Below are 144,179 nucleotides of genomic sequence, written 5' to 3'. Positions count from 1 at the left end.
GTACACGGTGTCACACACACACAGGGGTAGGGGGTACAGGGCTTCCCGGGTACTTACCGCTCTGTCCTCCGATCCACCTCATGGTGAGCTGCAGGGTGTCGGTGAGGGAGGCCCGCGGACCCAGGTACAGGACCCCCCCGGCTCTCCTCAGCACCGGAGCTGCCTCCTCTGTCGAGTTCGGGCCCAGCCCGGTAGAGGCCAAAGGCATAAATACTGTCAAACACATATACACTTACATACATACTGTCACACACATACAGTATACACTTACATACATACTGTCACACATATATACAGTTACATACATACTGTCACACATATACACTTACATACATACTGTCACACACATATACACTTACATACATACTGTCACACACATATACACTTGCATACATACTGTCACACATATACACTTAAATACATACTGTCACACACATATACACTTGCACACATACTGTCACACATATACACTTACATACATACTGTCACACATATATACAGTTACATACATACTGTAACACATATACACTTACATACATACTGTCACACACATATACACTTGTATACATACTGTCACACATATACACTTACATACATACTGTCACACACATACAGTATACACTTACATACATACTGTCACACACATATACACTTACATACATACTGTCACACACATACAGTATACACTTACATACATACTGTCACACACATATACAGTTACATATATACTGTCACACATATACACTTACATACATACTGTCACACACATATACACTTGCATACATACTGTCACACACATACAGTATACACTTACATACATACTGTCACACATATATACAGTTACATACATACTGTCACACATATACACTTACATACATACTGTCACACACATATACACTTACATACATACTGTCACACACATATACACTTGCATACATACTGTCACACATATACACTTAAATACATACTGTCACACACATATACACTTGCACACATACTGTCACACATATACACTTACATACATACTGTCACACATATATACAGTTACATACATACTGTCACACATATACACTTACATACATACTGCCACACACATACAGTATACACTTACATACATACTGTCACACACATATACAGTTACATACATACTGTCACACATATACACGTACATACATTCTGTCACACACATATACAGTTACATACATACTGTCACACATACACTTACATACATACTGTCACACACATATACACTTACATACATACTGTCACACATACACATACATACTGTCACACACATACAGTATACACTTACATACATACTGTCACACACATACAGTACCCTTACATACATACTGTCACACACATATACAGTTACATACATACTGTCACACATATACACTTACATACATACTGTCACACACATATACAGTTACATACATACTGTCACACATACAATTACATACACACTGTCACACACATATACACTTACATACATACTGTCACACACATACAGTATACACTTACATACATACTGTCACACACATATACAGTTACATATATACTGTCACACATATACACTTACATACTGTCACACACATATACACTTGCATACACTGTCACACACATACAGTATACACTTACATACATACTGTCACACACATATGCAGTTGCATACATACTGCCACATACATATACAGTTACATACATATTGTCACACATATACACTTACATACATACTGTCACACACATATACACTTACATACATACTATCAAATACGTATACACTTACATACATACTGTCACACATATACACATACTGTCACACACATACAGTATACACTTACATACATACTGTCACACACATACAGTACACTTACATACATACTGTCACACACATATACAGTTACATACATACTGTCACACATATACACTTACATACATACTGTCACACACATATACAGTTACATACATACTGTCACACATACAATTACATACATACTGTCACACACATATACACTTACATACATACTGTCACACACATACAGTATACACTTACATACATACTGTCACACACATATACAGTTACATATATACTGTCACACATATACACTTACATACTGCCACACACATATACACTTGCATACACTGTCACACACATACAGTATACACTTACATACATACTGTCACACACATATACAGTTGCATACATACTGCCACATACATATACAGTTACATACATATTGTCACACATATACACTTACATACATACTGTCACACACATATACACTTACATACATACTATCAAATACGTATACACTTACATACATACTGTCACACATATACACATACTGTCACACACATACAGTATACACTTACATACATACTGTCACACACATATACAGTTGCATACATACTGCCACATACAATATACAGTTACATACATACTGTCACACATATACACTTACATACATACTGTCACACACATATACACTTGCATACATACTGTCACACATATACACTGTGAAAGGATCACTGGTAAAGTGGTCTGTGGCAGGTACATTTGTCCCAGATTCCTGTCTTATGTGTTTTAAACCCCCAGGATAAAGTCTGCAGTGTAGCAGGCTTGAGTCTCGACTTTTTGAAAAGCCGGTTTGGGACCTGGGGGTTGTGGGTGAGAGGAGAGGGAGGGCTCCACCCACGGCCGCTCCAGGTTTTGGGCCTTGTAGCCTGGTAACAGGCTTGTTAGGGTTTCCACCTGAGAGTGGCCAATATAAGCCTAGTGTGTTTAGGGCTGAGTGTCTCACCTGGGAGAGCAGGCAGGGAGTTTGCTCAGAGACACTTGAAAACCTATCTGTAAGTGTTGTGCTGTGCCTTGGTTGCTGGTGAGGGCATTGGGCCCTGCCAGGTTCTGGTAGTGAGGGAACTACCTGTGAAGTTAGTGCCCCAACAGGGCTAGGATTTATGTTTATGTTTTCTTTATGTTATTTCTGACATTGTACAATAAAGACTGGCGCCGACCAGCTTGTACTTGCATCCAGACTGGTGTGCTGCTTCCCTGCTGCTGTGGGTGTGTGTAAGAAAGGAGTCCTTCTACCCAGGAGAGGGAAACTTTCCGTTTAAAAATTAAAGGGACAGACACCCAATTTGTGAGTGTGGAAATAACACTGTGTCCTTGGAGTCTCATAGAGGAGGCGTCGGCCAATGCTCAGAGAGGCAAGGTTCAGCTTCCAACCTAACCCCAGGACAAAATGGAGGACATTATTAAGGCCTTGCTTCAAGCTACAGCAGCTCAGCAGGAGACAAACAAACTTCAGAATGAATCTACCAGAGCTCAGCAGGAATCTACCAGAGCTCAGCAGGAGATGAACAAACTTCAGCAGGAATCTACCTGGGCTCAGCAGGAATCCACCAGGGTGCAACTGTTGGCCTTGGAGACAGCCCAGAGGCAACAACAGGTCGCCATCGAGGAAACCCGCCAGGCCTTAGCGGAAAACAGCCAGGCCATAAAAGAGGTGGTACAGCACCTGGTCGCCCAGCCCAGAGATGTTACTACTGGTCCTCCCACCACCACTCACTCCGTACGAGCCAGTCACTTCCTCCAAAAGATGACTTCGGGCGATGATGTGGAGGCCTATCTCGCCGCATTTGAAAGAACGGCCGAAAGGGAGAGTTGGCCCAAGGAGCAGTGGGCAAGTCTGGTGGCACCTTTTTTGTCTGGGGAGCCACAAAAAGCATATTTCGACTTATGCCTGGCTGATGCCAAGGACTATAAAAAACTAAATCAGGAGATCCTAACTCGCTTGGGAGTCACCACCTTTGTTCGTGCCCAACGGTTCCACCGCTGGGAGTTCCATATGGACAAGCTTCCACGTTCACAGATGCATGACCTCGTCCATCTGTCCTCAAAATGGCTACAGCCCGAGACGCTGACGGGCCACAGATCGTGGAAAGGGTCGTGATGGACCGGTACCTGCGATCGTTACCTGCGACTCTGCGCAAGTGGGTGAGCCATGCAGACCCTAAGTCCGCGGACCAGTTGGTCGAGCTGGTGGAGAGGTATGTGGCGACTGAGGAGCTGATGAATATGCCCCACTGAGCCCCGATGGCGCACCGGCGAACTCCCACAGACACTGGTAAGACTGTTACAGGGGAGAAGGGTGCTGGGCGGTGGGATGTACCTAAGACTGAGGGTGTAGAACCTGGAGACAGGCCTGCCAGGCCAGGAAGGTTCTTGCCCCGTAAATGAATAGACATTAATATGACTCAGTGTTTCCGATGTGGTGGCTTTGGCCATATTTCCGCTAATTGTTCACTTACAACTGAACCTATGCAATGTGATACTGCTCATGTCTACCGCAGGGGGTCTTTCTTTGCACAGACAGCCTGTACGGCTGACTGGCAGGCTGAGACTGATAAGCACATGTGTGTACTCACTGTAGATGGCAACCGAGTAGAGGCACTGTTAGACTGGTAGCTTGGTGACACTTATGAAAGCTGAGCTGGTGAACCCCTTGAGGCATAAGGGGAAAACTGTTGGTGTGACCTGCATACATGGGGATACTCGATATTATGTTACTGCCGAGGTGAACATCGAGACACCATGTGGTTCAGCTATAGTTTCTGTGGGTTTGGTGCATGGTCTGATGTACGATGCAATATTGGGGAGAGACTTTGCTCACTTCTGGAAGTTGTGGGAAAGCCGTTTTGTTCCAGAAGTGAACAACCCTGACCCATTTGAGAAGGTTGTCGATGTAGTGGAGGAGGGAGTATCTTCTGAGTCAGAGTTATTCCCTTTTTCTACTATGATTGGCGAACTAGAGAATGCGGAGCGTGACGGGGGCCCGCCAATTGATGTGCCTCCCACTGAGGTGGGAAGTGTTGTTGGGCCAGTTGATCGTCTGCCTGATTTAGAGGTCAGAAGAGAGGTCTTTGCCGTGGAGCAGTTGAATGACCCTACTTTGGTAAAAGCCAGGTTGAATGTAAAAGTAGTTGATGGTAAACCCATAGACCCTGATAGTCCTTTGTCCTATCCCCACATGGCAATGTGTCAGGGTTTGTTATATCAGGTGACTAAGAAGGGGGAAGATATTGTGGAACAACTAATAGTTCCCAAAGCCTACAGAAGAACAGTGTTGGATCTGGCCCATGGTCATATAACGGCAGGCCATCTAGGGGTAGAGAAAACCACTGAGCGAATAATACAGAGGTTTTTCTGGCCCGGGCTCCATAAAGAGATATCTGACTTTTGCGCATCCTGCCCTGAGTGTCATTATCATGCTCCCAGACCACATTTTAAGGGTCCACTAGTTCCATTGCCTATTATAGAGGTGCCGATAGTGAGAGAGCACCTGGAACAGGCTCAACAGGCACAGCAGAGGGTATACAACCGCAATGCTCGGTTACGCAGCTTTGCTCCTGGGGACAGAGTGTTAGTGTTGGTTCCCACTGTGGAAAATAAACTTTTGGCTAAGTGGCAAGGGCCCTTTGAAATCTTAGAAAGAGTGGGACAGGTCAATTACAAAGTTTACCAGCCGGGGAAAAGAAAGCCGGAACAGAAATACCATATAAATCTGTTAAAGCCCTGGAAAGATAGAACGGTACTGTCGGCCGTCCGAGCCCCTCCAGTAAATCCAGGGCCCTTAGTTCCCGAAGTGATAGTGGCAAAAACCCTGTCAGCAATTCAACAACAAGAGGTCAAGGAGTTTCTGATCAGAAATAGGGTGCTGTTCTCTGACGTACCTGGGAAAACCTCGGTCGTTAAACATGACATCATCACTGACCCAGGGGTTAAAGTTAATCTATAGCCCTATAGGTTACCAGTAGCACAAAGAGAATCGGTGTTGAAAGAAATTAAAAATATGCTAGAGTTAGGGGTTATTGAAGAATCACATAGTGAATGGTCAAGTCCCATTGTGTTGATTCCAAAGCCCGACGGGAGTGTGCGTTTCTGCAATGACTTCCGAAAGTTGAATAGTGTTTCAAAATTCGATGCCTACCCGATGCCACAGTGGAGAAGGAGGCGTTGGCCATAAAGTGTGCGTTAGAGGCTCTCAGGTACTACTTGGTTGGAAGAAAGTTCAAATTGATCACTGACCATGCCCCTTTGAAGTGGATGTCCGAAAATAAGGACAGTAATGCGAGAATTACGAGATGGTTCTTGGCGTTACAAACTTTTACATTTTCAGTGGAACATAGGCCAGGAAGCCAGCTAGCCAATGCAGACGCGTTGTCATGCGTTCATTGTTTGGGGGCTTCAGTTGTTCCGCCCCACAGGTCGAAACAAAGGGGGGGGATATGTGATAGGATCACTGGTAAAGTGGTCTGTGGCAGGTACATTTGTCCCAGATTCCTGTCATTATGTGTTTTAAACCCCCAGGAGAAAGTCTGCAGTGTAGCAGGCTTGAGTCTCGGCTTTTTGAAAAGCCGGTTTGGGACCTGGGGGCTGTGGGTGAGAGGAGAGGGAGGGCTCCACCCACGGCTGCTCCAGGTTTTGGGCCTTGCAGCCTGGTAACAGGCTTGTTAGGGTTTCCACCTGAGAGTGGCCAATATAAGCCTAGTGTGTTTAGGGCTGAGTGTCTCACCTGGGAGAGCAGGCAGGGAGTTTGCTCAGAGACACTTGAAAACCTAACTGTGAGTGTTGTGCTGTGCCTTGGTTGCTGGTGAGGGCATTAGGCCCTGCCAGGTTCTGGTAGTGAGGGAACTACCTGTGAAGTTAGTGCCCCGACAGGGCTAGGATTTATGTTTATGTTTTCTTTATGTTATTTCTGACATTGTACAATAAAGACTGGCGCCGACCAGCTTGTACTTGCATCCAGACTGGTGTGCTGCTTCCCTGCTGCTGTGGGTGTGTGTAAGAAAGGAGTCCTTCTACCCAGGAGAGGGAACCCCTAATCTGACTGTGTCACAACACTTACATACATACTGTCACACACATATACACTTACATACATACTGTCACACACATACAGTACACTTACATACATACTGTCACACACATATACAGTTGCATACATACTGTCACACATATACACTTAGATACATACTGTCACAAACATATACACTTACATACATACTATCAAACACATATACACTTACATTCATACTGTCACACATATACACTTACATACATACTGTCACACACATATACTTACATACTGTCACACATATACACTTACATACTTTCTGTCACACACACATACAGTCACACACTTATACACACACATACAGTAACACATATACACTTACATAGTCACACACACATACAGTTACAAACTTATACACACACATACATACACACATACATACATAAAGTCACACATATACACACACATACAGTCACACACATACTGTACATACAGTCACACACATACATACATACATGCAGTCACAGTTATACAAACACAATCATACACACAATATAGTGCCCCCTATTCTCTCTCTCACTCACCTTTCAGGGTACATTATTGTTGGTTAGTCAGCACACCAGCTCCTCCATGCTCTCCTCTCTTCCGTGCTGCTGGGCTGGCTGCTGGCAGTGACAGTCCCGTGTAGCCCCGCCCCTGCCCGACTCCACCTCTTTTGGCTCCCACATCTCTGGAAGTGCAGTCCTTTGCACTGCAGCTCTAATCACCTACAGAGAGAGGGGGCCACGGGGTGTTGAAGGGGTTAACTCACTGACTATCGGGCTGCTGTGAGCACAGTGGAGACTAAGGGCCTGATTCAGAGCCAAAATCACTCCCACTGACATCACTAGTGATGTCAGTGGGGCCGGCTTCAGACGGTAGGCATTCCCATGTGAACGCCTCCGTCTGGTAGGCACGCCCCCGGCACGCCCACCAAAGGGGGCGTGCTGTCAATCAACATCGATAGCACGCCCCCTTTGGTGCGAGACTCGGAGCGATGGAGAGCCCGTCACTCGCCGGGTCTCGTGCATGTGCACGACAGTGCTCCCTCCGTCGTGCGCATGCGCAATGGGGGAACATCGACCCGCTTGCGAGCGTCCAGCGCTCGCGAGCGGATCTGAATGACCCCCTAAGCTGCCGTGCTGCAGGAGGATGTGTAGCGGGGGAGGGATCAGCAACCTGAGTGCAGAGAGAGGTCTCCATCTCTGCCTCAGCTGAACTAACAGAGGGGCCGGTTTTCCGACAGCCCGTGCGGAGGAAGGACAAGGTTCAGGTCCTCAGTATGTGTGAAGGGGGAAAGGGGCTACTAGGGAGAGCTGCTGTGAAAGTGTGATGCTGCCCGTGAACTCAGTGCTGGCATTAGGAGGCTGAATAGTGGACATAGAGCTCGGTGGAGGGCTATTATTGCATAGCTACCTGCGGTACCTACAGGCTCTCCTCCATGTCTGCTGCTGGGTGCTGTCAATACATCCATGTGCCAGCCAGTGACTGATCCTGTCGCCAGCCGCGCTGTGCCCCCCTCTAATACCACCTTTCGAGCCAGCCCTGATTCAGGAGTCGGACCTGGCTCCTCTGTGCACTGTATGCATGGCTCCTCCCACCGCTGATGTCAAAGCTGATTCCAGGAACTGAGGCCCTGATTCAGAGCCGTACGCTCTGACAGAGCACTCACTCTGAATCAGGGCCGTCCCTGCTCCTTTTTGGAGCGGCTTCCTGGCCGCTCGCTTAGCTGTGGGTGACCACCCACAGCTATAGCGAGCAGCCAAAATGATGGTCGCGATGGTAAAGACCATCGCGACCATCGGGCTTGCGACGAGACCCTGCAGCAGTGATGTCAGTGGGAGTGCTTTTGGCCCTGATAGGGCCAAAAGCACTCCCACTGACATCACTAGTGATGTCAGTGGGGCCGGCCCCAGACGGTAGGCGTTCCAATGGGAGCGCCTCCGTCTGGGCAGCCATGCCCCCGGCACGCCAACCAAAGGGGGCGTGCTGTCAATCACCATCGACAGCAGGCCCCCTTTGCTGCAAGACCCATAGCGACGGCTTGGCCGTCGTTATTCGGGTCTCGCACATGCGCACGACGGAGCCGGCTCCCTCGTGCGCATGCGCACTTGGGCAACATCGACACGCTTGCGAGCGTTCAGCGCTCACGAGCGGGTCTGAATCAGGCCCTGAAATCGCTGCTGCTGCACACTGCCTGCACCTGCCCTGCCACCTACTGAGCATGCGCAGCAAGTTGAAAAGTCCTATCTGTATAATGAGGCATTCTTGAGGTAATAGTTAAAAAACTGTAACTTTCTAATTTACCTGAACCCCAAAAGCACATACCCTGGCACAATAGCTACCTCATTAAACAAACCCCAAGTCTAAATTCCACCCCTACCCTGAGTTACGCCTTCCCAAAAATCCCCCATATACTACTTCAGTTCCTAATTGAGAATGTCAGTAAAATGTGACAGTTGGAGCTTTAGATTACTCCCATGTCCTCAATTTTTACGTGTATGCCCTGAAATTTGGCATGCAGCACCCAGTGACAGTTCTACCCGCCATACCAAATTTCAGATCCGTATCTCCTATAGCTTTTGAGGTGTAGCCCCTTAAACACCCTGGCCCACCCTCCGGAATTCTCTATGGAGAAATCCATTTTTTTACATGCAGCCTTAATATAAGGGCACAACCGTGCCCTTATAATATATATATATATTATATATATATAAAATGCAAAGTTCAATTAGAAGGCTAAGCAATGCACAATAATAAAGGCAACCAGTCAGAGGTTTAAAGTCGACGTTTCAGAGCTCTCCGCTCTTTTATCAAGACTTATGAAAAAATACAATACAAATAACATATATAGATACCTGTGACATACATAGTGCTCTTCCATCACTGTCCTGTCGGAGTCCCAATGACGTCATGGGAGTGCGCAACGCTGGCGGTCGGTGACTCACTAGGGGGTGTTTTAAACGTGAACCATCACCAAGGCAACTCAGTGTGCAACATACACAAAGACGCTGAGGAAGAAAAGAAACATGAGACATGCTGTAAACTAATTGTAAAGTGACAGGTCTGACAATAGAGACTATGGGCCTGATTCAGACTTGGGAATAGAGAGAGATATCTCTCTCAACTGAACATCTTGGTGAAACCATGCTGCACTGCAGGTGGGGCAGATTTAAAATGTGCAGAGAGATTTAGATTTGGGAGGGAGGTGTCCAAACTGACATCTAAATTGTAGAGTAATAATAAAGCTGTGCAGTATTTGTGGGCTACATGCAAAAGCAGCCAGTATTTACCCCACATGTAAAAAAAATTATGTATTTACACCCCATTGCAATATGGTTTGTTCAGGTTCACAGTTAAGAGAGTTATCTCTCTCTATTCACAAGTCTGAATCAGGCCCTATATGTACACCAACAGGTGGTGTGTGAAATGTAAAGACCTGTGGATATAACTGCAATGGCCTATAGGGTCCGGCAGCATAATCAATATATACAGGGATAAAGGGTCATGCATGAATCCATGAACACACATCCCTAAATCCATACAGTAAAGATAGATAAAAATAAAACAACATATATGTCTGGCCATGTATCTAGGGTGGATAACTGAAAGCAAAACAAATATATCAAAAGGCAAAGATATGAGACATGTAAAAAATGGGACATATAAGGGAAAATGAAAAGCCATACAAAACCTACAATAATCAAGACCTAAAAAGACTAAGGTACCAGTATAAAAAATAGTCAATGTCAGAGCAATACAACTGGTATCACTATCAAAAATCACCTTAAATACTATAAAGGTTGCAAAGAGACACACAAGTATCATAAAAAACAGGTTAAAGACAACATCTCATTCAGGCCCCAGGGTTGAACTGTTTGCAAGGTGTTGATCCAATACGCTTCCTTTTGTAAGAGCATACGGTCTCTGTCACCACCTCTGTGGTTTGGAGGGACCCAATCAATCATCTTGTATCTAATGGTAGATACGCTGTGATGGTGATCTCTGAAATGTTTAGCCACCAGTTGATCAGAACTTTTCCCTTTGATGGCAGCACTGATGTTGGAACGATGCAGGGCCATTATTTCCTTCATCTGCCGGGAGGCTTTTCCAATATAAAACTTACCACACGGGCACCTAATCTGATACACCACATAGCGGCTAGAGCATGTAAGGGGATATTTTATAAAAAACTTCTTAACAGATTGAGGGTGAAAAAAACCCCTAACGATCCTTTGCAGCGGGTGCCCAGCACACCACACCTGTCCACAGCGAAGCGCATGTATTGCTATGGTGGCAAGTGCCATCCTGGCCAAAGTATAGATACGCTCCTGGTGGGAGGCAGTGGGCGTCTCTATGCTGGCAGTGCGATGGAATTGCCATTGCATTCATTAGCATATTTCCGTAGCAGATCTGTCTGCGTTAACTCAGCCGTGATCGAAATAGCGACCCATAATGAATCAGGCCCATAGATTGTAAGTTCCACTGGTACAAAGTCAGATGGAAATGGACAAATATAAGATGTAAAGTGCAGCAGAATGTGTGTGTTCTATACAAATAACTGCTCCATATATATATATATATTTATATATATATATTTATATATATATATTATATACATACACACATATATATCGATATACATATATATATATATATATATATACACACACACACACACACATATATATATATATATATATATATATATACATACATATGCATGTACATATATATATATATATATATATATATATATACGGTATACATATATATATATCTAAATATATATATATATATATTGTGATAGGATCACTGGTAAAGTGGTCTGTGGCAGGTACATTTGTCCCAGATTCCTGTCTTATGTGTTTTAAAACCCCCAGGAGAAAGTCTGCAGTGTAGCAGGCTTGAGTCTCGGCTTTTTGAAAAGCCGGTTTGGGACCTGGGGGTTGTGGGTGAGAGGAGAGGGAGGGCTCACGGCCACTCCAGGTTTTGGTTCTCTTAGCCTGGTAACAGGCTTGTTAGGGTTTCCACCTGAGAGTGGCCAATATAAGCCTAGTGTGTTTAGGGCTGAGTGTCTCACCTGGGAGAGCAGGCAGGGAGTTTGCTCAGAGACACTTGAAAACCTGTGAGTGTTGTGCTGTGCCTTTGTTGCTGGTGAGGGCATTAGGCCCTGCCAGGTTCTGGTAGTGAGGGAACCACCTGTAAAGTTAGAGCCCGGCCAGGGCTAGGTTTTATGTTTATGGTTTCTTTTGTTATTTCTGACATTGTACAATAAAGACTGGCGCAAACCAGCTTGTACTTGAATCCAGTCTGGCGTACTGTTTCCCAGCTGCTGTGTGTGTAAGGAAGGAGTCCTCTACCCAGGAGAGGAACCCCTAATCTGACTGTGTCACAATATGGTGGAGAATGCGGGCAACCACACACTGAAGTTGCAGCGAGAGGAAAACTTTCCGTTTAAAAATTAAAGGGACAGACACGCAATTGGTGAGTGTGGAAATAACACTGTGTCCTTGGAGTCCCATAGAGGAGGCGTCAGCCAATGCTCAGAGAGGCAAGGTTCAGCTTCCAACCTACACCCCAGGACAAAATGGAGGACATTATTAAGGCCTTGCTCCAAGCTACAACAGCTCAGCAGGAATCTACCAGAGCTCAGCAGGAGACGAACAAACTTCAGCAGGAATCTACCTGGGCTCAGCAGGAATCCACCAGGGTGCAACTGTTGGCCTTGGAGACAGCCCAGAGGCAACAACAGGTCGCCATCGAGGAAACCCGCCAGGCCTTAGCGGAAAACAGCCAGGCCTTAGCGGAAAACAGCCAGGCCATAAAAGAGGTGGTACAGCACCTGGTCGCCCAGCCCAGAGATGTTACTACTGGTCCTCCCACCACCACTCACTCCATACGAGCCAGTCACTTCCTCCAAAAGATGACTTCGGGCGATGATGTGGAGGCCTATCTCACCGCATTTGAAAGAACGGCCGAAAGGGAGAGTTGGCCCAAGGAGCAGTGGGCAAGTCTGGTGGCACCTTTTCTGTCTGGGGAGCCACAAAAGGCCTATTTCGACTTATGCCTGGCTGATGCCAAGGACTATAAAAAACTAAAACAGGAGATCCTAACTCGCTTGGGAGTCACCACCTTTGTTCGTGCCCAATGGGTCCACCGCTGGGAGTTCCATATGGACAAGCCTCCACGTTCACAGATGCATGACCTTGTCCATCTGTCCTCAAAATGGCTACAGCCCGAGATGCTGACGGGACCACAGATCGTGGAAAGGGTCGTGATGGACCGGTACCTGCGATCATTACCTGTGACTCTGCGCAAGTGGGTGAGCCATGCAGACCCTAAGTCCGCGGACCAGTTGGTCGAGCTGGTGGAGAGGTACGTGGCGGCTGAGGAGCTGATGAATATGCCCCACCGAGCCCCGATGGCGCACCGGCGAACTCCCACAGACACTGGTAAGACTGTTCCAGGGGAGAAGAGTGCTGGGCGGTGGGATGTACCTAAGACTAAGGGTGTAGAACCTGGAGACAGGCCTGCCAGGCCAGAAAGGTTCTTGCCCCGTAAACGAATAGACATTAATATGACAGGGAGCCTGTACGGCTGACCGGCAGGCTGAGACTGATAAGCACATGTGTGTACTCACTGTAGATGGCTACCGAGTAGAGGCACTGTTAGACTCTGGTAGCTTGGTGACACTTATAAAAGCTGAGCTGGTGAACCCCTTGAGGCGTAAGGGGAAAACTGTTGGTGTGACCTGCATACATGGGGATACTCGATATTATGTTACTGCCGAGGTGAACATTGAGACACCATGTGGTTCAGCTATATGTTCTGTGGGTTTGGTGCATGGTCTTAGAAGGCAGAACGTGTGATCAACTGGTAGCAAAGCATTTTCGTGATAAAAAGCATAATTTGTCATCACTGAGGTATAAAATGATTGATACTGTACAGGAATCCTTACGGGGAGGAGATCGATCGAAATTATTGTTGCAAAAGGAGGCTCATTGGATCCATGAATTGGAGACTCTTTGCCCCAGGGGTCTTAATGAACAATTAGTTTTGAATTGTTTTTTCTGAGACTATTGACTTATGTATTATGCAGACATTATATAACTTAATCAGTATTCTACATTTTTTATGAATATTGCCTTCATTAAGGTGTTTTATTCAATTATGATCTCATCAGTTATTATTTATGAGTTTTTGATACATTGTCTTTAGTACATTGTGGTTAGCTGGTGGTTCATGTAGATTAATTGATCTATTTTTCTATTAATATATTGATGGTATGCAAGCTTTAATATGTACCTTTAGGATAGTGTTACTGTACCGATTGTATATCCCTGCTTTAACTGTTGACATTATTGTGTAGTTTATGTTTTTCAATTTCCATTAATTTTTTTGTATTTTGGTTTTCCAGCAACCGGGCTCTGACAGACTGACGTCATATGGCAGCGACGGAGAGCCGCGCGGACGCTGACGGGATCTGTTCAGAGAGACGGAGTTGGTCTGCACATTGGGTGTCTTTGGTGTGGGGATGTATATAGGTAAGTCACTTTTACTTGTTCTTTGTCCTGATGAAAATTCATTTTTTGAATTGAAACGTTGACTAGATACGGATTCTCCATGTGTTTATTTCTGATTTATGCTTGAGTGCCGCCTCTTGCATGTGTACATATATATATATATATATATATGTTGTGGCAGTATCACCAGAGGTGGTATTGGTGAGCAGCAGATTCTGTGTGGGGCAGGACAGATCCACCCACACAGAGTAGAAAAGCATTGTGGGAAGATGCCTAATGGCTGCCATATGACCAGGGCACAGGTGAGGCTGCCGGTGGACAGTCAGACAGTCTAGGTGGGGCTGCAGTGTGAGTGAAGCAGACCAGGTGGTCAGGATCATACTTGCAAGGAGGCAGGGAGATCCCTATACCTCTGACACTGTCCTTGTGAGAGGCAGCAGCCAACAAGCTAAGGAAGCTATACCAGGCCAGGAGGCCAGATTCCAGTCCTGCATGTGGCAGGAAGGACCACCAATCTCAGAGACTGTGAGATACTTTCATGCAGATTAGCTGCTTCTATATAGAGGGTTCAAGAAGTGAGCTAGTGCCCTAAGAGAGGGCTAGGTTGTTTAGAAAAGCCAAAGGAGACTCATTGCACCTGCATGATGGAATGCTCATCAAGGTGGTGAGTGAAGAAATGTCTAAAGTATTTCATGGAAAAGCTGTATGCATACCTGCAAATCATGATTTAAATGTGTGCAAATTTATTGAAATGACCAGTTATGCAGTACATACTGTGTCTATGAAGATAAATGTGTGTAACCTCTAATGTTAAAAACCTGCAAGAAAAAGTGGTTTATGCTGCTGAATGCTTAGGACCTGCTTGTTAATTTCAAGGTGTGCTATTCTGTGTCCTGGACTTTTTCATTTGCAATTAAAGGAAAAGAGACTTGTTATATGCTGTTCATTGCAATCAAAGTTGGTGCAAGTGACAACCAAAGCAGTTACTGTGTTATGTTGTGAAGTGTATAAATGTGAAAACCAAGTGTTGCAAGTTAAAAACTGTGTGCTTAAAAAAAAAAAGCATTTAAACCTTAAAGTGACAGACACCCACTTTGTTGTGGCTGAAAAGACTATTGACCCGTGTTCCCTATGAAGGTGTCATCCAAAGATTATTAGGCAAGTCAAATTCTGCTTCACTCTTACCCCTTTGAGACAAGATGGATGACACGGTGAAGGCCTTGCTGCTGGCTACAGCAGCTCAGCAAGAAGCCAACAAGCAACAGTGGGAAAAGCTTAAGGCACAAAAAGAAAGTGGTCAGTGTATGGTGCAAGGTCCATGTGGTCAGTGTATGGTGCAAGAGAGGACTATCTCAGCCTGAAAGAATGTAATAGTATATGTAAAGTTTTGAATGAAAGTAATGCGTATCATGCTTGGAAGATTGATGACTTAATGGAACAATTGGCTAATGAGAGAAATGTTCATGAACAAGCTGAAAAGAAATTACGAAGTGAAGTGTCCTCTTTAAAAATGGCATTTGAGCAGGAAGTTCTTAAAGAGACAGACCTCAAATTGGCAGCTATGTCTGAACACCTTGAGGAAGCTAAACTTTTCCAATCTGTTACAAAGTATGAGAATGATGTGCTCCTAGCAAAGAATGACATATTACAGTGAGATATTGTTGAACTGCAGCAAAAGTGTGTGGTACTTCAGCAAGAGGTAGAAGAATTGAAAGAAGGTGTCCAGAGACATCAGAGTGATGCAGAGAGCACACAAGTGAAAGTGGTGGATCTGATTCTGGTGTTAAAAGAAAAAGACTCTCTCATTGTGTCCACTCAAGTAAAGCTTAAAGATTGTGAATTGGAGAAAAATTCTTTGGCGGAAAAGTTTTGTGAAATAAAAGAGAAGTATCTCCAGATGCTGCAGACTAGCGCTCAGTGGGAAACTGACCATGAAGGAAAAGAGATGGTCCGTCTTAAAGTCAGCAGTAAGGAGCAAGTACAAACTCTCCACTCCAATTTAGCTGCAGCTAGAGCACTTTCAGAATGTGTGACAGAAAGAAATGTATTCCTGGAGGAAAGTCTGCATAAAGCCATCAAGTAAAGTGAATCTTTGGAGAGAGAGCTTAACCTTGCCCATGGCAGGGCTTGGAAGTTGCAAGAACAGAGTGAGAACCTTGAGAAGTGTCAGCTAAATACACAGGACCAGTTGCAAAGATCCCAAGTGGATAGGAGTACCAAAGAAATTGAGTTGCAATGTGAATTAAAAGTGGCAGAGTGTGAAATAATTGTACAAAAGTTGAGACTTGCTGAACATGAAGTTGTGGAGCATAATATACTGCAATCTGAGAGCAAGTTGAAAAGCACCATGGTCAAAATTGCCCAGCTGGAAGAGCAGCTGTCTATGGCTCAGAAAAATACCACATGGTAGTGGGAAAATCAGAAGAGGAAAAGAAGTTAAATAACATTCTAAAGGTGGATTCTGGACCTAAAATGGCATCTGATGTCTTCGCTGGCCCCAGTGTGGCAGAAGTACATAAACACAAGCAGCAATTGTTACAGGTTGATCCTGAAAAGGCTGGCACGCAGAGTGATGCTACCGGTGCAGAGTGTCTTGTGTGATGAGCAGCGGACAAACAGTGAATTGCGGGATCTAAGTAAGATGTTCCAGAATGATGTCTTTCAGCAGCAGTCGGATCATAGAGATGTCCTCATTAACAATACCAGTTGACGATATTAAAATTGAACCTGTATATACCCCTGCCTGTACCTTCTAAAATCCTACCTATAAGCCTATAAGGATGACGCCAATTTGCGTACGCAGTCATACAGTAAATAAAAGACTCCAGACTTGGAACGTGTGGTTCCGAAGCACAAAGTATTATTCAAGTAAAAAGTACAGTCAGTTACACGCTATTGATCCATACACAATTAGACGCAAAGGAATTATACAGACCCCAAGTACAGTATACATACGCATGCGCTCTGGACCAGATCCCGGCATTCAGAAAGAAAACCTCTGTCAATCAGCATTCAGCAAGAAGATTAAAGACCCAGTGTTTGAGCACACATGTTTATACCCCCTCAGAATAGACAGGACAATAGAGAAGTTTCTTGCTTATGCCATTGGTTCCCATGGGGGAACCATCTGTTACAGAGCGTTTAACAGGCTGCTTCAAATAGACTCAACCCAGCCTCCAACAACTGGGGGTCTCTGCCCATCGCCCCCTAACAGTCATCCTAAGAGTTGTTCATAAAATATACATTTTGTTGCTTGTAGTCTCTGCAGTCCATAAGTTGAGAATGCATGATGCGATCTCCACACCGATAGTACCGGAATTCTGTTGAAAGAGTACGCATCAGTACGAAACCAAACACGGCTTTCTTAGCATGTATAAAACCTTAGTTATCAAATATCTTTATTTCACAGCATTTATACTAACTGAATCAACTTAAATCTTATACTTTAAAGCTTATTAAACCTTATGTGTGAATATGTAATGTGTGAGTATGCGGGGTTTGATGTAAAGACTCTAGTTAACTTGGGGCAGATGCGTGCGTATTAATGTGTGTATGAGAAATGGTGCACTTAACACTTACTAAGTGAACACCTAGCAATGTGGATTGCTGAGCATGATAGTTCCACATGCCCCCTGTCTCAGCAGCCCCCACCTTTCCCATGTTCAAAGGAAAAGCTCTTTTGTTCTCCCAGACTCTTGTGTGAATGCAAATGTGTTACCCCAAGCTGTGAAGTTAGGGCCATCCTGTCTGGGTGTGAGGCTAAAACCTGTTTAGGATTCAGACAAATCCAATTGTGTAGATCAATGCATGGATTAAATTACAATTGCCCCAACTATACTTGTCTGCATACAGGGATTCCCAATTTGTATGTAAAACACTCACAGTTTCTGGTGCATTGTTTATTCTATTTACTTTTTCTCATGAGGCTGTTCTTTTAGTTGCCCTTGGTAGATTATCAAAAACATTGCCATCTGTACTTAGCTCATGAGTTGTAACTTAAAGTGATGCTGGTCGCAAAATGGCGTCTTGCAGATTCTTGTTCTAAAATGGAGTCTAGCTGCCATTCGCAAGATGGCGTCGCGCACGCTTCAATTTTAAACTGATCTTGTCTCAGCCAATTATCCAGCTTTGACACAGTGTACAAGTAGGGACAGCAGTATCAAAGTTGGGATATTCCCTAAAAGTCTCTCTTGTAAGAGTGGAGGAGATTCCTTGCAGTGATTTTCAGCTTACAGTGATAGTTGAGGGTATGAAGTCCTCCAAAAGGGGCACAGGTCCAGAATGCAAAACTGTGTCCAAAGTTGATAATAAAGAATTGACGTATACAGATGGTGATCGCATGACCTGTGAAGTAAAGGTACAGGATGTACAAAATTCTACATAGATAGTGATGGCTTCAAAGGATGAGACTCTCTTGTTGCCAGGTGTTCAGTGATGAGAATTTGACTCAATCACACAGTTTTGCAGGGCAAAGCAGAACCTTGGAGAAAGCTAATTCTGAGAGTGTTGTGAAGGATAATACTTATTTATGTGAAACAATGCCTTCATGCAAGCAGGATGGAATTTGCAGTGCTCCTGGATTTGTCTATGAGGAAGTGGAATGGTCTCACGTGAAGCTTGAAGCCAGGAGTGTATACCTATTGGCCAGGATGGCGCCGACCAAAGGGGGGCTGCCCTCCGGCAGTGCCACCAGCAGCCAAAGGGTGGACTACCCCAGGGGCTTGAACTAGCCCCGCTAGTCCCCTGGGCCCCAAGTGTAGGGCAGACTGCAGTGAGAGTGGTCTGCCATACACAGTTACAAACACACAGCCGCCAGTGGCGGATGTCTGTTATAGCAGCCAGCCAATGAGAGTCAGACAGACTCACATTGGCTGCTGCGTCGACCACAGAGGGAGCCGGCAGGAACTCACTCATGAGCTCCATCTTCTGACTCCCCCCCGCAGCGGGTGATGGGAGACATCGTGACGTCCCTCCCATCCTCTAGTGGCGAGAGCGGGCCCGGAGTGGACAGTGGCAGTCGTCGGCAGGAGCGGGGATCAGTTAAGTTGCTTTTATTTTATTTTCTGTTTTTTTTTCTGGCACAGCACAGGGGGAGGGGGGAGTGTGGCTACTAGGGGGCGCTGTATAGGGAGTGGCCACTACTGGGGGCACGTTATGGGGGGATGGATGCTACTGGGGGAACTGTATTGTGGGGGCCGCTATTGGGGGCACATTGGGGGTATGGCCGCTACTGGGGGCACTGTATTGTGAGGGCCGCTACTTGGGGGCACGGTATGGGGGGGATGTCCGCTACTGGGGGCACTGTATAGTGGGGACTACTACTTGGGGCACTGTATAGGGGGACTACTACTGGGGGCACCGCATAGTTGGGACTACTACTGGGGGAAATGCATAAGGGGGACTACTACTGGGGGGCAATGCATAAGAGGCACTGTATAGGAGGACTACTACCGGGGGCACTGTGTAGGGGGACTACTACTGGGGGCACTGTATAGGGGGACTACTACTGGAGGCAATGCATAAGGGGGACTACTACTGGGGGCAATATATAGGGGGACTACAACTGGAGGCAATGCATAAGGGAGGCTACTACTGGGGGCACTGCATAGGGTGGACTACTACTGCGGGCACCGCATAGAGGGGACTACTACTGGGGGCACTGCATAGGGGGGACTACTACTGGAGGCACTTCCTGAAATTATGGGGGGAGGGCGGCGCCAGTCCATTACCTTGCCAGGAGTGCTTGGAATCCTAGATACACCCCTGCTTGAAGAAAGTAGTCCAGCTAGACAGTATTTGAAAATGAAGACCTCTGTGGAGAGTGAACTTCAACCTGTGCTGGTGGAACATGTAGAAATTGTTCATCAGATTTTCAAGGCTTAAAAATCGGGAGCACAATAAAGTCCAAGAGATCTATGCCTTAATGAAGTGGCAGGTAGCCATCAAAGCCGTGAGATAAAGCCTGTGGATCAATGGAGTAAAGATTCAAGTATCTTACATTGACATGAGAGTCTAGAATATGAGGGTGACAGTGCCAGTACATGGTCTGTTGACATAAAGCCAAAGTCCAGAAGTTGTGATGCTACTGACTCTCAGGATACTGCTGACCCCTTGAAAGAAGAGGAGGTATCGGTGAAATATGCAAGTAGCCAATACAGGGCTTCAAGGCTGCAGGTTAAAGATGGGTCAAGTAGAAGTTGGCCAAAATATGTGCCTTTAATAGGTTTAAGTGGCAAGAGTAATGATGACGTAACTTTTCCCAAAGCGACACACTTCAAGTTCTTATTATTATTATCTTTTATTTCTATGGCACCACAAGGGTTCCGCAGCACCTAACAAGTACAAAAACAAATTACAGAAACAGTACATAACAGTTGAACAGAACAAGAAAACACTGACATACAGTATAAGACATTGCAGGACAAGTACATGGTATATAAACATTACTGCAATAGTAGCAGGATGGCAAAAGTCAAGGGTTAGGTGCTATTCTAAGGTGTATAGAGTAAATAACAATATAAGTAAAGGAAGGAAAAACACATGAGGGAAGAGGGGCCCTGCTCGTGAGAGCTTACATTCTAAAGGAGAAGAGCATATAGACAGGGGTGACACAGATGGGACAGACAGTGAGCATGGAACAGAGGCCCTGATTCAGAGCCAGACGCTCTTTCAGAGCGCTCGCTCTGAATCAGGGCCGTCCCTCCTCCTTTTTGGAGCGGCCTCCTGGCCGCTCGCATAGCTGTGGGTGACCACCCACAGCTATAGTGAGCGGCCCAAAAGATGGTCGCGATGGTCAAGACCATCGCGACCATCGGGCTTGCGACAAGACCCTTGCGGTAGGGTCTCGCTGCCGCAAGCCCTGGAGTGCTTTTGGCTCTATCAGAGCCAAAAGCACTCCCACTGACATCACTAGTGATGTCAGTGGGGCCGGCCCCAGACGGTAGGCGTTCCCATGGGAACGCCTCCGTCTGGGCAGCCACGCCCCTGGCACGCCCACCAAAGGGGGCGTGCTGTCAATCCCCATCGCTAGCACGCCCCCTTGGTGCGAGACCCATAACGATGGCTTGGCCGTCGTTATTCGGGTCTTGTGCATGCGCACGAAGGAGCAGCCTCCGTTGTGCGCATGCGCACTTGGGCAACATCGACCCGCTTGCGAGCGGGTCTGAATCAGGCCCTGAGGGTTAGAATGACAGATGAGTGGATTCCTGTTTTACATTATGTGAGCAAGTAAGCTGGAGTAAGATTTACATCTCTGACATTCTACTTTACGTGACAGTTTTTGCAGGTGTCTGTGGAAAGCCATGGTTGTTACTTTATGGTTAAGGTATGGTTAAGGTTAATGCCTGTTGCGGTACCCAAGGGTGAGCCTCAAGTACTGCATAAAGAAAGCAAGTATCACCATTGGTACCATAAAGTGAGGAAAAAGGTAAGGAGAAAAATTACCTCCGGAACTTGGAGGATGCGACCCCCAGAAATGACCAGAGTCTGGATGATCTTGGATCCGGTGGATGGTTCTGAGAATAGTGAAGAGGGACTTTGCAATGTGAATGCCTCGTCCCATGTAGCAGAACCCAGGGGTTTCAAGCTGGGGAGGGGGATATGTGGCAGTATCACCAGAGGTGTTGCTGGTGAGCACCAGTTTCTGTGTGTGGCAGGACAGATCCACCCACATAGAGTAGAAAAGCATTGTGGGAAGATGCCTAATGGCTGCCATATGACCAGAGCACAGGTGAGGCTGCTGGTGGACACAGTCAGACAGTCTAGGTGGGGCTGCAGTGTGAGTGAAGCAGACCAGGTGGTCAGGATCATACCTGCAAGGAGGCAGGGAGATCCCTATACCTCTAACACTGTCCTTGTGAGAGGCGGCAGCCAACAAGCTAAGGAAGCTATACCAAGCCAGGAGGCCAGCGTCCAGTCCTGCATGTGGCAGGAAGGACCACCAATCTCAGAAACTGAGAGAATTTCATGCAGATTGGCTGCTTCTATAGAGAGGGTTCAAGAAGTGAGCTCTAAGAGAGGGCTAGGTTGTTTATTATTTTCTATTTCTGTTTACTGGTATCCATGCTGGAAGTAAAGCACCATTTTCATTTATTTTTACTGGAACACAATGTGGAACACAGTACCACTGACCCTAATCTACCGAGCAAATACCCCACAACATCACAATATATACATATATATACAGTATATAAATATATACATTTCTGTATGTGAGCCATTTGCCAGCCTCACCCTACTTCCCCACCCCTCCACGTGTAGCCAGCCGTGGCTGCTGATACCATCTGTGTGGTCTCGGCACCACAGACGTCCCGGCAACACAGCCGCCATAGCGGCTACTGCTCCCCTCCCCTGTGCTCCCAGCTCTGTGCTTACCTGGCTTCTCATGTCCTCCGCCGTTCAGGAAAACACAGGTTCTGTGCATTCGCAGTAGACTCCGGGCACACTCTGCGCCTGATTCAGAGCCGGACGCTCTGACCAGAGCGCTCGCTCTGAATCAGGGCCCTCCTACCTAAAAATGGAGCGGCCTCCTGGCCGCTCGCATTGCTGTGGGTAACCACCCACAGCTTATGCGAGTGGCCAAAAAGATGGTCGCGATGGTCAAGACCATCGCGACCATCGGGCTTGTGACGAGACCCTGCGGTAGGGTCTCGCTGCCGCAAGCCCAGGAGTGCTTTTGGTTCTATCAGAGCCAAAAGCACTCCCACTGACATCACTAGTGATGTCAGTGGGGCCGGCCGCAGACGGTAGGCGTTCCCATGGGAACGCCTCCGTCTGGGCAGCAACGCCCCCGGCACACCCACCAAAGGGGGCGTGCTGTCACTCACCATCGACAGAACGCCCCCTTTGGTGCGAGACCCATAGCGACAGCTTGGCTGTCGCTATGCGGGTCTCGCGCATGCGCACGACGGAGCTCCCTCCGTCATGCGCATTATGGCACCATCGACCCGCTTGCCCTGCCTCGCGAGCGGGTCTGAATCAGGCCCTCTGTTCTGAGCAGTGCTGACACCCGACACGGGACCACAGACAGGTAAGTTTAAAATAATATGGGTGCAGGGTCTGCGGTGCGGGGCCACCCGAGGGCCCGTGTGCCCTGCATACACTGCATCCATTATAGATACGCCCCTGCTGCTAGCTACCCGGTTTGAAATACCAGGTGCCTGAAAACGGGTTTTTTAAAAAGGTACTTTTTCACAAGGCAAAATCCTGGATTGATGTGCGCTCACGTGCAATAACCCGGGATTTTTAGCCCAGTGTAAAAGGGGTATTACTTTCTATAGTTAAGCTGGGTACACACCTATGCAATTATCAGGATGATCACCCGATATTGACTGATTAGCCCAATAATTGCATAGGTGTGTATGCAGGAGCTTTAGCTGATAAATGGCTTCAAACACTCCCTCAACAGTCGGATCAGGAGGTCGCATCTTATAAGCTGCTTAAAAACTGCGATGCCCAACCACCTGTTCCCCTTGAATACAGCACACACTGAGCTAAATAATAGTTCAGGGGGTCATTCAGACCCGCTCGCGAGGGAAGTTCGCTCGCAAGCGGGTCGATGTTTGGCGCATGCGCGAGACCCAGCGAGCGACGAGTAATAGGTCGCTCGGGGTCTCGCACCAAAGGGGGCATGCTGTCGATGGTGAGTGACAGCACGCCCCCTTTTGTGGGTGTGCCGGCGGTGTGGCTGCCAGACAGAGGCGTTCCCATGGGTCTTGTCGCAAGCCCGATGGTCGCGATGGTCTTTGACCATCGTGACCATCAACATGGACGCTCGCTATAGCTGTGGGTGGTAACCCACAGCTATACGAGCGTCCATGAGGCCGCTCCAAAAACAGGTAGGAGGGCCCTGATTCAGAGCGAGCGCTCTGGTCAGAGCGTTCAGCTCTGAATCAGGCCCTCAGTGTGTACATCAGATCTGCATTTGTCTGATCTGCAGAGTGATCTGCCCAGTATTTCACAATCATGAGGATTGAGCTAATCAACTTGAAGGCATTATGATTATAAAGTTTCAAAATCAAAGTCTTTTGCAATTGAAATATGAGTGTCAAAAGCACAAAAAAAGTATTCCATTTTGACAGAGTCAGTTTTGCTATACCTCTTTCACACAGAATGTGTGAAATATCCCAGCATTTATCTTGGCATTTAAATGCCTGGTGGGTTTGCTGGTTAAAGACTTACCCCCTTTCACACATAAAACTAAATTACCGGGAAAGCACTTTTTCCTGGTAATACCCCTTTTACACCAGAGCTAAAACCCGGGATATTGCAGGGTTAACCTGGGTAGCTCCTTGGTGTAAAAGGGGACAGGGTTGGATTTCCGGGTTGAGTGACCCGGCAATCCAACCCAGGTAACTTGCAGGGTTTAACTCGGGAATAACCCGTGAAACCCTGCAGTGTAAACGGCGCGATCCAGGTCACGATGATCGGTGGCGCTTGGATATGACGTCATCTCCAAGCGTCCACTTCAACGCCGGAAGAGCCGGGTCATTGCAGACCTGTGTGAATGGCGCCGACTCGGTAATTTCCTGTGTCGGCACCGGCTAAATTCCGGGTCTGATCCGGTTTGGAACCCTTGACCTGATTCAGACCCGCTCACTAGGAAGTGTTCGCACGCAGGCAGCCGATGTTTGCATTCTGCACATGAATATTCATCGCAGTGCGTGTGCGCGAACCAGTGCGAGATATCGGGAAGTGTACGCTTGCCGCGCATAGACAGCCCGGCTGAATGAGTGACAGGACAAGCTGTTTGTAGTTGGTGACAGGGGCAAGTCACTAGAAACGGGGGAGTGGAGGTGCGAACGCAGGCGTGCCTGAGCGTCTTAACGAAGTTTCAGAGGCGTGCATATTTAAGAGCCAGCATCATAGTACACATCACCTGGCTGTATTTTACACTTAAGTGCTCGCAGTGCTTGCGGTAGGGTATACTCAACCACAAGCTCTGCGAACGCATCCGATGGTACCGATGATTACATACACTTCCTGGAGATGACGTGCGCAAGTGGGCCTCTTTAACCTGGCTGGTGGGCGCCTGCATACACAAAGCGATCACACGCCAAGACATAGTGGGCGTGCTAATGCCTTGCCGTGCGATCGCCTGCCTTCCCGAACTTGCATATGAATCGAGCGAGCAAACGCATCTAGCGAGCGGGTCTGAATAAGGTCTACTGTTCCAACCTTGCACAAGTGGTGAAGAATGGCATAAAGCAGTTTTTTTGGGGGAGAAAATAAGTAGTCCTGGCAAATTTGGGGTACCTGAAAATGGGTGCCAGCCTCTTTTAATGTCTCTAAAGTGTAGTTTTAATAAAAGTGAAATTCCGCTCTCATAAAAGTGAGTTACCCGGGATTTTCATTTTCAGTGTGAAACGGGGAATTATTTGCTGAACAACACAGGTTTTTTTTCTGTGTGAAAGGGTCAACCCGGGACATAATTCCTAGGACTACGACCCTGCTTTTTACCAGGGTCAGAGACCTGGAACTTACATCCTGGGATGACCCTTTCACACAGGCAAATCACCGGGTAAAAGTGCTTTACCCGGTAAGTTTCCTCTCTGTGTGAAAGGAGTGTTACCAGTTAAAAGTGCTTTACCCGGTAATTTCGTTTTCTGTGTGAAAGGGGTATTAGTAGCAGTTGCGGCATTGCACAACATCTCTGCTATTAATGACATAGGGGCATATTCAATTGTCCGCGAGGTTCTAACCGCTAAAAACCTGGCACCCAATTTTGGATTACCTCAGGTATGCGTGCTCCAGAAACCAGAGATATCCAATTAAAAAAATTTACGTGGGGTTTTCTGCTTAGAAAACCCTGTGGGGCGAGACAAAAAAATAAAAATATACCGGTCCAGTGGTCTCCGCTGCTTCTGGTCATCTCCCTTTCATCTTTCCACTGGGGAGGTGAATGCTAGGAGGTGAGGGGGCTGCTGGGAGATGTAATTCTCCCTGCTGCTGCCTCCGGGGGGAAGAAATCACACACACACATACTACACACGCTGCTACAGAAGACCGGATCCCGACGCTGGATGAAGAAGACAGCACTCCGGAAGGTGAGTAATTACTGACTAAGCTAATTGGAAACTTCCAATTTTCTAATTAGTTATTAGGAGGGTGACGCAGGTGTCCCAGAGCAATTACCGACCATTTTTCCTAAATATATGGATTTTAGGAAAAATTGTTTGTGCTCTGGGGCTGCGAGAAAAAAGAAACTCATGACACTGAAAAAATGAAAAACCCTGCAACTAATTGAATAGCAAAAATCCGGCAGGTGCCCTGCACCGAGTGCTGCACTCGGATCCTGACAGTGAGGGAGCAGGCACTTCACACAGGCTGGTCCCGGGGGGTAGTCGCATCTCCACCCCCAGTGTGACTAAAACGGGGTTTCGGACCATGCTCCCTATCTGCAAAGCTATGCCCCCTTTTACCAAAGCCGCGCGTACTACTATGTGGCTGCCTGTCTTCAGTGTGACTGGCAGGTGGTGCTTCCAATAGGAAACCACCTCCAGTCACAGTGAAGACAGTGCAGTCACGGACTGCACTGGCCCACTAAACAGTGTAAGATTTTACCTGGGGGGGGGGCTGCAGCCTCGCAGCCCCTAGGTAAGATCCACATCTGATTGGGAGCAAAGCAAAAAAAAATTAACATTACACGTTGGCAAAATCATGATTAACTGCAGGTGGGGGGTAATTAAAATGTCCAGAAGATTTTGATTTGGTTGTGGCATGTCCAAACACAAATCTAGACTGCAGTGTAAAAATAAAGCTGTCCAGTATTTGTGGGCTATGGGACTGAATCAGGGCGCTTTTTTTTTTTATTTCCACCTCCAGGCCGCTTGCATAGCTGTGGGTGACCACCCACAGCTTGTGCGAGCGGCCTGGCAATGGTCGCGACCATTGACATTGCGAGGAGATCCTAAGGTAGGGTCTCACCACTCGCAATGCCGAGTGGACTTCCTGCTCTAATAGAGCAGGAAGTCCACTACTGACATCACGAGTGATGTTAGTAGGGCCGACCACAAACGGTAGGCATTACTCCGGGAACGCCTCCGTTTGTGCAGCCACCCCCCCCTACAAAACGGGGCGAGTTGTCGATCAATGTTGACAGCCGCCCCGTTTTGCTACGAGCCCCAGAGCGAGTGAAGTTCTCACTCGCTACGTATACGCACACGTGTGGCGCGCACTGCGCATGTGCACTGGGCCACCATCGACCCGCTTGCGAGCGGGTCTGAATCAGGCACTATATGCAAAAGCAACCATTATTTACCCTATATGCAAACACAAAAATGTAATTGCACCCCTTACTGCATTGCTACATGGTTTGTACAGGTGCAAAGATACTTGCTTTTTTTTTTTTTTGCTTTATTTCCCAGCTCAGAATCAGCCCCTGATCAGTATATTGCCAGAATCATACTGTACAGGCATGCTCTTCTTATAGCTAGCCCTAGGGCACAAATATAAGGCCGAAGGCACAGAGGTAGGCCGTCTACTACTACTCTCCGGACCAGCTTATGACGGGTTAATACTAGTGGGCCGAACAGGCCACATGTGACATGCGCGAAAATCATGTGACCACGTTTTTTTTTCGTTTTTTCTTCAAGAAGCCACGCCCTCCCACTTTCTGAAGACCCCAACATGGCGGCCAGTAATTACTATGGATTCGGCAGCGACGGACACAGCAGGTACGCAGGCAGAGAGGGAGGCGGACGGGGGCCCTGGGAGCGGGATGAGCACCTGGTATAGGACAGAAGATCCGGCATGACATACGGGGCTGTGTGGGCGGCGGATAGCGCTGTATAGAGGATGCCCATTATCGTGTCGGGAAGAGAACGGAAGTAGCGCGGCTGCGGCCTTGTTCTCCCCTCCCCCTTCCAGCCTGCGCTGCTGCCCGCCACACGGATTGCACATGTACAGCGGCGCTTGCAGGCATGCACTGCAGCTCGTCTCAGCGCTACAAACGTGTGTGTAATAAAAGCAGTTTGTTATGGGCACCTCGGGGCCATTAACTATCCGTTTACAAAATGCCGTCTGAGCGCGGCATGATGATGATGGGGCCTGCGTTTTGCCTTTGTGCATATCGCATACTGAATACTACAGCAGACACCGTGTAGCGGGCGGCGGATTGCACGCTGAGCTCTTGGGCGACGTCTATGTGAGCCGCTTGGTCTGTTGCCATGTCAGTAGGGCTGCAAACGGAGTTGGTTACAAAATGCACAACCTGATATACGCGCTGCTGCAGGGCATTCAGGATTGTCTGTGTGATCAGTGCAAATTACAGACGGGCTTATTCTCAAATTGCAGTCAGCAGAATTGTTGTTTTTTATTTTTGTTCACTGTGATAACATTGTAACCGAAAGATGTATTTCAATTCCACTACTATGCTTGTAGATGGTTTTGTAAAGTGATACATTTGTAACCAATCACAGACTAATTACATGGTGCTGCACTGGGATAAACTAAAAAAAAAACATGCTCCTTGTGCGGCTCATGAAATGTAAAAGCAGGTTCTTGTTCACCTTTGGGCCAGGGGTATATGTATCAAAGCTTGATGTGAGATAAAATTGTGATATATAGATCACCAACCAATCAGCTCCAAGCTATCATTTCTTAAACACAGCCTGCGAAATGTAATGGGGGGGTAGCCACTTAGCAAGCTTTGATACATATGCCCCTTGGGTTGAAATTCTAATTATTAAATAGACCCAAAGTTTAGCACATTTTCCAGTGTTCTGAGATACATGTTCAGAAATTACTCTTGTGGGTCATTCTGCGTAAAATCAACACCATTTCAGAAACAACTGTACCTTACATACCTATTTCAATTAAATTTGGTATAATCTTGCCATTGGTGAAAAGAAAACCCTCAAATCTTAGGCTGATGAGTACACTGGTTTTGAAGTTATATGCCTTTAAAGCTGCTATATTTTAACTTATTAAGTTTTGTTTGTTTTTTGTTTAAATTGCATTTGCTGTTTATCTAATTGAGCTAGAGAGTTGGGCAAGGTCTCATTTAAACCTTTTTAAGGGCTTTCATATGATATGTAACCTAAATATGCTTCAATAACCATTTTCTAAATGTTGGATTTCTCATATCCAATTTTTAAAATTTTTGGAAAACTCTGAAATTGTTCATATTGTTAATAAATCCCCAAAGATTTATTTTGGGATCACTTGCTATAAGAGCTTTCATTTTTGAGTGAGTCATGAAAATTATATTTATTGAGGTACTACATTCTGAGAAAATCAACAAAACAATACTTTTCACTGTTCACGTCGTTTGAGGAATGCATGTTCCTCTTGAGATGTGTGTGGGGACAAGATTCTACAGACAGCGTCTGCTCCCACTTTTGCGCAGGCACGCAAACAAAAGTGGAAAGATTCTCCAAGTGGATACTTCAATTGTGTTGAATTGGCCCACCTTTTACATTTCCCTGTACCACTATATTCAAAGAATTTAAAAACTTGGCTTTTTGAGAAAATCAAAAATTTGATTTTCAAAATTTAATGTTTTCCTTTTTTATTGAAACATACTGCTGTGTTCTATAACATGAAAGCCCACAAAAAGAGGTTTAAAATGAGTGCTTGCCTAACTCTAGCTCAATTAGGTGAGCTGCAAAAGCCATTTAAAAAAAACTGTTAATAGCAATTTTTTCATTTAAAAAATTGTAGCTTTGAAGGCCTATTATTTTTAAAACCAGTGTAATTAGCAGTCCAAGATTTTTAATTTATCTTCACACCCAAGGCATCAATTAATATACCAAATTTCATTAAAATCTGAAATGGTCAGGTTGAAACCCTGTGTTGATTTGGTGTGGAATAACACTTTTATGTAGAGAGGTGGCTGTTTGTACACAACTTATCTCTTGGATGTTGCGGTACAGGTCTGCAGTAAGATGGTTGACATTTGCTTTTGCTGAAAAGTGTTTTGATATAGAGTGGAATTGTTGAAACTGAGTTCTAGGTCTAGAAAATTGGTGGTTCTACCTCCTGAACTCAATGGAGCTTCAGAATAGGAGTGATTAATGTTGTCAATGAGGATAGATTACAGGATAATTGACTCATGATATCCCCAGTAGGTAAATGGCATAGGAGGTCCTCTCCCTGAGACATTTTTATGTTTGTTGACGTAAGGGGAGATTCAATTGTTTTTTGGGCGCCCAAACACAATGGGCACCTAATGGAGAAATTCAACTATTGCTCTGTTTGGGTGTCCGTGCCATGTGTGTGCCCAAAAGCATGGGGTGTAGCCACTTATAGCAGCTAACACCACCTAAAGTCTGGTTGTAGGTGCCCAAATTGGCCATCTAAATTCCTGATTTGGGTTTTCAAAAAGCTAACTTGTACATTTCTGCTCGCCACCTCAGGAGACTGCGAGCAGAAAAGTCTAACCGTGGCTATGTGCGACTGCTCGGAGCAACAATTTAATTGTTCCATTGTGCACCCATTAGTTTAGGCGCCCTAAAAAAACAGTTGAATTGCCCCCGTAAAGTGCTATTGAAGTTTCAGTGTCGTCCTTTAGTATCGATGGTGGCCAGATATTTATCCTAACATTTTAAATTTTAGTCTAGATTTATGCACATTAGGGTTAAGGCAGTGTAGGATATGTTTTCTTTATATTTATGTAGAATGGTTTCCTCTATTAATTTTGTACTAGATTTGTCATTGTTTCCCTGTGCTTCTTCAACATTATTTTGTTAACTGTTTATTTAATTTTCTCATTGGGTCTTTTACAATGGGGACTAAAGGCTCAACAGAAAAATACTTTCCTTCAACTCGATTCAATTCAACAGGAATTGATTAGCGCCAGGACTTAGCTCCCGGAGCTATTCAATTCTGCGCGCTGTTAGGTCGGGGAATGCCTGTTTTCTCACGCCTTAAACAAGGTGTTTAGTCGCGAGAACAGGCATTCTCCGACTAAACTTCCAGACGCGAATCTGTTTCCGCCTATCTAAGGGTAGAAAACAGCATCACGTCTGTACTTTTGTCTGATTTCTGCTTGCATTCCAGGAGGGATGCGAGAAGAAATCCTTTGTCTGGCCTAGCAGCGCGCTGAATTGAATAGCTCCGGTAGCTTATTCCCAGCGCTATTCAATTCGCGTTGAATTGAATCGAGCCCCTTGTGTGTTCTGGCTCTTGGCTGTGTGACTTCCACAAAACGATCTCTATAAAATTAAGCTTTGTTTGAAATGTTTTTTTTTTATTTTTTTTGTACATAGTCACAAAAGCATAATTAGAAGCTCCGCAATCTAGGCTACTGATGTTACAGAATTAGCCCTTATGGTCATATTGAAGACCGTACTTTAAACCCCACCATCGTCTCCTTATGAACTTGGACAAGTTACGTTTTCTCTATGCATGCTGGGTCATGGACTTGATTTGGTAGAAAACCACAACTGATGTTAAACCAATTTTGATTAAAATTATTTTGCATCATTTAAAAAAAAAAAAAATTCTAAACCTAATAAGCAATGTATGCTGATGCTTCTGTGGGCAAGTTGCCCAAATTTGTCTACTATATTGCTTTTAACCACTTGCCTGGCATGGTAGCATTTTTTCGACCACACCAGGCTGTGCTTTATCTGATCTGGTCGCAATAATGCGACTAGTCAGATAAAGGGTGGGTGGCTGCAGGAAGAGAATCTTACCGCAGCTGCTGCTCTCAGAGAGACCTTCCGATCCCTCTGCTTCCCTGCACCCTCCCCCAGTGTCTGCTGTGCCGCTGATCGGTCACCGCAGCAGGATCCCCCCCCACCTAGCGGCTGCAGAGATTAACAGCCGCTGGGAAAAAGTAAATTAAACCCATCACCCCCTAAAGTGTGCCTGAAACCATGTAAAAAGAAAAGTCGTGATGGTCGCCATGTTCCGATGGTGGTGATTCAATGTTTGAAAAACATTTTTTTTTTTTACAAATCTAAAAAAAAAAAAAAATAATAATTTTGGATACGTTGAAATACATGTTCTTCACCTAATTTACTCATTAAATAAAAGACAATTTTGAGCGTTTTTTAGAAAAAAAAATGTAAGTGCTTTAGCAACTCCTAATGGGAGCTCTGTTCTATGTGATGTGGCGCTGGACATCACTACGATGTCCGTCTGCATACATTACCGCATGTTACCTCTGTAAGGTGGAAGTAAAAATGCGCAAAGATACATCAGTGGAGTACCTTCACAGATGCACTCTGATTGTGTAGGATTTAATCGACTATACTTTTAAGGCAGGGGTGGGGAACCTTTTTTCTGTCGTGGTCCATTATGATATATATAACATTATTCGAGGGCTGGAGCAGGCCACGCCCCCTCCATGTGGTGTATCACGGGGGTGGGGTCACGCTCGCAGGTGACTACAGCAATGCCTGGAGAATTCTGAGGATGCTACGGTGGAGCTGTAAGAGCAGCGGTGTGACCGTCTGAAGCCTCCAAGCGGCACTGCTGCATATATTCTGGCTGCAGGATACCTTTCTAGACACCCTGATAGCCAGATGAGCCTAGCAGAAAAAAGCTCAGAGGGCCAGACCAAATGATTCCACTGGCCTTATACGGCCCCTGGGACCGAGGTTCCCCATATTTGCTTTCATCTCTCCTTATGTGCATGTACAGTAAGTGCTTTGTCTTGAACTGCATCCAGCTTTCCATTGAATATACACACTACATTTCAACACCCCACTTAAATTTACAGTTAAATGTCTCAATGTTCTCTAAAATGAAAGCATAGATCAAAAACATTTGGAGATGCAAATAAAGCATAGAATAACTTTGTTTAACAAACTTCAATTTAGATTTTTGTCTCTTCAAAGTATCCACCTTTTACAGATCTAACCGCCGAACACACTTGTGAAATTCTTTACAATGGTAATCAAATATTGTTCAGGAAGTTCTTTCCAACAGCGGGCTCGATTCAATTCAACGCGAATTGAATAGTGCCTGGAATGAGCGCGCTGCTAAGCCCGACAAAGTATTTCTTCTCGCATCCCTCCTGGGATGCGAGCATAAATCTGACAAGAGCACAGACGCAATGCTGTTTTCTGCCCTTAGAGTGGCGGAAACAGCATCAAGCTGGGGAGTTTAGTTGGAGATGCCCGTTCTCTCGACTAAACACCCTGTTTAAGGCGCGAGTACCGGCATTCGTAGTCAAAACAGTGCGCTGAATTTAATATTTCCGGGAGCTCCTTCCCGGCGCTACTCAATTTGCATTGAATTGTGCCCAATGTTCTCACAATGTGTTGCACTTGTAGGTTGGCAATCTTTTTATTTATTTTTTGTTTTTATGGACTGCCTGATCTAATTGGCGCTCAATGGAGCAATTCAATTGTAGCTCAGTTTGGCAATGAGAGCTGCCAGCGCTGACATTTACCCCCTGAGGTGCTGAGCAGAAATGTGCTAAAAGTCCATAGTTTTGGTGCCCTAAACAGGACTTTAGATGGGTTTAGCTTCTTTGCGCTGCAGAAACAATTGAACAATCCCCCCTCTCTTTAGTGTTCCCGGTAGGCTGTCTTGGCTAGGCACGTGTTCAGATGGGCAGAGTAAAGGACCAGGCGCCTGGTCTTCTCGCGCCCAGGAGGCACAATCCACAGAACGGCATTGAGCTCCTGTTCAATGCCAGTGGTGATCCGCCTCCCAAGGACCACACAAGCTGGGAGCAATGACTACACATGTCTCTTTGCCTTCCATTACTGCAAAGGAGGAGTGAGCCACCTGGAGCTCGCAAACAGTCCCAAGAGTTGCTTGCCTGTATAGCATTGCAGGACATAGGAAGATGGTGCATCACCTGTTTGAACACTAACATAGCCATGCCATGCTTTGTAATGTAATATAGAACATGCATTTTACCCTCTTCTGTATTCCATGTCCTATATCTTTGTATTCAGTCCTGACACATCTATCATAGTTTTCTTGTGACCCTAGTACAGTCTAAGCATATTTTATTATAATGTGCCTGATATGACGCTTCAATTACAAAAATAAATAACTTTATCAGGTGAGGGAAAAGGGAACTTCTCAAGAAACGTTACTTGAAACCATTTTATATTGCAAATTATGATTTGGGTGCACTGCTGTGTGGCATAATTGTAGGCATTACTGTGTGACAGGTGTGCAGTCGGGAAACCGGCGGACCTAATCCCGACAGCCGGTTCCCCGACTGCTTAATCCCGGCGAGGGTTAAATGACAAGTGTCTAAATCTAGACTCCTGTCATTTTACCGGCGCCTGGCATCCCGTTTGAAGTGATGCCTTGCGCCGCTGCGGACAGCCGTGGGGGAGGTAGGGTTAGGCTAGGGGGAGGGAGAGTTAGGGTAAGGTACCCCCGGGGGGGGACTTAACCCTCCCACCGGGGAGGACTTGGGGTTAGGCACCCCCCCCTGGGGGTCTTAGGTTTAGGCGGCAGGGAAGGGGGGGGTTAGGGTTAGGCACTGGGTGGAAAGGTTAGGGTTAGGCACCCTAAAGAAGGGTTAGGGGGTTAGAAATAGGTTAGCTAATACTTACCTTCCACGATCGGGATTTCCCCCTCTGCCGGCCTCCTGTTTTTCAGCGGCAGGGACTGGGCAACTGATTTGAGTCGAGGGAAAGCGAATAGCAGCTGTAATTACAGCAAGAGGTGGCTCGACAAAGTACTGACTTCAGGGGAGTGAATAGTTATGCATGCTGAAGTTTTCTATTATGTTGTTTGAAGGTGTGCATCATTTCATTCACAGAACATGCCTACAACTGGTGTTTTTTTTTTAATATTGTGAATCAAACGATCCATTTTGATTCCAGGTTGTGAGGCAACAAAACATGAAAAATGCAAAGGGGCGTGAATACTTTTGCAAGGCACTGTGTATATTACACTCACAATAACGTGAAGATTATAGCCTTGTCTCGTGCCACCATGTCCTGTGTATGTACAGTGCATCCGGAAAGTATTCACAGCGCTTCACTTTTTCCACATTTTGTTAGCCTTTTTCCAAAATGGAATACTCATTTTTGTCCCCAAAATTCTACAAACAATACCCCATAATGACCATGTGTAAAAAGTTTTTTTTTTTTTGAGATTTTTGCAAATTTAATAAAAAAAAAACAAACAAATGAAATGTACATAAGTGTTCACAGCCTTTGCCATGAAGCTTAAAATTGAGCTCGGGTGCATCCTGTTTCCACTGATCATCCTTGAGATGTTCCTACAGCTTAATTGGGGTCTACCTGTGGTAAATTCAGTTGTTTGGACATGATTTTGAAATCACCTGTCTGTATAAGGTCCCACACTTGACAATGCATGTCAGAGCACAAACCAAGCATGAAGTCCAAGGAATTGTCTGTAGACCTCAGACTAGATTGTCTCGAGGCACAAATCTGGAGAAGGGTACAGAAAAATATCTGCTGCTTTGAAGGTCACAATGAGCACAGTGGCCTCCATCATCCGTAAATGGAAGAAGTTCGGAGCCACCAGGACTCTTACTAGAGTTGGCCGGCCGTCTAAACTGAGCGATCGTGGGAGAAGGGCCCTAGTCAGGGAGGTGACCAAGAACCCGATGGTCACTCTGTCAGAGCTACAGCATTCCTCTTTGGAGAGAGGAAAACCTTCCAGAAGGAGAACCATCTCTGCAGCAATCCACCAATCAGAGCTGTATGGTAGAGTGGCCAGAGGGAAGCCACTCCTTAGTAAAAAAGTACATGGCAGCACGCCTGGAGTTTGCCAAAACGGACCTGAAGGACACTCAGACCATGAGAAACACAATTCTTTGGTCTGATGAGACAAAGATTGAACTGTTTGGCGTCAATGCCAGGCGTTATGTTTGCCGCTCATCACCAGGCCAATACCATCCCTACAGTGAATCATGGTGGTGGCAGCATCATGCTGTGGGGATGTTTTTCAGCGGCAGGAACTGGGAGACTAGTCAGAATAGAGGGAAAGATGAATGCAGCAATGTACAGAGACATCCTGGATGAAAACCTGCTCCAGATCGCTCTTGACCTCAGACTGGGGCAACAGTTGATCTTTCAGCAGGACAACAACCCTAAGCACACAGCCAAGATATCAAAGGAGTGGCTTCAGGACAACTCTGTGAATGTCCTTGAGTGGCCCAGACTTGAATCCGATTGCACATCTCTAGAGAGATCTGAAAATGGCTGTGCACCGACACTTCCCATCCAACCTGATGGAGCTTGAGAGGTGCTGCAAAGAGGAATGGGCGAAACTGCCCAAAGATAGGTGTGCCAAGCTTGTGGCATCTTATTCAAAAAGACTTGAGGCTGTAATTGCTGCCAAAGGTGCATCCACAAAGTACTGAGCAAAGGCTGGGAATACTTATGTACATGTGATTTCTTATATATATATGTGTGTGTGTGTATATGTGTGTGTATATATATATATATGTGTGTGTGTGTGTGTGTGTGTGTATGTATGTATGTGTGTGTGTATATATATATATATATATATATATATAGTTTGAAAAAAATCTCAAAACTTTTTACACGTTGTCATTATGGGGTATTGTGTGTAGAATTTTGAGGATAAAAATTAATTTATTCCATTTTGGAATAAGGCTGTAACATAACAAAATGTGGAAAAAGTGAAGTGTTGTGAATACTTTCTGGATGATGGATATATACAAAGAAAGAATGCTTTCAAAAATAGAAGTGTAATGCAGGCCATACACGTTACAATTATTAGGGCGATCCGCCTGATATCTGCAAAGTGAATGAGCAGAAGAGAAATCAAATCAATATCTGGTGTGACCACCCTTTTCCTCCCTTTTTGAAGGAACTTGGCAGGGAGGTTGCTCCAAACATCTTGGAAAACTAACCACAGATAATCTGTGGATGTAGGCTTGCTCAAATTCTTCTCGCTTCATGTAATCCCAGACAGACTCGATGATGATCAGGGCTCTGTAGGAGCCATATCATCACTTCCAGGGCTCCTTGTTCTTTACACTGAAGATGGTTCTTAATGACACTGGCTGTATGTTTGGGGTTGTTGTCCTGCTGCAGAATAAATTTGGAGCCGATTAGACGACTCCCTGACAATATTGCATGATAGTTAAGTACCTGCCTGTATTTCTCAGCTTTGAGGACACCATTAATCCTGACCAGATCCCCCCCCAACTCCATTTGCTGAAATGCAGCCCCAAACTTGCAAGGAACCTCCACCATGCTTCACTGTTGCCTACAGACACTCATTATTGTACCGCTCTCCAGCCCTTTGGCGAAAAATCTGCCTTCTGTTAGTTATATATTTCACATTGACTCTTCAGTCCAGAGCACCTGCTGCCATTTTTCTGCACCCTGGTTCCTATGTTTTTGTGCATAGTTGAGTCGCTTGGCCTTGTATCCACGTCGAAGGTATGGCTTCTGGTCAGCCTTCTCCGAGCAGTAGATGGGTGTACCTAGGTGCCACTGGTTTCTGCCAGTTTTGAGCTGATGGCACTGCTTGACATCTTCCAATTTCGAAGGGAAGTAAGCATGTTTCTTTCTTTCATCTGACGTTTCCTTCGCCGACCACTGCATCTATGGTCCTCAACATTGCCCTTTTCTTTGTGCTTCTTGAAAAGAGCAGACTGGGGTTTCAAGATGTGCTGTTCAAGCTAAGAAATCTTTGTCTGGGAGAGACCTTGCTGGTGCAGTATACCTTGTGTCTTGTCGCTGTGCTCAGTCTTGCCATGGTGTATTACCTGTGACCTGAAACAGTCTTCCACAACCTCGCCTTTCTAGCAGTTTGGCTGTTACATACCCAGTTTTAAGCCTCTTACACAGCTTTTCCTGTTTCAGTTAAAGGCGGTTTCAACCTACATTTTGAAAATGATGATCATTATCACCTGTGTTTGTTATGATTGGTTTCTCATGCACCTTACTATAATCCTACAAAATCCCTGACTTTGTACAAGTGTACCTAGAAGAATTGATGCTGTTTTGAACCCAGAGTGGTCACACCCAAATATTGATTTGATTCAATTTATTTTCTGTTCATTCACTTTGCTATGTTGTTAACTTTAATTGAAAAAAATAAACTATTAACACTTCTACTGTGTGTATGTGTATTAATATATATACAAGTAGTCTGGAAAATGCCATTTCCATATAGGATTTATGTATGGGCGTGTATAGATCTATATATAAACCAAAATGGTCCCCACACTCGGCAGAAATAAAACAATCGCTGGGGGGACAACCCATAAGAGCAACAGGGTCCTCTTCAATACAAAAAAATATTAATGAGGGGTGCACTCGCCAGTCTTCATAAAAATAGATTTTAATGTATCATAGCAGCACAGTGAAGTTTCAGTCCCACACGTGGTCCTTTATCAAGATACATGAACAAGTGATCCTGTCCCACATATATACCCAAGTATGTACAGAAACACCCCCTACCCCAATTAAGGTAAAACTCCCCCAATTAAATTTAAAATGCAGACACTGTAGAAATCTCAGTGTAAACAAATCACATAATCGCTAGATCAGCACAATCTATTATAATCACTTATTCCGTATAGTTGTAAATACATATAGGGCTCGATTGAATTCACTGCGCTGTTTGGTCCGACAATTGCCAGTTAAGTGGAACGCACCAGCCGTCCATTCAAGCAGTGGTGCCATGCATTCCGCCGCTGAAGCAGCCAGAAAGCACCTAGGTGAATACATTTATCATAACAATAAAAAGTGAAAATCACCATAGTAACTACACATTGATATAGCTCTAATTTCTGGATTATTTCTTTATCAATATATAAGGATAATCGTATTAGAAGTAGCAAATGCGTTCTAATCTTAAAACTGGTCACAGACTATACTTGAGGAATTATGTCTAATATATATATATATATATATAAAAAAAATTTTTATTTTTATAAACTTCATTCATAATGTCCTTTCTACTTCAGGGTCCATACGGTATCCACAGGATACCTTGGGGGCTATAGGTGTGACGTCAGTCATCGGGCACCAAAGAGTTAAGCTTTCAGCCTCCCAGGATGCTCTAGGTCCCCCTCCTATACCCCGCCCCCGAGCCAAGGCATCTCAGTTTCGTTTGGTGCCCGGCCGGAGTCGGAGGCACCGTGCTAGAGGGGGGCTTAGAAGAGCCCCTGAAGCTTTTTCTTCATGCAGCTGTACATCTGGATGAACAGCATGGACAGTCAGTCCTGACGTCAATGCTGTCTTCCCTACACCCCGCCGGTACCAGAACGCTGGTACTGATCCGGGGATGCTGGTGGATATCTGGGGTCACAGCTAGCGGTGACCCCAGATGTTCCGGACCATGGCCGGATTCAAGGGGGACAGAGGTAAGCAGCGGGGTCCCGCGGGGGGTCCCCGCTGATCACATGGTCCTAAGTCCCCAGGCTGGGGGCTCCCTGGGGACTGGCTGCAGCGTGGAGCCAGGCGACTAACCTGCGCTTCCACTACCCCCTGGGACAGCGGACCGCAGCAGAGCGCTAGTGCTGCGGCGTCCCAGGGGTTAAATGCATGCCAGGGGAGCGCGCCTTCCCTGTCTCACAGCCGGTGCCTCCCCCGCTGCACACAGCCCTCTCTGCACTGTGCTGACTGGCCCTGTGTCAGCGCTCTTCCCCCAGGCCAGCCTTCTCTCTGCTCCTCGGCGGCCATCTTTTCTGAACGCTGCTGGAAGCCTGCATTGGAAGCATCGTGGTCTGGGTCCCCCCGCATACCTCTCCTCCGCTGTGGTCAGGTCTGTGTATGCAGCGCTGTGTCCTACCAGGCCCTGTGTCTGTGTAGTTGAGTGATCAGCGCTGTTAGTGCAGGAATTGTTATTTCTCTGTATTGTATGTGACTGTGCTAGCGCTGCTGCCTGTAACTTTTTTTTTTCCAAACTGTCAGCTTTATACTGTCCCTGTTTTTTCTGCTAAGCCCTTGCGGTGCTGCAGGGTGGTCTCTCGCCTCTTAAATATATAATTGGTGAGAGGGGTCACATACGTGGTGCCATCATGTCTGAAAGTGATTTTCCCCTCCGGCTACAGTGTACTACGTGTAAAGTACCGTTAGCGGAGGGGGAGGGTAGCGCGGAGGGCCTCTGCTGGCAGTGTTTGTCTATGGCGCGGCCTCTTACGGTTACTGCACCGGTACAGGAGCCGCCCTGGGCTTGTTTCGCTCAAGCGCTTACAGCCTTAGTGGGCCAGTTAGCTCCGCAGCCCGCGTTTACACCGATGGGTTTGTCTCAGCAGTCAGTGGTGTCGTCACCCATGCAGGGTTTCCCACGACAATTGGTGGTACTCCACAGTCTCCCTATTTCCCCGCTCCCGGTTTCTCAGGAGCCAGCGTGGGTTAACTCCCTGACGAGTTCTGTACAGCACTTGTCGGATGTATTGCAAGGGGAGTCTGTGATGCGGCCGCATAAATGGCCGGTGGCGTCTTTGTCGGCTCCTTATGCGGATGACGAGGGGACGTCTGATGATGGGGAGATTCTGGATCCTTACGATCAGGAACCTCTCCATGCTAAGGACGCTGATGCTAAGTCCAAAGTATATATTCCTGGACTTATTCGGGCGGTCCGCACAGCCTTGGTGATTGAGGACGAAGTTCCCCCAGCGGCTAAATCTAAGTATGCCTTTTTCAAAGATGTGAAGGGCGATGCCACAGTCTTTCCTCTTTCGGGTCAGTTAGTGGACCATTTAGAGGAGGCGTGGAAACAGCCTGGCAAAAGATACCAGCCGCAGAGACGCCTGGCGGTGGCTTATCCGTTCGCGGATAATTATTTTGCTAAGTGGGAATCCCCTCCACAGGTGGATTCTCACGTGACCCGTCTTGTCCGTAGTGCCACATTGCCGATGCCATCTATGTCCTCCCTTAAGGATGCTACGGACCGCAAGGTGGAGATCTGCCTGAAGTCCGCTTATTCCCTTGCGGGGGGGCAGCACGGCTATGGCCATTTGCTGGGTTGCCAGAGCGATGGAGCGCTGGGCGGATTCATTAGAGGCTTCTTTTGATTCCGACTGTCCGCCCGAACAGGCGGAGTTGATTGGCAATCTCCGTGATTCGGCCACCTACATCAACGAGGCGGCCCTAGACATTAGTACTCTGGTGTCTAGGATTTCTTCAGCAGCGGTAGCTGCTCGTCGCACCTTGCGGCTGCGAACCTGGAAGGCAGACGCAGATTCCAAAAATGGTCTGGAGGCGTTGCCGTTTACCGGAGAAGTTCTCTTCGGTCCGGATCTGGATAAGATTGTGGCTACACTGGCGGCAGCCAAATCGGCTTGTCTCCCGTCGGCCGCTGCTCCTTCTGGTTCTGGACCATCGTCCTTTCGGTCATCTAGGGCCCAGGGCAGGCCCAAACCACAGTCGTTTCCTCGACAGGCTGGCCCTAAGAAATCGGTCAAGCCCCGGAAGCAGGCATGGAGTACCAGACGTCCGGCCCCCAAGCCAGATGACAAGCCTGCGGCCTGACGGTCCGGGCCTCCCTTTGGGGGATCCCAGGGTGGGAGGCCGCCTGCTGCAGTTCGCCCAGTGTTGGTCGACCACTACGACAGACACTTGGGTTCTGGAGGTGGTCTCCCACGGGTACGCCCTCTCCTTCCGGCACAGACCCCCGGGTCGATTCTTCACCACGGGTCTCCCATCAGACCGGAACAAGGCTACGGAGCTGCGGAAGGTATTGCACACTATGCTCCAGGCTGGAGTTATAGTGCCTGTTCCATTCTCCCAGAGGGGCCAGGGTTTCTATTCAAATCTTTTTTTGGTACAGAAACCCAATGGGTCATATCGTCCGATTCTCAACCTCAAAGCACTCAACAGGTCTTTGCGGGTACCGAAGTTTCGGATGGAGACCCTACGGTCCATCAGTCTGGCGCTGGAACCTGGGGACTACATGGTGTCATTGGACATACAGGACGCTTACCTGCATGTCCCTATTCTTTTGCGCCATCAACAGTTCCTCAGGTTTGCAATCCGCAGTGACCACTTCCAGTTTCGGACGTTACCTTTTGGCCTGGCGACAGCACCACGGGTTTTCACCAAGGTGATGGCGGTCATGGCGGCTTCTCTGCGGCTGCAGGGAGTCCGCATGTTGCCGTACTTGGACGACCTGTTATTGGTGGCAGGATCTCCAGAGCGCCTGTTACGCCACTTGGACCTGACCATTGCACTGCTGCAACGGCACGGCTGGCTAATCAACTGGCAGAAGTCCACTCTAATCCCGTCTCGGAGGATTCTGCATCTTGGAGCCTTATTGGACTCGGGACAGCAAAGGATCTTCGTGACGGAGGACAAGATCTCTGCTTTAAAGTCAAGGGTGCGCAGTTGTCTGCACAGCCGCCGGGTGTCCCTACACTCGGCGATGAGGTTACTGGGCTCCATGGTGTCGGTGTTCGACATGGTGGAATACGCCCAGTTTCACTCCAGACCTCTGCAGCACCTGATCCTGTCCAAGTGGAACGGGCTGCCTCAGTCTCTGAAGTCCTAGACGATTGTGCTCACCCCGGAGGTTCGCCTGTCCCTTACTTGGTGGTTACAGACGACCCACCTCAACAAGGGACGTCCGTTCTGGGTTCCAAATTGGGTCCTGTTGACAACGGACGCCAGTCTTCGGGGCTGGGGAGCGGTTTCGGGTCCACACTTGTTCCAGTGCAGGATATACGCCGACAGAAGCGGAGCTTCCCATAAATATCTTGGAAATCCGTGCGGTCTTCAATGCTCTCCAGCAGGCACATCCGTTTCTCCAGGGTCACCCGGTACAGGTCCAGTCGGACAACGCTACCACCGTGGCCTACATAAACAGGCAAGGAGGAACCCGCAGTCGGGCGGCTCTCGTAGAGGTCTCTCGGATCCTGGTTTGGGCGGAGCACAATCTTCCGGCCATATCAGCGGTCTTTATCCCGGGAGTGCTAAATTGGGAGGCGGACTTTCTAAGTCGCCAGGACGTTCATCCGGGGGAATGGTCCCTGCACCCGGACGTTTTTCAACTGCTGGTGGACAGGTGGGGTCTTCCAGAGATCGACCTCATGGCGTCCCGGCACAACAACAAGTTGCCGGTGTACGGGTCTCGCACAAGAGACGAAGGGGCGTCTCTGGTGGATGCTCTGTCCGTCCGGTGGACGTTCCGGTTCGCATACCTGTTCCCTCCGGTCTCCCTTCTTCCACGGGTAATCCGGAAATTCAAACAGGAAGGAGGGACGCTCCTGTGGATAGCTCCCGCGTGGCCCAGACGGCACTGGTTCTCAGACCTTCAGGGTCTGTCCGTGGACAGTCCACTGCGGTTGCCGCTACGACCGGACCTTCTGTCTCGGGGTACTTGTCTTCACCCGGACCTGACTCGGCTGTCTTTGACAGCGTGGCTGTTGAGACGGCCATGCTGAGGTCCCGGGGGTTTTCCAGCTCTGTGGTGCGTACCATGTTACGAGCTCGGAAACCGTCTTCCGCGAGGATATACCATCGCGTGTGGCATACGTTCTTCCAGTGGTGTCGACCGAGAGGTTATGCACCGCGGGAGTTTCGTCTGTCTCGGATTCTCGCCTTCCTGCAAGCGGGACTAGATCATGGGCTTCGCCTTGCTTCTTTGAAGGTACAGGTTTCGGCCCTATCTGTCTGGTTTCACCGTAGGATTGCTACAATCCCGGATGTGCGCACCTTTATGCAGGGTGTTCTCCGCATTCAGCCGCCCTTTGTTCCACCTGTGGCGCCTTGGGATTTGGCTGTGGTCCTGAGGGCTCTCCAAGGACCGCCGTTTGAACCACTGGGCTCAGTGGATCTTAAATGGCTAACAGCTAAGACTGTTTTCCTTCTGGCCATTGCTTCGGCCAGACGTGTTTCTGAGTTAGGGGCTCTTTCTTGTAGACCCCCTTTCTTGGTTTTTTATGGGAACAGGGCAGTACTCCGCACTCGGCCCGAGTTTCTTCCCAAAGTTGTTTCCCAGTTTCATGTTAACGAGGAAATAGTTGTTCCGGCCTTTAACTCACCGGGTCTTTCCGTGGGTGAGGCCTCTTTAGATGTTGTGCGGGCCTTAAGGACTTATGTTGACCGCACTTCTTCGTTTAGGAAGTCGGACGCTTTGTTTGTCCTCTATGGCTTCCGTAAAAAGGGTTGGCCTGCTTCAAAGCAAACTTTGGCAGCCTGGATCCGTATGGCTATTTCGGAAGCTTATCTTCATGAAGGCCTGCCGGTTCCTCCTTCTGTGAAGGCTCATTCCACTAGGTCTGTGGGTCCTTCGTGGGCAGCTCGACGTGGTGCCTCTGCAGTCCAGATCTGCAAGGCTGCTACGTGGTCCTCTGTCCATACCTTCGTGAGGTATTACAGGTTTGACACCTTCGCCTCTCAGGATGCTTCCTTCGGGCGGCGGATTCTCCTTTCTGCACAGGAGCGTCCCCACCCTTAAAGGATACTGCTTTGGGACATCCCCAAGGTATCCTGTGGATACCCTATGGACCCTGAAGTAGAGATAACCAGGGTAAGTTCTTACCATATCTCATTTTCTATTTCTACGAAGTCCATAGGGTTCCACAGGACTGTCGCACCTGTGCTGCAGATGGGCTTTGCTCTGGTCACCGGTTTTCCGTCTCCCTCTGGTGAGAATGTGATTCTTGTATGTGTCCAGATCTTTGTTCTCTCTCTTCCTTCTCCTCCTCCGGCCTATGGCTTGGTAACTAACTGAGATGCCTTGGCTCGGGGGCGGGATATAGGAGGGGGACCTAGTGCATCCTGGGAGGCTGAAAGCTTAACTCTTTGGTGCCCGATGACTGACGTCACACCTATACCCCCCAAGGTATCCTGTAGAACCCTATGGACTTCGTAGAAATAGAGATAACCAGGGTAAGTTCTTACCATATCTCATATTTTTAGATTACGACCATGCCTGAAACTAATCCTGCGGTCTTTTAGGTAATCGCTGTTTTTAAATTAGGATCTGTGGCCACTATATGCCAATGTTCCTTTACTGCATTCCGAACAATTGGGCCTGCTGTATCAAATGTAGTGGTGATGACAGAAGGATTCTCAAGACCCCTTTACTTGTTTCCTCTCACTACCATGTATAAAGATATTTCTTGCCATCTTCAGAGAATTATTCACAACGCCAACACCTGTATCCCCTGTTGGTAAATCTAGTGGTCATTTCCTTCAGTTGAAGCCATTTCTGAATCTGAATTGTTACGGAGTACTCTTAAAAATTGAGAAACTGGTAAGTTACATTTCAAATAGTCCGGATGTCTACTATCGAATGACAAGAGTATTGCAGTCTGTAAGTTTCCTGTATAGTCTGTGACCATAGATCACACCAGTGGTATAGACTGTAACATCAAGAAAATTAATCTGTACATGGTCAAATAGCAAAGTGAACCTGATATGTGGATCAAGTTGGTTCAAATATGCATACATCTCTAAGAGAGCCTTCTCAGTCCCTCTCCAAATAAGAGAGATATCATCAATGAAGCAAAGAGAAAAAAAACAATACGATCTCCAATTCTCAAACTGCAACTGAAGTCTGATGAAGCCGTATTCCGAGGGGTACCTAAGTACACTAACTCCCCCCTCCCTAACACTCCCTTAGTGATGAAGATCTTCTGTGGGTAAAACTAATGGGGCTTTTTGAAGTTTAGTACAAAGGGGTCAGATCGTACTTCCTGTTGATGAGGATTGTGATCTGTAGCGCTAATTAGCCTTCTGCAGGATGTCTGTGAAATCTCCTGCATTAGGCTGTTGGTACATACCAACAATTCATAAAATGAGCTTGTGCTTAGATTCTAAACTACCTCTCTTAAAGCTACACTTTTGTAAATAACATCTACAGTAGTTGCCTGTTTAGCTGGTTTCATATAGATCTGACGGTTCTATGTTTTCTCTCGCATAATTATTTGCACGCAGTCCTGCAACTGAAACGGTCTAGACCAGCCTAAAGCTAGGTACACACTATGCAATATTTTTTTTTTTTTTGGTCAAAACGATAATTGGGACGAGTTTTCGGCAAAATCTCTTTTCCGATATCTGTGCTACACACTATACAATTTAAAAAAAATTACCTGGTGAATTTGCCTATGTCCGCCCACAAGGAGTATTACCGTGACAAGAAAACATAGGAAATATGAGCAGAATATCGAGAATGAACACACACTGTTTAATATGGGGAAATTAAGGCAGAGATATTCGGTCTTGATCGACAGATCAGGTAATCAAAGGAATGAGTTTGTACATGTTTTATCAATAAATGAGACTGATCACCCGATTATTGGTAAATCTGCCCAATAATTGTTTAGTGTGTACCTAACTTTAATAACAGCATTGGCGACTGAGGTAATGGGTATTTAAATGGTAAACATGGGCTACTATTTTAATTTGAGCACTAATTGAATTATTTGGCCTGCTTACTAATTGCAGTTCACACACCGGATCCACATATTCCCATCCTCCACCAGCACACAATTTTCCTGTTCAGCAGCAGACCTCGGCATACTCCGGAGACATGAAATACCAAAATGCATCAGCATGCACGCAGCCAGCAACTCCTAGGGGGTACGTGAATCGTCACAATTACATGGAGAGTGATACAAGCTTTGGAACCAGAGAAGAAAAGCAATCGCAGCATTCGGTGCAAGATCATGGCTATCAGGTGTGTAGTCTATAAATATAAAGACACCTCTAACATTTTCACTTCTAATATTGTCTTTCAATAAAATTAACATAATATACAAACTCTTGGTATACCACTGTTAGATGATATGACGAATGTTTCTGTGAACAATTATTTTTTAACCTATTCATAAAATATAGTTTAAACATATTCAGTGGACTATTGAGTGATACACACAAATATGTATGTGTATGTAATACATATATATTTTCCACAATAGCATGTAGATTGTAGCCTTGTCATTCAAAAACTCCCTTCTGGCAGCACACAGCTACTCTGCTAAACTAGGAACTCTCTTCTAAAGGTAGATTGCATAATACAACATCTGCTCCCGTTTCCTAATCGCTGTATGGGAGCACTTTACAAAGGGGGCTTTCCAGTTTCTGCACACCTATATAATCCAGGGACACTGTTTGCTCTGAAACCATGCTGCTGCAGGCATGCTCCCCCTCAGGTTACTCCAGGCTGCTTTTTGCATACCTTTCCAATATCTAGACTCTCCTCTGAAGCAGCATATTCAGTTAACACTCCCTCCTCTGTGTGGTACAGGTGACATGGGGACTCTTTCGCTCCCTAGCAGCCTTGCTGCCTGGATGCAGTGACCACATTACAGTATGAGTGCTGTAATGTGGTTCGTTAGAATGAGGTACAATGTTCAAATAAAGAGCTAAGTGAGCATGTAAAGAATACTTTGACATACAGCATCTTTAGCATAACCACTGAGTATGCTGGTGGACAAGAGGAATTGCACAGCGCCATCCTTTAGTGGGTGGGAAACAAATCTAATAATAAAAAAAAAATCTCAATGTATTGGCTTTAGCATTTGGAAAAATATAATTAACGTCATATTTTTAAAATGTATTTTAGTTTCTTTGTTAAATGTTTTAACAGACAAAATAATTTTGGCTATCGATGCTTCTGGGGGGGGGAAGCACATGAAAGGAGGGGAGCAAGGTCAGTGTGCGGTTGAGAAGAGCACTAGAGACACTTCAGAAAACCTATTCTGGGTGTGCTAAAATGTGTGGAAGTCCTTGTAACGGTTTTTTTTTTTTTCTTCTGATTTATAACCAATGTCTCTTACTAATGCTGGGCGTACACCTGCACGATTTCGGGCCGATTGTTCGATTTTCGACGCATCGTACGATGAATCGTGTAGAAATCTTGTATTTTTAAGTAGGATACGATCCAATGCGCACTCCCGCAGCTCCTAAAACGTATCGTATGATCAGATGTGCAGCCCATATGATCCGTCGTATTCTTGTGCCGTGTTCACCATGCGATGAATCGTGCGTCCGAATGGCATCATTTGTTAAAAAAAAAAAAGAAACATGCATGCATAGAGATTCGTGATGCGTGCATCTGTCTGTAATAAAATCTGTGGAAATTCCCCCCCCCCAAAAAAAAGAGCAAACTGTCCCAGGCTTTAGTGACCCAGTGCTGGTTGGGCAACTTATGGGGGACAAACTATGTGGGTATCCCCCGTATGTAAGCGCAACCAGCACCGGGCTAGTCGGAGCCAGCCCTGGGTGCGGGGGGACAAACTATGTAGGGGTCCCCCCATATTCTGTGCAACCTGCACTGGGCTCTGATCTGGTTCTGGAAATATAGGGGGAAAAAATGCATAGGGTCCACCTGTATTTTCCGGAACCAGCAGCGGACGTTTTCTAGTGCGGGGCTAATGCCACAGCCAGGGGAGCCCCTTCACCGGGCCCCCCCTAGCTGAAGCATTAACCCTGACCGCTAGCCCGCCCAGGCTGGGGAGCTAGGGACAACCCCCCCCCCCCCCCCTCCCAATAAAGTGGTCTCCCCCTCCCCTCCAGGGCACCCCAGGCTGATAGCCCGGGGCTAACCCCGTCACCCCTGGGCGTTGGATGCCGGGTTAATTATGTAGTTTGGTGCATTTGAAATGGTTAAAAATATCGTCTTTTGCTGTGGAACTGCAGGTCCCAGCAAGCCTCTCCCGCATGCTGGTACTTGGAGAAGCACAAGTACCAGCTGGTAACTGTAGTTCCACAGCAAAAGCAATATTTAAATAAACACAGGATGCACACACACCGTACACAGTATAAGTTTATTAAACATACATGCGCGCACACACATGTAAACATACTCGCCTATGTGTCCCTGTTGCATCGGTCCACTTGTCCAGTAGATTGTCCATAGCATACCTGTGGAAAAAAAAACATAACGTCGCCTATGCGATTTTCTGTCCTCGTCGGTCCAAAGTAGGCATCCAGGGACTTTGTGGGTCCACGTTTTCCGTTTTTTTTTTCCCAAAACTAAAGTAACCTTCTATAAGAAGGGTACTTCCAGAATAAGAGCTTAGCGGCGGGATTTCACCATGGAAACCCAGAGGCTGAGCGTTCATTGGCCTTTTTGTTTGTTTTATTTTTTTAAACACTTAAAAGAGACATTTTTCACAGATGCACGGATGGTTCTCATTGAACCATCCCTGCATCTGTGTTTATTTTATTAAAGACAGATGCATGCATCACTGATCTCCCTGTGCGTGCATCAGTTTATTTATTTTTTTCTTACAAATGACGCTGCTCAGACGACGGACGCACGATGCATCGTGTCGTGTGATCGTATGTCAGCGTGTGGCGAGGACTACCAGGGAGTTCAAGGCAAAACGTAAGTTCAAATCGTACTAGTGTATAGCCAGCATAAGGGTTGTTATACCATCGGCAATTAGAGTAAAGTTTTCAGTTAAATTCAGTTTTTGTCTTTGAGCAGAACATACACATCAATAGACAGTGAAAATACAAACGTGAGTAATTACAAGTTCCAAGTAAATACTGATTATTAAATCTAAAACTCTACCAAAAGTGCGTATGGTGTCTTCTTTCCTTATGTCTTGGGGTCGATACATCACAAGTGGACCAATTTTGAAATTTTTGTAGTTGCTTGACCATTTTTAAGAATGGGTCACCCCTATATGCCATTAGTTCAAAACCACAAATATTGAACTTTTATTTGCTTCCTTTTTAGAAATGGCATTCATCTTTAAATCATGATTGACAGCGATGTTAATGTTTGTGGGGGATTATGCAAATATCTCGGGACTGGGAGATGGTAGAGCCTTGGGACAAAAAACGTTCTTTGGTCCACACACTGATTACCTTGTGCACTTTTTTTAGTCATTAAAAAGTGAGATAATCAGAACTAAATATCTTAAATTATGACTTTTCAGGGTGCCACTGTCTCAGCTTGCAAAGAAATATCAGGTTTCAGTTTTTTGTTTTTTTTTTGTGCTAGAGGTACATATTCACAGTTCTAAAATATTTGTGCTTATGAACTATTGGCATATAGAAGCGATAACTGACATAAATACATATATAGGGTGAGTCATCCTGTGAATCAATTGTTAACCCTTCTGTTCTGGTCAGGTCTATTTGAAAGAAAACAAAATTCATTTTGGTGTCAGTTCGTTATTTATGTAACTCTAACCATATCTTTTTAAATTTATTTTCTTATGGGGTGTGTGTGTGTGTGTGTGTGTGTGTGTGTGTGTGTGTGTATGTATATATATATATATATATATATATATAATTATTTATTTACAGTTTCTTATATAGCGCAGCATATTCCGTTGCGCTTTACAATTGTCAACATTGATAGAACAAAACTGGGTAATAACAGACAGATATATAGGTAGGCAGGCCCTGCTCGCAAGCTTATATATATATATATATATATATATATATATATATATATATATATATATAATTAATTATTTTTTTTTTAAATTTCATATTATTACAAGTTTATAAGTAGTTAGTACTAATGTGTGTATGTATGTGTATGTATATACACAATCACTTTCGAGGGTCCGGCACTCCCACAGCAACAGTTTATAGCTCAAAACTGAAAGAAATCCACATAGCCAACAGTGTGGCACTCATCTTTCCAAAAACCACTCTAATCTGGTTAAATGTAATAACGTTTCAGTGCTTCTTTTATTGCACTATCTTCAGGATAGGAGTGCAATAAAAGGTTTTTGGAAAGACTAGTGCCGCACTGCTGGCTGTGTGTGTGTGTGTGTGTGTATAGATATATAGATATAATATATATCTTTATCTATCTGCTGCTTCAGTTTTTATGATGGCAATTTGCATATACTCCAGAATATCATGAGTGATCAGATGAATTGCAAAGTCCCTCTTTGCCATGACAATGAACTTGGTCCCAAAAACATTTTCCACTGCCTTTCAGTCTTGCCAAGAAAAAGGACCAGCTGACGACATGTCAGTGATTCTTTCGTTAACACAGGTGAGTGTGTTGACTAGGATGAGGCTGGAGATCACTCTGTCATGCAGATTGTGTTAGAATAACAGACTTGAAGCTTTAAAAGGAGGGTGGAGCTTGAAATCATTGTCTTCCTCTGTTAACCATGGTTACCTGCAAGGAAATATGTGCAGTTATCATTGCTTTGCCAAAAAAGCTTTACAGGCAAGGATATTGCTGCTAGTAAGACTGCACCTAAATCAAACATTTACCGGATCATCAAGAACTTCAAGGAGAGAGGTTCAATAGTTGGGAAGAAGGCTTCAGGGCGCGCAATAACGTCCTGCAAGTGCCAGGACCGTCTCCTAAAGTTGATTCAGCTGCTGGATTGGGACACCACCAGTGCAGAGCTTGCTCAGGAATGGCAGCAGGCAGGTGTGAGTGCATCTTCACGCACAGTGATGCGAAGACTTTTGGAGGATGACCTGGTGTCAAGAAGAGCAGCAAAGAAGCCACTTCTCTCCAGGAAAACCATCAGGGACAGACTGATATTCTGCAAAAGGTACAGGGATTGGACTGCTAAGGAATGGGGTAAAGTTATTTTCTCTGAATCCCCTTTCAGATTGTTTGGGGCATCTGGAAAAGCGCTTGTCCAGAGAAGAAAAGAAGAGTGCTACCATCAGTCCAGTGTCATGCCAACAGTAAAGCATCCTGAGATCGTTCATGTATGGGGTTGCTTCTCAGCCAAGGGAGTGGACTCCCGATTTTACCTAAGAACACAGCCATGAATAAAGAGTGGTACCAAAACATCCTCCAAGAGCAACTTCTCTCAACCATCTAAGAACAGTTTGATGACTAACAATGCCTTTTCAACATGGAGCACCTTGCCATAAGGCAGAAGTGATAACTAAGTGGCTTGGGGAACAAAATTTCTAAATTTTGGGTCCATGGCCAGGAAACTCCCCAGGCCTTTAATCCCATTTGAGAACTTGTGGTCAATCCTCAAGAGGCGGTGGATAAACAAAAACCCACAAATTCTGGCAAGCTCTAAGAATGGGTGGCCATCAGTTAGTATGTGGCCCAGAAGTTGATTGACAGCTTGCCAGGCCGAATTGCAAAGGTCTTGAAAAAGAAGAATCAACACTGCAAATTTGTTTCTTTGCGTAAACTTAATGTAATTGTCCATAAAAGCCTTGGACACTTATGAAATGCTTGTAATTTGACTTCAGTATACCATAGTAACATCTGACAAAAAGGTCTAAAAACACTGAAGCAGCAAACTTTGAAAACCAATACGTGTCATTCTCAAAACTTTTGTCCATGACTGTACTGTTAGTGTCACTATGACCTGACATGAATAAAAATTCCAAAAATTATGAATTCAATGTCAGTTTGTTTAACATTCAAAGTATGTCTGTATTTCACGTATTCTGTTATACAAGTTCACATGTTGAGCTGGATAATTACGCTGAACTTCAAGTTTCAATTCTGTTCCATACCTCCCAACTGTCCCGCTTTCAGTGGGACAGTCAAGTTTTTGTAGAACTGTTCCACCCGCAGAATGCATTGTCATGCTGGGGGAATGGAAGGGACACAGTCACTGGTGCTCAGGAGAGCACATGACATCCATTCACAGTGCAACAAGATCCTGGAGGCAGCCCTGCATCTCTGAAAGTGCTGGACATGCCACCACAGTGATGCAAATGGGGGTGCTTTGAAGCAGTGCCCCCTTTCTGATGAGGCTCCACTTTTTTTTTTTTGGCATGTGAGCAGGGGTCCCGAATCTACATGGACAATGTTGGGAGGTATTGTGTTCTTGTTGCGGAGTCACGAGAAGAGGAGCCATGTGTAAAATTTTGAAGAATATACATTCAACAACTAGGAACTTCAAAGGGGAGAGTTGGAGCTGTCAAACATGCCAGATGTAAATTTATATAAAACATACATTACATGTACCAATTGCAACAAACTTATTTGTAAATCCCATGTTGCATATTACTGCCCAAATTGTAAAAACAACTAAATGCCTAATAATAACACATTTTTTCCAAAATTTTGATTGAAATTTTTTTTTTTATTATTTAAAGATATCTTTATTAAATCCAATAAAAATTTAGAGAATAGCCTTTTTAAATAGTAACGAAAAGCGTAATTTTATGATACGGGTCATATTGATCCGAACATTACATCCGTATAGTAGACACGAACAGAACAGCAGGTTTAAGGGAATTCTCATATTTAAGGGTATTTTTAGTATTTGCTGTTTGGTATTCCAATGGTTTTTTTCCTCAGTGTATTTATTTGTATCACTTCTAGTCTCCTCTATCTTAATTTACCTAATTCATTAGCTTTTATACACTGCTAGTGGAAATCTACCATTGTTTACATAGGTGTCTTTTTTTTAAAATGCTCACTTAATCGTTTCGTGATTTATAGCAGGTGTATGACATTAACATCATTGAATTCTCGTACATGTTTTGCTATTTAAATGATGCTGCTTTAGATACAGGCTAGACTAAGCTGGTTTAGCCTTTTAACATGCTTGCTGCTTTAAAAATACGGGCATACTTGCAGGTATTCCTGCAGTGGTGTCGGCTCGCAGGCGATTACATTTAGCACTAGGTCTTTTAGGCCTTCCTTTTAAACAGTCTAGTCAGTCCCTTTGAGGAAGAGGGCACTTTTCCTCATTCAGTGGATGAGGTCTTAGAGGTAAACCTAGGTCAGTTGGTAAGGACCAAGATATGAAAGTCCTGGATAAATCTGTTTGACGGGGAGGACATACATTCAAATAATTCTCTGGTAGGTGCCCGTCTCATGTCATTTGCAAAACGGTGGATGAATTCCACTACAGGCAGTTGGGTAACAAGAATAATACAAAAATGTTATGTTATCAGCATCTCAGGATTAACCCCAAGAAGGTATTTTTTTGTGGCAAAATTGCTTAAAGACATACAAAAATGTAGAGATCTAAATCTGGCTATAAAGGGTCTGTTATATTCGGAAGTATTCCGGTACCGGTAGGACAGGAAAAAGGTTTTCATTCAAATGTATTTCTGGTTCAGAAGCCAGATGGAAATCGCAGACCTATTTTAAACCTAAAAGATCTAAATTTAAGGTTAAATTAATCAAGGATGATGTCCATAAGATCAGAAATAAATGGGATGTAGGTGAATGAGGTCTTGGCATGCGTAGATATTAGTGTATGTTCTAGGTCCAATGCGAGGCAGGGAGCTGGACTGTAGAAAAGGCACTGTCGCCACGAGAAAAAGGGGCATGGTTTTTAAGATGTCCCCTTTTCTTCAATCTTGGGAGGTGTGCCCAACACTTACTGACATGCTGGGCTGTTCCCAAGCTCATGCGCATGGTATCTATTCACCGGTGGTGAGCGCTGCATTGCAGCTTCTCACCCCAGCGGTACACTATGCCCCGCAAGTGGGGACGGCACCTGGCAGATTGTTTTAGCAGGGTGCCGCCATAGGGGCAGAATGCATTCTGCCCCTTTTGACTGGGCAGGGTGTGGCGCCCCATTAAAACAGCCTAGCGGCAACTTTAAGATATCCGGGATACATTCCTTCATATACCCATTTTGGAAGGCCTTCAGAGCAGGATAAGATTTGCAATAGGGAAGGCACGCTTCCAGTTCAGGGCTCTGCCCTTGATGAATACTCGAAGGGCTGTTGCTAATCCAAAGCAATGGCAGTGATGTCAGTTTTCCTAAGACTAGGGAATAAAATAATACCCTATTTGGACGATTTGCTTCTCAAAGCATTATCAGTAGGGGCACTTCAATCAGATCTGCTAAGAGCTTTGGAAATATTACAGAACAATGGATTGGGTGATCAATATGAAAAAATCCAGGTTGGTTTCCAGCCTGCAGATAGAATTTCTGTGTCTAGATGCCACGTTGAAGGTTTCGTGTAGCATACATATTCCCACCATTTCCTTTCTTCGATCCCTCGGAAGCATTGGAAGGCATTCCAGTAATTTTTGGTAGCACCAAACTGGACACAGTCTGGTTTACAGATATAGCAATGATGGCGGTGGGTCCAGGATTCCACTCCCTCTACGTCAGGATCTGTTGTTGCAGGGACCATTGTTATGCCAGTCAATTCAGAAATTAAATTTGATGGCATGGCTCTTGACACCATGATTCTGAAAAAAGGGTTTTCAGATAGTTATACAGACCTTGATGAATGCAAGGAAAACTGTTTTGGCAGATAATTATCATAGAGTTTGGAAAAGTTATATCAATTGGTGCCAAAAAGAAAGTCCTACTCTGCTTTTTCTTTACCTAAAATTCATTCCTCCTTACAGGATGGTGTCTCTTTAGGTCTCCGATTTAAGTTTTTTTGAAAGTACAGATATCAGCCCTGTCGGTTTACTTTCAAAAGAGATTGTTGGTTATTTAAATCTGGTTTTGTTAGCCGTTTGGGCTCCTCCTTTTTGAACTGGTGGAAGAAAAATAGATTTAAAATGTTTTTTTTTGGAACTAAAGTTTTTTGTTTTTTTTTTCCTGGCTATAACTTCAGCTAGAAGAGTAACATAATTGGGAGCATTATCTTGTAAGTCTCATTTAATTCTCCACAAAGATAGGGCAGTGTTTCGTACATGTCCTTCATTTCAGGTGGTAACGGATTTTCAGTTAAACCAGGAAATGGCGATTCCCTCATTTACTAAAGCAGACCAGTCAATTAGCCGGGAGAAATTGTCTTTTATATGTAATAAGTGTTTATTTTGACAGGACCACATGTGTAGGAAAACAGTCTGTTCATTCTTTATAAAGCTAAGAGAAGAGATTGGCCAGCATCTAAGCAAGTAATGGCTAGATGGATCAAGGCCACAATTAAGCAGGCATATACTGGGACGGATAGGCCTGTTCCAGTTAGTATATCAACTCATTTAACTCAATCAATATGTTCCTCATGAGCAGAAAGGAACTGGGCTTCTTTAGAACAATTATCTAAAGCAGCCACGTGGTCATCACTACATACATTCACAATTTTACAGTTTTCAGGATTTTGCGTCTATTGACTGACTCTGGTTGCAGGGTATTAAGTTCAGAGAAGTCTGGACGATCCCTCCCCTTGGAGCACACTTTGGTACATCCCCATGCGTAAGAAAGTGTCCGCCAGATGTAGGAAAAGAAAACAGGATTTTTTTGGTTCTTACCTGTTAAATCTTTCTCTGACATCATCTGGAGGACACTTCGATCCCTGCCTAATTTGGTGAAATTATAAGCAAGATGTATGTAGTTGTGCTTCAAACTATTCTTTAGGCACTTTAACGTTCAAACTGAGGAGGGGAGGCGCTTTTGTAGCGCTAATAATTAGCTCATTATGCTGACTCCTCCATGCCTCACCAACCCCATGTGTAATGAAGTGTCCCCCAGATGGAGTCGAAGAAAGAGATTTAACAGGTAAGAACCTGTTTTTGCTACAGTGCCCAACTTTACACGCCCCTAATACAGGTGATACCAGCGGATATAGCAACCTTTAATAAATGTGTGGAATCTGGGATTTTATTATATTCAAAGTGAGACTTTGCACATTTATTTAAATTCAGTGCATTTAAGTACATGGACTCAGTAATTTGTGCTTTTGCTCCCTAATGGGGATGCTTTTTACTGCTTTTATATAATTTAGTTCCATGTTTTTTTAAACCTTAAATTATTGTATTATTTGAGTGAGCATTTATTTATATACACCTTTCCCCCCATTCCTCAGCTGCTTTTATATTCGTGTTTATTTGTTGTTGGGACTGACAATTGGGGAAAGCCTTTACTCATCAGTGCCTGGGTTATTTCCATTTTATTTTCATATTTAAGGGGATGATACAACATAAAGACTATGTTGAGACCTTCCATTATTACAATGTATATTTTTAAAATACAGTTTTGGTTTAAAGATCGAAGGATTAGTTACAATTTCGCAACCAAAAAAACGAACTGTGTAGAAATTACCAGTGAATGAACGCACAATGCTAGCCAATGTACAGGCATTAAACCTGAAAATGTAGTGTTCATTCACTGGCTGATTCACCCAATTTCCTTTTTTTTTTTTTTTCTTTCCCCCCCCCAAAACCGGTGTTGGACAATTTCATCTCAATTGACCCCTTATTGTCTTTGTACCAATAAGTGATTTTAACAACCTTGGCTGCATTCAACAAATGCTTATGTCATTATTTTGAATGTTTTGTACAAGGAGTGTGAGACTGGGAATCCTGTCACAACAGAGGTAATAGGGCTGACCTCTTTCCAGCAGGGTCCCACATACGCACATACCCAGAAGATAACAATGGACTTCAATCACTCTGCCATCTTTAGCATAATAGGGAAAAGTTTGGGAAATGCTGTTGAGCATTTGAGGCATGTGACATCATCTGGCCAGTATGACTGCCTTTTGACATGGGGTTATCACTAAGAAAGAGCTATGTCTCTAGTATATAATTTAAGTGATGCCTGATTTGGTTGTATTTACAGGTGTTTAACAAAACTATCTGATGGTTTCTTTTAGAGCGTCCCATTTGCCAACTTTAAAGATGTAGTCCTGGGAACAGCTTTGAGAGTGGTTCAATAAGTAAGGAGACCTCTCATGTGTGTGATGTTTTTTCACTGTAATTTCCTGCCAGTCCAGAGCAGGTAGACCACTGCTTCACCTGAGGGCCATTAGACTGAACCTCATATCAGTCATTCTTTCCCAACACCACTTGTAAGATTTGAGGTGCTTAGTGTAATCAGATTTCTCCGTCTAAAGGGCACATCAGATGCTGAACTTAATTGCCAACGTGTCTGTGTACGGTGATGACGTCATGTCACGGAAACATGTTTGGTGCACTGCCTTTGATAATGGCAGCAAAGGCGTTCAAGATGAGCAGCGACCCGGCCGGCCAAGCATGTCCACCAAAGATGACAATTTTGTGCTTCATTGAAAGTCTCATTCAGGAGCACAGACGCATTCAAGTTAGAGAGATTGCTGGCAAACTGAACATCTCTGTGGGTACTGTGAACAACATCATTCTTGAACAGGGGTACAGGAAAAGGAGGTCATGCTGTGTACCAAAGCAACTCGCAGAAGTTCACAAAACCAATAGGATGTGACTATCTCTCGTGCACTTGACTGTACCATGAGCAGGGAGTGCAGTTCCTAAAGTGTATTGTAACAGACGAGGAAACGTGGTTGCATCCTGTGACACAGGAGACTAAGTAAGCATCCATGACATGGAAACCCTCATCGTCCACACCTTCAAAGAAATTTAAAACCACTTCATCAGCCAAGAAGGTCATGGCGACTGTATTTTGGGACCACAAGGGCGTGCTTCTTGTGGTTATCTTCACCAAGGGAGATACTGTGAATGCTTTCTACTATTATGACACACAGAACCAATTGCAAAGGGCTATTTCTTTGAACAACCATGGGTTGCTTCGAACAGGCATCATATTGCTGTTCGATAACGTCAGGCCACACTCAGTCAATTACACGCATGAGTTTTTATGGCGATACCGTTGGGAGGTACTGGTCCTACCTCCTTACCACAGCACTGACCTTGCACAGAGTGATTTTCATCTCTTAGGACAATTGAAGAAGCACCTTGGGTGGAAGGCGATTTGGAACCATCCGTGAAGTTCAGCTTCAGGCACTTGACATCGTTTTTTTTTTTTTTCTTTCTTGCTTTCTACGCCTTGGTGTACCGTTGGAACAAATGATTAGACAAGTATGGGGACTGTGGAAATATCAGTACCATGGCCATACTATTGATTATATGTATATATGCAAGTTGAATACATTTACACAATGAGGTTGTCTTGCCTTATTTTATTTTTTTTTTAACCACCCTCGTACATGCAACCGTTCTTCCCAATGCTCTGTAAATTTGTAAATGTCACTTTAAATGGCAGTGGAGGTATTGAGCCAGAAGACCACTCACAAGCCAAGGTCTCTAAGGGGAGGTACTGTAGTCACCACCTAGAAGAAAATATTTCCTAAATATAATTTTTTAATATAATTTTCACCGGATATCCCACTGCCTAGTGGAAAAATGTCGTCTTTAGATAAGGAAGTGGAAAAATATGGGAACAAAGTTACTTAAAATCACATACCTTAGAAAAACCCAAGTTCTGTTTAAGTTGTACAGTGTGGTGCACTGCCAGCCAGGGAATAGCATGAATGTCCATCTTTTAAAGATGGTTTATTCTGTTGCCACCCATTGTTTATGGTCAGCAATATTTTATAATTTATTAGCAAGTATATGCCTTTTTAAAAAGTAAATAAAAAAAAAAATTTCTATTGTTTTATTTAAATATTGTACTTAAGCACCAATACTACTTTTCAGAGTGTTCATTAGAGATCTTCTGAAAGATTTGGACTTAGTTTTTGACATGGGTCTGCAATTAGGAGATGAGTCACTGTGGTATCTCTATGAGAATCTTGAAACAAATAAATGCGACTACATAGCTTCATAATGTTACAGCAGCCAGACTTGGGCTATACTCCACATGGAGCAGATGGTTGCAGGTTTGGAAGGCAAATGTATTCCCCAGGAATTTGATAGGTGAGCTAAATTTATATTTTGTGAAGTGTTCATGTGTAGAAGGGTTAATATAAATTGCCAGGTTGCAGCATAACCTAGGTGCCTAGGGGTCTATGTGCTAATCGCGGAACTTCCGCGGTTATAATCTATCGGTATCGCAGGGCATATCTTCATTAAGATATTCCCGCTATGTACAAAGGAGGAACATGCAGGGACAGCAGTAGTGGTAACTGCTGTCTCTGCGAGTTATATCCCTGGCATTCAGTAAAAATCTTTCACGTTTGTGAAATACTTCTCTCGGGGAAGCTGAAATTGCGCAGTGTCAGCTTCCGGAGCTAGCCGGGGGCTGCAGTAGAGTGATCGAAAGATCTCTGGCCTGCCATTAGTGTAAACTACCAGGGCCAAACTCCAAAAGCTTTACTTTATGGAGTTTGGTGCATTGGGGGTCAGATCGTAGTCCCCATTGATGATCGATCTAATTCACACTGTGGCGGAGATTTATGTGAAATCTCCTGCTTCGTGACATTAGTACAATACATACAATTATGCATAAACTGCAGTTTATGCATAATTGTATGTAACAAACCGCTTGATACATAGTCCCCCTAGTCTCAGGTGTTTTGACTAGGTAGCTTGCCAATATCTACAAAAATGATACTCAAATGCTTTCTCTACTTTTGTGGACAGAGTGAAAGCAGAAATGTGCGTTTTACATTGTTAGGTGTTTGGCATTCATGGTATTCTCTGGCCCCTCAGTTTGGAGAGAGCCTACATGTTCTTGATTTATTATGTCCGGCATAAGAGAGCTCGGCCTGGCATGTAAAGATTTGTGCATAAAACTTTGTCTATATTAAGAAGGGGATATCATTAATAGGTGATGCAAATAATTGGGCCAATTCCCTCATCTGGTATTACTGTACAGGTTGAGTCTCCCATATCCAAAATGCTTGGGACCAGTAGTATTTTGGATAATGGAATATTCCCTATTTTGGAATATTTGCATTTAATAACTAAAATATTTTGGGAATGGGACCCAAATATACTCACAGAATGCATTTTTCATATACACCCTATACACACAGATTGTAGGTCATTTTATACATTATTTTTAATAATTTGTGCTTTAGACAAAGTTTGTGTACATTGAACCATCAACAATCAAAGGTTTCATTATTTCAGTATCACCGAAAAAAACAATTTCTACTTCAGGGTCCATAGGGTATCCACAGGATACCTTGGGGTATAGGTGTGACGTCAGTCGCAGGGCACCAAAGAGTTAAGCTTTCAGCCTCCCAGGATGCACTAGGTCCCCCTCCTATACCCCGCCCCCGGGCCAAGGCACCTCAGTTTAGTTTGGTGCCCGGCCGGAGTCGGGTGCACCTGTTGGAGTGGGGGCTAGAAGAACCCCTGAAGCTTTTTCTTCATGCAGCTGTGGCTGCACATCTGGATGAACAGCATGGACAGTCAGTCCTGACGTCCATGCTGTCTTCCCTACACCCCGCCGGTACCAGAACGCCGGTACTGTTCCGGGGATGCTGGTGGGCGTCTGGGGTCACAGCGGTGACCCCAGATGCTCCGGACCATGGCCGGATTCAAGGGGGACAGAGGTAAGCAGCGGGGTCCCGCGGTGGGTCCCCGCTGATCACATGGTCCTAAGTCCCCAGGCAGGGGGCTCCCTGGGGACTGGCTGCAGCGTGGAGCCAGGCGACCAACCTGCGCTTCCACTACCCCCTGGGACAGCGGACCGCAGCAGAGCGGTAGCGCTGCGGCGTCCCAGGGGTTAAATGCATGCCAGGGGAGCGCGCCTTCCCTGTCTCACAGCCGGCGCCTCCCCCACTGCACACAGCCCTCTCTGCATGCTGCTGACTGGTCCTGTGGCAGCGCTCCTCCCCCAGGCCAGCCTCCTCTCTGCTCCTCGGTAGCCATCTTCTCCAGAACGCATGGTGAACGCTGCCGGAAGCATCGTGGTCTGGGTCCCCCCGCATACCTCTCCTCCGCTGTGGCTCAGGTCTGTGTATGCAGCGCTGTGTCCTACCAGGCCCTGTGTCTGTGTAGTTGAGTAATCAGCGCTGTTAGTGCAGGAATTGTTATTTCTCTGCATTGTATGTGACTGTGCTAGCGCTGCCTGTAACTTTTCTTCTCTAAACTGTCAGCTTTATTACTGTCCCTGTTCTTCTGCTAAAGCCCTTGCGGTGCGGTGCTGCAGGGTGGTCTCTCGCCTATTTAATACTTAATTGGTGAGAGAGGTCACATACGTGGTGCCATCATGTCTGAAAGTGATTTTCCCCTCCGGCTACAGTGTACCACGTGCAAAGTACCGTTAGCGGAGGGGGAGGGTAGCGTGGAGGGCCTTTGCCGGCAGTGTTTGTCCATGGCGCGGCCTATTACGGTTACAGCACCGGTACAGGAGCCGCCCTGGGCTTGTTTCGCTCAGGCGTTAACAGCTTTAGTGGGCCAGTTAGCTCCGCAGCCCGCGTTTACTCCGATGGGTTTGTCCCAGCAGTCTGTGGTGTCGTCACCCATGCAGGGGTTCCCACGACAATTGGTGGTACCCCACAGTCTCCCTATTTCCCCGCTCCCGGGTTCTCAGGAGCCAGCGTATGTTAACTCCCTGACGAGTTCTGTACAGCACTTGTCGGATGTGTTGCAAGGGGAGTCTGTGATGCGGCCTCATAAAAGGCCGGTGGCGTCTCTGTCCGCTCCTTATGAGGATGACGAAGGGACGTCTGATGATGGGGAGATTCTGGATCCTTACGATCAGGAACCTCTCCATGCTAAGGACGCTGATGCTAAGTCCAAAGTATATATTCCTGGACTTATTCGGGCGGTCCGCACAGCCTTGGTGATTGAGGACGAAGTTCCCCCAGCGGCTAAATCTAAGTATGCCTTTTTCAAAGATGTGAAGGGCGATGCCACAGTCTTTCCTCTTTCGGGTCAGTTGGTGGACCATTTAGAGGAGGCGTGGAAACAACCTGGCAAAAGATACCAGCCGCAGAGACGCCTGGCGGTGGCTTATCCGTTCGCGGATAATTATTTTGCTAAGTGGGAATCCCCTCCACAGGTGGATTCTCACGTGACCCGTCTTGTCCGTAGTGCCACATTGCCGATGCCATCCATGTCCTCCCTTAAGGATGCTACGGACCGCAAGGTAGAGATCTGCCTGAAGTCCGCTTATTCCCTTGCAGGGGGGGCAGCACGGCCGGCTATGGCCATTTGCTGGGTTGCCAGAGCGATGGAGCGCTGGGCGGATTCATTAGAGGCTTCTTTTGAATCCGACTGTCCGGCTGAACAGGCGGAGTTGATTGGCAATCTCCGTGATTCGGCCACCTACATCAACGAGGCGGCTCTAGACATTAGTACTCTGGTGTCTAGAATTTCTTCAGCAGCGGTAGCTGCTCGTCGCACCTTGTGGCTGCGATCCTGGAAGACGGACGCAGATTCCAAGAAAGGTCTGGAAGCGTTGCCGTTTACCGGAGAAGTTCTCTTCGGTCCGGGTCTGGATAAGATTGTGGCCACGCTGGCGGCAGCCAAATCTGCTTGTCTCCCGTCGGCCGCTGCTCCTTCTGGTTCGGGACCATCGTCCTTTCGGTCATCTAGGGCCCAGGGCAGGCCCAAACCACAGTCGTTTCCTCGACAGGCTGGCCCTAAGAAATCGGTCAAGCGACGGAAGCAGGCATGGAGTACCAGACGTCCGGCCCCCAAGCCAGATGACAAGCCTGCGGCCTGACGGTCCGGGCCTCCCTTTGGGGGATCCCAGGGTGGGAGGCCGCCTGCTACAGTTCGCCCAGTGTTGGTCGACCACTACGACAGACACTTGGGTTCTGGAGGTGGTTTCCCACGGATACGCCCTCTCCTTCCGGCACAGACCCCCGGCTCGCTTCTTCACCACGGGTCTCCCATCAGACCGGAACAAGGCTACGGAGCTGCGGAAGGTATTGCACACTATGCTACAGGCTGGAGTTATAGTGCCTGTTCCATTCTCCCAGAGGGGCCAGGGTTTCTATTCAAATCTATTTTTGGTACAGAAACCCAATGGGTCATATCGTCCGATTCTCAACCTCGAAGCACTCAACAAGTCTTTGCGGGTCCCGAAGTTTCGGATGGAGACCCTACGGTCCATCATTCTGGCGCTGGAACCTGGGGACTACTTGGTGTCATTGGACATACAGGATGCTTACCTGCATGTCCCTATTCTTTTGCGCCATCAACAGTTCCTCAGGTTTGCAATCCGCAGCGACCACTTCCAGTTTCGGGCGTTACCTTTTGGCCTGGCAACAGCACCACGTGTTTTCACCAAGGTGATGGCGGTCATGGCGGCTTCTCTGCGGCTGCAGGGAGTCCGCATGTTACCGTATTTGGACGACCTGTTATTGGTGGCAGGATCTCCAGAGCTCCTGTTACGCCACTTGGACCTGACCATTGCACTGCTGCAGCGGCACGGCTGGCTAATCAACTGGCAGAAGTCCACTCTAATCCCGTCTCGGAGGATTCTGCATCTTGGAGCCTTATTGGACTCGGGACAGCAAAGGATCTTCGTGACGGAGGACAAGATCTCTGCTTTACAGTCAAGGGTGCGCAGTTGCCTGCACAGCCGCCGGGTGTCCTTACACTCGGCGATGAGGTTACTGGGCTCCATGGTGTCGGTGTTCGACATGGTGGAATACGCCCAGTTTCAATCCAGACCTCTGCAGCACCTGATCCTGTCCAAGTGGAACGGGCTGCCTCAGTCTCTGAAGTCCTAGACGATTGTGCTCACCCCGGAGGTTCGCCTGTCCCTTACTTGGTGGTTACAGACGACCCACCTCAACAAGGGACGTCCGTTCTGGGTTCCAAATTGGGTCCTGTTGACAACGGACGCCAGTCTTCGGGGCTGGGGAGCGGTTTCGGGTCCACACTTGTTCCAGTGCAGGATATACGCCGACAGAAGCGGAGCTTCCCATAAATATCTTGGAAATCCGTGCGGTCTTCAATGCTCTCCAGCAGGCACATCGGTTTCTCCAGGGTCACCCGGTACAGGTCCAGTCGGACAACGCTACCACCGTGGCCTACATAAACAGGCAAGGAGGAACCCGCAGTCGGGCGGCTCTCATAGAGGTCTCTCGGATCCTGGTTTGGGTGGAGCACAATCTTCCGGCCATATCAGCGGTCTTTATCCCGGGAGTGCTAAATTGGGAGGCGGACTTTCTAAGTCGCCAGGACGTTCATCCGGGGGAATGGTCCCTGCACCCGGACGTTTTTCAACTGCTGGTGGACAGGTGGGGTCTTCCAGAGATCGACCTCATGGCGTCCCGGCACAACAACAAGTTGCCGGTGTACGGGTCTCGCACAAGAGACGAAGGGGCGTCTCTGGTGGATGCTCTGTCCGTCCGGTGGACGTTCCGGTTCGCATACCTGTTCCCTCCGGTCTCCCTTCTTCCACGGGTAATCCGGAAATTCAAACAGGAAGGAGGGACGCTCCTGTGGATAGCTCCCGCGTGGCCCAGACGGCACTGGTTCTCAGACCTTCAGGGTCTGTCCGTGGACAGTCCACTGCGGTTGCCGCTACGACCGGACCTTCTGTCTCGGGGTCCTTGTCTTCACCCGGACCTGACTCGGCTGTCTTTGACGGCGTGGCTGTTGAGACGGCCATGCTGAGGTCCCGGGGGTTTTCCAGCTCTGTGGTGCGTACCATGTTACGAGCTCGGAAACAGTCTTCCGCGAGGATATACCATCGCGTGTGGCATACGTTCTTCCAGTGGTGTCGACCGAGAGGTTATGCACCGCGGGAGTTTCGTCTGTCTCGGATTCTCGCCTTCCTGCAAGCGGGACTAGATCATGGGCTTCGCCTTGCTTCTTTGAAGGTACAGGTTTCGGCCCTATCTGTCTGGTTTCACCGTAGGATTGCTACAATCCCGGATGTGCGCACCTTTATGCAGGGTGTTCTCCACATTCAGCCGCCCTTTGTTCCACCTGTGGCGCCTTGGGATTTGGCTGTGGTCCTGAGGGCTCTCCAAGGACCGCCGTTTGAACCACTGGGCTCAGTGGATCTTAAATGGCTAACAGCTAAGACTGTTTTCCTTCTGGCCATTGCTTCGGCCAGACGTGTTTCTGAGTTAGGGGCTCTTTCTTGTAGACCCCCTTTCTTGGTTTTTTATGGGAACAGGGCAGTACTCCGCACTCGGCCCGAGTTTCTTCCCAAAGTTGTTTCCCAGTTTCATGTTAACGAGGAAATAGTTGTTCCGGCCTTTAACTCACCGGGTCTTTCCGTGGGTGAGGCCTCTTTAGATGTTGTGCGGGCCTTAAGGACTTATGTTGACCGCACTTCTTCGTTTAGGAAGTCGGACGCTTTGTTTGTCCTCTATGGCTTCCGTAAAAAGGGTTGGCCTGCTTCAAAGCAAACTTTGGCAGCCTGGATCCGTATGGCTATTTCGGAAGCTTATCTTCATGAAGGCCTGCCGGTTCCTCCTTCTGTGAAGGCTCATTCCACTAGGTCTGTGGGTCCTTCGTGGGCAGCTCGACGTGGTGCCTCTGCAGTCCAGATCTGCAAGGCTGCTACGTGGTCCTCTGTCCATACCTTCGTGAGGTATTACAGGTTTGACACCTTCGCCTCACAGGATGCTTCCTTCGGGCGGCGGATTCTCCTTTCTGCACAGGAGCGTCCCCACCCTTAAAGGATACTGCTTTGGGACATCCCCAAGGTATCCTGTGGATACCCTATGGACCCTGAAGTAGAAAATATGAGATATGGTAAGAACTTACCCTTGTTATCTCTATTTCAACGAAGTCCATAGGGTTCCACAGGACTCCCGCCCTGTCGCACCTGTGCTGCAGATGGGCTTTGCTCTGGTCACCGGCTTTCCGTCTCCCTCTGGTGAGAATGTGATTCTTGTATGTGTCCAGATCTTTGTTCTCTCTCTTCCTTCTCCTCCTCCGGCCTATGGCTTGGTAACTAACTGAGGTGCCTTGGCCCGGGGGCGGGGTATAGGAGGGGGACCTAGTGCATCCTGGGAGGCTGAAAGCTTAACTCTTTGGTGCCCTGCGACTGACGTCACCCCTATACCCCAAGGTATCCTGTGGAACCCTATGGACTTCGTTGAAATAGAGATAACAAGGGTAAGTTCTTACCATATCTCATATTTTTGGAATATTTGGCTATGGGAGACTCAACCTGTACTGTATTTTAGGCGGTGAGTGAAGCAGAACACTATAACCCTGTGTTTACGTATTTTCACACTTTTAACTTCAGTGTTGGTAATTAGTCCAGCACAAATTATACTTTGAGGGGGTTGGGGTGTGTTGGTTTTGGGAACTTTGAATGTTCCAAAAATACTATTAGATTATTTATTCCGTCCTAACACAGCATGAAAAAGTCTACCCAATATGAACTAAAAACAAAGTAAGTGTGTGTGGTGGTTTTTTTTTTGTTTTTTAAACACCACCAGAAAATACTTTTATGGTTCTCACCTTTCCAAACAAAAAGCCAGATTCTACACACATTCACTTGAAAAATGTATATTGGATTTTTATTTTGATAGTTTGCATTTTCTTGAATGAAATACACAATTTACATGAATGATATGGGTCGCAGATCAAGACAACTTGCCACGCAAATTAAATGGATGCTTGTGTTTCTATGCGACAGACATATTGCAGCATACAGATGTTCAGATATACAGATGTAGCACATGGATGTACTGTATGTGGACACAACATAACCCCTCAGTGCTGAGCTTCTTTTTGTGAACTTTTTCTATTAAAATGTGTCATTCGCAAAGTGATGTGAAAAGAACGCAGCTTCTGCTGATTTAAATATGTGGCATGTCGATATTCTGTGTGCGACTGCAGCTATATCTGCATGCGAAATGCTATGCTACAGTGTCAGCGGTTGTGACACTGTAAAGTAGCATTTTGCATGCAGTACACCTGCAGTTTCACACAGAACATAGGCATGCTACATATTTTAATCAGCAGAAGCTGCTTGTGCGACCTATTCACATTGCTTTGCCAATAAAACATGTTTTAAGGCAAAAAGTTGCACGAAAAGACACTCTGTGCTGGAGAGTCATGGCATAGTGCGACTATAAGGGCTGTTTAACAAGCAAGGAGCCTAGATGTATGTGGGTACATTTGTAACACGCATTGGAGCTCAGAGCCCCTCTTACAGTTCTGGCACAGAATATATAAATTAAGAGGCTAATGCAGCTCCTGTCCTCTTTATCAATACAACTGAGTGTATGCCCTGTCCATGTGCATTCAGCTTCTTACATTTGGCTTTACCAGTAGATAGTGAGGAGTATTGCCTTGTTAGAGTGCCCAGCCGTTGTTTCTCCCTGGTGCCATCTGGAAGTCTAGGAGAGGTGGATGTTCTCCCCATATCCCAACTAGAATACTTCCAGCAGATCGCTCCAGGGATAGGCTGCTTTGACCGAAAAGGGCTCTGGCGGTTAGGCAGCCAGATCATGGGACAGCAGTCTCCCTGCATACATAGTGGCTGCTAAGTATTCACCACTTCTATATAAAATATAGAATGCCATGAAAACCTGTATAGAATACTCATAAATTTCATAGTAATCAATAAATCGGTGTACTTTGTCAAATATGCTGCAGCTGGGTGCATCTGTGGATAGTTCATTAAGAAACAGCTGCGTAGAGTAGCAGACACATTAAGGACAGCTGTTTAAAGTCTGCTGTTTTAGAGACCTATTATATAATTGTGGCACTGCCGTGATTACCTGTGGCCTATATTTCCATTTTGAATGAAAATATCCCCGGTATGTACTAAACTGAACCCGCAAAGACAGCGCCAGCAATAACCGCTGTCCTTGCGAGTTACTTTACTGGCTTTTCAGAGGGGTTTTTTTTTTTTTTCACATTTGTAAGACTCCTTCGGGGACATCTGACACTGCGCATGCGCACAGTGTTCATTTCCAGAACAGTCTGGAAGCTGCAGGGGAGGAACTTGAAGAACTCTCTCCTGCGAGTAAAGCCGCCATAAGCTTGTAGCGGTTTACGCCATCTCAAGGTGCTGTAATCTAACTGGGCCAAATTCCAAAAATCTTAATTTTCAGAGTTTGCTATATAGGGGACAGATAGTAGTAGTTCTCATTAGCTTTCTGCAGGAGATTTCTGTGAAAATCTGGCAGTAGTTGGAACAATCACAGTTTACAGTCCTGGAATAAGCCTTGTAGAACTGTCTACATGCACACATCCCTGGCACCCGTCACTTTACAAAAAAAAATATGGGGTCCTACTACTGTTTCTGGGTCCCATTACAATTTACATTTTTGAGATCCCCATATGCCATCAGACTTATACCACATGCACTAAAATACTGTACACTGTGGGAAGTCACTCATATATTTTAGTACTGATCAAGCTTACAAATACATTGCCTTTATTTTACATAGCCAACAGGTGCATTGCTGGGAGCAGAGATGCTTAAGGGCAAGCAGCAGTTGGGACAGTGTTGGAGGAGGGGTAGGTGGCACCTTGGTCAGTTGGGCAGGGAGCATTTGGGGTAGGGCTGGGGGTTGAGGCAGGGAGCAGTTGAGTAGAGGGACTAAGGGCATGCAGTGCTGGAGGTAGAGAGGGGTTAAATGAAGTCAGCAGTTGGGGCAGTGCTGGTAGTAGGCAGCAGTTCGGATAGAGGTGGATAAGGGTATGAAACAGTCTGGGTATGGAGGGGTTGAGCAGCTGGGGCAAGGAGGGCAGTTAGGGGCAGGCAGTACTGGCAGTGTTGGGGTTTTGGAGGGTATGAAGGTAGATAACAGTTGGGGCAGTACAGTGGGCAAGGAATGGTTGGTGGCAGGTAGTACGGGGAAGTAAAGGTAGTTAGCAGTTGGGGGCAGTATTGTGGGCAAGGGGATACCCCCTCTGTCCTCAAGTCACACTAATTTATGCAGGTTTCAAGGATATCTATGCTTGAGCACAGATGGTTAAATTAAAATGACTGAGGTACTAATTATGTAATCTGTGCTTAATCATGGATATACATTATCCTGGACTTTTATTGTGTTTACGTATTTAGAATTACTGTTCTAATGCCGTGAATAATTAGTGGAACACTGTATTAGAAGATACCTCTAGTAATCTGTGGAATTTGTAGAAACACTTAAGGGCCTATGTATGAAGCTTTTTTCATAAAATTATACATTAAATTATCTAGAAACTGCAGTTTCTGTACTGTTGCAATGTACTAATGGCACAATGCAGAAGATTTCACAGAAATGTCCAGCAGAGTGCTAATAAGCACTGACGATCGTAGTCCCCATTATTAACAATGGGGACTACGATCTCAGCCTTATGTGCAAAACTCCAAAAAGCTAAGCTTTTTGATGTCTGGCCATGTTAATTTTCAGATGGAGTAAACTGCTTTAAGCCTATGGAGGTTTACAAGTTAATTTTATTGAACAGATCATAAATAACAAGTTTAACAAAAAATTATTTTTTTATATAAATGGTGAAAAGCTGGAAAAATGTACTGGCCACATGTGTACATTTGGCATTTGGTGGTTACGTATGAAATGATTCCATACATTCTGGACACACTGAATCTTTGCATTTTCCACAAATGTAGCAAGTGTGCCTGGTACAGTTTTTGTTGTGAAATCGTGGAGGATTTTTAAGATCCAATATTTTTTTTTTGGGGGGGGAAGGATAATGTCCAGCTCCTTCCAATCTTATTTCAGGGTACAACCTTCTGCCAAACATTTTGCTTTTTTTGGTGGTGTTTCCACATTAGAGTTGGATGGTCTTCCCATTTTTAATTTTTTCCACCTATTAGAATTAATGTTGCTGCAACTCCCGCTTTGAATTCTAGTAAACTCGTGTTTGATTTCTCACCATACTTGAATGCAAATCTATGGTTACAATTTTTGATTTGAATGAGGGTAGTGAGCAATATCTACTCCCCCCCATAACTTTTTATTGGTTGATCGCAAACGGCCTTGTTACTTGGGCATACTCTTTACGTTTTCTGTAAAACCTGGAGATGACGACTTGCGGTTCTATTCCTGCATATGTAGAGATCATCCCATAGCCGGCCGTGTTGCAGGGGTATTGCACATACGTAAACAGGGTTTATCGCGCATGCGCAAATCCTATGAATACTTTTTTCTATGACCTTTAGTTTTAATGGCGGAAGCCCAGCCACAATTTGATGGTGGGCTTCCGATGTCCATCCCTAGAAAGAATCTGGGAGAAGCGGAGACTCGTGGCATGGATTGGGAGTGATGTCATCAATATGCGCCGGCAGACAGACGCACTGGCACAAGAAATACATATAGAATATACACTGACACAAAAAATCATGAGCGCTAAATGTCCACAAATGGAATTGTATAGACACAATACAAAAATCCGCTAGATGAATACAATCACATATCCTAAACCTATGTAGATTACGTACCGGTTTTTTATTGCACAAAATTTTTATTATATTATGTCGAAAAAATGCACCACTTTACTGTTGCAAATTGTTGTTGAATATTTGTGATGTGTCCCAATTGAATGCACAGAAATTATAAATTCATTGCCTGTAAATAGATTTTAATATTGATTTATATTGGCCAATTTACTTATAAATATATATATATAATATTTCAATAAGTTTTGCAATTAAACATAACTTATTTTTAAATAAAAGTAAACGTGCACATCAGTAACCTTGAAGAGGTTAACAAACGTGAGACTTCAATAAAATGCCTGGGATGTAACTTGCTGGATAGCTGTTTTCGCAACTGCTGTCCCTGCAAGTTCCCCACTGTACATAGTGGGTGTATAGTCATTAAAAATGATAAATAGAGCAAAGGAGTCTTGTCCCTAAAGTTGATGTAGCGATGTATGCTGTATGTCTCAGTTCCTCTTGAAGATGAATGCTTTTTGGAGATCCTTTATTAACATGCTTATTAATAAAATAAGAATCTTAAATCTGAATGCTTCCATGTTAGAGGTCGCATTGGGCGCACACTTTTTTTTTTCACACCCCAGTTGTCTGATATTGCCCCTTTGTGTGACAAGTAGTTTCTTAACCACAGAAAACATCTTTTGATTGGTACACTTTAGATCAATGTATTTATGTCCTGTATAGCATTTAACACGCAATATTTCCATCTGTGCTCCCCTTTTACATTGAAATGTAGTGTAAATTGTGTTTTTTTGTTTTTTCATAATTGAATACCTTTTTATACTTCAGCATTTGCATCATTATGTTACAATATAAACTATTAGTATTGTTTTTAATTTTAGGAAACTTATAATTATGACCAGTCGTCATCGAGTAGCTATCCCAGTAAGCATTTCTATCAAGATCAGGAGCCAGAGTATCCAGTGTCTGAACCCTACGTGGAGGAAAGCAGGAAGGGCAGAAGAGGCACATGGAACACGCCCCCCTCCGATCTGAGCACAGGTATAATTATGTGACATGAGCTAGAATTTAGTCCTGTTCACAAAATTTCTAAATGATGATTTGGTTTTGAATAGGGTTTCACTTTTTTTGTACAGATACTGTGGTGCAAATGCAGAGTTGAACACAAGTCATACGTAATTATTACTGCGTTGCTTGCACAGATAAAATCTGATATTCGTCCAAATAGAGTTGTATGCATATACAGTGCATCCGGAAAGTATTTACAACGCTTCACTTTTTCCACATTTTGTTATGCTACAGCCTTATTTCAAAATGGATTACTCATTTTTGTCCTCAAAATTCTACACACGATACCCAATAATGACGACGTGTAAAAAGTTCTTTTTAGATTTTTGCAAATTTAAAAAAATAAACAAACTAACCACTAAGAAATCCAATGTACATAAGTATTCACAGCCTTTGCTATGAAGCTCAAAATTGAGATCTGGTACATCCTGTTTCCACTGATCATCCTTGAGATGTTTCTACAGCTTAATTCAGTTGATTGGACATGATTTTGAAAGGCATACACCTGTCTATATAAGGTCCCACACTTGACAGTGCATGTCAGAGCACAAACCAAGCATGAAGTCCAAGGAATTGTCTGTAGACCTCTGAGACAGGATTGTCTCGATGCACAAATCTGGGGAAGGGTACAGAAAAATATCTGCTGCTTTGAAGGTCCGAATCGTCTAATGGATGGGGCACCTTTACTTTATACTAATATCTTGCTAGACTGAAATCTTTTGCCATAAAATATTACAGTAACTTGCATGTAAATGTAACCATTCAGCTATGAATGGAGGTTAAGTTAATAGACATTTCATTTTTCGTTCAATGAAGGTTATCTACAATTACACCACAAGAAATAACCTTTTCCCCTTTTTCTATTGCTTTTCCTACCATCCTCCAAGTTAATGCCCCGGAGCAGTGGTTCCCATAGTCTGTCCCCAAGGCACCCAAACTGTCCAGGTTATAAGGTTATCCCAGTTGGCGCACAGGTGAATTGATTAGTGTATCAGCCATGGATCTTCTTAAAATCTGGATTGTAAGGGTGCCTTAAGGACTCTTTAGGAACCACTTCCCTGGAGTTCATTCATTGACATAATTGTAATGTGTGTATATGTATATATTAATGTTACGTTAAAATACATTGGCACAAGTAAAAAAAAAATATATATATATATATATATATATATATATTTTCTGATCAAAGGCTTTAAATGCAGTGTAATTGAAGCATAAGGTAAAAGCAAATGTGTTTTAAATCTTCATGTTTGATTCAGATATTTTAGTTTTGATATTGAATGTGTTTCTGGTTTTATAAAAACTACTTCTAGTATTGCATGTTTTAATACTTGATGTTTGATGATTAATTTAATTTGAGGTGTTCAGAATATGAAACTCTCCCTGATTTTGTATGTTCATTTTCTTTAACGTTTTAAGCATACTTCAGATTTGTTCATTTTTAAAATCAGCAGTGTGTGTGTGTGTATATATATATGTGTGTGTATATGTGTATGTATGTATATATGTATGTATATATATATATATATATATATATATATATATATATATACATACACGATGTAGCAAAGTGCGGCACTCTGGGCATAAATAAGCACACAACTCACGGCTGATATGATCAACGTTTCAGTTCCTGGCAGAACTTTTATCAAGATAAAAGTTCTGCCAGGAACTGAAACGTTGATCATATCAGCCGTGAGTTGTGTGCTTATTTATGCCCAGAGTGCCGCACTTTGCTACATCGTATCAATTCTTTTTGTGAAGGCACCGGCAGCAGATATTCACAGTGTGTTATTGGGAGTGCCAGGTTAATCGACATTTTGTGTGTGTATATATATTTATTTATTTTGCCTTTTACATGTTTGAAAATGTTTTCTTGTCTGTCTCCTATTCAGAGCCTACTTCAAATTACCATCACGTGCAACAGAATCAATATGGATATGGATCTCATGGCACTGGAGACTCTAGCTATAATGGATCTGGCTTAAATTACGCTAGGAAAGACAAGTATCCATACAAGCCAAATTTAAAGGGACCACCAAGGCAACCACAACTGCTCTACTGCGACATCTGCAAAATTAGCTGTGCAGGAGCTCAGGTATTAAAGACCGAGGGCCATATTCAATTTGGCTACGAAAAGTCGGAATCGTCGATAATTTATCGCCGATGACGTCATTTTCGCCTATTTCAGTTATCCCCGTATTCAAATACATTGACTCTTCGCTGGTGCAAAAAAATCACTGTAAAAAAAACTGGGATGTTTTTTTTTCACCAGCGTTTTGCTGGCTAAAAAAAGTGCATAATTGGGGTTTAGGGGTGCAGGCTTAAAAAAAAAAAAAAAATAGCTTGCACCCCTGGGAATGTCCCCTTAAAAAAAAAAAAAAAAAATCGGGACACCCCAAAAAATGACCTTTTAAATTTGGGGGTGAAAAAATAAAATACAGAACACGCTTAGAAAAAAGCCAAATTAAATCCAGAGGGGTTCCCTTAAATGCGGCAGGTGTGTTCTTCATTGCGGGTAGTGGCGGCAGGTGCATTTTTGAAGAATTTTTAAAAATCATTTTAGGGACTTTAAAATATGCTTGCACCCATTTTCATGTACCCTGAATTTGATTGAACAGGTTATTTAAAAAAAAAAAAAAAACCTAAGTACTGTTCTTCACCCCTTCTTCAATAGCCGCATTTATGCACATGCCGCGGCTATTACAATCCCCGACTTCAGCAGGCTAAATTGCGGGTACCCATAGTGAACACCCATGTTTGGACATCTTTAGGGGGGACCCAGGGACATTTCCCGAAAATTCACGATTTTTTTGCGATACCTTTCCGCCGGCTCCCGTTTTCGCTGCTTCCTAATTGAAAACTGGGATAAAGCGGGCGAGCGCCCGATACTTTATTCCCGGAAAAACTGCGATGTGGAACATTCCAACATTGAATACCTCCCCCCCCCCCCCCCCCCCCATGTTGGACTGTTGTTCTGCATCTATAAGTTGCAATAGCTTTTCTAAAGATTAAGGCCAGGCAATGCTACTTGTGTTACCTTGAACTCTGAGCTGCTGCATGAGACGATTCGCCAGCAAAAACCTTGCTTTGAAATGTTTTGAAAGTAATAACTAATTGTAACTAATTATTTCCATTTTGTAGACTTACAAAGAGCATTTAGAAGGACAGAAGCACAAGAAAAAGGAAGGAGCACTGAGTTCTGGATCCTCTTCCCAGCTTAGTGTCAAGGGGGTACAAACACCATTCCATTGTAATCTCTGTGATATATCGTGCACTGGAGCAGATGCCTATGCTGCACACATGAAAGGAGCAAAGCATCAGAAGGTAATCCTGCATATTGTAACTGGCATTTAATTAATGACAGGCCAGCCAATTATGTTAAGCCTGGCACCTAAAAGTATGTAATGCACACAACTCCCTTTTTTACTCTAGATTAGGAGAGCACAACCTTTTCTAGTCCATGGCTGCATTGAAGATTGCACTCATTGAAGTGGCCACAATTAAACTTAATTTGCTTAAACATGTAAAATAAATCAATTTACTAGTGGAAAAAGCCTTTTTAGCATTGTTAAAAGACCCCTATAGAGACAGAAGTGTACGCAAAGTGGAATGTGCTACTACTAGGGGTTTGGCCATCACATGTAGCCTATAACATTTCCCTTCCCTTGTAGCAACACATTTACTCCGCAGGACCAAAAATGTGATGCAGTCACCATGTCAACACCACAATGTCAACCGTTATGTCGCTATGGACATGGAACATAAAATGCAGTGTGTTTACATATTCACAAAGTGGACATGTGAAATGTTGAGCGGAGGTTTGGGAAATAAGGCGAGGATTAGGGATAGCCTGCGGGTTGGGTCCGTTAAGGTTATGCACTAGAGGGAGGGTTAGGGATAGGCTGCAGGAGGGGGAGGGTTAGTGTTGGGCATTAATGGAAGGGTTGGGGTGTTACTGCCAGAACTGCTGCAGGATGAGCCAGAAGTTGTCATGTCACCACCGGACCCAAAAGACACCACTGGAGCCGCCGAAATAAGGTAAATTACTACAGGACCGCCAGGACTCTTTCATCAACAAAATATACCACACAGATTAAAAGTATATTCTTACCTGGGCTAGATGTAGTGGCTCAGTCTGTCCGAGTAGAACTAGAGCAGTGAGTTGGAAAGCACAAGTGTGGGTTTTTAGAAATGGAGTTTGTTGACCATAGCAACCAGTCAGATTCTAGCTATTCACTATTAGAAGGTGCTAGATAAAGAAGTAGAATCTGATGGTTGCTATGGTTGCTAGAGCTCTGCGCCACTTATCTGCAAAGACAAATGCTAGTTTGGTCGCTGGGCTGACTGTCACAGGTATGTCTTTCGAGTCCCGCCCTACTGAGTAATTACCACCTTCCTTGTCATGTGCAGAGAAAAATGGTTAAGAAAAAAAATTGACTAAGAGAAGAAGGATAAATGCCACCATAGTGGTGGCCCTGGCAGAGGGCCACATATGCGTGAGGATTGGCCCGCCGGTTGTGAAGTGCTGCTCTAGATTGTGATCTATAAATGCTGTAGCAGGTACCATACATTCACAAGAGTCATAGTGCTTGTCTACTGTGTGGCTAGTGCTATTGGCCAGATTATACACACATGACCATGACCAAGCAGAACAGAATGCTGTGAGCTGTACTCTATCTCCACAGCTGCCAATTTCTATTGAGGTGCACATCTGGCATAAATGCATTGGATGCAGCATGCACAAAAATGTAATGTACTTACGTGCACACTGCCACAAAGCCCAGAGGGTGTATAATATTTAATCATATTTTTCATTTAAAAATCAGTCACTGCCACTGAGGAGGGAATTCAATTCCCCACGATCATTTTTTGTGCGGTAAAAACAGGATTTTACCGCAATTTTTTTTCCAGGCAATTCAAGTACGCTCCGTTTTTACAGCACCAAAAAAAGTTCTCGTTTTCAGGAAAAAATAAAATAAAAACTGGGATAAGTTCCCCCGTTCATATGTTTTCGTGATTGCGGAAAAACTGCCCTTTTCGGGGAATTTGTTTCACCTGCTTCCGAGCAGGTGAAAAAAAAAATTCTGATGCTGGGCTGCAGTAGGACAAGGGAGACTGGTACCGCTGAGCAGTAGCAGTGTCCTCTCCTCTGCGGTGGTGGTGGGGGGTGCGATCATGATATTTGCGGCCCCCCTAGAACTGCCCCGGCTGAGGGGCTCACAGAGCTCATCTCGGCGTGGCCGGTTTTTCCTCCCTAAGGGGGGATTGGCCACGCCGCCTGCGATTAGGCTACGTCCCCAATAAATTCCTAGTCTTCGGAGCTAATTGAATTAGCCTAGGGGATCAATTAGCAGGTGGTAAAGTACTCCGGCTAATTGAATTCCCCCCTTACTGTTGCAGAAATAGTTGCAACAGTTTGCGAGTCTATAAGATGCCTGACTGTTTTCATGGCTCCTATTGCATTAGGGAGGATGTAGTGTCATTGGTTCCAAGCAGGCCCAAGAATCCTAGTGACTGATGTGATGGCACTGTTAACTCTCTGCAAATGTAGTGTAGTGTGAGCAATAAAATGACAAACTGTACAATTCTTTTCCCTAGAAGCCTACATATGATGATCAGTAGCACACTTAAACTAGCTGCGCACTCAGATTTATTTTGGTTGGGACGAGAAATGGAGTGACTTTTCAGCAACTTGCAAGCCCCAATATGTGTTACACATTATGCAATATTTTATTAGAAGCTACTGATTTTCCACCACACATTTTGCATATGTACGCCCACAAGGAGGATGACATAGTGAGGAAAAGATAGGAAATATCACCAGATTATTGAAAATGCGCGCGCACACACTGCTTGATATCGGGAAATTGAGGCTGAGATTTTCATTCTTGACCGATCGTATAATCGAAAGAATGCATATGTGGATATATATATCCACATATGCATTCTTTCGATTATACGATCGGTCAAGAATGAAAATCTCAGCCTCAATTTCCCGATATCAAGCAGTGTGTGCGCGTGCATTTTCAATAATCTGGTGATATTTCCTTTCTTTTCCTTCCTATATTTATTTTTTTTTAACTGTTTTATTGGCGAAATGCTAAAACAATCGTTCATACACACCTGGAAAAACCATTCTGTGTTGCCAGGGGGAAATTTAAAAATGCACAATATAATGTAAAGAAGTTATGGAGGCAGACTAACAAACTCTAAAATGCAGTGTAAGGGGTAAATTTACTAAAGTGAGTTTTTCAGTAATGAGTTTTAGAAGAGAAGTTGCCAATAGCAACCAATCAGATTCTAGCTATTAACTTTTAACTAGCACCTTCTAGAAGATGAGTAGAATCTGGTTGCTATGGACAACATCTTTTAAAACTCACTTTAGTAAATTTACCCCTAAGAATAGAGCTAACCGATCTGTGCATGCAAAATCATGCAGTATTTTCACTGCAAGCAAAAACCATTGCATGTGTACATCTTGCTTGCACTGCTACAGGTTATTTTCAGAAAGCGCAGTTTGCACCTGCTCTAAATCAGGTCCATCATTCGTAATCCGCCTATCCCCTGTACTATTACAAACACGCCTGTACGTATGTTTATGCGATCACGGATATTTATATAATGTACGTTTTATTATGAAGCTGGAGTTGGTACATATTTCCAACTCCACCCAAAATTGTCTGATTCCGCAGCCCTGGTTTCAGCATTGTATAAAAGATAAAACGGATATAGCTGTGCTTAGTTCTTAAAATAATAATAAATTGTTTTGTGGCACAAGAGGTTTGGAAATCAATGAATATTTATTAACTAAAGATATATAAATATGTAATTCAGTAAATATAAAATCTATTGCGCAATCCTACAAATAGGCCTATTCATTAGCAATCCATGTTTGTGATATAATAATTCATAGAAATGTTGTTACATAAGTCTCCTATTTACATAGAAATGTTGCTAGAGATGCATACTCAATTAAATCTGTAGAGCTGATAAATGAAAAATGGAAGAAAAAAAAGTGCTTTGATAACAATTGTATAATGTCCAATGTTTAAATTGCTTTACACTGGCGTCCCTGTGAAGCAAATAATGATGCTAGGTGCTGTAGCGAGGATAAAATGAACAATATTTACCCTTCCAGGTCTAGTTGTATATTGTCCTGGGCAAATGGTAAAGCTGTATTTGATGAAGGGGCCCAACACTGCTTAGTCTCGGTCTTATGTGACCCGCCGCTATGCATATGCAGAACTCAGCAGCTCAGTGTCCCTGTAGATTGCTGGAGACACGCTGCAGGAAGCCACACTGTAGAAACGCTGTGGCGGAGGCACTGGAGTCAGCCACCATGCTGGTTAAAGCAGTCCTCCTCGTGGAATCAATTCAAATAAATTGATAGCACTCACGATCTAATCCCTTTGGGTATAGCGCACACGTCCGCCGTGTAGTCACCTTGTTAGCATGAAATGGAGCTCAGGTAGTCAACGTGTTTCGTTCCATACTGGCTGGGAACTTTTTCAAGAGGTTTGATTTGTTTTTTTTTGTTTTTTTTTTAGTACACTATTCTTAAACACCAGCATCGGGATAACTGATATATTCTGTATATTGTGTGTTGTATAAAAGATGGACAGTAAAAAGGTAGATAGTGTCTAGATATACACCAGATGTTAGACAAAATGTTGACACGAAAATGGATAATACACAAATGGTCGACACATTTTTGCTATTCTAACCCTGACTCTTCCCTTGGTCCCTAACCCTCCAGTAAGTGCCTAACCCAGTGTTTTTCAACCTTTTCAACTCTAGGCACACTACACAAGATTTTAAAATTGCCATGGCACACCATCTGGCAATGCGGTGTGTATGACCAATAAAAAAACATAAACTTCAGCTCCCACATAAAAAGATGCACACTATATTGGCCTCCACAGGAATAAAACACACTACTGTACAAGTGCACTGTGCTGACCACCGCGGCACACTTGACAACCGCTCACGGCACACTAGTGTGCCACAGCACAGTGGTTGAAAAACACTGGCCTAACCATATAAAAAAAGTTGACCATTTGTGTGTTGACCATCTTTTTGTCGGCCGCTTGACCATGTTGACCATTTGTACATGTTGACCTTTATTGCGTCGACCTATTGCCTCTAACATCTGGTGTCTGTCTAGACATTGTTGACCTTTTTACCGGTTTCAGCCACTACAGTTTTTAGCTCCCAGCCCATAAAATGTTCAAAGTGCCTGAAGATCAATAGATGAAAGAGGGTGAGTGTACCTCCGTCCGATGATTATAGCAAGTAAGGTAGCTGTAGATGGGTGATGAGTGGAGCCTGGCACTTTAAAATTCTTTAGAAATGTAGTTGGCCTTCTTCCCCTCTATCCCCAACTGGACTCCGTTTCAGATAAGTGCCCGAGGGAGCTGTGTACTTTTTTAGGCGGTCTCCAGCCTTTTCAGTTTATTTTATTTTTTTATTTGAGCATTATTTCAAGAGGATCTGCAGATACTGGCGGAGGGGACCCGCCACGGCTTACTGACGCCAGTGTCCCTAGCCACAGGGTCCTCTGACCCATGTTGGCTCCCCTGCGCTCCGGCCTGCTTGGGCAGCGGTAAGTATAACACACCACCTTTTGATTAGCAGAGATGGTGGGCTTAATAGACGAGGGTCCCCATTATCCTTCGATTGACCCACAGCGGGGACTTTATGGCGCTTACTTGCACCGGCTACAGAGCAGTGGCACAGAGAGCCTATTATGGCTGCAGCAAAGCACCACTATAATGCCTGGCAGGGAGAACTCCACCACCAGCAGTGCGACCATTATGTTTTGATAGCACCTGTCATTTTAACAGTGCTGGCTTGTTGAATAGTGGTTCTGGACTGGGGGCGAAGGTAGGCGGTGGCACGGCCAATCCCGCACCGCCTCTCTGATGGATGCACTGGGAGCTGCCTGTTCTGTATAGAAGCTCCCCATTGACCATCCACTCTGCTGGTTCTTTAGAGAGTAGGCTACCCTCCGGTTTGGTGCACCCGCATCACGACAGCCACCTTCTTATCCAGTACACAGCGCAGCCATCAGCAAGGGATCCTTGAGTTACACTGGTATCTGTGTGTGCATGCACGAGCAGGAGTGTGGGACTGCTATATGTGCGCTCCAGTTATTTTCACTCCTCCTTCTCTATAAACTGTTTTTACCTGTGCCTCTTAGCTATACCCAGATCTCTGGAGCATATGCTAACAGTATTCTATTTATGCATATATGTAATTGTGTATACTGTACTGTGAAGCAAATAGTTCTATTTTCTCTCTCTGCTACTGCATCCATGAACTGTCTGTTGGTGCATTTGGTGATTTGATTTTCCTGTGTGGTGTTCTCTCAGATGCAGGAAAGGGCACGGCAACAAGGGAACTGCTTCCCAAAGTTTTTTCCTGCACTTAGTGTCAATTTTACACAGGCTTGCTCAGACAGTGGTGCTTTATGCGATTCTGACAGTTCGACCCTGGTGGTGGCTGAGTCTCTGTCCTGGGTGGCTACCTTAGTAGGAGCAATGTCTGAGTTGGCGACTTCCTGCCGAGGAAGAGTCTGATATGGCTGATCCCAGTTCTGGGTCAGGGGATTAGTCCGATCAGCGGACAATCTCGTGCAAGTCTCCAACTTTAGAGAGATTCGGAGATCTAATGATGGAGTCCTCTTTCAGGAGCACTGATAGAACTGCTATGTGACTGACTAAGAAGAGAAATCTCCCGGACGTTCTTCAGTCTGGGGATGACTCAGATATAGATTGATCCTCACAGGGAGAGGAAGGTGAGGTTTTGGAGGACTCTGAATTGGAGGATTCCTTTGCTCCAGAAATGGATGCAGGTGCCTAGGAGACTTGGGGCCTGATTCAGAGCCGGACGCTCTGAACGACCGCCCGCTCTGAATCAGGGCGTGTTTTTTTTTTTGTGTGTGTTTTCTTTTGTTTTTGCAAGGCGGCCTCTTGGACCCTTGCATAGCTGTGGGTTACCACCCACAGCTTATGCGAGCGTCCATGATGGTCGCGATGGTCAAGACCATTGCGACGAGACCCTGCGGTAGGGTTTCGTTGCCGCAAGCCCTGGAGTGATTTTGGCTCTATCAGAGCCAAAATCACTCCCACTGACAACACTAGTGATGTCAGTGGGGCCAGACCCAGATGGTAGGCGTTCCCATGGGAACGCCTCCGACTGGGCAGCCACGCCCACCAAAGGGGGCGTGCTGTCAATCACCATCGACAGCACACCCCCTTTGGTGCGAAACCCATAACGACGGCTACTTCATTCAGTGATCATGGGTTTGCATTCAGTGATCATGGGTTTGGAGGCAGAGGGATATTTTAATGTGGGTGTCCATTAGTACCTTACCTAGACTACCTTCTACTCAATGCTCAGTTGGTGGAGAAACTACATCGTGTCCCTTTGACTCATCAAGTTATTCAGCATTGCTGGATTGTCAATTTTAAAAAAATCCAGTTTGATACCATCCCAGCTTCTCTTTTTTACCTGGGCATGATTCTAGACACATCCCTACAGAGTCTTTTTTTACCTGTGGACAAAGCTCACGCAATTCAGGAACTAGTCAGGATGGTCCTGAAGCCAATTAAGGTTTCGGTTTATCTGTAAATTAGTGTGCTGGACAAGACTGTGACTTCCTTCGAAGCTATTCGTTCGGTTCTACTCTAAGCCTTTTCAGTTGAACCTTCTGTCTCAGTGGTCTGTGTCCCATCTTCAACTGCACAGTCTGGTTCGACTATCCCCTTGGTCTCTAATCTCTCTATTCTTTTGGTTCCAAAGCAGTTATCTCACAGCCGGTTGCCTTTTCGGCAAATGAGATTAGGTCCTCCTGACCACAAATGCCAGCTTACATGGATGGGGGGAGCTTTGGTACTGGACAGCTACTTTCAAGGTCGCTGGTTGCACCAGCAGGCGCATCTCACTATCAATGTGCTGGAGCTCAGGGCAATTTACAGTGCCCTACTTGAAGCATCTCCTCTCTTCTGCAGGATTGTGTCTTCGCATACAGTCTTACATTTCCACGGCTGTGGCATACATAAATCGGCAAGGGGGAACTCCCAGTCTCTTAGCCATGCAAGAGTCCAGCTGAATCCAGTGGCAGAACGTCATGTCGGGGCCATCTTTGCCATATTCATTGCTGGGGTAGAGAACTGGGAGGTAGAGTATCAGTCACAGGATCTCCATCCCGGGAAATGGGCCCTTCGTCCAGAAGTGTTCCAGCTGCTGGCTCAATGTTGAAGCAGACCTCAGATAGACCTAATGGTCTCTCGGCAGAATCATCAGCTTCCGAGGTATTGCTTCAGGACGCTCTGTCCATTCTGTGGCAGTATCTGATGTATCTCTTTCCGTCCTTTCCTCTTCTGCCGTGGGTACTCAATTGCATCAAGCGCCACAGTCATTCTGGTGGCATCGTACTGGCTGCATCAAGTGTGGTACTCTGGTCTGCTACTTGCGGTCAATTCATGCCAACTGCCGCTGAGGCTGGATTTTCAGCAGAGTCCGTTCATCTACCCCCACTTACTGCGTCTGACGGCGTGGCCGTTGAGACCGCAATCCTAAGATGCAAGGGTTTTCCGTAAATGGTCATTCCTACCTTACTGCGGGCTTGCAAGCCAGTGACTTTAGCACACTGCCATCGTAATGTCCGTGAAGCCAGCCTTTTTGCGGAAGGTGTTTTCCGCAATCCACAAATCAATTTTTGTAGTTCCTATGTTGTTGGCTGACGATGCTGCTTCTGTCGCTTGATGTTGTTCGGGCTCTCTGGATTTATGTCGAGCGTACGGCTACTCTGCAAGTTGAATTACCTTTTTCTGTTGTATGAAGCTGCCATATGAGGTAAGCCTGCTTCTACGCAGACCCTAGCCAGGTGGATCAGTCTGGCTATTCGTCAGGCTTACGTGGCCAATGGTCAGCCACCACCTACTTCCATTTCTGCAAATTCTAAACGTTAACTTGGTACCTCTTGGGCTACGCATAGAGGTGCAGTCATAATTCCCAAAGCCTGCTCCGAGTGAATCCCCTAGGCTAGTGTGGTCTTCCGCCAATAACAACCGCCCGTTGTTCCCTTAGAACTAGGATACGTTCATTGGTACTTAGGTGGCCGCCTGGGCTTATAACTATGGGTAGTAGTGATTCACACAAAGGTATAATGGGATTTAGTGGTGAGAGGAACGACAAACCGGTTCAGGTAGACTTGTGAGTTCATGGTACGACTTGGGTTATTGAAGCTTGAAAGCTACCGGATTCACCGGAGAAATTATGCGGAACGGGCTAATAAACCTCGGACCTAACTTCTGAGTAGGCTGGCGAAGCTTAATGTTCCTAATAGAGAGCCAAACCAAATCTCCCTTCTTAAACCTACACTACCTCCAAATGCGACGGAGTCTAGAGACAGAAGGTGACACCGGCAAACTGGAATCCAATGAATTGGCTCTGGGATGTTGGCCCGTGATGCAGAAAAATGGGGATACTGGAGATGCTGAATGGCACGACTTTTGTTAATCGCGAATTCAACAAGCGGCAGATGGACACCCAGTCCTTATGACACTTGGAAACGTAACAGCGTAAATATAGTTGACACGCTCAGTTTTCCTGTTAGATTATGTCAAGTGCCCAGAAGAAAGGCTGAGGTCAATGCCCAAGGAAGCATAGAAGGCACTCCAGAACTGTGCCACAAACTGTGTCCCACGATCCAAAACAATATACCTGGATAAACCATGCAGGCGGAAGATATGTTCTTTGGCAGAGGATGGCTTAGGCAAAGGTATAAAGTGTGCCATTTTACTAAAACGATCCACGACCGTCCAGATCACAGAGCATCGAGCAGATACTGGAAGATTGACGATAAAATCCATGGCTGTGAGTCCAGAGTAAATTCGGTATGGACAGAGGAAGCAATAGACCTGAAGGAGCTGTTCGAGGTGTTTTATTTCGGGCACAGCGGGCACAGACCTATTATGCCAGGTTGAACATCTTTGGTCAAGGAAGGCCACCAGACCGAACGGGAGAGCAATTCCGAGATGCCCGGGTGACCAGAAGCTCGACGAGCGTGAAATCCAGTAAAACTGACCTGAATCTCTGTGGAACAAAAAGACTATCCGCGGTTTCTCCGGAGGTGCCTCTGACAGGCCTGAATGAGTTCGGCCAAATTTCGGGTGATAGCACAGTGAAAGAAGGTTTCAGGAAGAATAGGTTCGTCAGAACTGGGAATCTGTTGTACCGGTTCAAAGCTCCTGGAGAGAGCATCCGCTTTGTTGTGTTTTGAACCAGGATGGAAGGAAATCACAAAGTTGAAATGGGTGAAAAATAATGCCCAGTGTGCTTGCTGGGAGTTCAATCTCTTTTCTGACTGGATGTAAGAGATGTTCTTTATGATCGGTAAGAACCGTGATCAGTTGTTTGGCCCCTACCAGCCCGTGCCTCCAGTCCTCGAAGGCCCATTTAATTGCGAGCAACTCTCGATTCCCCACTTGATAGTTGCACTCTGCAGAATAGAGTTTACGCAGGGACAGTTTTGGACCTTCTGAGTAAGGACTTGGATTTGTGCAGCAAGCACCTGGGCAGGATTCTGCGCATGTTCCAGAATTGCTCTAATACTATTTTTTTTTTTTATTTATTGTGGCCGACTGTTTAAATCCCAAAGCCTGCTCCGTGTGAACCCCTAGAACCCAAGCTAGCAAGGTCTTCCGCCAGTAACAGTCGCTCATTGTTCCCTTAGAGCTAGGATACGTTCACCGGTACTTAGGTGGCCGCCTGGGCTTATATCTTGGGCTAGTAGTGATTCACACAGTTTTTTATAATGGGATTCAGTGGTGAGCGGAACGACCGGAACAGAAACAGGTTCAGGTAGACTTGGGTGTCTTTGAAGTCAGTGGTGCAGCTTGGAGCCATTTGCAGAAGAGTACACAATTGATGCGGCTTTGAGTACTAGTTTGTGTACTTATTAGTGTACTGCGGCTTTCAGAGCTGGTACACAGGTCTGTATTCTATGGTACGGCTTTGAGAGCTGGCGGCAGCACAGAAGCTGCTGGGGCAGATAGGGAGCTGTAGGAGAGGCAGGAGAGCCGGTGGCAGCACGGAAGCTGCTTGTGCGGCTAGGGAGCCGTTGGAGAAGCTTTAGAGCCAGGAGCAAGGTAATACCACTGGGGTACCCTTCCACAAGTTGATACAGAATGCTGACTGTGCGGCTGAGCCGAGAGGACCTACAGGAACGATATAGTCGGCGAGGCGGCAAAAGGCCAGCGTGTACAAATAGGAAGACAAACCTAAGTGGTGCAGATCGCCTAGCAACTGAGGGAACAGGAACAACAGCGTCCTGAGAAGGTAAACTGTTAGACGTCGTGATCACGACTTGTAACTGGTGCTTCTGCGTCTCATCTTTGGCCTGTGGTCACGTGGTCCACGTTCCATACTTTTGTACGGTTTTACTGTTTTGATACCTTTTGCGGCCTTCGATTCCAGTTTTGATCGCAGGGTTTTGCAGGTCTCTGAAGTCTCCCACTCGAGAGGCAAGCTTTGGGACGTCTTCAATGTAACTCCAGTGTCCCCTGTTGGATGAAGGAGAAAACGGAATTTTGGTACTTACCGATAAATCAATTTCTCTGATTACATAGGGGACACTGGACACCCATCCAGCACTCTTTTCCTGCTACTGTTGCTTGTTTGTTACGTCTGCATGTTGATTGGTTGCAAAAGTTTAGTGGTTAAATACACTTGGGTCTTGGACCGTTTCTTTACTCTTTGGTCCTCCTACTACTCGTATCCTTTCCTATTGTTTTTTATCTGTCTCCACTTGGGCTTCGTTATCTAAACTGACTCCAATGGGGTATAGAGGGGGAGGCGCCAACTACAATTCTAAATAATTTTAAAGTGCCAGGCTCTACTCACCACCCGTCTATACCCCAGTATTACTCCAGTGTACCCTATGGAATATGAGAATGGATTCATCAGTAAGTATCAAAATCATGTATTTTCTCAGTTTACCTAAAAATGTGTTTTTATTAAAGCTGATCGAAATGTAGGTTTTGTAATCATGCATATTACATATCCTTTTTGTTTTGCTATGTCTTTGCAGGTGGTGAAATTGCACACTAAACTCGGCAAGCCAATCCCCCCAACAGAGCCTACTGGAGTAAATTCTAATCCCACCTCTTCATCTACACCAACTCCCAAACCTCCATCAAGCTCAATAGCTTCCCAGTCACAAAAATCAACTGACCGGGAGACGACTTCTGCAAGTACGTATTGCCATTTTACAAAAAAATTGATATCTAAGGTTCCATATTACTAACTGTTTCTTCATCCTAGAAGGATCTCAGGATACCACAAATGTCGGACAGGATACTACATCGCTCCCTTCAACATCAGTGACTGAAGCAGACCAAGAGGATAGCCAAGATGGACTTTCTGAATCACAGCCTGTTGGACAAAACTATGTGGAAGAGGTGGGGCTACATATTTGTGATGATGCTTTAAGTGAGAGTGAGGTGGTGAGGGCGCAATAGCTAAACCTAAATGTGACCAGAACAAGTGTAAAACAATGCACGCAGAACTTCAATTTGTTTTCTTTGTGCAGTTTGTATTGTATACAATTAACTTAAAAGTTTGGATGCTGCTATAGTAAAGAGATTAGTCGTCATAGGTATTGTATGCTAAATAAAAATAGGAAACTGGTACCACTTTCACCCAATGAATAACAAGAACCTTATTCCTAGGCTGTGCACTGCACACCCATTTTAAGTTTTGTAAATTAATCTACCATATTTTTAGTCATTTTTTTTCTATTGTTACCTATATAGGGTTTGTGTTTGCAAGAAAAAAGCACTAATGGGTGGTAACAACTACTAAAGATAGTCATCGGTACAAATGTAAACTTGGTGACTGTGCAGTATTTGTTAATGTTTATTACAAATTGGGCTGTTGAATGTTCATTGTTCACATCTTGCTGATGAGTGTTCAGATGGTCTCCCTTGCTTTACCAATGGTGAAATACATGGTTGACCTTGCCAATATAAAAGTAAGTAATTGACTGAGATCATCTAAATCTCAGATCCATAGGCAGCTACTTCCTTCAGCAGATATTTATTTATTTTATTGTAAGCTGTAAAATGTAAGCATTATATAAAATTTTAAAATAATCAACATTCGTAGTTTTCATGATCCATCAAGTTTTGCAATTCTCTGTGTGAAATGGCCATTATCAATATTGTGGCAGACCAGTAATATTACCATATTTGCCTGCAGGTCCGTAACGACGAGGGGAAGACTGTACGTTTCCACTGTAAACTCTGTGATTGCACCTTCAATGATCTGAATGCAAAAGACCTGCATCTGAAGGGCCGCCGCCATAAGCTGCAATACAAGGTTTGCAGACAATAAACAAATCAATTGTGTAACTTACTCAAATCTTACAGCACAGAGAGGCACTAATGACTTGGTAGTGGATACTCTTATGGCCTCTTCACCTTTCTCATATAATTACTGTAATAGACTGTGTTTGTTTCAGTTGTGATATAAAGCTGGCAACACACACTGTAAACCAGTCACTCATAACGGAGGGCAACTACTCTCTGATCCCTTTGCAGGTCACAAGATGGATTTGCACCATAGTTGGCTTTGCTGCCTCATAGCACTGGGGTCATAAGTTTGATTGCAACTAGGACCCTATTCGTATTGAGTTTGTATGTGCTCCCTATGTTTACGTGTGTTTCATACCATATTCAGGCTGGTAGGTATATTGACTTCTGACTAAAATGAATGTGTGTGTGTGTATGGTGTGTATAGGTACATGTGGTAGGTAATAGAGGTGTAAACTCCATGGGGCAGGGATCGAGGTGAATTACTTACTTAATATTCTCTGTAAAGCATTGCGCAGTATGTGCGTATTATAACATATAATACTAATTGCAAAGACCATGGTGTTTCCTAATCATTATGTGGTTGTTAATAAATATATATATATATATATATTATTATTATTATTAGTTTGTCCCAATCTAAATTTAGTCCATTCAGAAACTATTCCACTTAGATGAATAGTCCTCCACTAGGGGACACAGGGACAATGCTGGGTATAGCGTGGACATCAACGAGGGACGCGCCCTGCAGTGTGCGGGCGCCCAGGTCCCACGAGGCTGCCAGTCACATTTGAGCGGTGTGGTTACGTAAGGTAAGACTGTACATTGTGTTTTGTTTTACCTTGATAAAAAGGCATTGTAGCCTTGAAACGTCAGTGATATATACCAGATTTAAGACATTCAGTGCCGCTGCTTCTTTCTTTTTGCTGTGTATCCACATTTGCAGAGGGCACGAGGACAATATTTACATTTCATCGGAGTGCCGAACCATAGGACTCATATAGATAGATACATATAGAGAGATAGAGATATAGTGTGTGTATGTGATATATATATATATATATATATATATATTATATTCTCTCTCTATATATCTCTTCTGTGCTACATGTACTTCTTAAGGTGTGTGGTGGTACTTTCTGCGCCTGCTAAAATGTCCAGAAATAAAACTACCAAAGAGACAGGTGCATCTGCACGACGCACATACAAGAAATTTAGTCTTCTGTCTCCTCAGGAGTTGCTTTGGAACTCTGCAACAAGTGGTTGCGCCCATGGATTCTGCTCCAGGCCTGGGCGTCACAACTGACTTGGGTAATGTTGCAATTTGTAGACCGTATGTCACTCCCGGTACCGCCTGTCCCCGCTGCGATGCCACAGCTGCCCATGGCTGAGCCACCCTGGATGTAAACTCTTGCGCAGTCAGTACAGGGGCTGGCTCAGGTATCCACATCCTTTCAACAGATGCTTGATAAGGATAAGGGCTCCTAGGCGTAGGCCTGCCCATCGTGAACGCTCCACTCTGAGTCGGAAGTCTCTTCTGATGGTGAGGCTAGTGCTTCTCTGGCATCCGATGTGGAGACGTCTTCTGTTCCTGAGGAAGCAATGTCTTCAGTAGACGTAGAGCAGTGATTCCCAACCTCTGTCATCAAGGCACACTAACAGTCCTGGTTTTAGCGGTATCCATGATTGTGCACAGATGGTTAAATCAATATAACTGAGATACTAATGAAGTCACTTGTGCTCAAGTATGGCTATCCCTAAAACCTGGACTGTTAGTGTACCTTGAGGACCGTGGTTGGGAACCCCTGACGTAGAGGCTCGTATTAGAGCTGTTAAAGCGATCCTTCTGGTGGAGGACTCTGAGCAACCTCCCAGATCCAAAGCACCTGTATTTAAAAGACAAGACATTGTTGGAGTTTCTGTTGTCAGCACAGCTATAGGACCTCTTAGTGGAGGCTTGGAATCACCCCAGCAGGCGCTTTTAAGTTTCCAAGTGTATTGCTACCTTTTACTCTCTCCCTGTAGCAGATAGGGTTAAGTGGGAGTTTCCTCCCACGGTAGATGGCCACATAACTCTGCTGAGTTAGATCATCCCTCCTACCTCTTCCTAACATGGTATCTCTTTAAGTTCGGATAGGAAGCTGGAAAATTTCCAAAAAACAATTTAACGCAGGTGCTCTGGCCGTCCAGCCCTTGCATCAGCTTGAGTGGCTAAAGCTGTTGGCCGCTGGGCCTACGCTTTGGAGGAAGGTCTTACCTCAGGTGCACAACGAGGTAATTTTAGTTTCTATGGTTACACACGTGAGAGGGGCAGCTTCTTCTCTTTCTGAAGCAGCCATAGATTTGGGGATTTCAACTTCTAAAATTTCTGCTTCAGCGGTTGCATCAAGAGCAGCACTCTGGCTGCGCACCTGGAAGATGGACATGGAATCTAAGAAGGCCCTGGAAGCCCTCCCCTATTCCGGTGATGTTTTGTTTGGCCCAGAATTGGACAAGATAGTGGCTACTCTAACAACTTCCAGATCTGCGTTCTTGCCATTGGTTACCACCCCGAGTTCCAGAATTTCTGCGTCTTGTTCCTTTCGTCCTCAAGGCAAGGCCAGAGGTCAGCCCTTTCCCAGGAACCAGGTTTCCACTTCTAAAAGCTCCAAGCCCAGAGGTAAGCAACCTTGGTCCACTAGACATCCAGCTGCCAAGCCAGCAGATAAGCCTGCCTCATGATGGGGTGGGCCTTTCGTTTTTTGGCGGTGTGGATGCAGACCACAACATATGCTTGGGTCAGAGGAATCTTGTCTCAAGGCTACGCTCTTACCTTTCGTCAGCGTCCACCTTCCCGGTTCTTTTCCACGGCCTGCCTACACAGCCAGAAAAAGCAGAAGCTCTTGAGGCGTCAGTTCACTCTCTTAGCCTCAGGGGTCATCATTCCAGTTCCCCACATCCCAGAGAGGGGTAGGTTTTTACTTCAATCTATTTCTGGTTCAGAAGCCGGACTACTCCTATCGACCCATCCGCAACTTGAAACATCTGAGCAAGTTTCTTTGAATTTCCAGATTCTGCATGGAGTCCCTTTGGTCTATCATTCTAGCATTGAAACCGGGGGACTTTATGGCATCGTTGGATATACAGAATGTATATTTGCATATCCCTATAGGAGCCAATTACCGCCAATTTCTCAGGTTTGCGATCCAAACCAGTCACTGCCAGTTTCAAGCTTTGGTCTGTCCACAGCCCCTCGTGTGTTCACGAAGGTCATGGCAGTGATTGCTGCACACCTGTGCTAATGGGGCGTCACAGTTTCACCATACTTTGATGACTTGCTGCTACTGGGGCAGTCTGACCGTTCTCAAAGATCACATCCACCTGACGGTAGATCTCCTACCGTCTCACGGATGGTTAAACAATTTGAAGATGTCCGCGCTAGCACCGTCCCAATAGATGCTTCACCTAGGAGCACTTTTGGATTCCAGAGCTCAGAGCATTCCTTCCTCGGGAAGACCAAATTCTGCAGGCATGCAGGTTCTAGGGTCTTTGGTCTCAACGTTCGATTTGGTGGAGTACGGTCAGTACCACTCCAGGGCCTTATTCTGAAACTATATGGATCAAGCCTTGCCTGAACCTAAAAGCTCAGACTTCTTCCTCAGGAGGTAAGTCTCTCCCTGCTGTGGTGGCTCCAGCGCTCACATCTGGACAGGGGACGCCCATTTTGGATCCAGGACTGGGTACTTCTCACCACCGATGCCATTCTTCGAGGGTAGGGTGCGGTCACTAACATTTCAAGGATGTTGGACATGTCAAGATTCGACTGTATCAACATTCTGGAACTGCGTTCTGTGTACAGTGCTCTGTGTCAGGCACACCTCCTACTGGGAGGTCCAGTAAAGATTCAGTCGGACAATGCCATAGTGGTGGCCTACATAAACCACCAGGGTGGCAATCGAAATCCGGGAACAATGCAGGCAGTCTGCCAAATTCTTCATTAGGCAGAGCGACATGCTCTTTAAACAAGTCATATAGACATCCACCACCTTTCATCATTGGGCAGAGCATCACTGTCCATCGTGTTCATTATGGGCGTCCAAATTTGGAAAGCACACTACCCAAGTCAGCGGGACGTCCATTGAGACGAGTGGGCGCTGCATCCAGACAACTTCCAGCGCTTGGTCAGTCGCTGGGACCTACCGGACATTAACATGATGGCATCTCGCTACAACCATCAACTTCTTCTGTATTGCTCCCGCACCAGGGAATCTAACATTCTCCTGGTGGATGTGCTAACGGTCCCTTGCACCTTCCCCCTAATTTAGGTCTTTCCCCTGATATCAATGATTCCTCGGGTCCTCCGCAAATTCAAGCGGGACGGAGGCACTCTGATCCTGGTGGCTCCGGATTGGCCTCGACACGTGTGGTGCGCAGATCTCCTGGGCCTCTCCATAAGCGCCCCTCTATGGCTTCCGCTACGAACGGATCTGCTGTCTTAGGGTCCATGTTTGCATCCAGACCTGGCCATACTCTGACGGGGTGGCTCTTGAGACCTCCATCCTAAGAGCAAAGGGACTCTCGTAGAAGAGTGGTTAGAACCATGCCACAGGCTAGAAAGCCGCCTTCTGCGCGTGTTTATCACAGAATTTGGCGTACCTACTTTGCCTGGAGTTCAACCAGGGGTCTTAATCCCTAGGTTTCTTGTTGCTCCCCATTTTTGCTTTTCCATCCTGACAGGGCTGTGCTACGGACACGCCTGGGCAATCTCGTTTCCACATCAATCAGATTGTTATTCCGGCATTCCAACTTACGGATTCTTTTTCGCTGGATGTGGTAAGGGCTCTCTGGATTTATGTCAGACGGGCCAAGGAGATACGTAGGTCAGACTTTGTTCTGTATGGTGTGTTTTTTTTTTTTTTTTTTTTTTTTTTTTTTAAAGCAGGGCTGGCCAGCTTCTAAGCAAACCTTAGCAAGGTGGCTACGCCTCTCCATTCGCCATGCTTACTCCCTGGCGAACCGTTGTGCCCCTGCCATGGTGACGGCTCATTCAATGCGGTCAGTTGAGTCTTCTTGGGCAGCGCGCTGTGGGGCTTCTACTGAACTGCTCTGTAGGGCTTCCACATGGTCGACTGCTCATACCTTCATTAGGTTTTATGCGTTTGACACTTTGGGACGCCGCCTTTGCTCACTGCAGCTCAGCAGCGTCCCTGCCCATAGGTGACTGCTTTGGGACATCCCAACGTTGTCCCTGTGCCCCCTAGTGGAGGAAGAAAAGGAGACTTATGTTTTACCTGTTAAGTCTTTTTCTTAGACTCCATTAGGGACACAGGGCGCCCACCCTACCGCACCTGTCTGCTGGGGGTGTTTCCTTGGTGACCGGTCTGGCTGTACTCTCCATGGTGTGGATGGCTCTGTATGTATGCTGTCCTTCCTTCTCTTGTCCTCTGCCTCGCTCCTGCCTTGGGCTTGCTAACTAAAAACCGAAGGACCTCTGCCTGGGGGCGGGGTATCGAGGAGAGGAGGCTGGGCTTTGTGGGTATTTGTATTTAACCGGTTGGTGCCCAGACTCTCCTCTCCAGGCTTTACCCAGCGTTGTCCCTGTGCCCCCTATGGAGTCGAAGAAAGAGACTTAACAGGTAGGACGGAAGTCTTCTTTTTTGTGCTCATTCATGCAATTCTTGGACAGATTGGCTAACAAAGCTGCCATGTGTCGCCAACTTGATCAAGAATGTGCCTAAATAACTCCCAAAAGCTTAATACCTTCCCCTGGATCAATTTAAACATGGTAATTAAATTAAGATAATGTTATACTCTATATACATCTTTTCTTCAGAAAAAGGTGAACCCACATCTTCCGGTAGACATGAAGCTGAGTAACCGACCTTGGAAGCCGAACGAGGTGAAACTGAGGAGACAATGGGAGCAGAGAAAAGCAATGCAGAGACATTGGGAGGATCAGCATTTGTTGTGGTGCATGAAAATGAGGTGCATTAATCATATGAGTACTTGTAACCATGTTTTAGCAAAGGTTGATTTGAATAAGCCCTTTATTATGAGATCAAAAAGGTTAAAGTAGAAGCTTTTAGCAGTGACACTATGGATCACCATTATAATATGGGTTACAAAATAACATTGTGGAATTTATTCTTATCAAGCAGTGCCATAAAAAGCAGGATTAGCATTTCTGTTTTAATTTATCCTCAACAAATATAGGACGTCCCCTCATAACTAACGGCAATGGCCAGCACATGAGGACTTCTCAAGTCCCAAAATTTATGACCTGATTAACTACGGGACCTGGAATAGGTATTGTTGTTGTTATTCTGCGACTTATTATGTAACAGTAGACCTGGACACATTACCCCAAAAGTTAGGATTGAGTCATTTTGCAAGGAAACGCTTCTGAGTTGCTGTCAAAAATAGTTTGGGTTTAATGGGGGGTGTTTTTTTTTTTTTGTTACTTTTGTAGCAATTTTCATACATTGTAAAATATAATTGCACCGGAGTCGGCAACCTTATGCTGTCTGCGTGTAGGCAAAGAATGGGATTTTGGTTATTGTCTGATCCTTTTCTCTGATTCCATGGAGAACACTGGAAATCTATGGGGGTATAGGTGGAGCTGGAGGAGTGTGGGCCCCAAAAGGTTAACCTCTGAACCAGAAGGCTCCTTCTCCCCTATACCCCACCCACTGCCTGCAGCCACCAGTTAATACTAACAAAGGACAGGAAGTAGGAAGAGAGGAAGAAAAAGGCTAGGCACACAGAACATACACTCAAGGAGCAATCTGTGGGTCTGGACTGCCACAACTCTGGAAAAATAACTCTGAACAAGCCAGGGTTGTAACTGTGGACATCCAGTGTCCCCCATTGAATCAGAGAAAAGTATCAGGTAAGAACCCAAATCCCATTTCTTTCATCTGTAGTCAACACTGGAAAACGATGGGAAGTCCCAAAGCTGTCCCCTAAGGGCGGGAACGCTTCTGTGCTGTGCTTAGGACCCTTTGTCCAAAGTCTCTGGAGACTAAGGCGTCCAATCCGGTAGAATATTATGAAGATATGCTCAGGGGACCACATAGCTGCTCTGCACATTTGCTCCTATGCCGCCCAGGAAGTGCCCACAGACCTTGTTGAGTGTGACCTCACCAAGTCCCAAACAGATTGGCTGGCCAAAGAGTATGCCTGCTGTATGACCATTTTAATCCAAAACGCCAGCATCTGCTTGGTAGCAGCCCAGCCCCTCTTAAGAATGTCGTAGAGCACAGAGTGGGAATACAAACTGCTGAAATCTTTGGTATGGAGAGACCAGCTCAGCCCTTGAGTAGTCTCCTCAGGAAGACACTACAATTTCCTGATTTTGATGTGAAATTTGGAAACCACCTTTGGAAAAAAAGACCATTCTGGTGCGGAGGACCGCCTGTTCTTGATGAAAGATAAGGACAGGGTACTAGTGAGGCAAGACACTTAACTCAGAGACCCACCAAGCAGAAGATATTGCGAGTCACCATCTTCCAAGTGAGTCAGCAGAAATCAACTGATTCCAAAGGTTCAAAGATGTGACACTTGAGCGCTGTTAAAACCAAATCCCATGGCGCTATGGTATGAAGTACCCTTAATAGAAAAGTATGGCTGGCCAGCAGGAGTACAATTCTGCGCTGGAAAATGACAGACATGGAACCAACAGGACGTTCACTAGAGGAACCGCCAGATCCCGAATAAAAATTACATTGAAGTAAGTAATTATGTAGAAAAATAGTGAAACGTGGCAATTGCAGGTAAACTGTTATACTTTAAACAATGTAATAATTATACAAAAACTAGAGAAAAAATGACACTCCAGTATAGAAAATGGCTGCACAGCATTCCTAGCAGGAGGAGATGGGGATCCTTTGGTGGGCATGATGGCCAGACCTAAGATACATTATGACTGAGGACTGCCAAGTGCGCATGCATGAACCATGGTAACCAGAAGTGCCGGGATCGCGGTCCACAGGATACAAGCTGGCATATTATATAAACTCTTAATATCAAGGAAGATGGTATACACCCTTGAAGTCCTGCCAACGGGCCGAAACTCGTTGAGCAAGATTTTTAAAGATGGCAATAGGGTCCAATTTTTTATAATCTGTTTATTGGTTGTATCTATGTTAATTGTATAGAATTGATGTAAAGTCTGTCTACATTTTAATAAAAACAACTAAAAACGCATAGTGTGTAGTGGTAATTTGCGTTTACAATATAAGGCCACTCACCCCCACACTCTACAACCAATGGACACGGGGAGAGATTAGCATGGAGGAACAAGACTGAGTAATATCACAGGTGCTATGGAAATGGTGTGGGATGTGTAGGAGGAGTGGTACTGATGGACCCTTTTATGCAACAGAAGTACAAACTTTTGTAGAACACAATATGAATACATTGGAACTGCGTTATAGGTTTGGGACTTGTATTCCACAAATACTAGTTCTTGTCAAAATATATCCGGTTTTTCACTGCATTTGGAGGACTGAGCAATTTACATGACATTTCTAGCAAGGATTGCATTGAAAAATACACTTGTGATTAAGTGATGACAGAATATATTATGTTAAGTGCTGCATTGGTTTGTGTATCCTTTGGCGGGCAGCCTAGGAAGGGGGTGCGCCGAAGGTTGGGGGAGCAGAGAACTGGGCAAAGGATCATCCTTGCTGCTGTTTTAACTCTGTCCCTGTTGCAATCCATGTCCCAGGTGGTCCAGTAGGGATGTGGATGACCGGGCTGCCATTGAGCTTTCCCCTCCAGAGCCGGCCTTCCCTGAAGGGGAAATCACTCGCCTTACCTGTTGCTCCCTGTGCTCTGGGCGCAGCTATTTCCCAACTGTTTGCTCTGCGGACTCTGCTCTGAATCAGTGCCCTCCTCCATGAAAATGGAGCGGCCTCCTGGCCGCTCGCATAGCTGTGGGTGACCACCCACAGCATATGCGAGCGTCCATGATGATGGTCTTGACCATCGCGACCATCGGGCTTGCGACGGAGACCCTGCGGTAGGGTCTCGCTGCCGCAAGCCCTGGAGTGATTTTGGCTCTATCAGAGCCAAAATCACTCCCACTGACATCACTAGTGATGTCAGTGGGGCCGGCTTCAGATGGTAGGCGTTCCCATGAGAAAGCCTCCGTCTGGCAGGCACGCCCCCGGCACGCTCCACCAAAGGGGGCGTGCTGTCAATCAACATCGACAGCACGCCCCCTTTGGTGCGAGACCCGGAGCGATGGAGAGCCCATCGCTCGCCGGGTCTCGCGCATGCGCACGACGGAGCTCCCTCCATCATGCGCAGTGGGGGAATATCTACCTGCTTGCGAGCGTCCTGCGCTCGCGAGCGGGTCTGAATGACCCCCTCTGTTGCCAGCTCTTGGGCCACTGGAGCAGGGTCCCGATGGAGCCGTCGGCTGCCCAAGTGAAAGTAGGGTTAAATTAAAAGAAAAAAGAAAAACCGTGATTTCGGTGAGTGACAAAATATGTGGGTCCCAGGGACCATGCACTTAAAAAAAAAAAAAAAAATGGGGTCCTTCCTGACAGTTTCTGGGTCCCGTCATAATTTATGCTTTAGATCTCCCCATATAACTGTCAGACCTCCCTAACACCTTACAAATGATGCCACACAGCCAAGCCCGGCCTTTACACTTTATGCCGCACATTAATGCCCTTTACACATTATGCCATGCAATAATGCCCCTACTTTAAACATTTTGCCACACAGCCATGCCCGGCCTTTAAACATTGTCTCACATTAATGCCCAGTTTTTACACATTATGCCACGCAGTAATGTCCCTTACATATGATGCCACACAGCTGTCCTCGGCCTTTACACATTATGCTGCACATTAATGCCCTTTAGTCCCCCTATGCATTGGCTCCAGTAGTAGCCTTTCCTTCCCCCTATGCATTGCTCGCAGTAGTTGACACCCTATGCATTGCCACTAGTTGTAATCCCCCCTATGCATTGCCCCCAATAGTAATCCCCCCACCTATGCAGTGCCCCCAGTATTGGCCCACCTATTTGCCCTTTAGTGACGTGCCCAGGTCACTCACACCTATTTGTGGGGCAGATACCTTCAATTGGGCCTAATGCCCCCTATGTAGCCCGGCCTTGTGCCCACCTATATACCCACAGGTCTATTGCCTGAATTTATGCCACGGGCCTAGTGCCCGTCAACCCTGGTTGTCTAGGGAGGGGTAAATAACGGTGACCCAAGGCCACCTACCTGTACGGTGGAAGAGGCTGCGCGGGGAGCTTTGTTAGCTCTTTCTTTCCACCCCCGCCGCCTCTTCCTTTCTTCCCTCTTGATCACACCGTCTTCTGGCCTCTTGCGCGGCTGCCGCAACTGTTGCCGCACCGCTCTGCTCTTCGGGAGGTCTTTGCTCCTTCCCTCCGCCGCCGGTACTAAAGTTTCCCGCGTATTTGCGAACACTGAAAAACTTAATCAACAGCACCTGCAATAAAATGGGAGGAAGAGCCATTGCTGGTTTGATTATTAACCTTTAGCTGCCCAACTCCACCTGTACTCCATCGTTTACAGTGTCCACTATGTATGAAAGAGAAATATAGTTGAGCTCAGTATGCCAGTGATACATTTATTTAAATATTTTGATAATGTGTTTGTGTAGTTTTTTTATATCCCCCTGTAGCATTATCATCTCCAGCTGCTTTTAGTTGCTTTTTAGTCGCCTGCTTTTTAGTTGCTTTTCAGCTTTCACTCCTGCGGCCTATTTTAACATTCTGGGCCTCATTATTTTTCATTTAATACTGCCCTGTCACTAGATGATTAGAAGTCTTGCGCTGGCAGTTACTTTGTGCAGGACTGCTCAAAAACTGGTATGTTCTTTTCCATCTCTTTCATAGAACTTTTTATATTCAAACCCTGTTATGACTTACATCCTAGCAGAACCAAAATGGAACGCTTTTATTGCAACTTTCTGATCTTTTTATCAGGAGATGGTAATTCCACAGTTGAACAATAGTCCAACTTCATTTGTATCATTGGACCATTTGATTCTTAAGTTTGTTTTGTCAGTAACATGAAGGGCACATTATCAGTATAATCCATATGTATATCAGTAAAGTGTGTAATACTTAAATTCCACTCAATACTTGGTAGCAACCTGGGGTGGAAAAAAAAAAAAAAACCAAACCTCTATGCCAGTGGTTTCCAAACTTTTTTGAATCACTGCACCCTACAGTATCAGCATAGTGTTCAGGGCACCCCTAGGCCAAAAGTTTGTTGTTGAGAAATTTAAAAAAAAATAAAAAACCTGCAAGTACCCCAGGGTGCCACGGCACACAGTTTGGGAACTACTGCTCTATGCTAAAAACAAGCAACTAAATACCTTAAGTTAAATAGTGTTGTTAGACCAATATTAAGAATATAAGAAGAGAATGAATAAAGGTAGACGAAGTAATAGATGAGCTTAGATTTACACTGGCGATTCAATTTGCTCATGCAATCCGACTCCTTAACCAGACTGTCACCCACCTGAATCTGTTTGGCTGTACAGAGATGTGTGTTGTGCATCTTGGCCAAACATCTGCATCTATATTCGTGTGATCAGGTGATTACTGCGTACACTTTTAGATGTAGTTATCAACTGAATCTCTAGTACAGATATTTCTTCTTCAGGGTCCATAGGGCTCCACAGGGAGACAATGGAGGGTAGGTGGTACTTGGAGGACCAGACACCAACAGCAAAGCTTTTTTTCTATCCCAGGATGCTCCGGTCCTTCCCCCTATATCCCGCACACAGCCTGAAGGCAACTCTGTTTCGTTGGTGTCTGGCAGGAGCCTGGATCACAGTTAGAACACCTGGGCCTTCTTTTCACAGGTGTTGCGGATTACCTCCCGGACCCTGTAGTAGCTCCTCCTATGGGATGGCCACAGCAGGTACTCCCTGCAATCCTTGGCTTCCCCATGGGTAGACAGACATACTTTCTACCTGTACAGCCTTTCCACAAATGCTGCAAAAGGAGAAACCCTTACCTAGTAAACCTACTAAGCGTGCTGTTATCTTCCCAGTGCACTCAGCTATCAGATTCTGAATTATCATCTGGGGAGGCAGAAGACACAGACCCCTTTGACTCCCCCCTCGGGAGAGGAGGAGCCCCCCCTCTAAATTGAATATACCTGCACTTGTGAGAGCTGTAAAATCTATTCTTCAAATAGAAGAGGTAGAACCCACTCCTAAGGCAAAAGAGCCACTCTTTAAGCAACAGAATGAGTGAAGCCTGGAATATAAAAACAAAATCTTTACTGCGCTAGGCACTATAGGTAGATTGGGATCTATATATGGTTTGCTGTCTGTTAATAAACAGGAGGCATATATTATAAATAAAAACAGATATTTATTACATACAAATGGATCCACATACAAACAACAAAAATTGCAACCTAATGCACATGAATAAATCTGACATATAAAATCGCAGAGATCAAATGACTCTCTTGCTACGATGTATAAGGGTATAACTTGATACTATATCAATGAGGTTCCACAACACAACGTTCTAATTGCTGCCAATAGTTATGCAACAGTGTAACTTTGAAGTAACAATTTGTATCCAGTAAAAACAGCTGAATTCCGCTATTTAGTGGATAATCACTCTGGCGTCCCAGTGTGATATACAGTCACGCTGAATATATAGGTGGAAAAGGGGAAAGAAATAATACCCCGACCCCTGGAAAGCTGTGTCCAAATAAATAGGCGTCCTTAATATGGCTTGTCCGCTCGCTGTGTAAGCTGCGGCTGGATGAAATCAGCTGCCGTGCAGCGGGATGACAGAGTTGTTCACGGAGCAGTGATTGTGGTAGCGGCTGGCGGTGTACTCCAAATGTGTAGTGGAGAAACAGCATTAACCACGGGGCAGTGTCTATAGACCAGCTGGCGGCAAACTCCGGGGACTCAGCGGGACACTAGAGCAGCCCACGGAGCAGTGTCTGTACATCAGCCGGCAGTGAACTCCAGGAATGGATCGTCACTTTCCAAAGAACCTCCAAAGTGCAAGTGCAGCAAATGGTGTAGTGCTGTGGATACCTCCAGTGCCTGGGTGATGACGTCAACGCGTTTCGTCCCGTAAAAACCGGGACTTTCTCAAGACTGAAGCCTGGAATATGCCAAGTAAAAGGTTCCCGCTGCCTAAACGCTTGGTTTCTTTTTACCCTCTTCCAGCTACTGATTACACTAAATGGGAAGTTTCCCCCTGCAGTGGATTCCCACATGACACGCCTAGTTAAGAATGCTACCTTACCTATACATACAGCAACCTCCTTAAAGGAGCCTACGGATAGAAGGATTGAAGCTTGCCTGAAGTGTCTACTCTCTAACAGGAGCTATTACTCATCCTGCCAGGGCTACGGCCTAGGTGGCAAAAGCCATTGAGAGTTGGGCAGAGGCCTTAGACCAGTGGTGTCAAACTCTGGCCCTTCAGCTTTTGTGGGACTACATATCCCAGCATGCACTGCCCAGTTTTATCATGCCGTAATAGCAAAACTGTAACACTGCATGCTGGGATGTGTAGTTCCACTGCAGCTGGAGGGCCCGAGTTTGACACCACTTACCTAGACAATACATTTTCCTCTGATGCTTCGAGGGAACAGCTGTCCTACATCTCTCACATTAGGGATGCAGTCTCCTATTTAGGAGAAGCGGATTTGGATACTGGTCTCCTAGCTTCCAAGGCATCTGCTACTTCCGTGGTAGGCCTCCGTATTGTTTGGCTTCGCTCATGGAAGGCAGATTCTGACTCCAAAAAGGCTTTGGAGTCTCTGCCTTATTTTGGGAGATCCTGTTTGGCCCAGAATTGGTCAATATTGTGACTACCTTGACAGGCCAAGACGGCGTTTCTGCTCTCTGCATCTACTACGAAGCCTCGAATGTTATCTTTTTGGTCCTTTTGTCCCCAGGGGAAATTTAAATATCAGTCCTTTTCACGGCATCCACAAGCCAAGGACCACACAGGCCTGGCTACTAGATGTCCACCTACCAAATCTGAGGACAAGCCTTCCGCCTGACTGGGCAAGCCTCTCCCAGGGTGGGAGGCCGACTTCTTCAGTTCACCCAGTTCTGGCGTCCCAAAAAAAAAAAAAAATTCCTTTGCACCGGACCTCTGTCAGACCCAAGCAAAGCCAGAAGCCCAACGGGCCTATCTTCAACCTCAAGTCTCTGAACAAGTTTATCAGAGTGCCCAGGTTTTGTATGGAAACCTTATGCTCTATTGTCCTGGCTATGGAGCCTGGGGACTTTATGGTGTCTGTAGACATTCAGGACGCTTACCTACATGTACCTATAGCGCCCTCTTATCGGCAGTATCTCCAGCAACATTCCCAATTTCAAGCACTGCCTTTTGGTCTTTCTACAGCTCCTCGGAACTTTACAAAGATCATGGCAGTTATGGCGGCCTATCTTCGTCATCAGGGGATCAGACTGCTCCCATACTTGGGCGATCTCTTGCTCTTGGCAAGCTCCCCAGAGATTCTTCACAGCCATCTACAAGTTTCCATTGCTTTTCTACAAACGCATGGTTGGCTGAGCAACTGGAAAATGTCTTCCCTGACCCCTTCTCAAAGAATGGTACATCTGGGAGCCTTCTTGGACTCTGAAGGGTAAATTTACTAAGGCAAGAGTTTTCAGAAGTGGAGATGTTGCCTATAGCAACCAATTAGATTCTACTTAACATTTAACTGGCAGCTTCTAGAAGATAATAGCTAGAATCTGGTTGGTACGGGCAACATCTCCACTTCTAAAAACGCTCACTTGACCCCTTATGCTCAGAGAATCTTCCTGACCGCAGACAAAATCTCTGCACTACAGAGTGCGCAGGTTACCCCAGTCGCCGAGTCAATTCACTCCGCAATGCAGACCTTGGGAACCATGGTGTCCACCTTCGACATGGTGAAGTTCGCTCAGTTTCACTCCAGGCCCCTACAACACCTGTTCCTCTCCAGGTGGAATGGGTTGCCCCATCTGCTCAGATCCCAGATGATGGGCCTCTCTCCGGAGGTTCGACTCTCCCTATCCTGGTGGCTAGACGTCCCACTTAAACCAGCATCACCCGTTTTGAATCCTGGACTGGGCACTCCTCACCACAGACGTAAGCCTCTAGTGACCCAGTGACCGGCCAGCACTTCTTCCAAGGACGCTGGACTCCAGCCAAGGCGATCTTACCAATCAACTTCCTGGAACTCCGAGCCATCTACAAAGCCCTCACTCTGGCTCAGGATTTTCTTCAGGACAGGCCAGTACAGACAGACAACTGGACGGCAGTGGCCTACCTCAATCACCAAGGAGGCACTCTAAGTCTGTCAGTAATGGCAGAAGTGTCCTGCATTCTTACATGGGCTGAACGCCGTCTCCTCAGCCGTCACGATGAGTATGCTGGGGAGTGGTCTCTACATCCGGAAGTCTTTCAGCTCCTGGTGGACCTCATGGTCTCACAACACAACCACAAGCTTCCAGTGTACGGGACCAGGACAAGGGACCCCGGCACAGCTTTCGTGGATGCATTATCTGTGAGGTGGACCTTCCATTTGGTGTACCTCTTTCCTCCAGTCTCCCTTCTTCCTTGGGTTCTTCGGAAGTTCAAGCAAGAAGGGGGCACGGTCCTGTTGATAGCTCCGGCTTGGCCCAGATGCCATTGGTACTCCGATCTTCAAAGTCTCTCCATAGATGCTCCTCTCCAACTTTCTATACGACCAGACCTGTTATCTTATGTTCCCTGTCTACATCCGGACCTGGCCCGTCTGTCTTGGCTCTTGAGACATCCCTCCTAAGGTCTAAAGGGTTTTCTAGCTCTGTGGTCCAGACCATGCTCAGAGCGCGTAAACTGGCCTCTGCCAGGATTTATCACCGGGTGTGGCATACTTATTTCTAGTGGTGTGTTACTAGAAACTGACACACACAGGTTTTGTCAGTGGTTCTCCACGCACTTCAGGAACCTCCATTTGGACCCCTGGATTCAGTAGACTTTAAATGGCTCACTGTGAAGACTTTCTTCTGACTATAGCATCTGTCCGAAGGGTATCGGATTTAGGGGCACTCTCCTGTAGCTCCCCATTTCTGATCTTTCTTCAGGACCGGCCTGTTCTTCGAACGCACCTCTGTCTTCCTTCCTAAGGTGGTCTCTCTTTTCCACCTTCACGAGGAATTGTTCCGGCCTTTCAATCACCAGACCTCTCGGCAGGTGAGGCCTCTTTGGATGTGGTCCATGCTCTGAAGATCTACGTGGACTGTACTAGTTCCATCAGGAAATTGGACTCCCTCTTTGTCCTATATGGATTCCACAGGAAGGGATGGCCAGCTAACAAACAGACTCTGGCCAGATAGCTTTGCATGACTATCTCACAGGTTTATACGGAGACTGGCTTTCCTGTGCCGGCTACATTATCTGCTCATTCTACTTGCTCTGTGGGTCCCTCGTGGGCAGCTGCTGTGGCGCGCCTGCCGAACTACTATGCAAGGCGGCCACGTGGTCTTCTGTACACACCTTTCTTAGGTTCTATGCCTATGATACATTTGCCTCTCAGGAGTACCCTACAAGCGAAGGAAGCATCCTATCAGCTCAGGAGCGTCCCCAACCTTGAACTGTTTTGGGATATCCCAATTGTCTCCCTGTGGAGCCATATGGACCCTGAAGAAGAAGTTATGGTATTACTTATCCTTGTTAACTTTCTTCGAGGTCCACCTGGCTTCTATGGGTTTCTTCTCTTGGTCACTTGTTTCCTTCTGTGTGAGAGTGAGATTCTACAGCAGGGATGGGGAACTTCAGGCCCGTGGGCTCTATAAGGCCCGCGGAATCATTTGGTCTGGCCCTCTGAGCATTTTTTTCTGGCTAGCAGGGTCACTAGAATGGCACCCTGCAGCCAGAATCTATGCAGCAGTGCCGTCTGTAGCGTGTCTTAGGACGATTCAGACTGTTACACCGCTGTCCTTACAGCTCCCCAGAGCATCCTCAGGATGCTCCAAGCATTGCTGTAATCACCGGCAATTGTGACCTTGCCCCTGTGTGACGTCTCACGGAGGGGCGTGGCCTGCACGGGCCCGCACATGTTATATATATCAAAATGGCCCTTTGTATATAAAAGGCTCTACAGTGTACCAGTCTTCCTACTCTCCTATCCTGCTCCTGCTTTGGGCTTGTGAACAAAACGGTGTTGCCTTCAGGCTATGCGCGGGGTATAGGGGGAAGGACCGGAGCATCCTGAGATTAGAAAATTAGCTTTGCTGTTGGTGTCCGGTCCTCCAAGTACCGCCTACACCCCATTGTTTCCCTATGTACCCTATGGACTTCGAAGAGAGAGTTACCAAGGGTAACTTTTTTTTTTTTTTTTTTTTCAATGGCCAAACAAATGGCAAACTGCAGTCAGTTTTCATTTACATAAATATTTAATTGCTCAACTAGATAAATCTTAGTGGAAATGTTTAAATATAGGGTAGTCTGGCTTTACCAAGAGGAGCTTACTACTTTTGTTTGCAGTGTTATTTTCTCTTTCTGCAGACGTTATGAGGAGAACATGTACTTGAGACAGCTGGAAGAGGAGTACATGTTTTGGAGATATGAACACGATAGACGTATGCACTACTGGGAATCTATGCACCACACGGGTAGGGCTGGTGGACCTCCGCCGCTCCTGGTTAGTACAGTGTACCAATACGCTTCTCTCATTCAATTTCATTAGTTAGCATGCTATTGCGTTCACTATGTGTATTTGTAGTTCAGATACCTGTTTGTCGTTTTTTCTTCACCTTTCTCCAGCCCTCCCTTGCTCCTCAGTCACATGGCACCGTAGATGACCACCACATTACGAGAAAACATACTCAAATTTATCCCAGTGAGAAAGAGCTTAAGGCTGTACAGAAAGCTGTATCTTTGTCTGAACGAGCTCTCAAACTTGTATCTGATAAACTACGAGAGGAAAACAAAGGCAAAGATTCTAGGTAAGAAATGTCCTTCCCTGTTCAGGTGTCTTACACATCCAGGGGCATCGGAATGATTTTGTGTTGTTGGGAGGGGGGGTGAGAGGAAAAGATCAGATAATCACTAATGTACTGTCACTGACCATTCTTTGTTAGGTTTAAGTGTTTGCTGTATAAATTGTTTAATTGTTTTTAATGTAAATCTATCGTTTTGTAATGCAGTGAAGCAAATAATTCCCTTCTCCTGAAGGGGGTTGTACGTGTTGGGAATTTGTCAAAAGGCCTCCTATTGCGGGGAGACACAGAGATTCATCTGATCTTGCTATGTGCAGAGAAGCCTAACCGCAGCCTGTTGGAAAAGGTAGCTGAGCTCCTGCCAGTGCAATTGGAGGTGAGACCTGAATCATCATGTTGTGTGTTTGCGTACAGTTGCAATTACATTTCTGAATCAGAAATCAGACAGTGTTAATTATTCAACTTTTCCTTTCTCCTTTTTGCATTAATTCAGGAATGCATTTCTTCAGTTGTTGTGTGCAAAAAACTATTTTTGTAGTAATACTGAGATGTTTTATGAATGGTAAATAGTGTCCCGGGATGGCTGAATGGCAGCAGGATGATTTCAATTTGGGGGACAGCTGAACGCCTCATTTGGTATGTCTAGATGCAGGCCGCCAAAAAATGTAGACTCCTGGAGGGTGCAGCACAATTTAAGCATTATAATTTAGAATGAGCAATGGAGGTAGTAAACAATCAGTCAATAACAGGTATAATGAAACTATAACAAGTCATATTGGTATAATCTAACTTCAAAATTGATAAATTAATATGAAATACGTGCTGGCTGTTAAATGGTAATCCCCTGTATCCCATTCCTGAATTCAAACAACCTCATTGGCCCCTGATCTGGGACATCCAAAGCATAGCGAGTCTACCCTACACGTCAGGGAAATTTTAATAGCTTGTTTCTGGTTTTCACATCAACCAGTAGTTGGGGTATCCAGTCAAAATGTCAGCAGCCACAGGTGTCACAATTATATAAAAATGTTGACATGTAAAATTATGACATAATGAACATCTCAACAGTCAGAAATGTTGACAGTACATATTAGGTTTAGGCTTAAATAGTAAAAAAAAAAAAAAATGGTATGTCGACATTCTACACGTCGACCTTTTATACCACATCTGTTGGTGGTGCTATCTTTGTTACTCTCACTGCAACCACAAAGAAGCATCAGTACACCTTGAAAGCAGTGCATTATTTTATTTGTGTCTACAACACAGGATTTTTAGTGCTCGGATGGCCGCCTGTTTGTCTTTTACTACTGTAATATGAAGCGATCTCAATCAATTTCTCACAGCATCAAAATAGAAATAAGGCAGATCTATTCTGTGACTATTTTTTTTTTCTATGCAGATGGCATATCTGACCAGAGAGGTCTAATCCTCCATGGGCAGTGCATCATTTGGTGTGGGTAGACCAGGTTATTAGTCAGTGCTAGGTGTAGCTTATACCCCTAGCACTGAATGCTCCCCCTACAGTTCTTGTGACATGCATTCAGGGCTCCCTACATGCCCAAAAACAAAATATTTTAAATCCTGTAAAGATGAAGAGAAAATACTTGATTCAGAGAATAAATCATTTAAAAAAAAATGTATATATTTATTACAGCGGAACAAGTTTCCGCATGTAAGTCACAGTTCATGCTAGCGCTAGCAGTGTTATCACAATCGGTAACCTCCTCCTACCCTAGCAGGGCTAATTGTTGTATTTTTTTGCCTTCAGGTGCTGACAAAAGAGAAGCACAGTGTGACAAATGATATGAATGAAGCTCATCTCATTATTACTTTCCAAGGAGATCCCACAATACAGGTCACCGTATCACTCACCTCTCATGCCTTAGGTACTAAGGAAGAAGAAAATGGTGAGTCTTTATGGCAGAATTGGGCTGTAGTTTTTTGACCAAACTTGCACACACAAATATTTGTGTTTTCAATATTGGCTGATAGCTGAATTCCAGAAGCTTTGGTCCTATAGGTTTACTTTTGTGACTCCTAGTTTTCAGTGTTTTATCTATGAAGGGAGGAGTTACCTGTTTCATAATGTACAGGATGTAGTAAATTCAAAACAGTTTCTCTTTCATCCTATGTGGGGTTGGTACCATGGAATATAGAGGTTTCTCTGACTTTTCCATTTATCTAAAGGATTTTGCGCCTCCCTACTCTGCAGGGACTCAAATATTTTTATCACTTGGCTTTACAGGACAAATACACATGGAAAGTACAGAGTAGAACAGTCATTCATATGTAGAATTTAGAAACCACACCTTTTTTTCCCCCAACATTTATCTTGTTTGATAAAGGGAGTAATCTAACACCGGATAAGATTCTTCAATTACTTTTTATACTTCCAAAAATGTAACTCTAAATTAGAACTAGCCTGCACTAAATCCCTGGTGCATTGTTATGGAGATGTGATAACTGCCCCTCCACCTCTAGCTGAACCCACAACATCTGACCACATGCACCTTTTTTCTTGCTTGAATGGATGTTGGCTGGTACAGCTACAATTCCCCCAGTCAGACAGGTATGGTGCGCTGCCTGGCTAAGTCAGTGCAGGGTCTGGTGTGAGTATCCTCATGTTTAGATAGGATTTTAGAGAAATCCACACTAGCTGCTGCTTGTAAGTATCAAAGCTTAGGCCTGGGTCTGACAAGTGAAAGGTGAGATAATAGAGGAATATGACTTGGAGGATTCCTTTTGGGTTGTTTTTGCTAGGACACAAGGGGTGGATGATTTAGAGTGTGCAGTTAAGCTTGTTCTGAGCACCCAGGATATTGAGTATTCAGAGCATGTTGTTGAAGAGGAAAAAGGATTGAATGGTTTGTTTTCCTCCTTCTACTCGGCTAGAAGGTTATTCTGTGAAGCTTGTATCAAACTGAAATGGATGTTTCCGGTTTCTCACAATTACTGCCGCTATCTATTTTTTAAAAAGGGATACTTGGGCAGATTCTCCCTGTTTTAAGGTTGATGCTCCCACAGCTTGCTTGTCTAAAGGTGCATACACACGTAACGATTTTTTGAACGATTTAACTATAATGATGTCGTTGTCGTTCAGTTTCTGAGTTATAACGATGAACGATTTACAGTTCATGCGCGTTCCCGTTTTGTAGTTCATTCTGACTTACCAACTGAACGATTTTCATTAAGGGAAGTTACAAAAATCGTTTGTAGTTCAAAAAATCTGTCGGAAAATCGTTGATAACAAAATCGTTGTGTGTGTTTGCAGCTCAAGACAAGAACCCTTCCAATAAGCCACATTGCAGCTCTTAAGCATAGTACATTATAGGAACATTGAGAGTATCTACTAATTGTAGAGTCTTGTGCATCTCTGAGACCCATTTTTACCGCTAGTAAAACATGTTTGGTCACATCTGGGAGGCATGAGTGTTTGTGATGCTGGGATTATTTGGACTTCAGTTATCTCAGCTCACTGTACCTTTTAGTGTAAAGCCTGGGGTGTGGACACAGAATCTGACTCTTTTGGAGGCTTTTCCCTTTTCAGATGTCCTACAGTATTTGGCTTGGAATTGAACAAGATTACCCAGTCAACAGGTGGAAAAAAGTAAGGTCCCGAGAGGCCAGTTCTCTTCTCCTTGTTTTGCTTAATTAATTCAGAGTAAAAAGTTTGGAGAGAGAGACAAACCATTCAGTGTTTAAGAAATGGCAGAACATGATTGGTTGGCACTATTAACTTTCTCCAAGCTTTGATACATCTCCCCCTATGTCTGCTATGGAGTTGACAATACAGCTTACAGTGTGCATGTTGGTCAATCTACCAACCAGGCTTGTGTGCTTCTTTATTGGTATCAACTGGTTCAGTGCAACTTCAGATTTCTGGCATTGTGGATTGGGAATAAGTTAATTGATCTCCACACAGAGGTTTTTTCATTACCAGCTTCCATGTAGATCAATGTGTTGCAGAACACAATCCCTCTCTTTGGGTGATAAAATGTTGATTCCAGAGTTGTGAAAGCGAACTGGTGGTTATGGAAGATTTTTAAGTTTTTGTTGAAATCTGTCATCAACAGCACGGAGAAAAATAAGTTTGATGCTTTCCTACATGTTCTAGTCTGCGAGGCTACCAGCACTGCCTCAGATTTGCAGTTTCTGGCTCTTCCCCTTGGTCTGCAAATGCCCCAACAGGTATTCATGGAGGTTTTGGCCACTATGGTTTAATTCTATTAGCGGCATGACCTCACAGTCATTCCAAAGTGATTGAATCCCTCCAGAATTGAGATATAGGTGAGCGAGGAGAAAAATCATTGAGCATAAATTTTAAAGTGATGGAGTCTTGAAGGAGTTTCTGTACCCCATGGTACAAAGTACCTCAATTATCAATTGAAAAACATTGGTTATTGAATGCTAGGAGGCCTATATTTCCTTACATCACTGCACTATAACCGTGTCAGTGGGAAATGTATTAAATCTTCTAAAGAGTGGAGAAGTGGTCCATATCAACCAGTCAGCTTCTAGGTAGCATTTATCAAGTACATTCTATAAAATGATAGGTAGGAGTTTGGTTGCCATGGACAACTTCTCCACTTGTGCACTTCTCAACCTTTAGAAGGTTTGATACATCTCCCCCTAAGTCAAAGAAGGGAAAAGATTGCTTTCTAAAATGGCTTTCATTTACTTTTTCAGTCGAAATTTAACTTTGGCTGTTGAACTAAATGTTATTGAATTCATATTTGTATTACAGATTTAGTGACAACTGAGGAGAGTAATTTGCTAAACATGAACATATGTTCAAAGACCCTGACTCGCCTGCGGCAAGCTAAATGGTTCCAGGTAATGAACAAAAATAATAAATATGCTTTTGATGCAATGTTTGTTTAAAGTTTTATATGTTAGATGGAAAATATTTTGGCATCATTTGAGGTAAATACAAAATATAGAAGTTCCAGATTCCTCTGCATTGAAGCTTCAAAATAATATATAGTTGGTTAATATAATATCCAGTAATGCTTGACCTATTCTAGGAGCAGTTACCTAAAGAGACCTAAATACTGCTAGTGTCTTTTTGAGAGACTCATTTGTAGATTACAATGGTTACGCGTGTTCAGACTTCTAGATTTCACAGGCTGGCCTCTACATTGACACTTGAAGGATCTCTCGTGAATACAGTAATGTGTTTTGTTGCCGAAAATTACTTTCAGGTTAACCGAAAACTGGACATTAACAAATGCATTAGTTTTCAATGTAATCCAATCACCTTGATCAACACATTGTGCTAAATGTTGTACTAAATGCCTATTTCAGAAGGGTCTCCGCCTAAACTTGGACAGTAAATGATTTGCCACAGCGCTCCACTACAATGGTTAGTGGGGAAAACAGGATATGGATAAAACTGGTACATATAAGGTAGACCAGATGGATGCAGACATGAAAATTGTATGCTCATGAGAAAGAAAGCACATTTTAATTGGTTGAGGGCAGAGCTGAAATTAGAGGAGCGAATGTGGCTTTGTGTGCAGATCTGGATAGTTCTATATATGCATTAGTTGTGGAAAGTATAGTTGAAGAATACATATGCTTGATCTATTCTACACAATCATTATGTAAACCAGCAGGAGATCGACAGCTGTATGTCAGTGGCACAATAAAGAGAAAATACTGCTTAAAGCAATTTAACTGACAGCATTCTAAGTGTAAACATGCTGTCAAACCAGATTTAGCCATTTTACAGACTGATATATATCGGTTTTACGGACAATTGAATTGCTACATTGGGCGACCATTAATTAGCGTGGCGAAAAAACCTTTTGCCTCGCCCTGTGTCTTAATCCAGGAACCTGAACTGCGTTAACTTCCAGTGTACTAGCTTCAAACGATATGTGCCCATGTGTACCCACTATCAATCCTGCCTCTGGTGAGTCCCGAGTTTTTACCTGAAGTGGTCTCGAAGTTCCACATCAATCAGGAACTTGTTGTGCCAGCTTTTCAGTCACCTGATCTTTCAGCTGGTGAGGCTTCCTTAGATGTAGTCCGGGCGCTTAGAATTTATGTGGACCGGGCTGCTTCGGTTAGGAAGTCTGATTCTTTCTTTGTCCTCTTTGGTTTTCACAAGAAATGTTGGCCTGCCAACAAACAAACGTTAGCCCGTTGGCTTTGTTCCGTTATTTGTGAGGCTTATGCACAGGAGGGTTTACCTGTGCCGGCCTCTGTTAAGGCTCATTCCACTCATTCTGTGGGTCCCTCTTGGGCTGCTAGGCGTGGCGCCTCTGCTGGTCAGCTGTGTAAGGCAGCCACTTGGTCTTCAATTCAGACGTTTTTGAGGTTTTATGCGTTTGACACCTTCGCCTCTCAGGATGCATCCTTTGGGCGCCAGGTTCTCCTTTCAGCACAGGAGCGTCCCCGCCCTTAGTTGAACTGCTTTGGGACATCCCCAAGGTCAACCCTGTGGACCCCCTATGGACCCTGAAGTAGAAAACAAGAGATATGGTAAGAACTTGCCTTTGTTATCTCTGTTTCTACGAAGTCCACAGGGCGCCCGCCCTGACGCACCTGGCTTCATATGGGCTGGGTGGCTGCTCACTGGTTTTCCGTCTCCCATTTCTGTGAGTATGGTTCCTTGTGTGTTCCAGTCTTCCTTCTCTCTGTTTAATCTCCTCCTCCGGCCTTGGCTGCTTACCAACTCAGGTGCCTGTGCCTTGGGGGCGGGGTATAGAGGAGTACGGACCCAAGTGCATCCTGGGAGCAGCAAAGCTTTAACTGCGTGGTTCCCGTGGATCCAGATCCAGCTATAACCCAAGGTCAACCCTGTGGACCCTATGGACTTCGTAGAAACAGAGATAACAAAGGTAAGTTCTTACCATATCTCTTGTTATTTCTGCATAGCGCTGTCTGCCTGTACTTTCACTTCTGACTGTCAACCATTTTACTATCCCTGTTGTTCTTCTGCAAAAGCCTGTGCAGTGTTGCAGGGTATTCGTTGCCTGACAGTAAAAATATTGTCTGTGAGGGGAGTCACATACACTCCTTTACACTAGGGATGTGCAGGCTCGGATAGGTTCGAGTTTGCACGTTGAGTTCGGATTTTGCCCTCCAAAAAAACGGAACTCGGAAAGAGGCTAAACGTCATCTTACATGGACGAACATTATCATTCCTGGACATAACGTCTGATGACTGGGAGATTTTTGACCTCTCAGACCAGGAGCTCCCTCGTACTATGGAGGTGGAGTCCAAGTCTAAAATATATATATATATATATATATATATATATATATATATATATATATATATATACCTGGCCTTATACAGGCAGTCCATGCGGCCTTGGTTATTACAGATGACTATCCCCCCGTGGCCAAATCTAAATATGCTTTCTTTAAGGATATTAAGGGTGATGCCACTGTATTCCCTCTATCTGGTGAGTTAGTGGATCATTTAGAGGAGGCGTGGAAAAATCCAGGTAGGCTCTACCAGCCTCAAAAAACGTTTTGGCTTTTGCATACCCTTATTATTTTTCCAAATGGGAAACCCCTCCACAGGTGGATTCTCATGTCACACTCCTAGTGAAGAGTGCTACATTGCCCATGCCCTCATTGTCCTCCTTAAAGGATGCTACGGATCGCAAGGTAGAAATGTGTCGGAAATCCATTTATTCCCTTGCAGGGGGGCGGCGTCCAGACCGGCAATGGCCGTGTGCTGGGTTGCCAGAGCCATGGAGCATTGGGCTGATAGCTTGGAGATGTCTCTAGATGCTGACTCGTCACCTGAGAAGGTGGAGTTAGTGGGTAACCTCAGAGACTCAGCTACGTACATTAATGAGGCAGCCTTAGATATAGGGCTCCTCACTTCCAGAATCTCCTCAGCAGCAGTGGCGCTGCGCCGCACCCTCTGGTTGCGTTCTTGGAAAGCGGACGCAGATTCCAAAAAGGGATTTGAATGCTTGCCCTTTAATGGACAGGTTCTGTGTGGCCCTAATCTGGACAAAATTGTGGCCTCTATGAATACCTCTAAGTCACTATTTAACGCTGCAAGTCTCTTAAGAAAGAATTGCTTTCCAGTCCAATCGTGTGGTTCCAAAGCACAAAAAATTGTTTATATATAAAGGGGTAACACGATGTAAGCTTTAACAATTTGAGTAAAAACCAATGATAAAGTACAGCTCAATACATGCTCGTGCGCACTGGTCCCAGTATACAGTCATCAATCCAGATGTCTGTGGTCGCAAGAAGATACCTGTACACTGAGGTCAGCACACAACTTATATACCTTTTACGGGTTTCAGAGTTAACAAAGAGACAAATTGACAGGTTCTTATTGGTTCTTGCTTCTGGTCAATCTGGTCATTGGTCAGTTCATACGGTGTCATCAGGGGTATGTTTCAATCCTCCAACTGCCACATTGTGTAGTTTCCCGCTGAACTGGCTACAACACTGCATACTAGTAAAAACATTCTATTCAATAACTCCCTATCATCCATAACTAGCGGACGCATGATGCGATTTCTTTGCCGATAGAACGGATGTCTGCAAATAAACAGGGATTTAGTATGATGCCAAACATGACATGTCCACTATATTCTGAACCTTAGATCTCATTTAAGTACATCTTACATCATAATTATTAGCTAACAAATACCTTTAATAACACTGGTTATCTATAATGTGTGGGAACCATTTTATATGTATGCGCTCGCATATGTTTATCTGTGTATTGAAATAGCAAATGTGAATCTCTGTATGTACGTATATATGTACATATACATACATATGTGTGTGCGTTATGTGCATCAGCGTATGTGTGTTGTGGATATGCATTTTAGCGCCTCGGGTTGTACCGACGCAAAGTAGCATCCTAGTAATACATCATCAGACATAGACTACTATATCGTCAGATAATAATTGTACAACGATCATAACCAATTATTTGACTTTGACACCACTCTGGCAGCAGCTAATTCTGCGTGTCTGCCATCGGCGACAGTCCCATCAGGGTCTGGTACTTTGTCCTTTCGGCCCTATAGGGCCCAGGGTAAGTTCAAAGTGCAGTCCTTTCCTAGACAGGCATGGGCCAAGAAATCTGCCAAGCCAAAGAAGCAGGCTTGGAGTACAAGACATCCCACTCCCAAGTCGGACGATAAGCCCTCAGCCTGACGGGACGGACTTTCCCTTGGGGGACCCCAAAGTGGGAGGCCGGCTTCTTCAGTTCGCCCAGTGCTGGTGTCTCGCAACCGTAAACACTTGGGTAAGAGAAGTGGTCTCTCAGGGGTACGACCTCTCCTTCCGGCGGAGGCCTCCCAGCCAGTTTTTCACCACGGGCCTTCAGTCAGACCAAGACAAGGCCCGGGAATTCCGGAAGGTGATCCACTCTATGCTCCAGGCTGGAGTTATGGTGCCGGTCCTGTTGTCCCAGAATGGATCGGGGTGTTACTCCAATCTTTTTTTGGTACAGGAAACCAATGGGTCTTACAGGCCCATCCTCAGCCTCAAATCACTCAACGAATTCTTGAGGGTTCCTCTGTTCAGGGTGGAGACCCTGCGTTCCATCATTTTGGCGATAGAAACGGGGGATTTTATGGTGTCGCTAGATATTCTGGAATGCTTACCTGCATATTCCCATTGTCTCAGCACACCAGCATTTCCTCAGGTTTGCAGTAGGAGACCAACACTTCCAATTTCAGGCACAGCCCTTTGGTCTGGCCACAGCGCCTCAAGTGTTTACCAGTGTCATGGCAGCCCATCTGCGGATGCAGGGGATCCACTTATTGCCCTATATGGACGACCACCTGCTGTTGGCACGGTCTCCAGAGAGCCTTCAGCGCCATCTGCAATTGAGTCTGTGTTTCAGGCTCATGGCTGGCTGATCAACTGGAAGAAGTCATCCCTGGTGCCATCACATCAGATGCTCCATTTCTGAGCCCTGTTAGACTCCCAACATCAGAGGATCTTTGTGACGGAGGAAAAGATCTCTGCATTACAGGCAAAAGGTACGCAGAGTCGCCGGGTGTTTATTCACTCGGCGATGAGGTTACTGGGTTCCATGGTGTCTATGTTCGACATGGTGGAGTTTGCCCAGTTTCACTCCAGACCTCTGCAGAAGTTGATCCCCTCCAGATGGAATGGGTTGCCCCACCGGATAAAGACAGACTGTGCTGTCACCGGTGGTAAGTCTGTCGTTAGCCTGGTGGCTGCAGATTACTCACCTGAACAGGGTGCGCCCCTTTTGGATTGCGGACTGGGTCCTTCTGACGACTGACACCAGTCTTCGATGTTGGATAGCAGTGTTGGGTCCACACTTCTTCCAGGGAAGGTGGACGCCAGCAGAATCTGCGCTTCCAATCAACATCTTGGAACTAAGGGCAGTATTCAAAGCTCTCCAACAAGCAAGACATGTCCTCCACGAAAGCCCGTGCAGCTGCAGTCGGACAATGCCACCACGGTGGCTTACATAAACTGCCAAGGAGGAACCCGCAGTCAGTCGGCCCTGACATAGGTGTCCCGCATTCTAGCGTGGGCGGAAGGCAATCTCCCTGCCATCTCGGCAGTGTTCATACCAGGAGTCCTCAACTGGGAAGCAGACTTTCTCAGCCGTCAAGATGTGCATCCAGGAGAGTGGTCTCTTCACCAGGAGGTGTTTCAGCTACTGGTGAACAAGTGGGGCCTTCCAGAGAGAGACCTCATGGCGTCCCGACACAACAAGCAGCTTCCTGTGTACGTGTCAAGAACAAGAGAGACAGAGGCACTTCTGGTATACGCTCTGTTGGTCCGGTGGACCGTCCAGTTTGCGTACCTCTTCCCTCCGTCTCCCTTCTTCCTCGAGTGATTCGCGAACTCAAGCAAGAAGGCGGCACGCTCCTGCTGATGGCTCCAGCGTGGCCCAGACGATACTGGTACTCAGATCTCAGGAGCCTATCCATAGACACTCAGATGCGGTTGCCTCTACGTCTGGATCTGTTGTCTCAAGGTCCTTGCCATCACCCGGACCTGGGCCGTCTGTCTTTGATGGCGTAGCTATTGAGACTGTCCTCTTGAGGTCCAGGGGTTTTTCCAGCTCTGTTGTAAACACCATGCTCGGAAGCCGGCTTCTGCAAGAATTTACCACAGAGTGTGGCATACTTTCTTTGAATTGTCGACCTAGAGGCTATGATCCTCAGGTTTTTAGGATATCCAGGATTTGGGGGGGGGGGCGGGCGGTCGCTCGCTCGGCCAGCTGGGCCATGGAATGTTGGGCAAATGCCTTTTAAAGTGTCCTTGCCTGTAGAGGCTGCCAGTGAACAAATTGAACTGGTAGGTTACCTCAGAGACTGCTACATATGTGAATGAGGCTGCTCTGGATGTTAGTCTCCTAACAACATCTCGCATTTCATCGGCTGCAGTGTCAGCTAGACGCTCTTCGGTTGCGATCTTGGAGAGCGGATGCTGATTCCAAGAAAGAGTTAGAAGGTTTACCCTTTAATGGCCAGGTCTTATTTGGGCCAGATTTGGACAAAATCGTGGACACTTTGCCTGCTGCCAAGTCTGCCTGTTTACCTTCGGCCCCAATGCTATCAGGGTCTGGAACTGTCCTTTCGGGCTTTCCATCCTCAGGGTAAGGCCAAGGTTCAGTCCTTTCCCAGACCGTCGGGAGCTAAGAAGGTCACAAAGCCCAAGAAGCAGGCTTGGAGTACCAGGCGTCCAGCTGCCAAGCCCGATGCTAAACACTCAGCCTTACGGGGCGGGCCTCTCCTTGGGGGACCCCAAGATGGGAGGCTGACTTCTTCAGTTCGCCCAGTGTTGGTGGCGTACCACAACAGACACTTGGGTAAGGGAAGTGGTCTCTAAAGGGTACACCCTTTCCTTCCAATACAGACCTCCTCATCAATTCTTCCCTACGGGACTTCAGATGGATCAGGAAAAGACATTGGAACTGCTGAAAGTTATACGATCTATGCTCCTACAGGGAGTTCTAGTTCCGGTGCCTACTCCCCAGAGGGGAAACGGGCAATTATTCCACTCTCTTTTTGGTTCGGAAACCGAATGGTGCATACAGGCCTATCCTAAACCTCAAGTCCCTAAACAAGTTTCTGAGTGCCTCAGTTCAAAATGGAAACCCTGCGTTCAATTATACTGGCTATGCAACCAGGGGATTTTATGGTGTCTCTGAACATTCAGGATGCCTACCTGCATGTCTCTGATAGCTTTGGCTCACCAGAGGTACCTCAGGTTCGCAGTGTTGCAACAACACTTCTAGTTTCAGGCCCTGCTGTTTGGTGAAAACCCTGGGTGCCATGGACAGTCCAAACTTATGGCAGTGATGGCGGCCCAACTGTGGTTGCAGGGGGTCAGTCTGTTGCCCTACCTGGACGACCTACTATTGCTAGCCAGGTCTCCGGAATTACTTCTTCAGCATCTACAGATGACAATAACAGTGCTACAAAGCCACGGTTGGTTGATCAACTGGAAGAAGTCCTCGCTGACTCCCTCACAGAGGATGCTACATCTTGGGGCATTGTTGGATTCTCAACAACAGAGGAATTTCTTGACCAGGGACAAGATAACCATGCTGCAGCAGCGGGTTCGCAGCTGCCTCCACAGTCGCCAGGTGTCTATTTCACTCGGCAATGCAGTTACTGGGCTCCATGGTGTCGACCTTCGACATGGTGGAGTATGGCCAGTTCCATTCCTGGCCTCTACAGACACTGATCCTTTCCAGATGGGACGGATCTCCACGCCGGATACGAACCCAGACATTGGTACTGTCTCCAGAGGTACGTCTGTCTCTGACTTGGTGGCTTCACACAAGTCACCTTTCCAAGGGCCTCCCCTTTTGGATCCCGGAATGGGTCCTTCTGACAATGTACGCCTGTCCCCGGGACTGGGGTGCAGTGACTGGTTCACACCTCTTCCAGGGAAGGTGGACAGGCCCGTGCTTTCAATAAACATATCGGGCGGTTCTAAGGGCTCTTCAGCAAGCAAGGCTCATACTTCACGGAATACCCGTGCAAGTCCAGTCAGACAACGCCACCACAGTGGCCTACATAAACCGCCAAGGAGGCATTTGAAGTTAGGCGGTACTAATGGAACTGTCCCACATCCTGACTTGGGCGGAGGAAAATGTCCCAGCCATACTAGCGGTGTTTATCTCGGGTGTCCTGAACTAGGAAGCGAACTTCCTAAGCAGTCACGATGTACACCCAGGGGAATGGTCACTTCACCCAGAAGTATTTCAGCTTCTGGTGAACAAGTGGGGACTTCCCGAAGTAGATCCAATGGCATCTTGGCACAACCACAAGTTGCCAAGGTACAGCTCAAGAATAAGAGACGTGGGGGCTCTGTTGGTAGACGCTCTGGGTTTCAAATGGACCTTCCAGTTGACGTACCTATTTCCGCCATTCTCCCTTGTGCCTTGGGTGATTCGCAAGTTCAAGCAAGGAGGAGGTATGCTACTGCTGGTATCTCCAGCTTGGCCCAGACGTCACAGATCTTCGGGGTCTATCCATAGACACTCCGATGCTGTTGTCTCAGCGTCAGGTCCTGTTGTCCCAAGGTCCTTTCCTCTACACGGACCTGAGTCATCTGCCTTTGACGGCGTGGCTCTTGAGACTGTCATCTTGAGTTCCAGAGGTTTTTCCAGCTTGGTGGTGAACACCATGCTCAGAGCTCGCAAGCCTGCTTCTGCGAGAATTTATCAGAGTGTGGCACACCTTCTTTGAATGGTGCCGCCCCAGATTTTATAATCCTCAGACATTTGGATTATCTAGAATTTTGGCATTCCTACAGGTGGGCTTAGATCACGGTCTACGCCTTGCTTCTCTGAAGGTGCAGTTTTCTGCCCTGTCTGTACTGTTTCACCGTAGGATTGCTACTCTTCCGGATGTACACACCTTTATGCAAGTGTGTGTGCTTCGCATCCAACCTCCCTTTATCCCACCGGTGGCTCCTTGGGATTTCACTGTGGTCCTTAGGGCTCTAGAAGGACCGCCATTTGAACCACTGGGCTCAGTGGATTTAAAATGGCTCACAATTAAAACTATTTATTCTAGCCATTGCTTAGGCCAGAAGGGTGTCAGATTTGGGGGCTCTTTCATGTCGCCCTCCCTTTCTGATTTTTCATAGGGACAGGGCGGTTCTTCGTACTCTCCCTGGGTTCCTACCTAAGGTGGTATCCAGCTTCCACATTAATGAGGAAATTATAGTGCCAGCTTTTAACTCCCCAGACCTTTCAGCTGGTGAGGCCTCTTTGGATGTGGTAAGTGCTCTACAAACTTATGTGGACCGTACCAACTCATTTTGGAAGTCGCACTCGTTTGTCCTTTTTGGTTTCCGAAAGAAAGGATGGCCTGCCACTAAGCAGACTTTGGCAGGCTGGATTCGCCTGGCAATTTCAGAGGATTACCTTCATGAGGGCCTTCCTGTACCATCCTCTATTAATGCTCACTCTACTCGGTCTGTGGGTCCTTCGTGGGAAGCTCGTCGTGGCGCCTCTGCTGTTCAGCTGTGCAAGGTGGCCAAGTGGTCTACTGTCCATACACCTGTCCATACATTCGTAAGGTATTATGCATTTGATACCTTTGCCTCTCAGGATGCTTCTCCTTTCTGCACAGGAGCGTCCCCACCCTTAAGGAGACTGCTTTGGGACATCCCCAAGGTCTCCTGTTGAGCCCTATGGACACTGCAGTAGAAAATAAGAGATGGTAAGACCTTACCTTGTTATCTCTTTCTACGAAGTCCATAGGGATCCACAGGGCTCCCGCCCTGTCGCACCTGTGCTGCAGATGGGCTGTGTTCTGGTCACCGGTTTTCCGTCTCCTTTTGTGTGTGAGAATTTTATACTTGAGTGTTCCAGAATTTCTTCCTTCTCTCTTCTCCTCCTCCGGCCATTGGCTTGTTACGAAACTGAGGTGCCTTGTCCTGGGGGCGGGGTATAGGAGAGGAGCCCGGTGCATCCTGGGAGCACAAACTTAGCTATTGAGGTGCTCGACGACTGACTTCATCAACCTATACCCCAAGGTCTCCTGTGGATCCCTATGGACTTCGTAGAAATAAAGATAAAGGTAAGGTCTTACCATATCTTATTATTTGCACTTTTTGGGGGGGGATGGGGTACAGACACTTTTCCCCACACCTACTGCGGGTATTACCAGGGCGAATGCATGGGTAAGCCTTTTCCAATTTAATTGCGTGTTAAGCAGGAGCACGTCTACATGCGGTAATAAGCTGCATACACACACAACGATGTTATTAACCAACGATTTTAGTGAACGATTTTCGTTCAGATTTCCCCTTGAAAAAGTGAACGAAAATCGTTCACTAAATTACTGAACGATTTTCATGAGCGATTTTCATGAATGATTTTTTAATCATGCATACAGTGAATGGAAATCGTTCGTTTATCGTTCATTCTGTACAACATGAACGATTTCCTGTACGAAAATCGTTTGTTGGACAGTCAGAATGGCTGATAAACTACAAACGTGAACGCGCATGAACAATTATCGTTCACCTTAAAAAGATGAATAATTTTTACAAACTATTTAACGATAACGAAGTTGTTATAGTTAAATCGTTCTAAAAATCATTGTGTACTCACCTGTAGTGTTAAGTCAAGCTACAGTAAACACAAATTTTAACGTGGCTAATTGAATCTACCCCTTAGTCCTTCTGCCTTTTTGAAAAAGCCTCAGTGAGGAGAAACATGTGGAAGGATACAGAAGGAGCCTATTATTAAGCAACTCTACATACCTGGGAAACCTATTGCTTTGTGCCAAACGCTGGGTATTTACCCCAAGGATGCAGAGGTGCTATTCCATTGGGACTATCTCAGCTTGTGTCATATACCACCAGGTCGCTGACTGCCATGCACGGCTGCATTGGAGGCTGCGCGTCCCTACGGCTAGGAGTGGAGACAGATGACCCGTGCTGGTCATTGTGCCTTCGTCCCACGTGTGACTGAGTAAGCTCTGCCACGGACTTTACCTTTACACCTGCTACAGACGCTGGCATATTACTGGAGCTTACTGTGCTCCGAAGCACAGAGCCAGCACTGAATATACAGTGTATACGAATTGGCACATTGCTGGAGTACATTGGGACTGGAGCTTACTGTGCTCCGTAGCGCAGAGCCAGAGCTGAATATATAGTGCATACGAATTGGCACATTGCTGGAGTACATTGGGACTGGAGCTTACTGTGCTCCGCAGCACAGAGCCAGCGCTGAATATACAGTGAATACGAATTGGCATACATTGGGACTGGAGCTTACTGTGCTCCGCAGCACAGAGCCAGCACTGAATATACAGTGCATGCGAATTGGCACATTGCTGGAGTACATTGGGACTGGAGCTTACTGTGCTCCGCAGCACAGAGCCAGAGCTGAATATACAGTGCATACGAATTGGCACATAGCTGTGAGGTATCAGTCCCAATGTACTCCAGCAATCGATGTCTGCTCAGCAGACTACACTGATACAGCAGCACACCTACTCTTTTAACATCAGTCATTAAGAGGTGCTGCCTCTTATTGTTCATATATTTTTTTTTTTTTTCCCCAGAACTGTGAGTATATGGAATTCCATTGATACACTGAATAGACGCATATATGATTTTTTTTAAATCCATTTAATTGGAACTTCAAATATCTGTGCATTAGCACTACTGCAACATTGTATTGTAGTTCTTTATGTGGCATATTGTTCATTCATTTTCTTGTACATATTTATTAGAATGTGGACACATTAGTGTCTAATTTTGTGCCAATTTAATACATTTGCGTCATAGAGAGGATTTTCTTGCCTCTTTTATATGTTTGTCTTTATATAATTTTTTAAATTGTAATTTATTTATTGTGATTAAAATAGGATATTTTATTATCTGAATGTGTTGTGTCGTTTAGCGCCACCTTATACATTTTTGGTTGCATCTTTCTTTGTGAGAAGCTTGGCAAAGCCTCTTGTATTGGTGTGCAGCAAATTTTGACACTTTATCCATATACACCACTGTTGGCGCCGGGAACCTTTTGTCTTTACTGTTTTCTTGCTAGACTTGTTTATTCCTAAGAAACTTTCTCTTGTTTTGTAAAACATCATTTTTTTTTTTTTTTTTTTTTTTATTTGATACAATTTCATTAGCTTCCTCAACTTCTGTGGTTCCAATGAAGCAGTTTTCTTTTTCAGATGTCTTTCAATTACATCTAATTTTTTTCATTAATGATAAATTGCATCAGTTTTTGGGAACAATTATGCAATACTACACTTCAATCCACCTGGAATTGGGGATTCTCCCTAGTAAAAATGGGAACTTTCAGTACCCTTAAACCCCCAGTATACGATTGACTTTAATATATTGGTCTAAAAGTTCTATATCCCGTCATTGCTTAATTTCCTTAGTCAACAACTTTTAAAAGTCCCAAAAATTATCTATACAGTATTTGTACTGCTATTGTCCATAGGGACTACCCACATCATCTTAAATTTATGTTGGTACACATCTGATCGTTTACAGCCCCATGGCTTGTGATCTTAACCAACTCCTATTTAGCAGACTTAATCTCGCACATAGAAAAGCAGTTTACACTAAATTGAGCACATAAATAAAACCAATGGTAGTAATGGGGATAAGCCTCTGTTTCTTAACTTAAACATTTTGTGGACGTTTTGCTCTATACTGCACTGATCCAATTTACCAAAAAAGCGCTCGCTAATCATCAGGTAGCTGCCTCTAGTTGTAAACCTAAGAGATGGCAACTTCTAGTGTAGTATATCAATGTGATGAGGCATGAATTGGCAAAATATTGAAAAAAAAATGTGTAAGCAAATAAAAATCCTAATTTATCTAGGATTGAGAATTTTTTTTAATTTTTACTGGCCTGAGAAAATTTAGCTTTTTTATTCTTCAGGGTTCATAGGGCTCAACAGGGAGACCTTTGGGTGTAGGTGGTGGTTGAGGACTGGGCACAACGCAGTTAAAGCTTTCAGCTCCCAGGATGCACTGGTCCAACTCCCTATACCCCGCCCCGAGCCACCTCCATTTAGTCGGTGTCCGGCTGGAGTTGGGTCACCATTATGCAGGTGGGCTTGTTAGGCAGCCCAAACTGCTTTCTTTTTCTGATTTTTATTTATTTATAGTTGGCTTGAGCGTGCTTTATTTATTTATAGTTGTCTGCGCTGCTGCTCCATCCCCCCTCCGGGCACCGTAAAGCCAGTTTTGGCTAAAGATTTTGGTTTTACATCCCTGGGTCCTCGCTTGCCGTCCCCGCAGACAGACCCAGACTGCAACTCGGACGCAAGGGGACAGGTAAGGCGGGTCATCTCTAGCGATGACCGCACATTGGCAGTCATACCTCCGGTCTCTGGACAGACCGGAGGCGCTAAGTGTGAACACAGGCTCCGTCCATTGTGATCCACTAGACCACCAGGGTACATATGGAGCGGAAATCTAACGTCCCGTTGGTTAATTAGCATGGAGAGGTCAGCTTTCCCTATTAAAGCAGTCCCTCAGCTCAGGGCGCCATTCCTCTGAGGTCTCTCTTCTCTGAGCTGCTTTCCTCCTCCGACCACGCCCCCTCAGAGGTCTCCATGGGGCTTTTTTTTCCAGGCACAGCCACAACTCTTTCAGGGACACGCAGGGTCCAGTTCCCTTACATACCTCTCCCTGGAGTCAGGTTATGTAGCTCTATAGCCTAGCAGACACTGAGTCTGTGTAGTTGATTGTAGTGCCATTCTGCAGTTATGTTATTTCTGTATTGTATGTGACTTATGTTAGCGCCGACTGTGTTTCTCTCTCTGTACTGTCAGTATATATCTTTCCCTTTTTTTTTTTTTTTTTTTTTCTTTTTTTTTTTGACTTGACCCTAACATACAGGTTTATTCAGGGTTTTTCCTGTGCCTCACATCTATAAAACGAAGTATTTGTGAGGCTTGTCACATAGTTGGTCACTGCACTGTGCCATATTTGTGCTGTGTGCTCCTGCAGCTTTCCCAAGCATAAGACTGGACCAGTATATTTCATTCTTACTAGTATCTTACATACACAGTGGTTGCATTATACCCAGTGCCATATTGTGTGCTATACTGCTCTGCAGCTATGTCTAGCAAAGGCAAGAGTAGCAAGCAAGCATCTGCACCCATACTGCTATCATGCAAATTATGTGCTGCAGACTTAAGTAAGGAGGATTTGAGTCAAGATGGGTTGTGTATAAAGTGTTATACTCCACCAGGCCCATCAGACACCAAAGCGCCTGTACGAGAGCCCCCCAGGGCTGCTTTTTCTCAGGTGCTGGCTACTATTGCGGACCACCTAGCGGTTCCGGCTGTGATTTCCACCCTATGGGGTTACCGCAGGAGGCCATAATTTCCCCTCTGGGGTTGCCACAGCAGATTCAGGCAATGCAGGTACCCTCCTGTACCCCCTCCATGGGTAGACTTACTCTCTAACGCGGTACAAAGTCTAATGACTACATCTACTGCCTTTGAAACTATGATGCAAGGTGATAAGCCCCTACCCAGTAAGCCTTTTTACGCATCCTGTGTTCTCATCACAGTCCACGCAACTCTCAGATTCTGAAGTATCAACTGAGGAGGCAGAAGATGCTGATCTCTCTAACAACAAATAATATTCCTGCCTTGGTACGAGCCGTCGGATCCATCTTATTAAGATGACGAGCCAGCCCCTAAATCCAAGCACCCTCTGTTTAAATGACAAAAGGAGGCTTCAGCAGAATCAACTAGCTGAACACATGGCTGCAGCCTGGTAAGCTGTTTCAGCCACAAAAACGTCTGACCTCCTGTTACCCATTTCCTGTGGCTCATTGTTCAAAATGGGAAGGGCCAAACCCCCCCCCTGCGGTGGTTTCATATGTCACTTTAATTAAAAGCGCTACGCTGCCTATCCCTACAGTAAGCTCTTTCAAGGATCCTATGAATAGAAAGGTGGAATCTTGCCTGAAATCAATATACTCTTACAGGGGCTGTTTCCCATCCGACCATGGCTATTGCATGGGTTTCTAAAGCTCTATAGAGCTGGGCTGACGCACTTGAAGACTTTTACCTCAGATGCTTCTAGGGATCAGATGTCTTTTGTTCACGTTCGAGAAGCAGCTTCCTATATTGGAGAAACAACATTGGATGCCAGTCTCCTAACCTCCAGAGTCTTTGCCGTCTGCCTGCCATAACCTGTGGCTACGCTCATGGAAGGCCGATGCAGATTCCAAGAAAGCCTAAAGGTCAGTCATTTCCTAGGCAGTCGGCCTCCACTAGGGCCGCCAAACCCAGGACATCAGTGGCTTACATCAATCATCAAGGAGGCACTCGAAGTCTGGCAAATATGATAGAAGTGTCACGCATTCTGACATGGGAGGAGGGTCACCTCCCGGCCATCTCTGCAGTGTTCATTTCGGGAGTTCTCAGTAGGGAAGCAGACTTCCTCAGCTGTCACAACGTGCATCCCAGGGAATGGTCTCCTCACCACGAGGTGTTTCAACTCCTAGTGAGCAGATGGGGCCTCCCAGAGGTGGACCTCATGGCCTCCCGACACAATCACAAACTGCTGGTGTACGGGTCTAGAACAAGAGATGCCGAAGCAACCTTTGTGGACACATTGTCAGTGAAGTGGACCTTCCCGTTTGCATACCTGTTCCCTCCAGTCTCCCTTCTTCCTCGAGTTCTTTGGAAGTTCAAACAAGGAGGCACTGTCCTGCTGGTGGCTCTAGCTTGGCCCAGACGTCACTGGTACTCAGATCTTTGGAGTCTCTCAATCGACACTCCGTTCTTGCTGCCTCAACGTCCGGACCTGCTGTTTCGGGGTCCTTGTCTTTACCCGGATCTGGGTCATCTGTCTTTGACGGCGTGACTCTTGAGACATCCCTCCTGAGTTCCAAAGGATTTACTTGCTCTGTAGTCAACATTATGCTCAGTGTGTGGCATACATATTTCCAATGGTGTACCAGAAGCTACGATCCTCAAGTGTTTTTAGGATTTCCATAGTCCTGGCCTTCCTTCAAGCTGGATTAGACCTTGGGCTCCGCCTTTCTTCACTGAAAGTGCATGTCTCTGCTCCATTTGGTTCCAGCGTAGACTTATTCCACTTCGGATGTCCACACCTTTCTCCTGGGTGTCCTCCGAATTCAACCTTTCTTTGTCACTCCAGTGGCTCTATGGGATTTGTCAGTAGTTATTTGTGCCCTCCTGGGTCCTCCATTTGAACCCCTGGATTCTGTGGAACTCGTGGCTCACAGCGAAGACTTTTTTTTTTTTTTTCTGGCTATAGCATCCGCCAGAAGTGTCTTTCAGATTTTGGGGTGCTCTCCTGTCGCTCCCCATTTCTATTATTCCACCAGGACAGGGCTGTGCTTCGGACTCTGGTTTCCTTCCAAAAGTTGTTACTAGTTTCCACATTAATGAGTAAATTGTAGTCCCGACCTTTCAATCACCAGACCTCTTGGCAAGTGAGGCCTCCGTGGATGTGGTCCATGCCCTCAGGATATATTCGGACCATACCTGTTCCTTTCGGAAATCAGACTCCTTATTTGTGCTCTAGGGATTTCGCAAGAAGGGATGGCCAGCCAACAAACTAACATTGGCTAGATGGCTTTGCATGACTATCTAACAGGCTTACACACAGGCGGGCCTTCCTGTACTGGCTAATGTTACTGCTCATTCTACTCGCTCTGTGGATCCTTCGTGGGCATCTCATCGTGGCGCCTCGGCTAAACGCTTTGTAAGGCGGCCAAGTAGTCCTCTCTCCATACCTTTCTGAGGTTCTATGCCTGTGATACATTTGCCTCTCAGGATGCTTCATTTGGGCGCCGGATTCTCCTCTCAGTGCAGGAGCGTCCCCACCCCTAAATGACTACTTTTGGACATCCACAAGGTCTCCCTGTAGGAGCCCTATGTACCCTGAAGAAGAAAGTGACTTTCTTCTAGGTCCTATAGCAGGGGTTCCCAACCACAGTCCTCAAGGCACACTAACAGTCCAGGTTTTAGGGATAGTCATACTTGAGCACAAGTGACTTAGTTAGTATCTCAGTTATTTTGATTTAACCATCTGTGCACAATCATGGATATCACTAAATCCAGGACTGTTAGTGTGCCTTGAGGACCGAGTTTGGGAATCACTGGTCTATAGGGTCCACAGGGCACCCGCCCTGACACACCTGGCTTCATATGGGCTATGTTTCTGGTCACCGGTTTCACGTCTCCTTCTCCGTGAGAGTGTGATTCTTGTGTACTAGTCTTCCTTCTCTCTTCTCCTTCTCCGGCCTTTGGCTTGTCACGAATGGAGGTGCCTCGGGGGCGGGGTGTAGGGTGTTGGACCAATGCATCCTGGGAGCTAAAAGCTTTAACTGCGTGATGCCCGGTCCTCAACCACCACCTAGACCCCAAGGTCTCCCTGTGGAACATATGGACTTCGAAGAAAGCGAGTTAACAAAGGTAAGTTTTACCAAAACTTTTACACATCTTTGCTGCAAATCTATGAAGTAACAAAGTGCCCACCTATGTTATGTGAAAAGCCGTATGCCAATGCGTGATTTATAAACAGATCTAAATATCAGATGTCTCAACTATTTGTCAAGAATTGTTTCGTAGGAGAAACAGTGCTCCAATAACTAAAATCAGACCTGGAGTGGTACTAAATGTGCTACAGGACTGTGGCTGGGAAGTTAGTAGACTTCTTCAGGGTGCCTCTATCCAAGGTGTACCCCGGGCCACCATATTGCAGCTACGAGAGTTCCAGTGCCCCCTTGGCAGTAAAAAGTTATTGTGCAGATATATCTTTGGGATACCTGTGTAGGTATCCCAAAGATACCTACGCAGAGGGCTACTCGCCATATGGTATATAATACCTACGTCACCATTGCAGTTCTTTAATTGCAAAAACTATCCCGTTATGAAATGCTTCAGGGGTGGTAAGGGCATCTGGAATATCAGTACATTTCTGTATGCTGAGATGGCGTACGTTACCCCTGCATGCATGTGCTGATATTGTGAAGTATCGAGAATGCATTACGCAGTCAATCACAAAGTAATTGTTGTGTCTACAGTCAGTGTCCCGTGCTGTGACTTACCCTTAGTCCTGTAGGAGGAGAGAGGGAGATTTCTTACTAAGAATCCTTCCATGCAAACCAATCGACACCGGAGGAGAAGGGTGCTTGGAAGCAGGAGTACTCGGATGCCGATGTCTGTCCTGTAGCCAGCTACCTCGTCATAAGGTACTGGGACGGAGCATACTGCACTTCCTGGTTCATGTGGCTCGCTTGGTCAGGAGTCTGTGCGGGTCAATTTTCCAACGCGTTTGGGCCAATCACGACCACTGTCAAGGGTGGGTGTGTGTCTCAGAGGGTTTGGCTAAGTAGAGCCGTACTGCCAATCTCCAGATATGTGGGCGTTCTGTTTTCATATCGCCAGTCCACCGGATAGAATTGCATATAATCAAAAAAGCCACAATATATGTATTTATGGTATTCATCATGAACTTATGTGTATGGGCTGTTATCTCCTGGCCACTCCTCCTCAGTGCTCTCCGGTGGCCATCTTCCAGGCAGCATCGCAGAGCTCCCAGGCGGATACAGTGGACCAGTCCCCCTGCATACCTCTCCCCCTGCAAAGGACAGTGTTCGCAGCGCTATAGCCCTCCCAGACACTGAATCTGGGAGGTTGATTGTAGCTGAAGGTGCAGTGAGTATAACTTCCTGCATGGTATGTGACTATTGCTAGTGCTGCTGTCTGTGCTTTTTCTACTTACTGTCAGCTTTTTACCTATCCCTTTCCTTCTCCTACGGCCCGCAGGTGCGTGGGGGAGGGGTGTTCTTTCTGTATACCTCACTTATATAGATCTATGTATTTGTGAGTTCCGTCACATACTGCGGTGTGCTACTCAGTACCAGATTGTGGGCTGTTTGTGTTGCATACTGTTTTCGGTGATACATTTTTTATTGTAGACGTTTTGTGTCATGTCTGATGAGGAGAAGGAGCGCTCCGCGGCTCCTGTGTTTTTCTGCCGACGCTGTTCGGCAGGGGTTGACGGGGCGGATTTGTCTCAGGACGGTCTGTGCGGACCAGCTGGTACCTGGTCCCTCTAAACCCCCAGTGGCGCAGGATCCTCCGTGGGCGATGTTTACACAAGTGCTGGCATCGATCGCGGAACGGCTGGCGGTCCCGACTGCGGGCCCTTCTAGGGCGTTGCCCCAGCCTACCATCCCCCGTTCCCCGAGCGTGACGCTTCTGGTGCAGTCTCCTCCCGGGTCTCAGACTGTGGGTCCTTATGCGAGTTTGCCTGTGTACGTGCAATCTCCCACGGTACCACAGCAGTCGATGGTACCGTTTCAGGGGTATCCTCAAACGGTACCCCCTCCCTGGGTGGATGTCCTCTCCAGCTCTGTTCAGAGCCTGGCGGCTTCGTCATCCGCCTTTCAAACTATGTTGCACAGTGATTTGCCACCAAGGACGTCCAAGCGAACCGTTTCGGCTTCATTGGCGACACACTTTACGGACACGGACGTGTCTTCGGATGACAGGGAGATCCATGAAGACTCTGACTCGGATGCTGGGGCCCAGGAGGTGGAGGCTAAGTCCTCCATTAATGTACCGGCATTGGTTAGGGCGGTGCTGGCCATCCTTCATATAGAGGAGGATGCGCCGGCTCCCAGGTCGAAGTACCCTAATTTTAAGAAGGCCAAGGTAGCTTCGACGGTATTTCCCCTGTCTGATCAGTTAACGGATCATATGGCAGGGGACTGGCAGTTGCCCATCAAGAGGTTCCAACCGCAGAAACGGTTGGCTTCAAAATATCCTTTTCCTGAGGCTCATTGCAGGAAGTGGGAAACTCCGCCTGCCGAGGATTCCCACGTTACCCGCTTAATTAAAAGCGCTACGCTGCCTTTGCCGTCGATCTCGTCCCTGAAAGATCCCACGGACAGGAAACTGGAGACTTGTTTAAAGTCTATCTACTCTCTCTCGGTGGCGGTTGCCCGTCCGTCCATGGCCATCTCTTGGGTGGCTAAGGCCATCGAGAGCTGGGCCAACGCCTTGGAGGATACCTTTCCGGAAGATGCTCCGGAGATCCAGAGAGCATTGATAGGACAAATGAGGGATGCGGCTTCCTACATTGGGGAAGCATCGTTAGATGCAAGCCTGCTGACCTTTCGGGTGTCGGCTGCAGCTGTGTCGGCGCGTCGGTCCTTGTGGCTGAGGCCTTGGAGAGCTGACGCAGACTCCAAAAAGGGCCTGGAGGCCTCACCTTTTAATGGGGAGTTGCTTTTTGGTCCAGACTTGGACAAAATTGTGGATACTCTAGCTAAGTCTAAATCGGCTTTCCTCCCTTCGGCTTCTGCACCTACCAAAGTACGGAGCTCTGCCTTTCGTTCCTTTCGGGTTCAGGGCAAGGCCAAAGGTCAGTCCTTCCCGAGGCAATCGGCGACCAAGGCCGCTTCTAAGCCCAAGAAGCAGGCCTGGAGTGCCAGGCGCCCTTCTTCCAAGCAGGAGGATAAACCTTCTGCCTGATGGGACGGGCCTCCCTCTGGGGGACCCCAGAGTGGGAGGCCGACTTCTATTTGCCCAGTGCTGGAACAATACCACCACGGATGCCTGGGTTCGAGAAGTGGTCTCCCAGGGGTACGCCCTGTCTTTTCGGCACAGACCGCCCCACCAGTTTTTCTGCACGAGTCCTTCTCAGGATACGACCAAGACTTTTACAGAATCAGGAAGCTATAGAGTCCTTGCTGAAAGCAGGGGTCATTGTTCCCGTTCCTCAATTACAAGGGACGGGGTACTATTCTTCTCTGTTTCTGGTGCAGAAACCCAATGGTTCTCATCGCCCTATCCTCAACTTGAAGTCTCTGAACAAATTCAAGTTCAGGATGGAAACGTTACGTTCCACCATTCTGGCGATGGAACCGGAGGATTACATGGTGTCCCTGGATATCCAGGACGCCTACCTCCATGTTCCGATAGCACCTTCGCACCAGCGGTATCTGAGGTTCACTATCCTTCAACATCATTTCAGTTCCGGGCGCTACCCTTTGGCCTCTCCACGGCACCGAGGGTTTTCACGAAGATTATGGCAGTCATGGACGCACAACTTCGTCCAGATACGGCAGCAGCCGAACATTCTGGTTCCGATCTCCTGTTGCTGGCGAGCTCCCCGGAGGTACTGCTTCAACATCTCCACCTGACGATCGCTTGCCTGCAAGCGCACGGGTGGCTGATAAATTGGAAAAAGTCCTCCCTGATTCCATCACAGCGGATGGTTCATTTGGGAGCCCTGCTGGATTCTCGTCAGCAAAGGATTTTCCTGACTCCGGAGAAGGTCTCCTCCCTGCAGCTGCGGATACACAGTTGCCTGAGCAGTTGCCGCCTGTCGGTCCATTCGGCTATGAGAGTTCTGGGGTCCATGGTGTCGACATTCGACATGGTGGAATTTGCCCAGTTCCATTCCCGGCCCTTGCAGGGGCTGACTCTATCGGAATGGAATGGGTTACCTCACCGGATCCGCTCTCAGATGCTGGTGTTGTCCCCGGAGGTTCGGCAGTATTTGGCTTGGTGGCTTCAGACAGCGCATCTGGTCGAGGGGCGCCCCTTTTGGATCCCGGACTGGGTCCTGCTCACGACGGATGCCAGTCTCCGGCTCATTATCGCTTCAGGGTCGTTGGTCCGCGGAAGAAGCACTTCTCCCAATCAACATCCTGGAACTGCGGGCAGTATACAGGGCCCTGCAGTCGTCCAGCCCCGCTCTTCACGGAAGGGCGGTTCAGGTGCAGTCCGACAACGCCACCACGGTGGCGTACATCAACCACCAAGGGGGAACTCGCAGTCGGGCAGCAATGTCGGAGGTGTCTCGCATTCTTGCTTGGGCGGAGTGTCACATTCCAGCGATCTCGGCAGTCTTCATTCCCGGAGTCCTCAATTGGGAGGCGGACTTCCTCAGCCGTCACGACGTGCATCCCGGGGAATGGTCGCTTCACCCAGAGGTGTTTCAGCTACTCGTGGACAGGTGGGGGCTGCCGGAGCTGAACTTGATGGCCTCCCGTCACAATCACAAGTTGCCCGTTTACGGGTCAAGGACAAGAGACGCAGGCGCCTGTCTGGTAGACGCACTGTCGGTGAAATGGACGTTTCACCTGGCGTATCTGTTTCCTCCGATATCCCTGCTTCCTCGGGTTCTGCGGAAATTCAAGCAGGATGGCGGCACGCTCGTGTTGGTAGCTCCGGCGTGGCCCAGACGTCCTTGGTACTCCGATCTGAGGTGCCTCTCCATCGACGCTCCGTACCTTCTTCCTCAGCGTCGGGACCTGTTGTCTCAAGGGCCCTGCCTTTACCCGGATCTGGGTCGGCTGTCTTTGACGGCGTGGCTCTTGACAGCCGTCTTGAGGTCTAGGGGTTTCTCCAGTTCGGTCATTGGTACCATGCTTAGGGCACGCAAGCCTGCTTCCGCGCGGATTTACCACAGGGTGTGGCGCACTTATTTTCAGTGGTGTGAATCCAGAAACTATGATCTGCAGGTGTTCCGGGTTTCCAGAATCTTGGAGTTTCTTCAATCGGGTTTGGACCTCGGCTTATGCCTGGCCTCTCTGAAGGTTCATGTGTCTGCTTTGTCCGTGTGGTTTCAGCGACGGATTGCTACACTGCCAGATGTTCACACCTTTTTCCAAGGTGTTCTCAGGATCCAGCCTCCCTTCGTGCCTCCGGTGGCTCCTTGGGACTTGGCGGTGGTACTACGGGTCTTGCAGGGTACTCCTTTTGAGTCGGTGGAGCTCAAGTGGCTGACGTTTAAGACAGTTTTTCTCCTGACAATTGCTTCTGCCAGGAGGGTGTCAGAATTGGGGGCACTTTCCTGTCGCCCTCCCTTTCTGATTTTTCACCAGGACAGAGCGGTGCTCCGCACTCGTCCTGAGTTTTTGCCCAAAGTGGTCTCAAAGTTCCACATTAATCAGGAACTTGTTGTGCCAGCTTTTCAGTCACCTGATCTTTCAGCTGGTGAGGCTTCCTTAGATGTAGTCTGGGCACTTAGAATCTATTTGGACCGGACTGCTTCGGTTAGGAAGTCGGATTCTTTTTGTCCTCTTCGGTTTTCACAAGAGGGGTTGGCCTGCCAACAAGCAAACGTTAGCCCGTTGGCTTCGTTCCGTTATTTGTGAGGCTTATGCACAGGAGGGTTTACCTGTGCCAGCCTCTTAAGGCTCATTCCACTCGTTCTGTGGGTCCCTCTTGGGCTGCTAGACGTGGCGCCTCCGCTGTTCAGCTGTGTAAGGCGGCCACTTGGTCTTCAATTCAAACGTTTTTGAGGTTCTATGCGTTTGACACCTTCGCCTCTCAGGATGCATCCTTTGGGCGCCGGGTTCTCCTTTCAGCACAGGAGCGTCCCCGCCCTTAGTTGAACTGCTTTGGGACATCCCCAAGGTCAACCCTGTGGACCCCCTATGGACCCTGAAGTAGAAAACAAGAGAGATGGTAAAAACTTACCTTTGTTATCTCTGTTTCTACGAAGTCCATAGGGTCCACAGGGCGCCCGCCCTGACGCACCTGGCTTCAAATGGGCTGTGTGGCTGGTCACCAGTTTTCCATCTCCCATTTCTGTGAGTATGGTTTCTTGTGTGTTCCAGTCTTCCTTCTCTCTGTTTAGTCTCCTCCTCCGGCCTTAGCTGCTTACCAACTGAGGTGCCTGTGGTCGGGGGCGGGGTATAGAGGAGGACGGACCCAAGTGCATCCTGGGAGCAGCAAAGCTTTAACTGCGTGGTGCCCGTGGATCCAGATCCAGCTATACCCCAAGGTCAACCCTGTGTACCCTATGGACTTCGTAGAAACAGAGATAACAAAGGTAAGTTCTTACCATATCTTTTGTTTTTTGAGAGGACTTGTTCATGAGTGGTTAAATACTGTGCTACTTAGATTAAAGCTGCATTGTGTTTTTTGGGGTCGGGTCGAGGTGTACAATCTGTTCCTTCTTCCTTACTTTTTTGGGGTATTGCCGTCCTCTGCATCCTCGTCTGGATCTATGATTTTCCTTTTTGTTGTGTTTTGTGCTTGGTGTGTTGCTACAGTCGCGCTAAAAAGCAATCTTTGCGGATTATGTGTCTAAGTCACAATGCGGTGCAAAGACTGATTCATTTCATATGCGACACTTGTATACCTGTGTGCAACTGAATCTGTATACGGAGTGTTACAATGTAGCAGTTGCAGCTTTTTCATTCCAGGGTCTGTTTTGGTTTATATACAGACTCAAGTGCACACAGGTATACAAGTATCGCTGCCCCCTTACCTGTCAGCAGTGCTGCAGTGGAACCAGGGAGACTGTTGCCTCTGAGCAGCAAGTCTCCTCTCCCTGTGTGGGGGAGTGATCGCCCTGATCGCGCCCCCTTCCTCGGTCCGCACAGCGCTGGCAATACTTGTTTGTTTTTTTGTTCTCCCTACAGGGGGGCGTGGCCACAACCCGTTAGTTAGTCTTCACAGCCAATTGAATTAGCGGGGATCAATTAGTTGGCTATAACGTACTATGGCTAATTGAATTATTTTTTTCCTCAAATATTTTTATTCAAGTATCCTATGACATACATCATACATACATACATACATACATACATACATGTGTAATATTACATAGGATACTTGAATAAAAATTTGAGGGAAAAAAATTAATAGAGCAGTTGTTTCTAACAGGCGTGGTAGTCTCTCTCCTTCAGAAAAATTCTTAGAATGAAGAATCAGCTGCTCTAAGTTTAAATAACTTACTTTTAATTAATGTTTTACTGCACTGTGTATATTAAGGGGGGAATTCAATTAGCCATAGTACTAACAGGCAGTGTCTTCATCGTGTAACTGCAAACATACACTTTACAGGCAGTGTCTTCACAGTGTGGGCAGAATTCAATTCTTTCCAGCCCCTATCGCGCCCGACGGAGCTATTCAATTCTTGCTCCTGTCGGGCACGATGAGCTGCCAGCGCTACATTTCGCGATCGCGCCCAGCACTTTGGTCGGGTTTAGCTGCTTTACGCGGCTAAACCTGACCTCTATGGGCGCGATCAGCACGAAAATCTTGGACAATTGCATAGCGGCCTGTGATCTCCTGTCACTTTAGACAGGAGATGCGGGCCGCGAAAACAATTGAATTCCGCCCTGTAACTGCAAACATACACCTAAAGATTTATCTGTCCAATCTGTCTGGTGGGAAGGAAAATCTTTTCTGTCTTTCAGTGTTTGGGAACAATTTTCTATTTGCTCCCATACATTACCAGATATTCCATCCCACCAGACAGATAAATCTTTAGATGTGTATACAGCATAAGTAAAAGTACATAGACATGTTTTAAAACATACTGTACATTGAAAAGTTTACAATTAATGTTAGACATTCTATAAAAAAGTGAATAGGTCCGCCAAGATATACTCAGTGATCAATACATGAAACAATGGTGTTATAGAATGATAGTACATTATAGAAAAGGAAATAAAGTAAGAACAGAAGTAAACAGTGTTATAATAAACATTGGTAACTTTGGTGTCTCATGTCAATAGATATATTGTGGTTTTCTTTCCCACATATCAAAGAAATGTTCCAACTTTATCTCCCTCACCTCCACCCAGTCCATGCAAAATAAATTGATGCTTTAATAATAATTTCTGAAGGATTTGATTTTCCTCTAAAGGTGCATACACACGTAACGATTTTTTGAACGATTTGTCGTTAACGACGTCATCGTTCAAAAAATCGTTCAGTTTCTGAGTTTGAACGATAATCGTTCAAGCGCTCTCCCGTTTGTAGTCATTGCTCATTGTCCATTTCAGACTGTCCAACATAACTATTTTTGTTCATCGTTGTAAAAATCGTTCATTACACTTCAAAAATCGTTAACTTTTTCAAGGGAAAATCTGACAGAAAATCGTTGGTTACAAAATCGTTACGTGTGTATGCACCCTTACTAATTTGTATTTATTATTGAACTGCATTTGTGGTAAACATTACCTTTGATTAATTATTTAAGCAAGTAGATAACTTTGAACACATACAGCCATGGCCAAAAGTATTGGTTTTCACAAAGTTTGCTGCTTCAGTTTTTATGATGGCAATTTGCATATACTCCAGAATGTCATGAGGAGTGATCAGATGAATTGCAACTAATTGCAAAGCCCCTCTTTGCCATGAAAATGAACTTGATCCCAAAAACAAAATTTCCACTGCATTTCAGCCCTGCCACAAAAGGACCAGCTGACATGTCAGTGATTCTCTCGTTAACACAGTTGAGTGTTGACAAGGACAAGGCTGGAGATCACTCTCATGCGGATTGAGTTAGAATAACAGACTAGAAGCTTTAAAAGGAGGGTAGAGCTTGAAATTATTGTTCTTACTCTGTTAATCATGGTTACCTGCAAGGAAAGACGTGCAGTCATCATTGCTGTGCACAAAAAGGGCTTTGCAGGCAAGGATATTGCTGCTAGTAAGATTGCACCTAAATCAACAATTTATCGGATCATCAAGAACTTCAAGGAGAGCGTTTCAATAGTTGGGAAGAAGGCTTCTGGGCGCCCAAGAACGTCCAGCAATCGCCAGGACTGTCTCCTAAAGTTGATTCAGCTGCAGGATCGGGGCACCACCAGTGCAGACCTTGCTCAGGAATGGCAGCAGGCAGGTGTGAGTGTATCTTCACACACAGTGAGGCGAAGACTTTTGGAGGATGGCCTGGTGTCAAGAAGGGCATTAAAGAAGCCACTTCTCTCCAGCAAAAACATCCGGGACAGACTGATATTCTGCAAAAGGTACAGGGATTAGACTGCTGAGGACTGGGGGAAAGTTATTTTCTCTAAATCCCCTTTTCAGATTGTTTGGGGCATCTGGAAAAACTGTTATCCGGAGAAGGAAAGGTGAGCGCTACCATCAGTCCTGTGTCATGCCAACAGTAAAGCATCCGGAGACATTCATGTGTGGTGTTGCTTCTCAGACAAAATTGTAAGTGAGCCCACTCCCTTGGCTAAGAACACAGCCATGAATAAAGAATGGTACCAAACACATCCTCCTAGGGCAAATTCTTCTAACCATCAAAGAACAGTTTGGTGATGAACAATGCCTTTTCCAGCATGATAGTTATCACTTTTGCCTTATGGGAAGGTGCTCCAAGTGGCTCGGGGAACAAAACATGGAAATTTTGGGTCCATGGCCAGGAAACTCCCCAGACCTTAATCCCATTGAGAACTTGTGGTCAATCCTCAAGAGGTGGGTGGTCAAGCAAAAACCCACAAATTCTGACAAACTCCAAGCATTGATTAGGCAAGAATGGGCGGCCATCTGTCAGTATGTGGCCCAGAAGTTGATTGACAGCATGCCAGGGTGAATTGCAAAGGTTTTGAAAAAGAAGAATCAAAACTACACACGCAAGCATAGGGAGAATATACAAACTTCACACAGTTAGGACTGTGGTGGAAAGCGAACCCAAGACCTCAGTGCTGTGAAGCCGTAATGTTATCCATTACAACAGGCATCTCAAAATACCAACCGGGCCGAATATTCAAGGTCTACAAGTGTGTGGGCTGCAACAAAAAAAAAAGTCTTATGCAATTTTGAAAGGTTTCTTAATAAAAACCAATGCAGTGCCCCCTATAGTAATGCCCCTTATGTTGTGACCCCAGTAGTGCCCCTTATGCAGAGCCCTCACCCAGTATAGGACAGGCCCCACTCACCTGTGCAGTATTTACCTATCCTCACGATGGTCCTGGGCACTGCTCCAGTCCACGCAGTCTTCACTCCCACAGTCCCGCGTAGATGCTGCCGCTGACTGGATCTAATTGGATCCAAAGCGGCAACCGCAGGCTCATCTCATCGCGGGTGATGTCATGACGTCACCCGTGTACTGCATCACTGGGGACTCTGGCCTCTGAAGCGACCAGAGGTTCTGATCGCTTCAGAGACCTGTGTTGCCAGTTTTAAATAAAGTAAACACTGCCCAATCGGAGCTGAGCTCCGATCGTGGCAGGTGTGTGGGCCGGCATATAATTTTATATATATATATATATATATATATATATATATATATATACACATACACACCCATTAAATAATATATATCTAATAAAATATATATATATATTTATTTTTTTTATTTAATATGTGTGTATATGTGGACCCACACTGTCGGGCCGCATAAAATGTTTATTCGGCCCGCATGTTTGACATGTCTGCATTACACCAGCTATGCTTTATTATTATGATGTTGATGTAATGGAGGGTGAAGAGCTATTGTTGCACCGACCAGCTGTTGCTATTTGTACCTTTTACATGGTTTAAGGTGCTTCCATTTTATTCAAATTAATGCCAATTTTTAATGTTTTTCAGGCACATGCAGATGGTTTGCATTCTTGTGTTCTTATTATCCGCATTTTTCGCGACTTGTGTAAGAGAGTGCCAACATGGAGAGCTCTGCCAGACTGGGTAAGGAGGAGACGGGGGAGCCCTACTATGCAAAAATATTGTAAGGTTTGGAGGAAGAGGCGTTCTGTACAAATAGGAAATTGTCAATTATTGTCTTTTAATAGTTTAGCTGTGCATAGTAATGCATTTTTATATAAAATGAACTATTCAATCGGGAAAAACTATAAATATGCACAATATCCATTGATATCTGAATATTGCTTCCTTCAGAAAATATAATTTTTGCATGTCTGCATTATAACCCCAATATGACCATTTCTGACCAGGCCAGAAAATAATTTTAATATAAATATTGTTTATCTATTTATTCTATTGTGTTGCATTAAAACTTGTGAATTGCATCATAAAGGTAGTCAGTGGCTATCACTGTACACTCTTTCCTTTTTCAGTGTTTGTTGATTACCACAAATTAAGCTACACTAGTCATTTTATGTATACTTCTGCAAGCCTCTTTTTTTTTTTTTTTTTTTTTGTGCTTTTGTTTGAAAAATAAAGCTTCTTTATCTAGATTTATTAAGCTTAACACCTTTCTATGCTCAGAGTGTGACCATTTCATTTGTGTTACTGAAGGCTTTGGAAGTACTTGTAGAAAAGGTTCTGAGTTCTGTGTCCTTACCACTCTCTCCTGGAGATGCCACACGAAGGGTGTTAGAGTGTATTGCTTCTGGAGTCCTCCTTTCAGGTTGGTTTAGTTTTATTTTCTTCATGCAAATTATTATTTTTCTTTTAAATATGTTCAATTTTCCTACATGCTTTTCAGATCTAGAATTTAATAAAAAATTTCCACCAACCAAAGGAAATAAAGTTGGTGTGATTAAAGTGACAAATGTTTTAGATATGAAATGGATAAATCTTGCTGTGTTCTATCGCTACATTTTCCCACAGTCTCATACAGTACAGTGCTGTGGTTACTGTACCAGTATCACGCTGGTTAAATTAAACTAGACTTGTATAATACAGTCCAGCTACATTCTGATATTTATTGCAAGTGCAGGTTGACATCACTGTCTGGCTTACACTAAATAGCCAAGATGGTTACACTGACAGTGTGCAGAGGCATACCGCTTGGTAATAGATTGTTGAGGGTAAAGCAGAACCGGAGGAGGGCAAGTGCCCTGGGCTCTCTCCTCTCAAGGCACCCTTTGATTACAGCAGAAGTGCACTGTAGAGAGTGGTGGAGTCTGAACAAGAGTGGGGGGCTACTAGCACTGTGCAGTGAGAGTTGGTGCTGGCAGCAGCATGGTCGAGAGGAGGAGATGAGGCATGCGCAGCTGCAGACAGTGTGCCAAGTGATTCTGTAAGTGACGAAGGGAGCCACTATATATTATGTGTGGGACGTACTGTGTGACTGTGTGTATTCATATCCCCCACAACTATCACAATTTCGGTGGGGCTGTCCTGCTTTTTGGGTACCACCTGTTGCCTTATATGCACAACAGGTAAGAGCCCTTACCTACCTTTCCCTGTGTGCATGAGGCTGGGAAACTGTGCGTTATGAAATGGGGACATGACATGTTCATGTGCATGCCTAAGGCTTATGCACTATGACCTGATCCATGTGTCCCAAATGTTCGTCTTTAGGGGCCTCCAGTCTCAGCAAAGCCCTAATCCAGGTCTGGGGAACAGTTTGTGTAACTGCACAGCACAGTCCTGTTACTTTGCAATGGTATCAGTTTCATTTTTGTGTAAAATGTTGTGCATTATGTTTAATGAATTAAACTAGCAATTGACTCCAGTGAAAACAAATAGGTTTGTTTTTTCTTTGCCAGAGGCACTACATCCCATTATTGTTTATAGAATGTACTGTATATTTGTAGCCAATAAATGAACAATCTTGCGCTGCAAAACCTTTTGTGTATAAAAACATGTCAAAATTTCAAAATGTGCTTCAAATGTTTGTATTTACTGAGTGAATAGTGGGTTAAATATCTAGGTCTATTAATTCCTATAATGCTTCCTTATCTTCATAACTTGTATATTCTTATAGGAATACTTATTTTGTATGGTGCCATTTTACTTTGTTGTATGCATTTTAATAAAGAAAGAGAAGGAAGACTGTATGAATGGAGATGTGTGATTAAGCATAGCAATGCGCATACAAATATAACTTTGGTATTTAAAAATCTATTTTATTTTAACTCTTCAGATGGGCCAGGTATAAAAGATCCCTGTGAGAAGGAGACATGTGATATTTTTGAATCCATGACCAAGCAAGAACGAGACGACCTCACAGCTAGTGCACAGGTGCTGTATATAGGAAACCAGGCACTGTAGGAAATTATTCCATCATACTATAACGCTGAGTAGGAATGACTGGAATAAATGTTTAACAAATATATTCTTCCTCTGTAGCATGCACTCAGGCTGATAATCTTCAGGAAGATCCACAAGGTATTGGATATGGAACCTGTACGCACTGCAAGAAACAAAGCCAGTTTACAGAAAAGGAAGCGTCAACTTGACAGTACTGATAAAGCAATCGAAGGAGACGAAAAGAAGGTTAAGGCTGAGGATGCAGAAAAAGTTTAACCAAATGACTATGATTTCTGGCAAATACATCACACACCTGTAAATAAAGGCTTGACTAGAACTTGACAATGAATAGTTGTGTACAGACTTCTTGTTTGCAGCTTATGTCCACATCTTAAAAATAAATATACAGCCCTAGTACTGTAGATTTCTTTTTAGTTATATGTGAACTCGCAAGAAAACCATGTATGGAAACACATGCAGTCATCTTGATTTGTCATAAATGTGAAAGGAAGCTGCTGCCTCTGTACACCTATTTTTCCCCAATCCATAATACCCCAAACGAACACAATGTAGATACAGTACTAAGCTGTAGACAAAATGGCATACAGTCTCCAGTGACTGAACTATGCTAATACACCCAGACATGGATCTGTAGTACACTGAGCATTCTAAACATTTTTAACCCTTTCAGTTCAAAATTTTCTTTTTTTTTTTTTTTAATTATATTGGAAAATATTCAAAACATTTACTGAAGTTCATTGAAAGGTTGTTAAAAACAAGACTTTTTTTTTTTTTTTTAAACACTGATCATAGGGGCCAGAGGGGGAAGGTGGAAATTGAGATGCTTTTCTACTATTATAAGGGTAGTGTCAGACCAGAGTTTGAGAACACTTTTTTTTTTTTTTTTTTGACCATGAAACAATGGCCTTCTAAATAGAAACCGCTCAGTGCATCACTAGAGTTGGTGAGGATCCTTATTACCTAAAACCATTTTAATTTTCCTTTAAGAGTTGCATGTGTTCTATTGGCACCAGATTAAGAATGGTATTATAAAAGTACAGCATTTGGCATTCACTTTAATGTTATTGTAAGTGTTCCCTCTCACAGTCTGAAAACTGCCCTAAATCACTTTGTTCCAAATCTTGTAAGACAGGTTGTTTACAATTTCCTTATCCAACTATGAATGTAACCATTTGGAGTTTGTGCATTATAAGATTGAGGCACTCCTATCCAACAAATTTTATAAAACCTTAGACTCCTTCCTCCACAACTCATGTGCATATATTTTTAATTAGCAGTACATATGTGCTTTATGACCGCATGTAGATGTTTAACAGTAAGACACTCTCATAGAGTACACAAACTCTGACCGTAGACCATTTGCAAATGTTCAGACAGACCTGTAGCACACATGACTAATAACCGTTTAATCTTTACAAGCAGATGTTCGTTTTACATATAAGCATATATTTAAGTTTTTATTCTGTGATTAGTAGTTTATACTGTTAAAAAAAAAATCGTTTTGTGCTTTTGAACTGTTTTTCATTTCATAATGTTCTGTAAATTTGTTCTAGTTTGTCATAAAAGTATTAAAGGTAAAATGCTTAATATCCTGTCTTTTTCAGGAAAATCCATAACATAAGATAACATGCCATAGGGTGCGTTACTTGCAAATGTTGAGAGGTTCTCTTTGTTTTACTTGACTAAAATGAACTATGGTTTGGATTTTATTATCCGTATATACATAAACCAATAAGTGTAAACAAGTTATGTATTACATTCTCAATTAAAGAACACATCAAATTGCATTGTTTATGCAAGTTTTTACCATGTGTGGTGGTCCGTTTTCAAAGGCCAGATTGCAGATGCATACATGTTCATTTCTACATCTTCGATAGTGCATCAAGATAAATTCTATTATGCATTATATAGCACCAATATATTCTGCATAACTTGGTAATTGGGGTTACGTTGTTAACATAAAATGCTAAAGCACAAACATTTAATGAAATAAAAGGCAAGAGATGTGTATACGTCATATATACTGTATATATTATATACAGCAGGTAAAATAAGTATTGAACACATCAACATTTTTCTCAGTAAATATATTT

The 144,179-nt window shown here is 45.4% G+C and overlaps 1 protein-coding gene across 2 annotated transcripts; it reads left to right on the top strand.

Annotated features, from left to right (window-relative positions):
- Positions 1 to 28,019: 28,019 nt before the first annotated feature.
- Positions 28,020 to 143,873, top strand: ZFR2 (zinc finger RNA binding protein 2). 2 transcript variants are annotated; one of them, XM_088452978.1, is made up of 18 exons: positions 28,020 to 28,101; positions 46,699 to 46,930; positions 71,930 to 72,089; positions 74,012 to 74,214; positions 75,261 to 75,443; positions 87,217 to 87,379; positions 87,453 to 87,586; positions 88,386 to 88,505; positions 94,311 to 94,462; positions 105,999 to 106,134; positions 106,257 to 106,438; positions 106,640 to 106,808; positions 108,201 to 108,339; positions 111,177 to 111,265; positions 139,717 to 139,812; positions 140,383 to 140,494; positions 141,959 to 142,056; positions 142,165 to 143,873. In XM_088452978.1, exons 1-18 carry the CDS (start codon positions 28,055 to 28,057, stop codon positions 142,339 to 142,341), a joined length of 2,592 nt encoding a protein of 863 aa, XP_088309104.1. In that variant the 5' UTR covers positions 28,020 to 28,054; the 3' UTR covers positions 142,342 to 143,873. The 2 variants fall into 2 exon arrangements, with proteins under 2 accessions (XP_088309104.1, XP_088309103.1); XM_088452977.1 differs by having other exon boundaries at positions 87,450 to 87,586.
- The last annotated feature ends 306 nt before the right edge of the window (positions 143,874 to 144,179 follow it).

This window comes from Taudactylus pleione, unplaced genomic scaffold, assembly GCF_031769625.1.
Source record: "Taudactylus pleione unplaced genomic scaffold, aTauple2 ptg000560l, whole genome shotgun sequence".
In the NCBI taxonomy this organism is placed as follows: Eukaryota; Metazoa; Chordata; class Amphibia; order Anura; family Myobatrachidae; genus Taudactylus; species Taudactylus pleione.
This window is presented reverse-complemented; position numbering and strand designations above follow the sequence as displayed.

Coding starts and splice junctions, on each gene's coding strand:
- ZFR2 (XM_088452977.1), top strand. CDS start 28,055: ATGGCGGCCAGTAATTACTATGGATTCGGCAGCGACGGACACAGCAG. Junction 74,215..75,260: donor TTAGCTGTGCAGGAGCTCAG/GTATTAAAGACC, acceptor TCCATTTTGTAG/ACTTACAAAGAGCATTTAGA. Junction 106,135..106,256: donor GTGGACCTCCGCCGCTCCTG/GTTAGTACAGTG, acceptor ACCTTTCTCCAG/CCCTCCCTTGCTCCTCAGTC.